Consider the following 134,784-nt stretch of genomic DNA (forward strand, 5'->3'; position numbering starts at 1 on the left):
ATGTGTCTGCATGTCTAGAAAAATAAATAAGTCTATCGAGGAAGTGTCTGTCACGAGTAAGTCAGATGTGAATAAGTTTGTTACAAGTAAGTTCAAGCACGATGTATCTGTGTCTATCTTCGGAGGCATCTAAAGAGGTCATTCGAGACTACAAACATGAATATCTGAAAGTAAAAGTCCATGGCATCTCAGTGAAAGGACCATATCGTGTAAGACCATAGATGGGATATGGCATCATATGGAAGATTTAAAGGACAGTTGGGTGAGTACTAAACGATGAGGGGAAAACCTCATGTGATGTGAGCTCAGGCAAATCCCTATCACCAAAAACACCAATTTCCGTAAGAAAGCCTTTGTGGTGAACCTCTCAAGGGAATACCTTTGTAGAAAAACTCTAAAATGACACGCATTTATGGTGAACTTTGTAAAAGGAAAAGCCTTTGTAACTATCTCTGTTAAAGAATGCCTTTATGGTGAGTCTCTGACAGGAAAGCTTTTTTGACTATATTTATTAAAGGATGTCGTTTAAAGAGTTTCTGAAAGGAAAACCTTTGTGGCTATCTATGTTTAAGAATGCCTCTACGGTGAATCTTTGATAAGAAAGCCTTTGTGGCTATCTCTGATAGGAAACACCTTCGTGGCGGTCTATGTGTAAGGAAACGCCTTTGTGGTGGTCTTCATTAAAAGAAACACCTTCGTGGCGTAACCTAAAGAATGACATTTATGGCAGTTACTATGAAAGAAGCCTTCGTTGCTAATCTCTGTAAAGTGAGTCTTTGTGGCTAACTCAATGAAGACGCCTTTGCAGTGAATATGGTAAGAAATGCCCTTGTGGTGCAAACCAATAAATGGCCTTTGTGGCATTTAATTTAAAGGAACATTAGTGTAGTGAACCCTAAACAAAAGAAAAGAAAATTAATGGCGAACCCTGATGGAACGGTAGGTGTGAAACTAAGAAAAGAATAACGTATAAGATTTTCTAAAGGAAAGACTCTAAAATAACGGTAAGTGTAACCAACTCCAAAAGTACAACGCATAAGTATGCTCCCAAGGAATCATGAGGGAAGTTAAAAAGTAATGGACTCTAAAGTAATGAAAGAAATATGGCGAACTCAGTGTTGAAAAGGACGGACGTAATCTACCTCGCCCACAAGAGTAAAAGTAAGTTCAGTAGGTATGAAATGGAATCTAATAAGTGATAGCTTAAGGAAAGGTAAGACCTTAAAGGTTTTATAAAGAAGGTGATCCTAGGGAAGTACCCACTGACCACCTCTAGACGTACTAACGTCATATGAGGCTGTATCTACAAGTATACGAGTCTAGTTGTAATATAATTACAATGGAGTAGGTGAGTACTTCGAGGATCGTACCCAAGGGAGGCAAGTGCTAGACCAATTTTAACCTAAAAACTGAAAGATCTAATTAGTACTTCAATTTAGTTATAGTACAGAAGTAAAGTAAAAGAAGTTTTTGAGTTTTTTATAATAAAATAAAATAACATAAAGAAATAAAATTCAAGCGATCAAAGAATAAGCTAAATCAAATATGATTACGGGTGATTAGCTTGCTTTGGTAATTCCCATCAACTGTCACTTCGGGTTCCTCGTCAATCAACTAGTTGCCATCCCAGCAGGATCTTTCGATCTTCCACTCAAATAACAAGTCAGTAAGAACTACTTATCTGCCGACCTCACAGTCCAGACCGGCTTAAGGTGAAGGTGTTCACGGATAGGTCATACCAATTTTGGGTTAATTCTCACATTGATTACTTCTTAGGGTTGTCAAGCCTAGGGTTTTAAGTTCTTCCTTTCCCAAATGGTTGATCTGTTGAGTAACCCTACAAAACAGTTAATGAATCATAGCTCCACTCACTAATCCTTCAAAGAAGGACTAGTTCCTTATGGTTTTCATAAACAATATGCATGATAAATGAATTAGAGTGTATTGTTTAAGAAAACGGTAATTTGTATTAAGAATAAATTGAATCCATAGAGTTTGATTGTCTCCACAAATTAGATCTCTCAAGATAAATTAGAACAACTTGAATACAAATCTAAAACCTAAAAAAAAAAAGAATAAAGAAAAGCTAAACTAAATTTCAAAGTAGAAAACGAAGCTAAGCAATTGGTGTCTTTTACATGTTTCAAAGGAGCCTATTTATAGATTTCAGGTGGCCATCGTCCTTAACACTAGGTTAGCTAACGTTCTCGAGCTTTAAGTTTAATTGTACAGACTAAAATGCCCCATGGCTCGTGTCATTTTCTGTCCAGAGTCGATGTTGCAACACAAGTCCTGTATTGTGACATAAGAGTCAGTATACTCCTTTTTGGACTATCTTTAGGGGTATGCTGCGACACCCTCAGTCTGTGCGTGACATTAAAAGCAGTATCGTGATTTCCTCTATTTTGTTTCCTATTTGCGACATTGAGCATTCTATGTTGTAATAGAGTAACCCGTATCTATTTAATATGCCTTTTAATGGTCTGTTGCACACTGATAAAGTTCATTAGCTCACCCTTAGGCCTAATTTGGTCCCTAAGGTCAATAAATGACTCGATTTGAAAATTTTATTGAATTTAACAAAACTTGATAAAGCATAACGCTTAATGAAAATACCTACTTCCAAGATCTTAAAGTGCGGAATTTAGTTTAATATGCTACATCGTATTATGATAGATCACCCGTTAAGGTTGAAAGAGTGATCAAAGTCACAAGCATGATTTGCTGTAAGGAGCGAGTATTTAGAGTTGTTGCACTAGGTTCTCATGAACTTACTAAGACTATTTATGTTTTAGGTTTATAAAGAATATGCGATGAGAGATGATGCTAGGGCTACACCAAGGGAGTGGCATGTAGGGCTGTTATGCATACAGATGAAGCTAAGTGGCTTGTCAAAGTCTGCGCATAAGCTCATTAAGTAACATATCAATTTGTACATAGTAGGACGAGGGATTGAATAGAGACAATTGAAATTTTATTACCATGAATTGTATATGTAACCATACATTCTATTTTTACAAGAAACTCTGTAATAGCCGTAGTTAGAACTGTTACATAATCGAAATGTAAAGAAAAAGTTTAAGTTACATCTGTATAAGGCATAACACCCGAGTTTCGAATTCGGTAGATCAAGTCGGGTCTAGGGCATTACAAGAAATGGATGGAATTTTTAACAAAATGACCAATTTTCTCTTTAATCTAAAGTATATGGACTATTTTGCCCATTTTTAAGTAAAGTGGGCAATATGCAATTTGACACCTAGGACATGGGCCTTAATGGTACTTTTATCTAATCCTTCTCATCTTTTAATTCCACATAACTTACATAAAAAACTTTAAAAAATTCAAATCATCATTTAACAACATATATGGGTGGAATTTTTAATGGAAGGGCCAATTTGCACTTTTTTCTAACGTACAGAGGCTAATTTGCATATTTTTTTGAGTAAAGGGGCAAAATGCATTATGTAGATCAAAGCCAGTGATAAATGCACACAGAGCATCCCATGGAGCTCAAATGATTAAATGGGGCTCAATTGACTCACTTGAACTGACCCAATTCGTGAAACACATGGAGAAACTCATCTACTTGAAGCCTTGGTGGCTAGTGAAACATTCCAGTAAAATTAGAGTTACCATGGTTAATGTAAATCCTAAGGGATAAGATTGTACAGAGTTTAAATCCCTTAAGAGTCTCATCTCATAGATAGGCACTACTCTCTGTCGCTGATGTAATTCAATCCGTACTGTTGGATTTTGGGGAGTTCAACTATAAATAGAGGCACGCCTTTGTAATCACTTCATTCCTTTGTATTCCATTCTTGAGTTAAAAAATACTTTTGAGAGCATTAATTCAAACACATGGCGCGATGTTGTTTTCTTGAAGCTTTTTTGTCCGATTCAAGTCTCTTTGTCTTTTCGAGTTGCTTCTGCTTTATTTTGGTGCCTTAGAGAAATTCCATGTGAGTTCTAACTTTTCAAGTGTTAAGCTAACTTAGGCGAATTTGAAGCAAAGAAATCACCTAAAGCTATGAGGTTTCCCAAACTAAAGTTCTAGCCCTGTGACACTAGGAGGTAGATTGCATTTTGCTTCCTATATAAAAAATTTTGGCAAATTAGCCCTTGTACGTTAGAAAAAAAGTGAAATTGGCCCTTATGTTAAAAGTTTCATCTACGTGTGTTGTTAAGCGAAGATTTGAATTTTTTTCAATTTTTTATGACATTAAATTAAAGGATGAGTAGGATCAGTTAAAAGTATCATAGAGGCCCTTGTACTAGGGGTTAGATTGCATTTTGCCCTCAAAAAATGGGTAAATTAATCAATATACGTTAGATAAAAGATCAAACCAATTCTTCTATTAAAAATTCCATCAATTTCTTCTATTAAGTGCTGACGTGGATGACTGAGAAATCAAAAGTAGCACGTGGTATGCCACGTGTATCTGATGTTGATGTGGCATTTTGACATGTCAGCAAATATTTATAAAATAAAAAATCTCAAAAAAATTAATAATTATTTTAAAAACATTATTAAAAATTATTAACCATTTTTCTAGGTTCATTCCAGCTTGGACAACCATTTATCCAAGCCCATTCTGTACATTGTTTTTAATAATTTGAAATAATTTTAATTTTTTATAATTTTTAAATAATTTTCTATATTTTATAATTATTTGAAAATATATTTGTTTAGGCTTATCTTAGATGTGTTTTTAATAGTTATAGAAAGCTTATTTAATTTTTAGGATTTTTATTTTTTTAAATATTGCCACTTCAGCATAAGGTATACATGGCATGGCACGTATCAGTGTCTAGTTGCTCTGTTAGCCACATCAGCCTTAACAGTAGAAATTGTTGTAACATTTAACAGAAAGATTAGTTTGTTCTTTGAAATAATGTACGGGCTCATATGAGTATTAGTAGCATAGAAAAAATGCGCTCCTCGTCATTAAATTAATGTGTTTGCTCGCGGTAATTGTGGCCTCTCGGGAGAATCGATGACTGCATCTTTGAGGCATTTGCTAGTACTAGTACATCTGAGAATTCTTAATTGGCTGGTTGTAAATAGCCCCAGGACTATGGAACAAAGGATTATCCCGGACACCTACACCGAGGTATTGACGATGATTCTCAAATATCGCAGAACAGAATGTGATACGATGAGATAGAATGCAATAGAAACAAAGACACAGGGAACGGGTTACCTGCTCTTAACGGTCAAAGCGAACCCTTTCATTCTGACATTCTGAATTCTTTAATTCGGAATGAATCAAATATCCTCAAGTAGGATTCGAACCTACAACCAGTCAGTTAACAGCCGACCGCTCTACCGCTGAGCTACTGAGGAACAACGGGAGATTAGATCTCATAGAGTTCAATTCCCGTTCTCAACCCATGACCAACATGAACTCGAAGTTTCCTTCGTAACCCCCGGAACTTCTTCGTAGTGGCTCCGTTCCATGCCTCATTTCATAGGGAACCTCAAAGTGGCTCTATTTCATTATATTCCATCCAGATCCCAATTCCATTTTATATTGTCATTGACATGACATAAGAGATGTCAGTTCTAGTCTATCTTTTCTATTTCTATATATGTATATGGAAAGTTCAAAATCATCATATAATAATCCAGAAATAGAAAAGAAAAAAGGGAGGTTAATGATGATTTAAAATCTTTTATACCAGGGAATCTAATATCCTTATACATGACGATAATCAATTCGGTCGTTATGGTCGGACAAAATATTTTTATTGGTATAATAATAAATTTAGTCTTCTAATGTTTACATATTCTATCAATTTGATCCAAAATATAAAAAATTCAAAAAATTTGGCCTTCAGTGTTTACAAAATTTATCATTTTGGTTTAAATTCTTAAAATTAATAAATTTAGCCATCAACATTTACAAAATGACGATTTTTTTATTTTTAAAAATTTTGTAAATTTAAAAAAAAAACTCAACACCAAACCTCTATTTCTCCGACCTTTATCTGTAATAATATATCAATTCTCCTAAAACTCAATATCCAGTCCTCTTATCCTCGATCTATCCTCCACTTCTTCTTCACACGCTTCTCTATTGTCATATCCCATTCGACCTAATGAGCCCACATCTGTAGACTACAATAGACAGGTTCACAAAGTCGGCCGAAACAGATATATGGCAATGGTAGGCTACCTCCTCAATAAGCGCATGAAAGACAGGTGCTTCAACACCATCAAACCCTTCAGCTTCATCACAAATATGGAATCCTCTTTCTCGATCCTTGACCTTTTGGTCTAAACCTTATCTTGTTTAGACAAAGGCATCCTGTGCAATCATGCGTTCTATTTGCTCATCGCACATCTCTGCAAGATTGAAAGGATCAAAGAGTCGCTGTGCATGATTCAAACTATGATGGGAAACAGTGGGTTGAGTGTCACCACCTTTCATCCAACTTTCAATGTGTAGACGAAGAAGAAGATGGAGGAGGTGTGGCTAGTGGTTGATCGATGAGAGTCATCAGTTTCGTTGGATGTTACAGCTATAATTTTTTACTAACGGCATAATTTTAAGAGTATAAATTCATTTGCTAAGTGGCTTTTCATATGTATCTCAAAGAATGACATACAAACTAGAAAGAAAACTAACTACACTAACTTTTGTGAACAATCTTGTGAATTAATGCTTGATCTCATAGAGTACATAATAGGTGAATATATACAGAAGAAGCTGCTACTAACAATTAACAAATTTAGTTGAACAAACTAATTGTCTAACATTCACCCAACTACTACAAGATCAAGACCCAAAGTTGTTTTAAAAAATGACCAAAATGAGAAAAATACAACGGTTTGGTGAGGATATCTGCAACCTGATCACATGTTGGTACCTCACCAACAACAAGAGAACCATCGGCAACCTTTTCTTGAACAAAAAATAGATTAAGCTCGACATGCTTGAACTTTGAATGAAGGACAAGATTGGCCGCAATATCTATGACACTAGAATTATCACACCAAATGGTCGATAGATCAACGAAAGGTAGCTGAGGTTCCCGTAATAAGGACTCTAACCACATGATGTCAGCAGCTGCAACAGTTAAACCACGATATTCTGCCTCAGCCGTCGAGTGAGAAACAACCTGTTGTTTCTTGGAACACCACAATACATTATTCCCACCAAAATACACTCAATACCCTGTGGTAGATCGACGGCCATCAAAATCTAAACCCTAATTTGCATTCGCATATCCGACTAGAGACAACCTCTCGGAAGGTTGAATATGCAATCCGTACTCAATAGTGGCACAGAGGTTGAATAAAATCCGCTTGATGGCTACAAAATGGATATTGGTTGGAGCATATATAAACTGATAGATGAGGTTAACAACATAGGAGATGTCGAGTCGACTAAGCACCACATACTATAAGGTTCCGGCAATACTTTGATAACATCCAATAAAAAAAAATCAGACCCATTCAAAACAGCCTTTCTATTTTGATATATATTTTTAAAGTAATCATAATTGCACTTTGGCATCGGAAAGTAGAAAAGAAATTTCGTATTCCATTAATAAAAAAGGTTTCAACTTTATCTTTTTTTTCCTTTCGTAATTGTACAAGGATGAGATTTTTACTTTACTATTTTCATAAAGTAATAAATAACATTAATTATACTTCACATCTTCACCGCCAGTTGGAATTTGAGAAAAGCTAATAATTTACATTGATATATTTTGAACAAATTGATGTAGATTTTTAATGGTTAAATATTAAAAATTGTTACTGAGAAATTTATTTATATTAGTGTAAAATTAATATGGTTTTACATCTTTGTATAACTTTTTTTACTATAGATATTTCATAATTTAACTGTCATAATTCATGTTTCATTTATGTCAAGTTTGGAGTAAAGATTTTTTTTATTTATTTGTTTTATGTCAAAAAAGAATTTCAACTATTCAATATATATTAGTATAGACTAATGTTTAGACCAATATGATACAGATATTGAATTTATTCAAAATTTTATGTGTATGACAAGCACAATTATATTAATAAATATAATGGTTGGATTATAAAAATATCAATTATAGAAAAAAATTATACAAACGTGAAAAATCATGCTAGTTTTACATAGTTATAAATTAGCCCTCCCAAGATATATATCTCTATATATTATACATAAAAGAATCAAGACAAGATTGAAATCAAATTTTCCATGCAATTCCTCAAATAGAAGATCTGATCCTTAAAGGAATTTATTACTAAAATTCTCTGCCAGTATGTTGATTACTTGGAGATGTTTTTAAGTGGTTATTTTAGAGGAATTAAGTGATTGTAATTGTTGAGTATAACTCCTATTTCAGTCAAATTTGAGAAATAATCTTTCAGCTAAACTCTGTTTATTTGTTTCAATCAAACCCTGATTAGTCTAGATTATTTTATTATTATTTGACCTATGAATTTAACCTATAAATAGGCTCTTTTACAACCTTAGAAAATACACCCATTAGAGATTAGAACTCATAACACATTTAGAGAATTTTGTATTTACGTTTTAAGGGTTCTTTGTTTTCGGGTTTTCGGGGTTTAGTTTTTATCTCCATCTTTTGTACTCTTCGTTCTTTTGCCATTATAGTAAAATTATCTTTGCCCATTGTTTTTTATCCTCTTTGGAGGTGTTTTTCCACATTAAATTTGTGTATTCAATTTCTTAATTTATTCCACTATTTTTTACTTATTGCTTAATCGGGTCGATCCTAACAAGTGGTATCAGAGCTAGTTCAATTTTCATAGACCAGCCCTTTCAGAGATGATAGCAACAAGGTTTGAAATTGAGAAGTTCGATGGTGAGACAAATTTCAATCTGTGGCAAGTTTAGATGATGACAATTTTAGTTCGAACCGGCTTGAAAAAGGTTGTTACCAGGAAAAAAGTTGAGAATTTAAATCAAACAGAATAGGAAGGGCTTGATGAAAAGGCCTTATCTGCAATCTAGTTGTGCCTTGCAAATACGGTATTGTAGGAGGTATTGATGGAGAAGACCTCATCCGCCTTGTGGAAAAGGTTAGAAACTCTTTATGCGACTAAGTCTCTGGCTAACCGTTTAGTGTTGAAACAACATTTATTTACATTTTGCATGAACGAATGTGAGCTTCTTAGAGATTCATCAGTCAATTCATTACTCTTTTAAATGATTTAAAGAACGTTGAGGTTCATACTGACAATGAAGATCAGGCTATGCTATTTTTATGCTTTTTACCCCATTCATACAAGTCTTTTAGGGATTCCCTGATTTATGGTAGAGACAAACTCTCGTTCGAAGATGTGAAGGGTCCTTTGTTGAGTAGAGACAAACTCGACAATGAGTTTGGTTTGGATATCAAGGCAGATAGGCAAGCTTCCGTTTTGGTAGCATCAAAGAAATGAGACAAAAGGTGTCGCTATTGTAAAAAGTTAGGTCACGTCAAAGCAAATTGTTATAAACTGCGAAATAAAAGAGCTGCTGAGAGTAACGAGGAAGATGTAGCTGGTGCTAATTTGGTCGATGAAAGCGGTGATGATTTCTTTTTAGTGTCAACGAGCGATAACTCTAAGCTTACATCCGAGTGGATCCTAGATTTGAGATGTTCTTTCCACATGTGTCCCAATAGAGAATGGTTCTCCACATACAGTTCGGTTGAAGGTGGAGTTGTGTACATGAGAAACGATTCATCTAGTAAGGTAATTGGTATTGGTACTATTAAAATTAGGTTACACGATAGGATGATTAGGACACTATCAGATGTCAGGTATGTACCTGATTTACGAAACAATCTCATCTCCTTGAGTATTTTAGACTTGAAAAGATGAAGAATCAACATCGAGTCAAGTGGCATTAAAATATCTCGTGGAGTTCTTATTTTGTTAAAAGGTAAAAGAACCGGCAGTATTTATATTCTGGAAGGTTCTACAGTGACTGGTGAAATTGGACGTCTCTCGTCCGTTACGAAGTCGAAGTCAACTCATTTGGAGCAGAGGCAACTTGGTCATAAGAGGGAAAAAGGTATGACCGTTTTTTTGAAGAGAGGTTCTCGTTTGGATGCAGGTTTTGAAAAGTTAGGGCACTGTGTTCGTGAAAATCAGACTCGGGTTAGTTTTAATTTGGCAGTGTACAAGTCGAAAGCTAGAAGTCTTCCAGTTTCTAAGCACAGATTCAACTTAGTTAATTCCTTGCATAGTTCAAGATAGGCTCGTGGCGGGCTTTGGCAAAGATGGCATTGTGGAAATATGAGTCAAGGTGGAGATTTGTTGAATATGACTCCTATTTTAGTCAATGAGAAATAATCTTTCAGTTAAACTTTGTTTATTTGTTTCCATCAAACTTTTATTAGTCCAAATTATTTTATTATTATTTGACCTATGAATTTATCCTATAAATAGGCTCTTTTACAATCTTAGAAAATACACTCATTAGAGATTAGAACTCATAGCACATTTAGAGAATTTTGTGTTTACGTGTTGAGGGTTCTTTGTTTTTGGGTTTTTGGGGTTTAGTTTTTATCTCTATCTTTTGTACTCTTCGTTCTTTTGCCATTATAGTAAAATTATCTTTGCCATTGGTTTTTTTATCCTCTTTGGAGGGGTTTTTTCACGTTAAATTTATGTGTTCAATTTCTCAATTTATTCCACTATTTTTTACTTGTTGCTTAATCGAGTCGATCCTAACAGTAATATATTGTATTTCAACAAAACCTTTGACTCTTATGGAAGGCTTGTTTAGATTAGATGTATAGGTTAAAGAGCACATTACTTGTTCAATTAATAATTGTTTTTAAGTGCAAATTTTGTAAGAAAATTGGATTAAGTCAATCAATTTATATATAAATTTTTAGGGAAAATTTTTAAAGAGAGTGATAGAGATCAAGTTGTACTTGTTGTTGATAGTAGATTACGGCCTCGCATAGGTAAGAAATTTCTGAATCGCATTATTTATTTTTATGTTTATCTCTAATTTTCTTCTAATAGTTACTTTGTTTAGTAATTGCAACTAAACGAATAGCCGACGAGTAAAAACTGGACCCTGAAAAGATAAATATACATTATAATTCTTTATGTTTAATATTAATAAAAATTATTTTGTTAATTATAAAAATTTAAAATATAAACAATATCTATTTGCTCGATGCCTCATCTATTCAGATATTTATTTGACAACAGAAAAAAAATGATTTTGTATTGGTTGTTAATTTAATTTCATATTATTCTTTTCTTAAGTCCAAAATTTCAAAAAGAAAACATCTACACGAAAATTTAATTTTATATGATTTTGTATTTATTTGGCAATTTGGTGATAGGGGGAGTGCCCACTCCCCTGCCCATAAAATCTGTATGGAGACAATTTTCATATTTAAGATGTTAGCAAATTATTGAATTGATTATTTGGGATATCCTGATTATATGGACATTATTTAGCTCATTAAGGAAGATTATACCACTTGGGAAATTATATATTGGTTACTGGATTGAATAAGATTACCCCAATCTAATATCTTGAATCAAGCTAGGAAGTTAAATTGGTTGAATCACTAAGACTTAGGTGCCTAAAATCTTTTTTTTTTATCTTGTTCATAATTATTATATTATATTATATTAAGCTTATATAGTTGTTGTTTTATAGGGATTTTGATAGATCTTATGTAAGCAAATCTCGATAAACTCTATATAATTCAGAGGCTTGTATAAGTTTATGTATACAGAGAATTGAGCACTTAACCTGTTCGAAAAGTGAGAAACCTTTTTCTATGAATGTATATTGATAGTAAAACATTTGTGTTGTGGTTTTACTTGTTGAATTCACAAGCCTTCAAAGTATAAGGGTGAGGGAAATTATCGCAAGGTGTGATTGAGTAGGTTTACTTTGTGTAATTGTTGAAGAAAGTGAACATTTCTCACTAAACTAAACTCTACGTACGTAAGGAAACCGAACTAGATAAACAACCTTCTTGTGTTATATTTATTTACTATTTGTAGTTTAGTGCTCGAAGAAGTGCCCACTATCTCAGGCCTGAATTTAGTCGTGCAGTTTTTTTTTCTTTACAATGCCCTTTTTGCTAACATTTATATTAAATAAATATAATTATTTGTGTATACAATAATATTTAAACATAAAATGATGTTATATTAATAATTGTGTTGATAATTTATAAAAATTGAATTAAATCAAAATTCACGTATAATTTTAACATTTACCCCATAATTTATAAACATCATCCTACAACATTAAATAATAAAAAATCCAAATCACGAATGTGCAATCACATGGAGTGCATGTGCAATCACATCTTTTTCGTCTATATATTTTCCATAATTTTTCCCTACTTCTTTTGCATACAGCCTTAAAGCTGCTATGAATTCAACTCAACTGAACTCACGTTTTAAGACGTTTACTATAATTATTCGTGCAGTCTCACTAAAATTGTATTTTTGAATAATCGTGTTCGAAGATTTTAGCTGCATCACACTACTTTTTTTCCTACAGGAACTTTTATGGTCCTGTCCAAAACTTGAAGTTACGTTTGTAGCTTAATTTTCTTGTGTCCTTTTCTTTACCTTTTTTCTCTTCTGACTAATTTTATTTTGTAATATTTATGGACTTTATTATCTTTTTCTTAAATTAAAAGAGATTAAAGCCAAGCATAAATAAAAAGCACAAATGGACCCGAACGAAAAAACTCATAAACACCAATATTGCATTAGATTAAAGAGCTCAAACACTTCACAAAAATCAAGCAATGATAAGGCCATAGAAAATCATCACTTCCTCAAATTTTGAAGAAGATCAAAAGCCAAATTCATGCCTTCCAAACACCATAACCATTCCACAAGACCCTCGCTAGCTCAACCTCAAAAATCTTCACAGCTTTTCAAGAGAGAAGGCTTGTGATAAAAGGTGTGTGCTTTTCAAAACACCTTTCAAACACCATAAACAAAAGAACACTTGAAAAATGTGCCTCACAAAAGCACGGGGCCTCAATCAATCCAATGCTTTTCAATTTCATCAAGACCCATTTTGAATAAAAACTCAACCTTTAAAATCATAAGCTCCCTGATCTCCATTGGTGAACCACAGAAGTGAACTCCACTTTGCCCCTCAATCATCATACATACAGGCCCTTCCAATTTAATAAGTTTGATTCTCAAAGAAATTCGAAACCATTAAAACTCAAATCACCAATCACCCTATCCAAAACCAATCAAAACTTTATTGTCAAAAAATTATGTTCCAAGAAAAACACCAAACAATGCAACCCCTCAAAAAAAAAAAACAAAATAGTAATCAGAACAGTCAATTGAGTCTTAGCTTGATTGGGTTCAAGTGCGCTGAAACGCATTATCCTCCAATTTATGGGTTGGGGAGGAGCTATAGATAATTTTAGGTATCAATTTATACCATCACCTTCGAGTACCAAAAATGTTAATCAATTCCATAAATCTTCTTTGAAACTAAAGTTATGCAATCATCTCCAAAACTAACAATTACTTTTGAGTCTAAGTTTTTAAAATTACAAAATCAGCCTTACTCAATCGCATATCCTACCTCTTTCAAGCCAACCTATATAAATTGTTAGTGTTTGTTGCATGTTATAAATGCAACGTCGGTTGCAATTCACTTTACAACTGATTAACTGAGCAATTTGTCATATTTATTGGCATTAGTTTGATTGAAAAATATTAGATTTGTTCTTACATCTCTTCGAGGTTTCCAAGTAGCAATTGAGTGGATTGACTAATATATGTTCAAAATCAGTCAACCATGAACTCTTTTGAAGATTTTAAGTGTGATTACATTTCCTTGATTAAAGAGATTCAATTTCCTTAGAAGTTTAATCTTTGAAGATCTTCTCATATTTGTTTTCTTAATTAAAGAATGTTAGCTTATTTGATTATGTATGACTCAGAAGATGATATTTGTTCATGTTTAATTTGTAACTAAGTTTTTAAGGGGAAAGTTTTAGTGGGAACAATGATCGTAGATTGATGTATAAGAGTAAGGTTTCAACTTGACGAAGTTAAAATTAAGTCACATCTTCTACTACAAACTAATAGTAGATAATTCTCTGGGCAAAACCTTGTAAATGTAGGAAAGTCTTTTTAACCGTGTAACCAATTTGTGTTCTCATCTCTATTTTTACTCTTTTAGTTGTTCATCCAATTGCAATTGTACGTACAATTGAAAAGTAATTTCAACAAATTCCTAATTGGTATTAGAGAAAAACACTTGGTGCAATCCTACAATTAAATTGCTTAAGAAATAGAAGGAACTTCAGTTTCAAAGCAACCTGTGGACCCTTTGAAAGGATCCTCGAGTAATCCTCCGTAAATTGAAACTTCACCATGAAATAATTATTTTCCAAATTCATAAGTTAGGTTGGCATTGAATGTTTCCATAAAATGTAAATCTTATTATGTAAAGTGATAAAACATATCCTCCTTCCTAAAAATTGGGTGATAACCGTTTCCGTCATACGTTGTTCCATCAATGAGTGCACTCTTTTAGATAATTTATTTAAGGAATTCCATCTACTACATCTGTGATAACATCGCCCTCCAATAGTTTAAAACCCTCTTCTTAAAAAGGCTCAGCCATCTCGTCAAAACCCTTATTTGATCGTAACAAGGTTTCTTTGAAAGAGCTTTTCTCATTTGATGGTGGATCTAAGACCATGCTCCCATCATCAAGAAATAATCTTCCTTTAAGTGAACCTTTTTCTTCGGCTTCCAACCATGGACAATTGCCGTTTTCCTGAACCATTGTCACAGAAACACAACGAAAGCATGGTGAGGGAATTTTGCCTAATTTTGGAGTAAATTAAAATTATTTTTTTCTATAGTTAACTAGATTTGACACAACCCATTATAAGTGGTTAACAAAGACTAGTTCTTTTGTAATTTAAATATTATTTTGTTTAAAATAGTTAGAAATAAATGTCATTATAATTAAGTACATTTTAGTTTACATTGACTAAATTCATGTTTAAGAAAATAGAGGGATTTGATTCTTATTGAGAGTTAAAATTATAACCTGCCTAAACAAGTTACCGAGCCAAATTATGAATAATAAAAATTGATTTGCTAAAGTACACAAACCAAATTAAAATGATGTAGTAAAATAGAGTAAACTACACTGCAGGTCAGCTAACTATGTATAAGTTTTTTTTTTTGGTCATTCAACTAATCGGGTTTGTCTTTTTTGGTCACTAGCTGTTAACTGAGTAACGGAAAGAAGAGTGGTAGTTATAAAAATTGATATAATAACAAATTTAACCTTCAACATTCACACATTTGTGCTAATATAGTCTTGAATTATTTTAAAAAAGTTCATCTTTAATGTATACACTTTTCATAAATTAGTCTAATTCTAAAAAAGTTACAAAATTTTTAAGAAACAAATTTAAATTTTATAATTTCAAAACTTGAATTTACTAATTTATTCATGAATTATTAAAAATGTAAAAAATAATTAATGACTTAATGACTTATAAAAATATAAAAATATTAAATTTATTAAATATCCTTGTTCATCATTTTCATTGTTAATCATCGCCATCCCCAATCCACCAACAACTTGTTTATATTTTAGCTGCTATTTCCCGATTTCTTTTTCTGCAAATTCAGTACCATTCACTACACCAAAAATGGACATACAATGGCGTTTTTCTTTTCAATCTTTAGTGGTGTTTTAAATGTCGCAAAAACACTTAGTGGCAATAAGAGAAATGCCGCAAAAAGAGCCGCCAATAACAACGTTGATAAAGTTCACCTTTTGAAACCACTGCCAATTTAGCAACGTTTTATATACCTTTCACGAGGTTTCCAAAGCGGTACCAAATAATACTTTTGGAGGCATTTATAAAGAAAACGCCGCTAAAGTTGGGAATAATATGTGATAAATATTTTGTACATTTAGCGGTATTCCATGCATAAACGCCACTACATCTACATCTTTTGTGGTGTTTTATGTAGAACCACCACAGATGGTCACACTTTCAAAGGCGATTCTTGAGTAAAACATTGCTAAATGTGAACCGTTAAGTGGCACTTCTTTACAAAACGCCGTGGAAGATGCAAAATTAGTGGCATTTACACACGAAACACCACTATATGTCTCAAAAGTTAATTTTAGTCTAAATTTGCACTATATTTTTTCAATTCTTGAAAATTTTATAATACACATTTACAACTATATAAAGCTCAATAAGATAATGATTTTTTTTTTCAAATATAAAATAAATATATTAAAATAACAAATATGAAGGACTAATTTGTTTTTAGAACAAAGATCAAATTGACACAAATGTGTGAATGTTGTGGACTAAATTTGTTATTATACCAAATCTTATAACTGTCATGACATCTTTGGCTGACCAATGTATTGTCAAAAAATTTAGTAAAACTATAATTATTTCATATAAGCAATCACATTAATTATATTTTATTAAATAAAAACTATCTTAATTAAAATATTATTTCAATAAATTTTTTAAATTTTACATGAAAAATCTATTAAATCATATTTTATTAAAAGAAAATAATGTTCAATGAGTGGGATTAAAAATATCATTTCAATAAACTATTAAGTTCTCTAATTAAATATTCCACTATGAATTTGGAACATCATAAACTTATAAATTGATTACTTAAATTTAATAACTAATGATAAATTAATTGATTTAATTTGATAACTTGTACCGATTAATTGAACTTGTTAGAATTATGGACTTCATAAATAATCATGTAAAAAAATGTGAAATAAAAGATACATAAAAGCAATAATGCATACTCCATACTTTTTTTAATTTTATTGATTTGATTCTCACTTTTTTTAACATAATTTCTATTTTTTTATTAGATGAAAATTCACAATAGAATTTCTATTATAAATTTATAACAATTACCTGCAAATCTTGACGGATAAATGAACCCATTGTATATTATCTTAGATTAATTGGCAAACTTGTCACAAAACCATGTGCGCAAATATTGAAGTTTTCTACTTTGTGATCATCATTGTGCTTTTAAATTATAGGCAATTACCACTTTACTTTTATGTAATAAATTTTGCATTTGTTTTCTTTAACTATATTTGGATTTATTAATAACATTATAAAATTATAGGACCAAATTATATTAAAAATTAAATATCAAATTTAGGCATATCAAAAGACAAAAATTGAAATATAGTCACTTTTGTAAAATGAAAAAAGAAAAAGAAAAAAAGAAGCATGATAGGTGTGCCACTTTCTAAATGTCCTTTGAAGCTTCTTTCTATATGTAGTTATAAAAATTATTATCTTAATTATTAAAATAAAACTTTGGAAAAATAATATGATTTCTTATTAAATTTTGTTTCAAATTATTCAAAGTTGAAGTTTTTTATAGGTCCACCCAAAATGTGGGAGGGTTTGAGCAAAAATATAAGCCCGAAAAATAAACTTGGACAAAAAAATAATGCCCGTTTAAAAAATGAGCCAGGCCTCGAGTAAGGCATTTTTGGCCCGAGCCCGGCTCAAATCCATTAAAGGGCAAAAAAAATCTACTTTTTTTTAATATTATTTTCTTGTTTTTTTTTTCCTATTTTGCTACCATTTTACTATTATGTTGCTACTATTTTGTTGTTATTGTTTGGATATTGTATAAAACTTATTCTATTGTTAATTTTGTTATTATTTTAAAGACATTTGTTAATTTTGTTATTATTTTAGAGACATTTGCTTGTTAAGTTGTATCCATCTTAGTGTTATTTAAGTATACATATTTTCTAAAATTTATTTTCAATTTGTTGGGAAATATTTATTTTGATGTTTTTAGTATTTTTGATGTATTATATATTGTTTAAAATTATATAAAAAATAATATAAAAATTAATATGGGCGGGCCGAGTCGGGCCCAGGTTTTGGCATTTTTATCCGGGTTGGATTTGGGTAAAATTTTAGACCCATTTTTTGGGCTCGGGCCTAGTAAACGGGCCTAAATTTTTAGTTGAGTCCGGCCCATGCTCACCTCTAAGTTTATATGGAAAAATTCAATTAAAAATTAAAATTTAGTGGAAAAATCTAAAAAAAAATAAGTGGGAAAATTCAATTATAAATTCATATTTAATCTAAAAATACAAAGACAAATATCAATAATTTTAATTTCCTAACACTTTTCTCTTAAAACACTATAACAAAAAATATTGCATGGAAGACATTTACCAATTTCACAAGAAACAAATTAAGAATCTCCTCCAGTAATTCAGGTTTCTTTTTAAAACTAAAATATGGAATTTTACAGTTTATAAGAATTAATTTTTTTTAAGTTTATAATTATTACGTTCTCAAAAAAACCTAAAGAGAGATTTTTTTATTGAATTCAAATTGACCATGAAATAAAAATAATGTAAAAACAAATTGCGACTGGATCCTTTGGTTCCTTTTCTCAAGCGCACACATATATGCGTGACATAGAAATGGAATAACAAAACTACTATTTAGTGCTAAGTTGGTAAAGAGGGTTCTCTTTCATCTCCATCAAAACAGCCCCCCCCCCCCCCAAATAAAAAAAAAGTTGCAGAAAGAAATGTCATCAAGACAAAGTCCAGAAAGGGTTGCACTATTGTCAAAGTGCGACCATGGAAATGAAGAAAGAAAAGGAAGAGGGTGGAGAATTTTGGATTTGGAAGAGGTCAACCATCAAGTTTTGCTGTCATTACCAATGATCCTTTCCAACGTTTCCTATTACTCCATTACTTTGGTGTCTGACATGGTTTCTGGTCACCTTGGTGAGCTTGAACTTGCCGGTGCCACTCTTGCAAATTCTTGGGCTAGTGTCACCGGTTTCGCCATCATGGTAAGTTTATATATATATATGTATGTATATATATAATGGGTTTTGGAGTAGGGAGAAGAGACCAGAGTGAGGATGACAAAATTCGAGCTCCTTAATGAATTTTGCATTGATATGCTCCGGAGTCTTTTTAGAAAAAAAAGAAAAGAAAAGAAAAAAGGTGTGTATGTACGGTGGAGCGAGTTAGTTGCGGTAAATGCTTGCTTTGCTCCGTCCACCTAACTTACAAAATTATTATTTTACTTCTTATAGTATTAATTTTTTTTGTATTTTTTTATATTTATATTGAAAGAGATAATATTTGATAGATGGTAACTCTCCGCATCACAATTTACCATATCATTAAGGAGTTAAATATTAAAAAATTGAAGGATTTTTTAATAAATATTTAAAAGTTTATTTAAACTTAATTATAATTTTCTCACTTTCCTTTTTAAATGATTAGAGTTTAGGTTTGGAGTTAAAATTGAATTCAAGCTAATGATTAAATAAAATAATAGAAATTTTATTGAAATTTCATATATTCAGTGGAGGGGAGGTCATTAGCTTAAACATTCCTTTTCAAAGTCGATTGCCATTTTTATTTTCACAGAAACTCTTCAATAATGGGAATATATTTGAAGGTTTCCTCTAAAAAAAAAAAGTTAATATCCAATCAAATTTAACACTTTTAAAGAATACTAGTTAGCCCCATCACATGTATATATTTTAGAATATTATTTGTTCAGTTAACCGGTTAAAATAATTTACAAATTTTTCAAAATTTATAATCATATAAAATGAGTTTAAAACAGTGTAATAAAACCATATCTTAAAATTTATTCTTCCAATAAAATTGAATTGCACCAATTCGTTTGATATAGGTTATTTTTTTCTAGATTTTTAGAGCCTTAAATTAAAAGTTTAGTATTATTATTATTAAAAGATAAAAATGGGAAATTATAATTAATTTTTAATTATATTTAAATAAATTTTAAGTATTTACTAAAAATTCCTTTTATTTTTTAATATAATACTTAGTAATGCTGTGGCGAATTTTGATGCATTGACTGTGTACATAATGTATGCATCGAGAGTCCTTCAATTTTATTTTATTTTATTTTATTGTTATTTACATTCGATTTATTTTCTTTTCATTTTCTGATAAAAGATTTAAAATAAAAGCATTTGTATACTAAATAAAATCCCAACCCCCATAATAATTATAAACTAAAACTGCTAATCATGTTTAAGATAATATTTATACAAAAAGTTATAATTAATACATTACTTTATATAAGTTTAGTAGGTTTCATGTATTAAATATGATTTCTTAATTAATAAATATTTCCTTTTTTAAATCCAAATAAATATCATATTAATCAAATTCAATAAATAATTATATAATTCTTAGCGTAAAGTTTATACGTACCCTTAATCTCTAAATTCTTAAATTAAAATATAATTCGTGTCTAAATACATTTGAATTTATTTCATCTTGCATAAGCAACTATACCGATGGAACTAAGTGGAGCTAACGATTTTCGCTCTTGCGTTACTGATTTCTTTTCCTCTACTTGTTTTAGATAGGATTAAGTGAAGCACTTGAAACACTTTGTGGTCAAGGATTTGGTGCAAAATTATACAGAAAATTGGGACTTATCTGCAAGCCTCATGCATCATTTCTCGCTTTTTCTCTATCGTTATATCCATCTTATGGATCAACACTGAGCCAATTTTAATATGGCTTCACCAAGACCCTCAAATCTCAAAAATAGCCGCAGTCTACCTCAAGCATTTGATTCCAGGTTTATTTGCCTATGCTTTTTTGCAAAACATTTTGAGGGTCGTTCAAGCTCAAAGCATTGTCATGCCCCTTGTCTGGTTTTCGATTCTTCCTATTGCAACCCATTTCGGCATTGTTTACAGTTTGGTTAATTGGACAAGTTTTGGTTTAAAAGGAGCTCCAGTGGCTGCTTCAATTTCGTTATGGATATTACTCATTTCGTTGGCAATCTATGTTGTTTGTACCAAGGAATTGAAGCAAACATGGGGTGGATTATCGTCTGAATCATTTCGTTACGTTCTTGCGTTCCTCAAAGCTGCTCTCCCTTCTGCAGCAATGCATTGGTGAGATTTTTAAAATATCCGATTACATTTAAGTACGTGTTACAGGCCAATTTTGGGCCCTTTACAAAAACCCAAATCCCATTTTACAAAACTCAATTACTTAAATACTAACCCAAACCCGGTTGACCCATTAAACCCATTAACCCCCCTAAAACCCACTAACCCATACCCACTAACCTAAACCAACCTAGCCCACCTAAACTAACCCAATAGAGGCCCAAACCCATTACAAATCTACTGACCCAACAAATCAGAAAACAGAAAAATTAAAAAAACCCTAATCCCACTGCCTCAGCGCCGACAACGGCCACTTGCCCCTGACACCCCTGTGCACCGGCCACCAACTCGGTCAAATCCACCGTCCATGCCCATTCCCTGCACACAGTAGAGAGATAAGACAGAAGCAATAAGAAAATAAACGTAAAGGGGTTATAAAAACCCGAATGAAAGATTGTAATCGTTTCGGGATTTTTCAAAATCAGAAAATAAAAAACATTCAACAATCAAAAAAATAAGAAACAACAACCACCAATATTCACAAGCAGCATAGTTTGAAACTTAAACAATCTCAGAAAAATAGAAGCAATATTCGAAGGAAAACAAAAGCAAACGAAAAAGGTTATCTTTTTATTTTTCTTCTTTTTTTTTTCGATTTTCATATATATATATTTACATTTTTATTTCTTTATTATTAGTATAAACATAAAACATATATATTTTAAATATACTATATATAAGTAGTATATATATTTTGACTATTTCATGTAAAAATTTCAAATATTATGTATAGTATATTTCTGACACTACTACTATTCACATATATATATATATTGGCGTACATATTCTTAATACCATTATATATATTCATTGTTTCCATTTCGTGTTTGATTCTAATATTACATCTAATGTCGCATATATCTTTATGGTTTTAATATATTTGTCACATTTATATTTGCTTCAATATATTTCTAGCTTTGTCATTTATTTTCATCAATTTGCTTTGCATTATTTTGAAAATCTTATTCTTGTTTTTTAATAAGTAAGGCAACGCATCGGTTTAATACTAAGTCGCCGATTTCATCGCTATGTTGGGTGAACATCAATCGACTCGTGTTAAAACGGTATGCCCTTCTAAAAAATCGAAAAAAGCTAAAATTTCTCACGTTCCAATCGGATTACGACTAAATGTTACATTGAACTCGTATTTTTGAAAATCAAGACAACACGTATTTTATAAGATACCAATTTTGGGCGTCGCGAGGGTGCTAATACCTTCCTCGCTCGTAACAGACTCTCGAACCCTAATTTTTTTCTCTAGATTTTGACGTAGACTTAAACTCAACCTTCTTTTTGTTTTAAAAATAAATTCATTAGGTGTCCGATCACACCTATAAAAGTATCGGTGGCGACTCCTTTTTTTATTTATTTCAAATCAAACTTCAGTTTTCAAGTTTTCACTAAATCGCCACAATTAGGGACCAAGTTAAAAATTTTCACGTCGCTACAGCTGGCGATTCCACTAGGGATGCCTTTTTGAGAGTCGTGTCTGGAATTAAACTCGCGTTGTCGAAATTTTCAAAGTTTCTTGTTCAAATTAATATTTAGTCGTGATCCTAAAATTGTGTTTTTGAAAAATCATGCATTTGCATCGTGTTGTATATATTCTTCTAACTTGTTTTGTCTGGTTGTTGTAAAGTTTTAAATTTTTATGGTTTTAGTTTTGGTTTAGTATTTAAATAAAACGTAAAGGTTTATGAGTTTCTCCCCATACACCGCGCACGTGCATTCTTGCATAACATGAGCTCTATACCCGGGCTCCGTCCGTTTAAGTGAAAGTAAACGCTATGCCTTCGTGAGTTAACTCGTCCCTCCGCACAGGCTAGTGAATACTTTCGGGTTACATATGACTTATGCTTTCATGAGTTAACTTGTCCCTCCTCATAGGCATAAGTAAATGTAATCCCTCGAATTGAACTCGTAAGCCTATGATGGGCTATGACCGAGGCTTCGTACTAATCTTAGTAGATAACAGTACGGACAATTCGAGTACCTATCTAGAACCGAAACCGCATATAGTGAATCGTACAAGCCACCTAACTAGAGCCATGCCGAACCTCCGTCCGTTAATGGTCACCAAAATAAGTACACGGGAGAAACGCCTCTTGTCTTTCATTTTCTTTACATTTACACTGTTTATGCAAAAGAACTGAATCGGGTAGCTTAATTTGTTTCTCAATTTATAATTGTTGTGGTTTCTAACCAAGTTTGTTTATTTTTATTCTTATTTTACATCATGCATTATAGGCATCATATTAGGAAGGTGTTGACTAGAGATTTGGTTGCCAAAAAACGGGTTTCTAATGGAAGAGTTAATTATACAAACAACCGAGAAGAATGCTGTGGTTTGGGACTGGTCTCTAAAAACTCAAAAAGGAAAAAGGGATAGTCTAGTGGAGTGATGTATTGCCAATCTACCCGAGCACATAACTGTGAATGTTCGCTAGAATAACCTTGAAGATTTGGTTCGGGTTTGGAATCAGTGGGACTCAGACACTAGGGGTATCTTCACCGAGAGATATGGAGACATAGCCAATTTGATTGCTGTCAACATAGACGAACGATTGATCCAAGCCATGGTCAGATTTTGGGATCCGGCTTACCAATGTTTTACCTTCAATCAAAAAGATATGACTCCGATTATAGAGGAGTACGTTGCTTTGATTCGTGTTGAAAATGCGCAATTCTATAAAGTATATGTGAAGGAGCCTAAGCCGATGACCTTCAAGAAGAAGTTAGTGAGATTGACAGACATGACTAATGCGTGGACCGAAAAATAGATAAAGAAGAAGAATGAAACCATTTGCATTCGATGGTCTTCCCTACGAGATTTGGTTCTGAACCATCCCGACATGTTGAAAAGGGTAAATCTATTTGCTTTGGCCATTACGGTTTGATCATCTTCCCGAAAGTCCTTAGACACATAGAAGTTACGGTGGTAGATTTCTTCGAAAGATTAAAACAAGGAATCAACCCTGTCCCGACTATCTTGGCCGAGACCTTCAGATCCTTAAACAGTTGTAGGAAAAATTGGGGAAAAGACGCTTTATCGGATGCACGCAGTTACTAAATGCCTGGATTTTGAGCCATTTCTGGAAAGTAGAGCACACATCATACCACATGTTTTCAAAAACTTTCGCCCCGTTGGAAGCCTATCTTGAGAGAGAATGGCCAAAGGATGTCACCGAAGAACATTGGGTTTCAGTTTTTTAGAACCTTCGAGCTGAAGATGTAACCTGAAGAGCACCATGGATCCGCCTTTCGGTTCTGTTATACAAGGTCGGAGATCAAGACTGGGTGCCACTACTCGGATTATGGGGAAGAGTCGGATATGCCCCGCTATTAGTCTAAAGGCAATTTTCTTTGTGACAATTCATACCCGCCACTGGAGGATTAGCACAGTCCGAGTTCGCTTTTGCGGGTGAAGGGTATATGAAAAGGGTCCAAGACACCGCAAAGTCTTGGAAAAAAATTCATCTGATGGAATTAGCTCTATATGCTGATACCCTCACCCAAGATTACGACATCTGGAGGAAGCAATGGGTGTATAGTCAGCAAATCTCATCAACGAACTACACCGTCCAAAATCCTTTCTCGGAGGAAATACCGTCTGAGCTAGAAATGGCAAGACAAGAATTTGAACGAGAAAATGCCAAGATGTCTCGGGACCTTAGTGCTCTTCGAGAGGAAAACTACCAATTGAAGATCGACGTTCAGATTGAAAGATCCAGAACCGAGAAAATACAAAAAGAGGCTGAAGTCGTAAGAAATGACTTAAGAGATCTTCATCTGGAAAATAAGAAGTTAAGAAGCACAATAAAGAATAGTGGGCTGGGCAAGTCATCGTCAGAATGGAAGGAAGAAATAAGCAACATTAAAGGCAGGATGGAATTTTGAAAAGGAAAAGCGAAGAAAGAAGAGGAAAAGGCTGCACGGACTATGATGAAGCGAAGGAAAAAGAACACCAAATATGAAGCTATGTCTGCCGAGGTAATGACTAGTCGATCTAAATGTCAAGAACTAAAAGAGAGGATACGGGATTTAGAAGATATGCTGCAAGATCGTCAACAACAGCTAGATACTCTCTTGAAGGCTTTGGAAGAAAAATATAGTCAGTATGATAGAGACGTTTGTGCTTACGAAGAGGGCCTCCAAGAAAAAGAAATGAAACTTAGCTACTTGATTAACGAAGTTCGTGGGGTAGCCATGCACGTGGTACAATTATCAGAAAAAGCTGAAATTCTCATTTGCCAATTCCCTCCAAGTCGAAGATCAAACATATCAGAGTTCTTAGCACGAGTAAAGAAATATGGCGATATAGCTAGGAAGTTTGTGTAATGGATGAATCGAAAATGGCAAAATATTTTGTAATGAACTCTTTTGATGAATGAAATACCTAAATAGGGCTATCTTGAAATCAACACCAATTTCTTGCATTTCTTTCATGACTAACATCCATTTGACATTTATGCATTCATTCATTCATTCATTGTATATCCCATAATCGTTCGCTGAGGTTAAAACATACAATTCGCAGTTGTAATACCACAAGACTGGAACCACGTCATTCGTATAGAACGCGTCAACAAGCTAGGGCAATGGAGGCTGAATTCAATGAAAGAATTGAAAGGATGGAAAGAGTTCAGAGGGAATTACAAGAGCAGTTGGCCAAGTCGCAGCAAGAGACAAGAGACTTAATGGTGAGATCTCGTGAAAAATCGCTTGAACAAAGGGACCAAATGGCCAAGATGATGGAAATGATGTTAGCTCTAGTAAAAGGAAAAGGACCTATGAACCCTGACATTGTGGAACCATAGTCAAGGGTTAACCTCGATCAAGATCCGCTCTATCCCCCAGGATTCACTCCACCTTACGCACATGTAATGCAAAGAGAATGCCCTCAAGGATTCACTCCACCTGGGGCACGGGATTGGAGCAGTCTTAGTATCACCAGAAGGGAACCATTATCCGTTCACTGCCAGGCTGAATTTCTTCTGTACCAATAACATAGCGGAATATAAGGCCTGTATCATGGGACTTCGTGCAGCAATTGAACGAAACATACAAACTTTAGAGGTATATGGAGACTCAGCATTGGTGATATACCAAATCCATGGAGATTGGGAAGTGAGAGATTTGAAATTAGTTAAACACAACGATCTAGTGGCAGGACTGATCAAAGAATTCAAAGAAATAACTTTTAATTACTTCCCACGAGAAGAAAACCAATTGGCTGATGCCCTAGCCACTTTGGCTTCAATGTTCAAAGCAAACAAAGAAACAGAAATAATGCCTCTTCAAATAAGCATATATGAAGTCCCTGCACATTGTTTCAGCATTGAGAAAGAGCCAGATGGGCAGCCATGGTTCCATGATATCTTAGAATACATCAAGAATCAAAGGTATCCCGAGCAAGCAAATGAGAACGACAAAAGAACAATCAGAAGAATGGCAACGGGATTTGTTCTTGACGGGGACATCCTGTATAAAAGAGGAAAAGATCAAGTGCTCTTGAGATGCGTGGATGCTGTTGAAGCTAGGAAAATACTTGAAGATGTTCATGAAGGAATTTGTGGGACACATGCCAATGGTTTCACTATGGCCAGGAAGATTATGAGACTCGGTTATTACTGGTTGACGATGGAAAGTGACTGCATTAGTTTTGCAAGAAAATGCCACAAATGTCTAATTTATGGCGATAAGATTCATGTAGCCCCTTCGCCTCTTCATGTCATGACCTCTCCGTGGCCTTTTTCTATGTGGGGCATGGATGTTGTAACGGCCTAATTTTTAGTGGTGTTGGAAATGGTGATTTGAGATCACTAAATTCGACAAATAAGATTGAACAAGATAGTAATTAAATATTTATGAGTCAAGTAAGAATTTAGAAGAATTTGTGAAATGGTGAAATTAGTGAATTAAAAGAATTTATTAGGTTAAACAGGTCAAAAATGAGGTATCGAGACCTCAAAATTGAAAATCGAGCTATAAATATTTTTATAAATATTTATGGAGTGTCATTGAGTTAGTATTAAAGTTTTGTTAGAAAATTTTAACGTTTGGATGGCTAATTAATTAAAAAGGACTAAATTGAAAATAGCGCAAAATTTGTTAAATTGTGAGTAAATAGCTTAGTATTTAAAAAGATGGATTTAAAGAGCAATTAGACCCAAGGTTAATGGCTGGAAGGTTTGGGTATGAAATAAGCAAGAAAACAATGTGAACAAGGGGCAAAATTGGAAATAGCATAAAAGTTAATAGTTAAATAATGATGTAATTGAAAAATCTAGACATTTCTTCATATTTTCTCAGCCAAAACGCCATAGAAGGTCTGGAGAAATCTGGTTTTTCATATTTTTACATCATCTGAGTTTAATTCTTGCTTTTTCTTGATAATTTTTATGTTTTTATGACTTTTACAATTAGGTCCACTTATAGAATTCATTAGTTTTTGATTTTATGGGTGAAATTGGAAGTTAACCTGGATGGATAAGGGAAGTTTATGATGAATTATTATGAAATTTAAGTTCTAATTTTCATATTAAGGTGGTTTTATTAAGTGATTTTGATAGAAAATGATATTTAGGACCTAATTGTGAAAAAGTTGTGAATTGAAGGTTTCTGTTGAAATTCAGAATAGAAAAGATTTTGAAATAGTTTATAATGATAAAATAAAGTGTTAATTGAGAAAATTAGTTCAATTGATGGGTGAATTGAGCAGGGACTAAATTGTGAAAACTATAAATTTTGGGGTAAAAGTGAAATTTTGAAATTTGAACAGCATAAATTGTGAAGTGAAATAGAAATCAAATAAATGCTAATGAGTAGAAATATTTTATATTATAGATCAAGAATCCAAAGAAGAACGAGGAAAAGGAAAAGTTGCGGAATAGTCCCTAAATTTCAATATCTTCTACAAATTAGCCGGGTAAGTTCATATGGTTGAATTTAGATGTTTATTTGTGAATGATTGAAGTAATGTGTTATTATATATGAATTTGTTTTGGGATTGTGTAAATTTTGTTAATGAAAGAATAAATGTGGAAATGCAAATTAGGAAAAACGCAGGATTGGGTACGTTCGTATCGTGACATGTGATGAATTGAAAGAGATCGCTCTATTATAGAGACCAGATCGAATTAGTCTTTTTACTATTAAATGCATCAGTTTAGTCCTGTACTGTTAAAAAGAATCAAATAATGTTAAATTGAAATTGAGTTAACATTTACAGTATAAAAATGTTATTTACTATATATTTAATCTAGTTAATATTTTTTAAAGTTTTTATGGTTGTGTAAATAAAAATTTTTCTTTTGAATTTAACTACAACTAAAAAAATAAGTTTCAAGATATTTTTTTATATAGTAAATGTTAAGTCTATTACAATTTGAACTTATTTTATTCTTTTTAATAGTATAGATAGGAACAAAGTTAATCCGGTTTTTTATAATACCGGGACCTCTCAAATACTTTAACTGACTAAAATACTATTACTTTATAAAATAAATTATATTAATTTGTGAATTTTTTTCTGTCTTTTTATAACTTTAATATAAAAAATGAAAAATCCAAACTTAATAAAAATTGAACATGAGACTATGATTTTCACCAACTTTGCTTTACCATTTCAACAAAATAACATTTGTTTCTTATGTAAATTTTATAAAAATATATTTGTTACCTCATTCATGTTGTACGTAAAAATTGAAGCCGTGAAAAGTCCTATAAATATGCAAACCTATCTTTTAAAGTATGTCATCTAAATATATTCAAACAAATTAACTTGTTCTTACATTCTCCCAAATATATTTGTTGTTTTCTCGCTTTTGTTATAGCTGGGGAGATAGAAATAAAGGAAATATACGAAAATGGCATGAAGATATTGGAAGATTTAACCAACAATGCTCATGAACTACAAGAACAGATGTTGGAGGAGATACTAAGGAGAAATGCAGGAACAGAATATCTAAGCAGATTCTTCCCCAGTGGCCAAGCAGACAAGCTAAACTTCAAAACAAATGTTCCTATTGTTACTTATGAAGATACCAAGCCTTACATAGATCGGATTGCCAATGGAGAGACCTCGTCGATCCTTTTTGCTGATCCCATCATCCAATTCATCCGAAGGTATATATAATCAAATTCTGGAAATTTAAAATAGAGGAACTGGTTTTTTTGTTAAGTAGAGGGATGAAATTCAAAATTAAACCTTTTTCCCTCTAAAAGGAAACCATTAATTTTGGATACAGCTCTGGTACTTCTGGGGGGCAGCAGAAGCTAATACCTATCACAGCTGAAAGTTTTGAGAAAGGGAAGTATCATCTTTTTCTGGTTGACATTGTGACGAAAAAGTAAGTTTTCATTAGCTGTAATTACAGTGAAGTATTAATAGCAGTCGTAATTCGATGCTAAGATCTTTACTTCATGTGTTTTTTCCTCTTTAATATTCGCAGCAATAACTATTATATCCGCAATCACGATACACAGAATCAAACAAGCAACTAATTAATTTTTTTCCTTTCTCTTGGCAGATGTTTTAGTGGCCCAGATGAAGGCAAATCATTGTCCCTATATTTTAGCAAACCAGAAATAGAAACTCCATCTGGAATAGTGGCATCACCCTACTTAACATTCTATTCCAAGACCGACATCTTCCAAAGTAACCTGGCTAAGTTTTGCACAAGTCCTATTGAGACCATCTTATGCTTGGACAACAAGCAAAGTATGTTCTGCCAATTGCTTACCGGTTTACTACAGCGCGACGAGGTCGTACAGCTCAGTTCGATCTTTGCATCGGTTTTGGCAAGGGCCACCAAGTTCTTAGAAGATTATTGGAGAGAATTATGTTGTAACATTAGAACAGGTTACCTCAGTGACTGGATTATTGACCCTGGTTGCAAAAATGCCATGTCATTGATCCTTACTGGGCCAAATCCTGAATTGGCTGATTTGATTCAACAAATATGTGAAGATAAATCTTGGGAAGGGGTCTTTAAGAAACTTTGGCCTAAAATCAAGTATATTAGTTCCATCTGTACAGGTAGCATGAGCCAATATATTTCATTACTTGAATTTTATGGAGGTGGGATCCCTTTAGTTTCACCAAGTTATGTTTCTTCGGAAGCTTGTTTTGGGATCAATTTACAACCCCTAAGCAAGCCCTTTGACGTTTCTTACACCTTTCTCCCAAATACGGCCTACTTTGAATTTCTCCCTGTGAACAAAGATGGTGGTGGAAAGGCTCAAGAAACTAGGACTATGGACAAACCAGTCGATCTTGCGAATGTGAAGCTTGGTCAATTTTACGAAGTTGTTGTAACAACTTTGGCAGGTAGGTTTCTTTAACGCGGCATCAAAGCTATACGTGGGTTCCATCAAGAAACAGTTAAAAGTCTCACATTGACTACCTCTTCTGCGCACCTAAATGTGTTGTAATCATCTTTTTCAGGTCTATATCGGTACAGAGTCGGGGATGTTCTGAAGGTGACCGGATTCTATAATAAATCTCCACAGTTTCAATTTGTAGAACGACAGAATGTGGTTTTGAGTATAGATACAGAAAAAACAACTGAAGAAGACCTTTCGAAAGCAATCACGAATGCAAAACTCATCCTCGAACCATTTGGCATCATGTTGACTGCATACAGTAGCTATTCCGACACCTCGTCGATACCGGGTCGATATGTATTATTTTGGGAGCTGAAGATGAAAGGCAGCAATGATTTACCAAAACTTGATGCCAAGATAATGGAAGAATGCTGCTGTATAGTGGAAGAATCCTTTGGTTTTACATATAAAGCACTTAGGAAAGGTGGTGCAATTTCAGCTTTAGAGCTAAGGGTGGTTAAACATGGAAGCTTTGATGAACTCATGGATTTCTATATATCAAAGGGAGCTTCCATTACCCAATACAAGCCTCCTTGTTGCCTTAAATCTGAGGATGCCATAAAGATATTGAATTCAGCGATGGTGGGGAAGCTTTTCAGCCCCAAAACTATGTTTCTATCTGCATTGTCTGAGGGTTAATCAAGCATTGTGGAGGCAATCCTGCAAGGTGGAATTGCAGGCATGGACTTGACAAAGGATCTTTTCATGAATAAACAATTCACCCAGCCTATAGTTTATGTATTATTTACTTTATTTTAGTATTAGTACATTTGACTCTTTCTTTTCCTATTATTATCTAAGACTTTGGTATTCGATTGGCTCATTAGACTCAAAACTTAATAACAGAATGTTGGAAGGAGGAGAAAGAGAAATAATTTCTAATTGAAACTCACTCCTACCACGATTTATACTTTTTATTTCCCCTTTTTTTTTCCTTTTTTGCTTTGCTTGGTGTTTTCATAAGGGAATATGAGATATAAAGCTGAAATTATTTATAGTATCCACTTCTTTTTAAAAAAAAATTTTTGTGACGTCTTTAGATTCGGTCATAATATTTAAACCGAATTCGAGGTGTTACACATATAACACAATTCTTATTCTAAAACATGTAAACACATGTAATATACAAAATTGCCATCCATATCTAAAATCAACAAATAATATACTCAAACATAATTAAAATTATTTAAAATTAGAAATCTCTTATTTTCTCCGTTGTACTTTAAATAACCAACATAATAAATATTAAAAAAAACTTTATATAATTAATATTAACAATATTTAATAATATAAAATAATTTTCTTGTAAAAGAATAACATAAAATAATTTATATAATTTATAAAAATTTGAATCACACCATATTAAAATAATTTTATCTTTGTTTTAAAAAATAAGTGCCATAATTAGAAATTTATCCCCTAATATTCTATTTAGTCAAATAATTTTTTTTGGACAACAAAATTAATTGAATGATTCAAATTTAAAGTAAAGCAATTTGATAGGTTGAGGAGACCTTAAAAAAATAAAAGCTACTTGAAAAAAATGAATTAATAAAACGAAACAAGTAGGATTATATCCACATAGATAACTCATAATTTTTTTTCTTAAGCAAAAATAAGAAAAGTAAATTGAGGGGTTTTTTTTATAAGATCGAAATCTAAATTAAATTTAAATTTAAATTTAAATTGAAAACTTTAAATGAAGAAAGCAAAAATTAGAAGTTCTGAAAAATCGATGAGAAAAACTCTAGTCAAAGATAAAATCTCCATTTGATTTATAGATTCAATTATTGGTGTAAGGATAACTTCAATGCCTTTATTAAATTAGCTCTAGTTATTGATTCAATGTTAGGCAACCAATCTCTTATTAGCTTTTCGAAAACTAAGACACAACTCATTTGAAATTATTTTTCTTACAATAAATTTATTAATTAGTGACAATTTTTCTACAATAAATTTATCAATTAGTGACAATGCTTCTATCTGACACTTAACCCCTTCAATGCCGACGCTCCTTAATGCCATCAAACTGGTATTCATCGTCTTTGGCTTGTTCAAGTTACGTGGGTGAAAATTTTCAATTTAGTCATTCAATTATTAGTATATTTTTGTTTTAATCCTTTTTATTTTAGTTACTCTCTATTAAATAATTAATCGTAGTAAATGTGACTTTTTTTAATTGGTCTAATAATATATTTAGTTCATAATATTTACAAAATTTATCAATTTGATCTTAATTCTAAATAATTTAATAAATTTAACAATCCACATTTATAAATTTTATCAATTTGATCCTTAAGCACATATAATTAAATATAAATATAATTATATTAAACACATAATTAAATCTTGATAAACTTTTATGTAAATTTTTTATTTTGATAAACCCAAAAACTCAAAATCGCAAAATTCATTAAATTTGTGATTTTTATAAACTTTATTCATGATCATAGTAATGGCATTCTAATTTTTCTTATGAAACCTAACAAATAATTAACAAATAAAAAGAAAATATAAAAATGAAAAAGTATCCTATTAACTTTTTCAAATCATCATCTCTTGTATTCTTGTCAACTTGAAGAATCGTATAATAATCTAAACCCATCTCTAAGCATAAATTTTTTTGTAAAATTTATCTTCATCTAATTTCTTTACAATTTATTAAGAAAAATATGTAAATTTCCTAGGTTTTCGATTTTTCTAACTTGAATTTTTGATTTTTTTTGTTGTAATATTTTTTTTATTTTTTAGATATATATATTTTTTATACTTTATAATTTCTTTTATATTTTAAGACATTTATATATTTTTTATATATTTTCTTTTAAATTTAAAAAAATTATGAACAAAATAGATTATGACATATCAATGTCACGTGTCACAACCTAAGAGTATCATATGTCCTATATTTAATACTGTTACAAAAAAAAACCAAAACCCTTAACGTATTGAAAATTTGGGTACTAACCTGAAACAAAAAAAAATTCTAAGTACCAACTTGGGAGGTGTCAAGTTCGAGAGGGGCGATAAATGTATATTTAAGCCTTATAATTATAATTAAATATAAACGCATATAATATTATTTATATAAATATATAAAATAATTTTATATTTTATATTTTTTCATAATATATAATTATATTTAATTATATGTATTTGATGATCAAATTGATAGAATGTGTAAGTATTGAGGACTAAATATGTTATTATACTAATTAGAAAAAGGCCACATTAATACTTCTATTAATCATTTGATGGAGGGTGATTAAAATAGAAATGATCTAAAATGTTAGTGACTAAATTAAAAATTTTCATAATTAAATGATCATAATAGAAATATACTAGTAGTTGGATGACTAATTTTATAATTTATCCGATAAATTATTTTAAAAAAAATAGAATTATATTCACATAAAGTAGAAATAGAATGACCACCCACCAACTAACATAATTAAAGAGACATTAATAATTTGAACATGTCCGTGGAGAGGACAAAGTAACAAATTAGGGTTCAAAATCATATTATTTGATAATTTTTTAAAAAGTAATATATAAACTTTTACACGGGGACACGACCAAATAACATAATTAAAGACAGGATGTAGGGTTCAAAATCATATTATTTAATAATTTATTAAAAAGTGATATATTATCTTTTAAAATACTAATAATTTGAGAGTTGAATTAGTTTTGTAACTTTATTTTTGTATTACTGAAAAATATCAATTTTAAAAGCAATTTGTAAGTTTCATTTTAAAAGCCATATGTAATTCTTTTAAGAATATTTAAATATTTTATATTTTTAAATAATTATATTTTAATTTTCTGAACTCTTATAATTAATTTTAATTTAAAAATTAACTATTTTTATAATATAATTTAATATTTTAAATTAAAAAATTATTTTTAATATAATTTTAAAATGGACAGAACATATTGATACTCTAATAAAGTTAAAAATAAAAAAGCAATTGTGATATTATTTAGGTAAAAAAAATTGTTATTATTAATGTTGGTGTCACAATCAATCAGATATTACTTTAGTTATTAATGACTAAATTTGGTAAATGTATTTGGATCTCATTATAGAGACCTAATCAAATTAATCCCTCTAATATTAAATGTATCACTTTAGATCATGTATTGTTGAAAAGAATCAAGTAATATCAAATTGAAACTAAGTTAATATTCACTGTGTAAAAAATATCATTTACTATTTAATCGACTTAATATTTTTGAAGTTTTTATAGTTCTTAAAATGAAAAATAAAATCTTTTATTTTAAATTGAACTACAATTAAAATAAATAAGATTCAATATATTTTTTATATAATAAATGATAAATCTATTACAATTTGGATTTATTTGATTCATTTTAATAATATAGAGATTAAACTAATCTATTTAATAATAGAAAAATAAATTTAATCCGATCCGACCTCCCAAGTTCTTAAACCCACTAAAATACCATTATTATAAAATAAATTATATTAATTTGATTTTTTTATGATTTTAATATAAAAAATGAAAAATACAAACATAATAAAATTCTAACATGGGACTTTGTTTTACCACTTTAACAACTATCTTTAGTTACTTCTTTCAACTATCAAACAAAAGCTAATTAATTTGTTCTTACATCCTCTCACCCCCCCCCCACAAAACACCACCACCAAAAAAAAATTGTTCTTACATTTTTTCTCCCTTATCTTCAAGTTTTCCTTTCCGATTTGTTCTTTGCTCTTTTTACTCTCCCAACGACTGTGATGGATGGTGATATAGAAATAAAGGAAATATATGAAAATGGCATGAAAATATTGGAACATTTAACCAACAATGCTCATGAACTACAAGAACAAATGTTGGAGGAGATACTAAAGAGAAATGCAGGAACAGAATATCTATCCAGATTCTTCTCCAGTGACCAAGCAGACAAGCAAAGCTTCAAAACAAATGTTCCCATCGTTACTTATGAAGATATCAAGCCTTACATAGATCGGATTGCCAATGGAGAGACCTCGTCGATCCTTTTTGCTGATCCCATCACCCAGTTCATCCGAAGGTATATATAATCAAATTCTCCAAAATTAAAATAGAGTACCTGATTTTTGTGAAGTAGAGGGATGAAATTCAAAATTAAACCTTTTTCCCTTTCAAAGTAATTCATTAATTTTGGATACAGCGCTGGTACTTCTGGGGGGCAGCAGAAGTTAATACCTATCACAACTGAAAGTTTTGAGAAAGGGAAGTATGTCGTCTTCTGGCTGACATTGTGGTGAAAAGTAAGTACATTTCATTATCCGTAATTACAGTGAAGTATCAATAGCAGTCGTAATTCGATGCTAAGATCTAAGTACATTTCATTATCCGTAATTACAGTGAAGTATCAATAGCAGTCGTAATTCGATGCTAAGATCTTTACTTCATGTGTTTTTGTCCCCTTCAATATTCGCAGCAATTACTACCATATCCGCAATCACGATACACATAATCAAACAAACTAATTACTGTTTTTTTCCTTTCTCTTGGCAGGTGTTTTAGTGACTTACATGAAGGCAAATCATTCTACCTATATTTTAGCAAACCAGATATGAAAACTCCATCTGGATTAGTGGCATCACCCTACTCAACATTCTATTCCAAGACCAATACCTTCAAAAATAGCCTGGCTGAGTTCTGCATAAGTCCTATTGAGACCATCTTATGTTTGGACCACAAGAAAAGTATGTTCTGCCAATTGCTTACCGGTTTACTACAGCGCGATGAGGTCGTACGGCTCGGTACGATCTTTGCATCGGTTTTGGAAAGGACCATCAAGTTCTTAGAAGATTATTGGAGAGAATTATGTTGTAACATTAGAACAGGTTACCTCAGTGATTGGATTATTGACCCTGGTTGCAAAAATGCCATGTCATTTATCCTTACTGGGCCAAACCCTGAATTGGCTGATTTGATTCAACAAATATGTGAAGATAAATCTTGGGAAGGGGTCTTTAAGAAACTTTGGCCTAAAATCAAGTATATTAGTTCAATCTGTACAGGTAGCATGAGCCAATATATTCCATTACTTGAACTTTATGGAGGAGGGATCCCTTTAGTTTCACCAAGTTATGTTTCTTCGGAAGCTTGTTTCGGGATCAATTTGAAACCCCTAAGCAATCCCTTTGACGTCTCTTACACCTTTCTCCCAAATACGGCCTACTTTGAATTTCTCCCTGTGAACAAAGATGGTGGAGGAAAGGCTCAAGAAACTAGGACTATAGACAAACCGGTCGATCTTGAGAATGTGAAGCTTGGTCAATACTACGAAGTTGTTGTCACAACTTTGGCAGGTAGGTTTCTTTTACTCGGCATCAAAGCTATACGTTGGTTACATCAAGAGACACGGTTAAAAGTCTCACATTGACTACCTCTTCTGTGCACCTAAATGTGTTGTAATCATCTTTTTCAGGTCTATATCGGTACAGAGTTGGAGATGTTCTGAAGGCGACCGGGTTCTATAATAAATCTCCACAGTTTCAATTTGTAGAACGAAAGAATGTGGTTTTGAGTATAGGTGCAGACAAAACAACTGAAGAAGACCTTTCGAAAGCAATCACGAATGCAAAACTCATCCTCGAACCATTTGGCATCATGTCGACTGCATACAGTAGCTATTCCGACACCTCGTCGACACCGGGTCGATATGTATTATTTTGGGAGCTGAAGATGAAAGGCAGCAATGATTTACCAAAACTTGATGCCAGGGTAATGGAACAATGCTGCTGTATAGTGGAAGAATCCTTTGATTTTACGTATAAATCATTTAGGAAAGATGGTGCAATTTCAGCTTTAGAGCTAAGGGTGGTTAAACATGGAAGCTTTGATGAACTCATGGATTTCTATACATCAAAGGGAGCTTCCATTTCTCAATACAAGCCACCTTGTTTCCTTAAATCTGAGGAAGCCATAAAGATATTGAATTCAGGGACGGTGGGGAAGTTTTTCAGCCCCAAAACAATGTCTTAAGCTGCATTGTTTGAGGATTAATCAAACATTGTGGAGGTAATCCTAAAAGCCGAAATTGCAGGCATGGACTTGACAAAGGATCTTTTCATGAAAAGATAATTCACCGAACCTACAGTTTCTAAATTTATGCCATTATATATTATTTTCTCTCTCTTAATATTAGTACGTTTGAGTTTTTCTTTTTATCTGATGGCTACATTAGACTCAAACTATTTCGACACTGAGCTGGATCAAAACTTAAAGGAATAAAAGGCTCTTTTAGTGCCTATTTAATATGGCAAGTAGTTTATGTACTGATTCCCAATATTATTTAATAATAAATAATTAAATATTTTATGAAATAATAAAAGAGAAGATAAATATCAATACAAATTTAAAAAAAAAATGTTTAGAACTATCAACAGTCCATTCCAAACACATTATAGGTTTGGATGGCTCTTTTAAAGATAATACTTAAAACTACCAATAGCCTCTTTTCAACCCATAAATAAAAGAATAATACACTTTAACACACTTGAACCCACGTGCTCTCTCTTATATTAACAATAATACTCATGCACTAAATAGGGTACAATCTCTTAAGTTAAAAAGAATAAATAAAGACTTAATTACAATATAAAAACCTTATAATTCTATTGAAGGTTACTATATTGAAGATTACAACTTTGCCTAGATATCCACAATAAAATATTAACAAAATCAATATTATTTAAAAAATCGAGCCAATCTAATTAATTAAATGAAGACGCCTATGAGTTAAAATGTATCAGCTAGTTTCTAATGTCACGTATATTGTACATGAATTTTATATAGTTTTTAATTCATTAAATAATATATTTTTATAATTTCAAAATATATATTTCTACTAATTAAATGAGGATTAGTCAATTAGTTTTGAAAAAATTAATTGTGAGGATAAAATAAAGTTTGAAAAATAAGAGTGAAGTAAAAGAATACTCACAAACTATTTAGTTTGTTTTATTTTGGTTACTCAGCTATTAATTTTTTTCGTTTTAATCACTCAACTTATTTGAAATTAAATATTTTAATTACTCTTTCATTAGTTGTTTAATAGAAGTCTAATGTGGGCCTTATTTTATTGGCCTAATAAAAAATTTAACCCTCCAATGTTTATGTTTTCTATAAATTTGATCTTAAATCTAAAAATTTCAACAAATTTATTCCTCAATCTTTACAAGATTTGTCATTTTAGTCCTAATTATAAAAATATCTTAAAATTATTAAAATTTAAAATAAAAGTAAATATAAAAATATTTTTAGGATTTGTGTACCCTAAATGACTTTCAATAGTATCTTCCACTTTGGTCTTTCTTCCGTTCAATTGACAAAGTTGAAAATATCAAATGCTACGACATTGACTTGCAATCTCTCTCCAATGCTTGAGCTAGAAATGATAAAGTTACTAGAACACTAGAGTATGAAACTGGTATTATCTTTATAGTAAAAAGTAAGGTTGTTAAAGTTGGTATCCTCAACCCAACTATTTTTCTGGGTTTATAAATTTGTTAATTTGGAGTTTCTTTCTAGGTTTTAAAAAGACATTTGACACAAACAATGTAGAAAAAGGGACTAAATAAAAAAAGATTGAAGCAAGAAAATAACATTAATTTCTAGGTTTTTTTGCACATGTTAGGTGATAAGAAAAAAAAGAATGGTTGATGAGAAAAAATAAATATAAATTTTAAAAATTATAAAAAGTAAATATAATATTATTTTAAATATTTTTAAATATATTTTATAATTTTTAGGATTAGAACTAAAATAAAAATAAATTGTAAACAATGGGGGAAATTTTGTTAAATTTTTTAGATTTAAGATCAAATTGATGAAATGTGTAAATATTGGAAGGCTAAATTTGTCATTAGGCCAATAAAACAAAGTCCACACTCTCATTACTAAATTAAAGGCAATAGTTACTAAAATATTTAATTTCAGTGACTAAATAAAAAAATAATTGAGTGGTCAAAAAGAACAAACTAAGTAGTTGGGTGACTATTATTGTACATTACCTTAAAAATAATAAAAATAAAAAAATAAATTAATACATAAAACTACTAAAATAATATACAAATTAAGAACTGTAAAAGAAAATAAATATAAAAGATATTTGCATTAAATTAATGATTATATTTAATAATAATTATTCAAATTTAATTTTTTTTTCAAAATAAATCCATAAAATACTTTTCTTCCTACACAAAACAAATAATGGATAAAAAAGGAACAAGTTTAAGATTACTAGTCTTGCATAATATAAACAACTTATAAAAAATAAAAAATTAATATCATAATATTATATTCTCTCATCATTAATTAAATTAATATTTTCTCTTTTTGAGTATAACTGTTGTTCGAATATGATTTGATATTATCTTTCCAAAAAATCATGATTTTAATATTCTATTTTTTTATATAATTTTAATTTATTATTACTAATAATTGAATATACCTAATTACAAATAATGATTCGTTAGCTGTTGACTTTGTTTATTATTTTAATTTTAGGAAGTTTATATTCTTTTAATTTAATCTTTTATACAAATTAATAATTTGGGAATGGTTGGGTTCTCTTGCTCTTTTTTTACTAATATTTTTGAGTAACCTTACTTGATTGCCATTAGCCAAGTGATGGAGGGAAGGCCACGTAAGAAGCAATCATTGAAAGAATGTAATATACATTTGTTCAGAATAAGTACAAAATACAATGATTAATTTGCACCATAGTTTATTTCAACTTGGATTAAGATTGAAAGGTAATAACCCATAAGTATTCTTTTAATATTTCTCCCATGCCAATGGGACATATATTATGCATTCTCGGACTCAAATTTGGATAAAGACTTTTAGATTTTAAATTTAAGTTTGATATAAATTTAAATTAAATGTTTTAAAATTTTTATTTAAATTTAAATATATAAGTATTAATATAAAATTATATATATTATTAATAAATATTGTGTATAATGGTAATACATATTATATTTTTAAAAGTATAGTCACGAACTTTGAATATGAAATATAAAATAGACATGAAGAATATTAAAAAAATATTTTTATTATTTTATTATTTTTATAATTTATATTTAAAAATAGTTTATTGTTTTTAAATAAAAAATATAAAAAACAGATTATTAAAATATTAAATTTCATTATTTTATTTTTCTTAAAAATTCTAAATGAAATTATTCAATTCTTTGTAAATATTTTATATATGAATAATACGACTCAATTAAATGTGCATTAATGGTCTTATAATTATAATCAGTCTATATTATATATTATAAACTTTTGAGTAAGTTGATTTCACATTTTAATAGGCACAACTCAATAATGATTAAAATATTTTTATTTTATAAAGTATATTATATACAATTTTTTTAAAAAAATGCTTATAGAAAACAGTGGAAAGGCACCTTACTTTTGATGGATGCAATCTAGATATATTCCAAGTACGAAACAAATTAATTTGTTCTTAAATTTTCTTTTTTCAAGTCCTTTAAGCTTTTCTCTCCGGTTTCTTCTTTATTCTTCTCACTCTCCCCATAACTGTGATGGATGGTGAGACAGACATAAAGGAAATATATGAAAATGTCATGAACATTTTGGAAGATTTAACCAGCAATGCTCATAAACTACAAGAACAAGTGTTGGAGGAGATACTGAAGAGCAATGCAGGAACAGAATATCTAAGCAGATTCTTCCCCAATGGCCAAGCGGACAAGCAAAGCTTCAAAACAAATGTCCCCATTATTACTTACGAAGATATCAAGCCTTACATCGGTCGGATTGCTAATGGAGAGACCCCATCGATCCTTTTGGCTTATCGCATCACCCAGTTCATCCAAAGCACTGGTACTTCTGGGGGGCAGCCGAAATTGATACCTATGACAGCTGAAAGTTTTGAGAAAAGGATATATGAACCTCTTCTGGCTGACCTTGTGATAAAAAGGTAACCACATTTAAATAGATGTCATTACAGTGAAGTTCCGATAGCCGTCGTAATTTGATATTCGATGTAATAACTATTAGATCCACAATCACAATACACGTAATCAAACGAACAACTAATTAATGTTTCCCTTCCTTTTTCTTGGCAGATGTTTTAATGGCTCGGACGAAGGCAAATCATTGTACCTATATATATTTTATCAAACCAGAGATGGAAACTCCATCTGCATTAGTGGCATCACTATACACAACATTCTATTTCAAGACCAAAAGCTTTAAAACGGGCCTGGCGAAGTTTTGCAGAAGTCCTATTGATAAACACATTAATTTACATAAGTTTTGTGTTTAATTTGGTTTATTTCTGAATTAATCCCTGCTTAATTGGTATTTTTATGATTTAATCTTGTCAGGGATGTAATTGGTCAAAAACGAGCAAAAAGGGGCCAAATTGGAAGACAAATCGTTGAGTTGGGGTCAAATCATAAAGATGGGAAGGCCAAGGATTTAACATCAATTTTGACTCTGTAGAAATCTAAAAATAGAAGATATTTTTTTATTTAGTTTTATTATTTATTTATTTTTATTTTTATTTTATTAATTTAGAATAGGCTATTTTTAGTAACCCTATGTATATAAATAGGGGCTTTTAGTTTCCTAAAAAAATCATCTCTTAATTTTGTATTCCTTCTTCTACTTGGAATAGAATTACTCTCTCTCTTGTAGTTCCTTTTTCAATTTGGAGTTGGAATAATATTTCTTTTCTCTTCAATTTGACGTTGCATTTTGTAGCTTTGTCTCCAATTTTTGTTTCTTTTCCAAAATTGGTTCAATTGCTATCCAAGTCCCCTTTCCTTTCCAAAATTCCATCATCCTTCACACCAAGCCAAAACACAATCCACAACCTTCAAGCATGATTAAATTCATGCCACACTAAACCCCTTTCAACTTTAAGCCGGTGTTAACCCCGTCAAAAACCCGTGAGTTACGAACCCGAGCTGTTTAACTCCCAATTTTTGATATTTATTATTTCTCCGGATTAAGAGTATGACTTCGACAATGCACAAAGTCAAGTCAATACTAAGTCAAAAAGGACGTCGTTTGAGTTAGTGTGGCTAGACGTACAGTTGGAATTCCGAAAGGATCGATTGTCTAATTGGTTTTCCGTGAACACATTGGCGTGCCAAGTGGGGATTGTTGTTTGGTTCCGTCAAGGGAAGTAGTAACCGGATTTAAATGTCCCAAAAGTTTGAGGGCATTGGTTCGAGCTAGGCTCTTCTAGAACACAAAGCTACCGGAGTTCTAAATCACGAACGTTTCATAGGTTGTTCGATTGGTAAGGGTTAGTTATAGGACGTTCCATAACTAATTTACACAAGGAAGAGTTGGTGTCCGAGGCGTCCTTGGTAGCTATAACTAGCTTATCGGAAAAGAGGAGTTCACCTAATTTCGAGGATTGGGTCAAAGACGGAAAAACCCGTGCTTAAGGCTGAGCTAAGTTTAATTGATTTTTCTTCAGATTACTTCATTGTTTTTTTATTTCATCTTTTACTTTTTACGTTTTTTTGTGTTTATTTCAGGTCTCATATTTTATCCCCCAAAACATCGAGGGCACGACAACCGCTCAGACATAAATCTGGTCGAGAGATAAATAATTTTCAGTAAACCAGTCTCTGTGGGATCGACTCTACTCCCTATACTGCTTTAATTTGCAAATTAGGTGTAGGTTTATATTGGTAGAGTCGACAGCCATCAGTTTTGGCGCCGTTTCTTTTCCAAAATTGGTTCAATTGCTATCCAACTCCCCTTCCATTCCAATTTCCATCACCTTTCACATATGTTACAAGCCCAATTTGCCTGGCCCGTTTTATAACCCCAACCCAATACAACTCCATTACACCCAAAACTAAACTAAAACAAGCCTACTACCCAGTTACAAGCCCAAAACAAATAAACCCTAGCCCATTCCTAACATTTTCAGAAAACAAAAAAAAACCCTAGCCCCTATTTCCCTTCGGCGCCGAACCTAGCCCCGAGACCTCTATCACCGCCACTGGTAGCCACCTGCTCCATCGCCAACTGCTTCTGCAAAGAAAAGACAGGATTAAATGCGAAAATAGTGAAGAAAACAGGGAATGTTGTAAATTTGGATATATATAGCCAAAGAGAAAATGTAACTTTTTTTTTCACGGAGACAAACAAATAAAAGCAGGAATCAAAATATTTCAAAAAAAAAGGGTTATTTCTTCATTCTGTTGACAGATTTTCCTTATCTTGCAAGTCGATCCAACGCACGCACACACAATACATATACATATTCAAAAAGAAAAGGGGTACCTTTACCTTCTCGAAGATCGGAGAAGTCAGAACCGAACGGTTCCCATGGTTCGATCTGGTCTCCTAGGTCTCCTTTTGCTTACTTGGAACTCAAATATGGAGTGAGGGGGACGAGAAGAATCGATTCAGGGTTTCTTTGCACCTCCAGCCGCCGTGCACGGCAAACGCTGGCAACGGACGGGCACCAATCCAGCGACCAAAAATCGCCCAGGCCGGAGAGACTCACCTCTCACTTTCTTTTTTTTTTTCCTCTGCACTGACAAAATGATAATTTCACAAAAAAAATTTTGCTTTTATAGCCCCTTGGTACGGCGTCGTTTTGGGGCAAACATTCAATACCCAAAACGGCATCGTTTAATCACCTGACCCGGACTTCGACCCGAAAACCGCCTAGGATCCACGTGTTTTTGGACTGAGGGTCTATTTGCGCCCTCAGTCCCTCCGCTTTTGAGGCCGTTTTCGATGTAGTCCCATTTTTTTTATTTTTTAATTTTGCCCCTGGAATTTCATTATTGTTTCATCTGGGTCCCTGATCGAACGGTGCGTTTTGGATGGACGGGTTTATTTCCCATTTGGTCCTCCTTACTTATTCGCGCACTTGCCTGGGTCCCTATTTTAACCCCAGCAGTTTATTTTATTTGTAAATTATCCTCCTTATTTTAATTTGATTTCAATTAGGTTTTGTTTAGATTCATTTTTGTAGTTTTCTCTATTATTCGTGTTTATTGATATTGATTGTATCATTTGCATCACTTTGTTTATTTATTCGTTGTAGTCTGATTAATTGTAATTTCACCTTTTATATATTGTTCTTTGTTTTATGCATTATTATATATATGTATATATATATACCTTAAAAATGAAATTAACTTTATTCTATATATTATTAGTATTATATTATTCATACATATAACCCTTTTTATATTTTAAATACCTATACTTGTTGATTAAAAAGAAATCACATGTTTTGTACATTATTTAAATTATTATTATACGTATACGTAAACATTGGTGTATACATCACTAAGCTCATGTATATTATACCTATATTTTTTTATATATAAATATGTTTCTAAGTCCATTGTATAACTTATAATAAAACTAATTAAATTTTGTATGCGTATTCCTTTCATTCTAAATTTATTTACATATATATACATCTATAATTTGTAAATCTAATATGTTCTTAAAATTATTATATATACTTTTATTATCTTTGCATATTTTTTAATTTTCCTTTATTACATATAAGTTGTCAATTTTAAATCAATATTCTTTAACACTTCGTATATCATTCGATTTAAATATGCATTCTATAACATCTATTTTAATGGTCACATGTATACCTTTATTTTATTTCTGTAAAAAGTTTTCAGTTTAACAATTCATATAATATATATTATGTGTTCATCCTTTTAAATTTGTCTTATATATATATATATATATTTCTTTAACTTTCATTTTGTTTTGCATTTTTGCATTTGAATGTGTAGTATTAGGGTATATATATTATTGTGGTATATTATTTTCGTTTTGTATTGCCATCATATTGATTATTCTTCATCCATGATTAGGAAATTGATAATATTTTTAGGTTGGTGGAATTTGATTGTTATCTTGTTAGTTAATTAAACGAATTATATTATCTCCATTCATCCATCGTAGTATCTCCTACATGTATATTATCTCGTGTTTTTATTTCCTTTTCGGTTAACAAATATCACTTTATAATTTCTAACTCTTTAAAATTAATTATTCCATTTTATTTTAAGTCAAATTAGTGCATTTTAAGCCGGTTTTATTTGTTTAAAAATTCCTTAAAATGAAGGCAATATTCGATGTTTGGCAATTCAGAGAATCGTGCCCTACCGTGCTGGGTTGCAATTTCCTGTTTGTTCGAAACGATTGAATATCCCTTCAGTATTTCACTCATGTCTTTAAAAATTTTCTTTAGAACAAAGGAAATGTTCGATGCTTGGCAATTCGAAGAATTGTGCCCTATCGTGCTGAGTTACAATTTTCTGTTTGTTCAAAATAATCGGACGTCCCTTTTGAATTTCACTCATATTTTTTAAATCCTAAAACAAAGCAATGTTCAATGTTTAGAAGTTTGAAGAATCGTGCCCTACCGTGCTGGGTTTCATTTTTTCGTTGGACTAAATAATTGGACAACCTTTTGTCATTTTTGGGGTACAAATTTTGGAAGCCAAGATTTATCGTGTTCTCAAGGGAATAAAGTATCGTGTCCTATCGTGTTGGATATGATGCTACATTCCTTCGAGACAAGAGAATTTTGACGACCAACTTGAGCTATTCAAATTTTTTAAAAGAATCATATTTCAAAATAGTTTCCAACCTCAGACATAAGGACAGTACTTAATCAATTTGGTACCAATTCTGGGCATAGTGAGGGTGCTAATCCTTCCTCATACGTAATCGGATCCCGAACCCGTTTTCTCAAAGTTATGTAGGCCAAAATTGACTTAAATGGAATAAAATGTTTTATCAGGTGAGCCAATCACAGCTAAACAAAAGATTGGTGGCGACTCCATGTTTTGTTTTCAAAAAGTCGATCCCCGTTTTCAAAAATGGTTTCGACAACATAAATTTATCATCTTCCACTTTCAAGAATGAATAAATCCATGCTCCACTAAATTCCATCTTAGCTTTAGGCCTGTGTTCTTTTCGATCGAGAATTGTGAGATTTGTACTCGCGCCTAAAATTCTTCCAATCGGTATTCACCTTTTTCCTAAGTATCGGGATAGACCAATCATCTTTTAAAGTTGAATTCGATTTCAAGTCAAAGTGCACGTTGGGTTGGAGTCGTGTTGGCTTACAGTTGGAAATTCGATTCGGCCGTGCTATATTCGGATTTTCGAGAACAAATCGAGGAAGAAGTGATCGGGTTTAAACGACCCACGTGGTTGAGGCCGTTGCTTCGAGTTGGGTTCTTCAGAATGCAAGGCTGTCGGAATCTTGAATCGGGAACACGTGTATCTCGGTTAGATAATCGGTAAGGGTTAGTTTGCAGGTCGTACCAAAACCAGCTACTAGAGGAAGAATTGGTGGTTAGGACGTTCTTAACTGCTATAACTAGCTTATCGATCGGAGGAGAAAATTAATTTTTGAGGATCGATTCTCAACACAAAATTGACCGAGTCTAAGGCTAAGGCTCATTACATTTGACTGCAAATTCCAATTTTATTTCTGATTTATTTAATTATTTATCTTAGCAGTTTTAATTATTTAATTTCTAATCAATTTCAAAATCTCCCACTTTACTTATTTATTTGCTTCTTTTTCAGCTGGTACGTTTTGAGTTATGGGCACGACTCTAGCCACGACCCTTGATACGACATCCTATTCATAAGCCAGATTCGAAAGTTGATTATCGCATCCAGTCCCTGTAGACTCGACCCCACTACCACTCTACTACTAATTAGAGCTATTTTGTAGGAATTATTTTTGGTGGATTCGACGCCCATCAAATTTTGAATCCTTGGCCTTCCCATCTTTATGATTTGGCCCCAACTAAACGATTTGTCTTCCAATTTGGCCTCTTTTTGCTCATTTTTGACCAATTACATCCCTGACAAGATTAAATCATAAAAATACCAATTAAGCAGGGATTAATTCAGAAATAAACCAAATTAAACACAAGAATTATGTAAATTAATGTGTTTATCACCTATTGAGACCATATTATGTTCAGACAACAAGCAAAGTATTTTCTGCCAATTGCTTACTGGTTTACTGCAACGCGATGAGGTCTACGGATGGGTTCAAGCTTTGCATCAGTTTTGCCAAGGAACATCAAATTCTTAGATGATTATTGGAAAGAATTATGTTCCAACATTAGAACAGGTTATCTCAGTGATTGGATTACCAATGCTGGTTGCAAAAATGCTATGTCATTGATCTTTACTAGGCCAAACCCTATAATGGCTGATTTGATTCAAAAAATATGTGAAGATAAATCATGGCAAGGGATCATTAAGAAACTTTGGCCTAAAATCAAATATATTAGTTTTATCTGTACAAGTAGCATGCGCCAATATATTCCATTACTTGAATTTTTTGGATGAGGGATCCCTTTAATTTCACCAAATTATAGTTCTTCGGAAGCTTGTTTCGGGATCAATTTAAAACCCCTAAGCAAGCCCTTTGATGTCTCTTACACCTTTCTCCCAAATATGGCCTAATTTGAATTTCTCTCTATGAATAAAGATGGTGGAGGAAAGGCTCAAGAAACTAGGACAATTGACAAACTGTTGGTGTTATGAACAAGGAACTGCCTTAGAACACAGGGGCTTGCATAGCAAGGCTCGTGACTTACTGAAAAAACAAACAGAATTTGAAGTAGAATTGAAAATAGAAGCAAAGAAAAATGGAGAGTATATTGAATAAAAATGATGATAATTTCATTACGATTGAATAATGGCATAATGCCAATACAAATATCAAACATTTTTCTGATCAAAGTAAGGCTAACATCACCTAAACATTACCTAACTCTACTAATTACATTGAAAATTGAAAGACTAAACTTGTACACTTGGTAAAGCTATTTTATCAGCTCAAATGTCAACAAAATACAATCAAGTACATAAGCAACTTGGTTTTAACTCAACTAAGTTACAAAACATCATCTGAAGTAACAAAACAAACTAAAATGGACAGCAGCATTGAGCTTCAGCTGCTGCACGCATGGCTGAAGTGCATGTGCTGCTCATTGGCTGCATGTATTGCATGGAGACTAACTTCAACACTCCTCCTGGTTTCCATGCTGTAAACTCCCATTTGCTCTCTCAGTTTAATAAACCTTGACACACTAAGGGGCTTTGTCAAGATGTCAGCAACTTGATCCTCAGAATTGCAATAAATCAACTCCATTTCCTTTGCTTTCTCCATTTCTCTAACAACATGAAGTTTAATGCTGAAGTGTTTTGTCCTTCCATGGAAACCGAATTCTTTGCAATTGCAACAGCAGATTGATTATCACATTTTATCTCTGTTGCTCCCTCTTAGTGTATGTTCAGATTAGCTAAAATTTTCCTTAACCATACAACTTGATTCATAGCTCCAGCAGCTGCTACATATTCAGCTCCAGTAGTTGCTACATATTCAGCTTCATTGGCAACTACATTTTGCTTCTTCGAACTCCAACAAAAAATAGTTGAGCCAAGGGTGAAGACATACCTTGAGGTGTTCTTCATATCATCCATCGAGCCAGCCCAGTCACTATCAGTATAACCAACCAATCTTAGGCTTCCAGCCTTCCTATATAACATTCCATAACTCAGAGTACCTTTGATGTACCTAAGAACTCTCTTGGTAGCTTTGAAATGACTCGTATTGCAACAATGCATGAATCTTGAGAGTAAACTCACAACAAACACTATGTTTGGCCTAGTGGGAGTCAAATATAACAAGCAATCAACTAGGCTTCTATAGGTTGATTCACATACCTCTCACTAGCATCTTGCTTGTTAAAGGACCCAAGATCCTATAACCCTTCTTGACTGTGCTATAGCCTACCAGAATACCAGGTTAAGCCTTTTTGGCCAACTTGTCTCTCTTCACTGCTGGGACATGTGCATAGCAAATGCAACCAAAGACCCTCAAGTGAGCCAATGATGGTTTGAACCCGAACCAGGTCTTAAATTGTGCTTTGTGAGCCAAAAATTTGGTTGGGAGTCTGTTTTGAAGATACACAACAATGTTTACTGCTTCAGCCCATAAAGTTTTGGGTAAATTCTTCTCGAACAGTAGACATCTGGCTACATCCATTAAGCTTCTATTCTTCTTTTCACTAGCACCATTCTGTTGAGGTGTATAGGTGTTAGTAAGCTGATGTTTAATGCCTTGTTCATCACAAAAGACTTGAAACTGAGCTAAGGTGTGCTCAGTTCCATTATCAGACCTTAAGGTCTTGAGCTTCCAACCTGCTTCAGTCTCAGCAGCTACCTTGAACTTCCAAAACACTAGGGTCACTTCTGATTTGTACTTCAAGAAATAAATCCAGTAAAATCTTGAGTAATCATCAATAAATAGAATGAAATACCTACTTCCATTCAGTGACTGAGTTTTCATAGGGCCACACACATCAGTGTGCACAAGCTGCAGCCTTTCTAAAGCTCTCCAGGCTTGTTTGAAGGAAATGGCAATCTAGCCTGTTTTCTTGTAACCTCTTCTTTCTCAACCAAGTTAGTGAAACTTTTAGCCAAATCCTCTTTAACCATCTGAGCCATCGATCTGTAGTTGGCATGAAAAAGTCTTTGATGCCAAAGCTTGGATTCATCTGAAGAAACAATGTAGGCACTATCTAGGCCTTTGTTCCAGTCCACAACAAAACTCTTGTATGTCATGGCTACTGTCATGAGCTTAAATCGTGTTGGATCACTAATGTGGCACTCATTGCCTTTGAACACCATAGTATAACCCTTCTCAAGAAACTGAGCTATGCTGAGCAGATTTCTATCAATGTCAGGCACTAGCAACACATTTTAAATAAGCTTGTTACCTGTAGGATGTATATTAGCACATCTCATTTTCCTTCTGCCTTGATGAAGTGGCCATTACCAACTTTTACTTTGGTTTTGTAGCTTCTATCTAATGACTTAAAGATCGCAACATCTGGTGTCATATGATTGGTGCAACCACTGTCTAAGAGCCATCCATTTGTGACCTTCTCTTGAGCAGCTGAGCATGAAAAAGCAAAAACTTGCTCCTCATGGTCACTGTCTTCCTTTGTTACTCGGGCTTCAGCCTTTGGCTGTTGTGGCTGACCCTACCTAGTTTTGCCCTTGTTTTTGCAAACCTTTTCAACATGGCCCATCTTTTTGCAATATTGGCACTGCACATCTGGCCTAAACCAGCAGTTGGCCTCTGGATGACCAGGCCTTTTGCAATGTTTGCAGGGTTGGTCCCTTCTTATTAGAGTATCTGGCTTAGACTTGTCCCTTCAAGTCTTTTTGCCTTTGTAGGCAGTGCTACTTGAGACAAGTTTAGTTTTGGTTTGGAAGGCACCTTCTTGGTGCTCCTCCAGTCTGCTGGCTATTCTTTGCTTTTGTGCATAAAGAGCATTGATCAACTCTATCAATGAGATGCTGATCAGGTCCCTTGAGTCTTCAAGGGAAGATATTTTTACCTCATACCTCTCAGGTAAGGTTGAGATCTTCTACACTATCCTGGCTTCATCGAACTGCTCTCTAAGGAGCCTTATGCTATTTACCACAGCCATAATTCTGTCTGAATACTGCTTGACAGTTTCTTCTTCTTTCATTTCAAATTCTCGAAGCCCATTTTCAAGTTCAATAGCTGTTGCTGCTTTGTCCTCTCTGTCCCTTGAAACTCCTTCTTCAATCTATCCCAGGCCTGCTTTAGTGTCTCACAGGCCATGATCCTTGTGAAGATCACATCTGACACACAATTATGGATGCAAGACATGGCTTTATGCCTCTTAGTCCTTTCATCAGCATGTTGCCTGATTTGAGCCACTGTTGGGTTGGCTCTGGGTGTGCTGGTTCAACATCTGAGTTGACCATCTCCAATAGGTCGAATGCCTACAGGTAGGTCTTCATTTTGACTACCCATATGTGATAGCCCTCTCCATTGAAGACTAGTGGTGCAACTGGTGAGAAGCCTGATGAAGCCATTTGATTTTGTAGCTCAACTAGAACAGGTCCACTGAGATTACAGCTCTAGATACCAATTGTTGGTGTTATGAACAAGGAACTGCCTTAGAACACAGAGGCTTGCACAGCAAGGCTTGTGACTTGCTGAAGAAACAAACAGAATTCGAAGCAAAATTGTAAATAAGAGCAAAGAAAAATGGAGAGTATATTGAAAGAAAATGATGATAATTTCATTAAGATTGAATAATGGCATAATGCCAATATAAGTATCAAACATTTTTCTGATCAAAGTAAGGCTAACATCACCTAAACATTACCTAACTCCACTAATTACATTAAAAATTGAAAGACTAAACTTGTACACTTGGTAAAGTTGATTTATCAGCTCAAATGTCAACAAAATACAATCAAGTACATCAGCAACTTGGTTCTAACTCAACTAAGTTACAAAACATCATTTAAAGTAACAAAACAAACTGAAATGGATAGTAGCATTGAGCTTCAGCTGCTGCACGCATGGCTCGAGTGCATATGTTGCTCCTTGGCTACATGTATTGCATGGAGACCAACTTCAACACAAAGCGGTCGATCTTGTGAATGTGAAGCTTGATCAATATTACGAAGTTGTCGTCACAACTTTGACAGGTAAGGTTTCTTCAACTCGGCATCAAAGCTACAAGTTGTATACACCTAAATGTGTTGTAATCATCTTTTTCAGGTCTATATCGGTACAGAATCGGATATGTTCTCAAGGTGACTGGATTCTATAATAAATCTCCACAGTTTCAATTTGTTGAACGACAAAATGTGGTTTTGAGTATTGATTTGGACAAAACAACTGAAGAAGACCTTTCGAAAGTAATCATGAAAGCAAAACTTGTCCTTGAACCACTCGGCATCGTGTTAACCATACTATTATAAAATTACACCTGAAAACACACCTTAGGATAGCAACCTAAAATATTAATAAAATAAAAAACCTTCAAGACCACAGAGGCAGGAGCGAAGCCAGAAAAATTTTTTTGGGGGGCCGAATGAAATTTTAATTTTTATAGTCTATATATTTATAATTTTTAAAGGATTAAATTAATTTTTTATAATTTTAGGGGGGCCAAAGTACAATTTTACCTTTACTAATTTAAAATTTTAAAAAAATCTAAAGGGCCTAAATGAAAATTTCCCATTTTAGGGGGGGCCGGGGCCATGCTTGCCCCCCTGGTTTCGCCCTTGCACAGAGGATTAAGTAAGCATCACGTGCACCTCCCATAGAAACAAATCTAGCTTCTCATCCATCAAAAAAAAAGTATAGTTCCCATAAAACTAAGAGACAATACATAATAAAACAAGGAGCTCACTTTTCTTGTTTTGGATTTGGGAATTAAATCTGATAATGAACCTTCATTAAGTTTTATTAATACAAAAGAGACAACACATAATACACAATTAAACAAGAGCTAATTGAATTTAAAGCAACATGACCATCACTAAAAGACAACGACAATGGACGCATACACAAACACAATCCCAGTGACACTAGACAACTCTAAAACTCCAGCACATGCCAAGAGATTGAAGAGCAGCATAAAACAACACACTGACAAGTAATTATTTATTTTGCAAATGAGCTGACAACTTGAGGATAAGAGAATAATCTTCTGAATGTCACTTTTCAAAAGTGAGTTCATGTTCATTTGAACCTTAAATTCTTGATCAAATTGGGATTGAATCTATCAGCAAAGCAGTGATGCTAGTTTTTGCTGACTCCCCAACTTGCGTATAAGCATCTTCGCCCGTGTAAAGGAGATCAATGACCCTTGCAAGGTTTAGAATTCGATTAAGAGCCGATGTTGGTGCTGCTGTTGGTTTCAAAAATTCTTCATTTATATCCTTCCAAGCATTGTTTATTTGCTTGTATAACTCATCGTATGCCTCTTGCATTGACACCCCATATTGTTCCATGTAACACTCCGCTGCTGAGGAAACATGTCCTCTCTCTCGCTCAACCTACAATAAACATAAATTAATTTGAGCTAATGTAGAGCTGTGTCAGATAATAAAAATAAACAAATAATTTATTATACCTTGTGGTCAACAATATCACTCATCAGCCTACAGATAGTGCTTGAAGCTCTGACAATCTTAGGGTCATTAAATGCCCAATTGAATGTCTCTTTTGTTATGCTATCTTCCATGCCAACAAAAGATGACATCGTAAGATTCCAATAACCACAAGAGAGTAATGCAATCGGCATATACTCCTCCATTGTTGGTATGTAATTTTCATGCAACCATTTGGCCTCAACATAGTAAACTTGAGATTGTCGTTTCATCTATTAACAAACAAAGTAACAAAAAGTTAGCAAAAACCAACCAATGTAGCTGATTAACATTCCAAAATAAGAATTTTTTTCAAGAAAAAAAAGAGTAAAAATCAGATATACTGCTTCTATTGCGACTTGGACGCGATATGATTTTCCTTCTTTGGACATCAAATCTTCCATATCTTTATAAACCTTTAAGGTTTCACTATACCACAATTTCATGTAGTCTGGAAGTTGATCAATGCAGTTGGTATCCCACCTACAATATATCAATATATCATCCATTCAAATGGTCAATTCTCTCTATTATTCAATTCAATAAAAAGCATTTACTTCTAATGATTTGAAGTAAAAGTGGATATATGTTTTATACGACCTTTGGATTGCTTTTGTAAAGATTTCAAGTTCTTCATATGTGCCATATGCATCATAAATATCATCCAAAATTGATATGAGGCATATCACTTTGGTCACAAAAGTTCTAGCAATCGCGTAGTGGGGTTCAAAGTATACACCCAACATCCAAAAATAACATTCCACAAATCTATCCCTTATAAAAGGAAAATTGGTCGCAACATCTAAATCTTTCCACCACCTAAAACAAGAAGAAGAAATTATGATATATATATATATATTAGTAGATATGTGTATTGGCTAGGCTATGAATAAGAGTTTTATTCATAGCTCGGCAAGCTCTTGCGAAGGGGTCGCTTTAGAACATTAGCAATTTGTGTGGAGAGAGGATAGTCTACTGTAGTTTCTGCCAACTTCAGATGAAATGTAGTGAAGGAAAGGGCTTCTTCTAATATATTTTCTCCATGTAGTTGAAAGTGTGCAGCTTCATACAATTCTAGCATGCCTTTCACATCACCAATTAAAGATTCTTTGAAATTTCCATTCTCATCTTTGAATTTGTTAAATGTCGCTGCTTAATCATCAAACAATTTTGAGACGTTATTTTCTAAGTTCCACTTTGTAAATTTAAAATATATTTATGGAAGGATTCGGATTTCAAAATGTAATCACCTTTTAATTCAATTATAATTTTATTAAAAGGATTTTACAAATTTGTATTCAATAATAAAATTGGTTTGTTCAAGATTACAGTAACTTAAAATCTAATGTTTAGTTTGCTTAGTTCACTTAGTTCATACAATTTAATATTTAAAATATCAAGTTCAGTTAAAATGGTGAGTACTCTAATTTTGGACTGAAATAGTTCAATCCATCGTACTGGTTAAATCAATTGATTATATTAAAAAATTTAATATAAAATAAGTATTAAATATAATAAATATTAAATAAAATATATATTTGATTAAGGACAATTGACCCGTCTGTCCGCTATGGGTAAATTAAAAAACTCCACAGTGTGGTCAGACAGCTGCCATGTCTTTATACTATATTCAAAACTAAAAATTAATTAAAGGTTGAAAGTTAAAATCTAATCACATATATTAATTTTTTGGTTAAAATATGTCATAAGTTCTTATACTTTTCATGAATCTCTAATTTAGTCTCTATCCTTTTATTTTTAAGAATTTAATTTCTCTACTTTTTATATTTTAATATTTTAGGTCCAATTGTTGATACTATTAAAATTCTTTTTGTTAAATTTAAGTTTATTACTATGTCATTTTTTTACTTAACTACCAAGTGAGAAATTTTTATTATTTTATTAAAATTTTACTACGTCAGGTTTTTTTTTGTTAAATTGAAGTTTATTATTTTGTTAAATGTCACACTTAAAAATTTAACCACAAAAAGTTAACAATGTTAACAATTGGACTTAAATTTTGAAATTTAAAAAGTACAAGAACTAAATTCATAGAAAATAAAAGTACAGAGACTAAATTCTAAATTTATAAAGAGTATAGAGACTTATGGAAAGTTTTAACCTCTTTTTTATTGAAATTTTAAAGATTTTAAGAATTTTCTTGTTGATTTTTTATGATTAGAAAATCATGATAATTCTGGATTGAACCAACTACATATTCTTAGACCAATAGGTCCCACAGACTAGTGTGGTTCGGTTTTTCAACGGTCCTTAAATTGTGGTATCTAGCGTGTCTAAAAATTTAAATGGTTTAAATATGCTAAAAGGTCTATGTATTTTTTTGAAATTTAAAATTTAGTCCATGCATTATAATTTTAAGAAATTGAATCCCTTAATTTTTTTATTTAAAAATCTTGGTGCTTCTATCTAATTTTTTCATTAAAGTATCAAAGGTAAAATAATATTTTTAGCCCTCAATATTTATAGTATTTTTAGGATTAAAAAATGGTTATTTCACTTTTGACGCTGTTAACTTTCACAACAAAAATAGATGGATTTAAAAAAACAAGGATTTAAGGTCTCAAAATTAAAATATAGAGACTAAAATTTAGGTTTTAAAAGAATACAATAACCTTTAACATATTTAAACCAATTTAAATTCCATAACCTTTTTTGTTACCAGATTTGCTTTTAAAAAACTAAGACATACCACAATCAACATCGAAACCATGCTCTCTTAGCAGGCGAAACCGAACAGCAGTAGTGTAAAGATCATCACCATCTATCTCAATATGATTGCAATGATGATGGTATATAATTTCCAAGGCCTCTTCTATCTCTTTCTCGAAATGGTAAGGCACACCTAAGCGTTGGACTGCATCAATTATATGCAACTTTTGGGACGATTTATCCATATTTGCCACTAACATTCTCCTCACTTCTTGCTTCAATTCTTCGTACTCTTGTTGAGTTCCAGCATCCATTTGCTATTCAAATGTAAAGCTTTATATTAATTTTAAATTATTCACATGCATGTATCCGACACATTGAAATGAGAACAGATGTATGTCTCTTCAATTACGAAAAAAGTTTTGAAAATTAGAATACATTTGTATGAAATACATATTAGCACTTACATCAAATCTAAATAATAATGTCACACAAACACAAATTAAAAGTGATTATCATACGCCCGAATATACCATTTGAGAAGGAGAAGAGAGGAAAATGTCCCCCCAAAAGCTAGGTTTAAATTTGGACAAATGACGATTTTCCTTGGAGGTGTTACTATGCTGAGATGGAACAAGATTTGTAGAAATTGGAGAAGACATTTTGTTTAGTATGGTAAAAGCTGTTTTTTGTTTTGTGTGATCCAAATGCTTTTATGAGTAGCTTGTATTTATAGGCACCATCCTTTGAGTTTTCTCACCTTACTGCATACTGATTTTAGATTTATTTCTCAGCATGTGCAGATGACTTGTTGATTTTATTTTCCAAGTTAGATAACTTGTTTGTTTTGGTTCTACGTAATAGTCTTTTACATTATTTATTACGAAGTCGGACTTACTAAGTACAATGAAAAAGTTGTCAAATCTACCAATATTAATAAATTTATATAAGTTTAATTTAATATTTATTTAAAAGTTTTTGAATTTTCTTCATCTGCTTTTATTCAACATTATGATGTAATTTGTTTATTGTATGTAAAACTTATGCACCATCACTTTATTTAAATATAATATCTTTTAAGGGAAATAAAAGACTATGTTTTACTAACTTTGAAAACTAATATCACATACGATATCATCTCTAATTTAAATGAACTTTAATTAAAATAATTAAAAAATTGGGGGAAATGTTGAAACTATATGCTAGAAAAAACATAAAAAAAATAAATAATATTTGAAAATACTTAAATCATTAATTAAAAATAAAAATAAAAACTGATAAACATCGTAAGTACAAATTCAAAAAAAAACCTAAAATCAACAATTAAAAATCTAGAAAAAAATATACTAGTAAAAAATCAAATTTTGAAAAATTATATCCACCATTAGTGGTTTTATCAAATTCTGAAATTTGATTAAAAATTTAAAAATAGAATTAGAAAAAGAATAAAAAAATTCACTACATAAAAATAAAACGTGATTTGAAAGCAAAAAAATAGAAGACGACTAAATTTAAAAAAAAAAACTAAAATGATTTAATGTTATAAAAGAAGAAAACATGTTTCTTTATTTATTAATTCTTTAATTTGTTAAGTGATTAAGTTAAAGTTAAATTAAGTTAAAGAAGATATTTAATATGGATGTATGTATAATAACTTTTACACTTTTAAATGTTGATGACGTGACATTTTATTATTGGTGTCTAAAAACTATATATTTTAGGATCATCCTAATATAATTTATTCTTATTTTCTTTTATTTAAACTAGGTTAAAGTATCTAGAGGTTCTTGTATTATAGGAATTAGGTCAAATTAGTTCTTTTATTATTAAATAGATCAATTTAATCCTATACTATTAAAAAGAACCAATTTAATCTCTATATTAAGTTTTTGAATTGTCCTGCTAAGTGCCAATCAAAGTGGCCACTTCTATCATCCCTGTGACAGTTCATTAACTTGTCATATTTTGAGTTGGAAATTTATTGAAACAAAATCTTTGAACTTTGAATTGTGCTGATATTTTGAATGTACGAAAGCTCAACTTTGAAGACTAATCCATTTCAAGCAATTAGTTTTGGAGATTGGATTTGTTCAGATCAAACAATTAAACCCCTCGGATTGTGGATAATTGATCGAGATTGATTTGACTACTTCTTTTAAGAATGAAGCTCCAACTGTCATTTTACATTGGTCTTTATTAGCATATTGCTTCTACTATTTTATAGTTGCTATTACTGAAGGGTTGAATTGTAATAGATTGCTAGTATCTTACTGTAGCGACCTAATTTTAAGTGTTGTCGAAAAATGCAGTTTTGAAACCGTATTTGCATAAACCGAGTCTATGAGGATGACATATAAAGTTTAAAGAAGTTATTGTGAAAATATATTGAAGATCGGTTAAGAAATTTAACCGAAAAATAATTAATTACTGCTCATGGACTAAATTATAAATGTCCAATGTTGTTGAGTTTTAATTTAGAAAGTACTTAAGGACCTAGTTAGCAATAATCTAAAAGTCCTAAATGCTTATCTAACCATTAAATTGAATTGAAATAGTAAAAATTCACGAAAATCCACTTGCTTTTAGTTAATGAAATTAATTAACTAGTAAACTAGATTAATGATTAATAAAGTTGGGCAAGTGAGATTTTTTATTAGAGTGAAGGAGATGGGATTGTCAGAATCGCTTGATGATACCGAAGGGAGAAGTAGAGAGAGGGAAAGGGTGAGGATGGAATCAAAATAAGAAAATGAGGATGAGACTGTAGTTAAGTCGGGATCGGTGCTAAGAACGAGGCTAAAAAAATCATCAGAGGGGAGAATAAATAGGGTTGACGAAGTAATTAATGTAATATTCCTCGAGAAAGAAAATGATGATGATGGACGTCAGAGAACGTGGGAAAATGAAGCAAATGGGGAAGAGGAACAATTGTATGGGTTTGGGGCTAGCAACAATGTGGGGGAAGAGGAAGATAATAGATGTTGTTATTAGGTTAGAGAAGATGTTATTAATATGGGCCTAGTGTCATGGGCTGTAATTCAAAGCCCGTGACCATCACACCAAATGTATCCGATGGAGGTCTATTGCGTAAATGGGGATCATTTGGCCTACAAGAACTGGCCCGATTCGGTAAATTGTTGGAGAGGCCTGTCAGATTGAAGCCTAGTTGGCTCGATAATGAAGATATGACAACTTAGGCTATTTTGGTAACTAATCTTAGAAGATATATGGAATCCTATCTTGTAAAAATTAGATTAGATTTGATATGGCATATCTTGTAAATCCCATGATTTAAAGGATAAGATGAATCTCGTCTGTCTATGTATTGTAATCTTAACCGTTGATTTTTAGGGAGCTCAACTATAAATAGAGAGACTCCCCTCATTTGTACTCATTCTATCCAATGTAACTTGAATTCTTAAGAGTAATAGAATTCTGAGAGCATTTACTCAAACACCTTGTGTCCGTTCTTTTCTGTGGCTTTCGGTTGTTCTTTGTGGCTTCTTTTGGCATAGTTTGCTTTTGTTATATAAATTGGTGCCTTGGAGGAGTTCTAAAAGAATCATTACTTGAGTAAAGGTTGACTTAGGCGAGTTTGGACGAACGGATCGCTTAAGGCCTCACGAATCACGAGACGAAAGATCTAGCCCCGTGACACAAGTAGCTATCAATTTAAACATGCAGGATAAGGCTGGGGGCAGGAAATCCGAAGCGTAAATGGAGCGAACACAGGTCTAGACTTTCAGAGACCCACACATTGAAAGCGAAAGGGAGCCCAAGATTAAATCTTTCAATTGATCAATTCGAGAAAATGGATTTGGGAGAAGAGAATAGAGAAGATAGGGTAAAATTAGGCGAGGATTTACCAAATCAAATAAAGAAGAAGAAAAAAACACGGAATAGAAAAAATTGTTCCATGTGTAAAATTCAGGATTGTATCCTCATAGTAACGGAGAAAAAGAAAAGAGATTGGGCATTAAGGAGAGAAAAAGGGAAAGGAACATCAGAGAGAGAGGAGGCGGTTGTAAATGCTTCTCTTTCCAATTCAGACATCAACAATAGAAGAAAATTGATCCTCGGGGAAGCGAAGAAAGCTTGGGATGTTGGAAAAAAAAGTTGGGATTTAGCATAAGAGGGGACGAACGTGAAATTGAAGATGAAATATTAAGGTTGGAAGGGCTGTAGCATAAGGGAACGAAGGAATTCAAAGGCTGTACAGAATCTAAACAGGTGCGGTTTTTGTATGGGTCATCTTGGTCATTTTAGTAGCTTTGTAGTGGGACGAGTAGGTATGAGAATCGTATCTTGGAACATTAGAGGTATGGGCTCGGAAGCTAAGATATCATATGTTAGAAGAGTTTTATGCAAGGCTAAGGCGAATATGTGCTTTATTTAGGAAATGAAAGTAAAAAACAATTACTATTGACATAATAAGGAAAATACGGATTAACAATAACTTTAATTATAGATTTTCGGTAGCTAACAGGCGTTCGGAGGTATGGTTACGATTTGGGATAGAGGTAATTTTCAAGTGGATAAAGATCTCTGTGAAGAAAGGTTTATAGTAGTAGTAGGGAAATGGTTGGCTAAAGGAATAGAAGTAGTGCTGATTAACGTTTATGCACCTAATACAATTTCGGAGCAAAATATATTATGGGCGAATCTCTTAGCCTTAAAGAATTCGTTTACTTGTTCATGGATCATTGGTGGCGATTTCAATGTAGTGAGGAATAGAAGCGAAAGAAGCAATTGTGTAGGGTTGATGAATGGGTCAAAGGAATTCAACAGCTTCATTGATAACTTGAAGAAAATATAAAAATGAAAAAGTATCCTATTAGCTTTTTCAAATTATCATCTTTTGCATTCTTGTCAACTTGAAGAACCGTATAATAATCTAAACCCATCTCTAAGCATAAAATTTATTGTAAAATTTATCTTCATCTAATTTCTTTGCAATTTATTAAGAAAAAATATGTAAATTTTCTAAGTTTTCGATTTTTCTAACTTGAATTTTAGATTTTTTTTTGTTGTAATATTTTTTATTTTTTAGATACATATATTTTTTATAATTTATAATTTCTTTTATATTTTAAGACATTCATATATATTTTATATATTTTCTTTTAAATTTAAAAAAATTATAAACAAAATAGATTATGACATATCAATGCCACGTGTCACGACCTAAGAGTATCATATGTCCTATATTTAACATTGTTACAAAAAAAAAACAAAAACCTTAACGTATTGAAAATTTGGGTACTAACTTGAAACAAAAAAAAAATTATAAATACCAACTTGTGAGATGTCAAGTTTGGAAGAGGCGATAAATGCATATTTGAGCCTTATAATTATAATTAAATATAAACACATATAATATTATATAAATAAATATATAAAAATAATTTTAGATTTTATATTTTTCATAATATATAATTTATATTTAATTATATGTATTTGATGATCAAATTGATAGAATGTGTAAGTATTGAGGACTAAATACCCTTCCCAAAAAAAAAATTGTTATAGAAATAAAGGAAATATATGAAAATGGCATGAAAATATTGGAACATTTAACCAACAATGCTCATGAACTACAAGAACAAATGTTGGAGGAGATACTAATTAAAGAGAAATGCAGGAACAGAATATCTATCCAGATTCTTCTCCAGTGACCAAGCAGACAAGCAAAGCTTCAAAACAAATGTTCCCATCGTTACTTATGAAGATATCAAGCCTTACATAGATCGGATTGCCAATGGAGAGACCTCGTCGATCCTTTTTGCTGATCTCATCACCCAGTTCATCCGAAGGTATATATAATCAAATTCTGGAAAATTAAAATAGAGTACCTGATTTTTGTGAAGTAGAGGGAGGAAATTCAAAATTAAACCTTTTTCCCTTTCAAAATAATCCATTAATTTTGGATACAGCGCTGGTACTTCTGGGGGGCAGCAGAAGTTAATACCTATCACAATTGAGAGTTTTGAGGAAGGGAAGTATCATCGTCTTCTGGCTGACATTGTGGTGAAAAAGTAAGTACATTTCATTATCCGTAATTACAGTGAAGTATCAATAGCAATCGTAATTCGATGCTAAGATCTTTACTTCATGTGTTTTTGTCCCTTCAATATTCGTAGCAATTACTACCATATCCGCAATCACGATACACATAATCAAACAAACTAATTACTGTTTTTTTCCTTTCTCTTGGTAGATGTTTTAGTGACTTAGATGAAGGCAAATCATTCTACCTATATTTTAGCAAACCAGATATGAAAACTCCATCTGGATTAGTGGCATCAACCTACTCAACATTCTATTCCAAGACCAATACCTTCAAAAATAGCCTGGCTAAGTTTTGCATAAGTCCTATTGAGACCATCTTATGTTTGGACAACAAGCAAATTATGTTCTTCCAACTGCTTACCGGTTTACTACAGCGATATGAGGTCGTACGGCTCGGTTCGATCTTTGCATCGGTTTTGGCAAGGACCATCAAGTTCTTAGAAGATTATTGGAGAGAATTATGTTGTAACATTAGAACAGGTTACCTCAGGGATTGGATTATTGACCCTGGTTGCAAAAATGCCATGTCATTGATCCTTACTGGGCCAAACCCTGAATTGGCTGATTTGATTCAACAAATATGTGAAGATAAATCTTGGGAAGGGGTCTTTAAGAAACTTTGGCCTAAAATCAAGTATATTAGTTCAATCTGTACAGGTAGCATGAGCCAATATATTCCATTACTTGAACTTTATGGAGGAGGGATCCCTTTAGTTTCACCAAGTTATGTTTCTTCGGAAGCTTGTTTCGGGATCAATATGAAACCCCTAAGCAATCCCTTTGACGTTTCTTACACCTTTCTCCCAAATACGGCCTACTTCGAATTTCTCCCTGTGAACAAATATGGTGGAGGAAAGGCTCAAGAAACTAGGACTATAGACAAACCGGTCGATCTTGAGAATGTGAAGCTTGGTCAATACTCCGAAGTTGTTGTCACAACTTTGGCAGGTAGGTTTCTTTTACTCGGCATCAAAGCTATACGTCGGTTACATCAAGAGACACAGTTAAAAGTCTCACATTGACTACCTCTTCTGCGCACCTAAATGTGTTGTAATCATCTTTTTCAGGTCTATATCGGTACAGGGTCGGAGATGTTCTGAAGGTGACCGGATTCTATAGTAAATCTCCACAGTTTTAATTTGTAGAACGACAGAATGTGGTTTTGAGTATAGATGGAGACAAAACAACTGAAGAAGACCTTTCGAAAGCAATCACGAATGCAAAACTCATCCTCGAACCATTTGGCATCATGTTGACTGCATACAGTAGCTATTCCGACACCTCGTCGACACCGGGTCGATATGTATTATTTTGGGAGCTGAAGATGAAAGGCAGCAATGATTTACCAAAACTTGATGCCAGGGTAATGGATCAATGCTGCTGTATAGTGGAAGAATCCGTTGATTTTACGTATAAATTATTTAGGAAAGATGGTGCAATTTCAGCTTTAGAGCTAAGGGTGGTTAAACATGGAAGCTTTGATGAACTCATGGATTTCTATACATCAAAGGGAGCTTCCATTTCCCAATACAAGCCACCTTGTTGGCTTAAATCTGAGGAAGCCATAAAGATATTGAATCCAGGGATGGTGGGGAAGTTTTTCAGCCCCAAAACAATGTCTTAAGCTGCATTGTTTGAGGATTAATCAAACATTGTGGAGGTAATCTTACAAGCTGAAATTGCAGGCATGGACTTGACAAAGGATCTTTTCATGAAAAGATAATTCACCGAATCTACTGTTTCTGAATTTATGCCATTATATATTATTTTTTCTCTCTTAATATTAGTACGTTTGAGTTTTTCTTTTTTATCCGATGGCTACATTAGACTCAAACTATTTCGACACTGAGCTGGATCAAAACTTAAAAGGAATAAAAGGGTCTTTTAGTGCCTATTTAATATGGCAAGTAGTTTATGTACTGATTCCCAATATTATTTAATAATAAATAATTAAATATTTTATGAAATAATGAAAGAAAGATAAATATCAATACAAACTAAAAAATAATAATAATATTTAAACCTACTAACAGTACCTTCCAAATCCATTACAGGTTAGGATGGCTCTTTTTAAGATAACACTTAGAACTACCAATAATGTCTTTTGAACCCATAAATAAGAAGATAATGCATTTTAATGCACTTAAACCCACATGCTCTTACATTAACAATAATACTCATGCACTCAATAGGATACAATCCCTTAAGTTAAAAAGAATAAATAAATACTTAATTACAATATAAAAACCTTACAATTTCATTGAAGGTTACCATATTGAAGATTACAACTTTGCCAGGATATCCGAAATAAAATATTAACAAAATCAATATTATTAGAAAAAATCAAGCCAATCTAATTAATTTAATGAAGAAGCGTATGAGTTGAAATGTACTAGCTAGTTCTAATGTCACATATATTGCACATGAGTTTTATATAGTTTTTAATTTATTAAATAATATATTTTTATAATTTCAAAAATATATATTTATGCTAATTAAATGAGGATTAGTCATTTAGTTTTGAAAAAAATTAATTGTAAGGATAAAATAAAGTTTAGTTTGTTTTATTTTAGTTATTCAACTATTAATTTTTTTCGTTTTAATCACTCAACTTTTCGAAATTAAATATTTTAGTTACTCTTTCATTAGTTACTTAATAGAAGTCTAATGTGGGCCTTATTTTATTGGCCTAATAAAAAATTTAACCCTCCAATATTTATGTTTTCTATAAATTTGATCTTAAATCTAAAAATTTCAACAAATTTATTCTTCAATGTTTACAAGATTTATCATTTTAGTCCTAATTATAAAAATATCTTAAAATTATTAAATTTTAAAATAAAAGTAAATATAAAAATATTTTTAGGATTTGTGTACCTTAAATGACTTTCAATAATATCTTCCACTTTGGTCTTTCTTCCGTTCAATTGACAAAGTTGGAAATATCAAATGCTACGATATTGACTTGCAATCTCTTCAATGCTTGAGCTAGAAATGATAAAGACATGGGAAGACTAGAGTCTAAAACTGGTATTATCTTTATAGTAAAAAGTAAAGCTGTCAAAGTTAGTATCTTCAACCCAACCATTTTTTTTGGGTTTATAAATTTGTTTTTTTCTGGGTTTATAAATTTGTTAATCTGGAGTTTCTTTCTAGGTTTTAAAAAGACATTTGGGACAAACAATATAGAAAAAGGGGACAAAATAAAAAAAAGATTTAAGCAAGAAAATAACATTAATTTCTAGGTTTTTTTTGCACATGTTAGGTGATAAGAAAGAAAGAATGGTTGATGAGAAAAAATAAATACCTAATTACAGATAATGATTGGTTAGCTGTGGACTTTGTTTATTATTTTAATTTAAGGAAGTTTATATTCTTTTAATTAAATCTTTTATACAAATTAATAATTTGGGGATGGCTGGGTTCTCTGGCTCTTTTTACTAATATTTTTGAGTAACCTTACTTGATTGCCATTAACCAAGTGATGGAGGGAAGGCCACGTAAGAAGCAATCATTGAAAGAATATAATATAAGTTTGTTCAGAACAAGTACAAAATACAATGATTAATTTGCATCATAGTTTATTTCAACTTTGTTAAATATGACTCCTATTTTCAGTCAAATTTAAAAAATAATCTTTCAGTTAAACTCTGTTTACTTGTTTTAATCAAACACTGATTAGTTTAGATTATTTTATTATTATTTGATCTATGAATTTAGCCTATAAATAGGCTCTTTTATAACATTAGAATATACACCCATTAGAGATTAGAACTCATAACACATTTAGAGAATTTTGTGTTTACGTTTTGTGAGTTCTTTGTTTTCGGGTTTTCGGGGTTTAATTTTTATCTCTATCTTTTTGTGCTCTACGTTCTTTTGCCATTATAGTAAAATTATCTTTGCCCATGGTTTTTTATCCTCTTTGGAGGGGTTTTTCCACGTTAAATTTGTGTGTTCAATTTTTCAATTTATTCTGCTATTTTCTTGTTCGTTGCTCAATCAGGTCGAAATCCTAAGAAGTGGTATCAGAGCTAGTTCAATTTTCATAGATCAGCCCCTTCAGAGATGGCAACAACATGGTTTGAAATTGAGAAGTTCGATGGTGAGACAATTTTCAATCTGTGGCAAGTTCAGATGATGGCAATTTTAGTTCAATCAAGCTTGAAAAAGGTTGTTACCGGGAAAAAACCTAAGAATCTAAATAAAACAGAATGGGAAGAGCTTGATGAAAAGGCTTTGTCTGCAATCCAGCTGTGCCTCGCGAATATGGTATTGTAGGAGGTATTGATGAAGAAACCTCATCCGCCTTGTGGAAAAGGTTAGAAACTCTTTATGCGACTAAGTCTCTGGCTAACCGTTTAGTGTTGAAACAACGTCTATTTACGTTTTGCATGAACGAATGTGAGCTTCTTAGAGATCACAGCAGTCAATTCATTGCTCTTTTAAATAACTTAAAGAACGTTGAGGTTCATATTGATGATGAAGATCAAGCTATGCTATTATTGTGCTCTTTACCCCCTTCATACAAGTCTTTCAGGAAGACCCTGATTTATGGCAGAGACAAACTGTCGTTTGAAGATGTGAAGGGTCATTTGTTGAGTAGAGACAAACTCGAAAATGACCTTCATTTGGATAGCAAAGCAGATAGGCAAGCTTCCGTTTTGGTAGCATCAAAGAAACGAGACAAAAGGTGTCGCTATTGTAAAAAGTTAGGTCACATCAAAGCAGATTGTTATAAACTGCGAAATAAAAGAGCTGCTGAGAGTAACGAGGAAGATGTAGCTGGTTCTAATTTGGCCGATGAAAATGGTGATGATTTCTTATTAGTTTCAATGAGCGATAACTCCAAGCTCATGTCCGAGTGGATCCTAGATTCAAGATGTTCTTTCCATATGTGTCCCAATAGAGAATGGTTCTCCACATACAGTTCAGTTGAAGGTGGAGTTGTACGCATGGGAAACGATTCATCTAGTAAGGTAATTGGTATTGGTACTATTAAAATTAAGATGCACGATGGGACAATTAGGACACTCTCAGATGTCAGGTATGTACCTGATTTACGAAAGAATCTCATCTCTTTGAGTATTTTAGACTTGAAAGGATGCAGAATCAACATCAAGTCGAGCGGCATTAAAGTATCTCGTAGAGCTCTTGTTTTGTTAAAAAGTAAAAGAACCGGCAGTCTTTATATTCTGGAAGGTTTTACAGTGACCGATGAAATCGGAAGTCCCTTGTCTGTTACAGAGTCGAAGTCAACTCGTTTGGAGCGGAGGCAACTTGGTCATAGAAGGGAAAAAGGTATGACCGTTTCGTTGAAGAGAGATTCTCTTTTGGATGCAGGTTTTGAAAAGTTAGGGCACTGTGTTCGTGAAAATCAAACCCGGGTTAGTTTTGATTTGGCAGTGTACAAGTCGAAGGCTAGAAGTCTTCCAGTTTCTAAGCACAAATTCGACTCAGTTAATTCCCTGCATAGTTCAAGATAGGCTCGTGGCGGGCTTTGGCAAAGATGGCGTTGTGAAAATATGAGTCAAGGTGGAGATTTGTTAAATATGACTCCTATTTTCAATCAAATTTGAAAAATAATCTTTCAGTTAAACTCTGTTTACTTGTTTCAATCAAACACTGATTAGTTTAGATTATTTTTATTATTATTTGATCTATGAATTTAGCCTATAAATAGGCTCTTTTATAACCTTAGAATATACACCCATTAGAGATTAGAACTCATAACACATTTAGAGAATTTTGTGTTTACGTTTTGTGGGTTCTTTGTTTTCGGGTTTTCGGGGTTTAGTTTTTATCACCATCTTTTTGTACTCTTCGTTCTTTTTTCATTATAGTAAAATTATCTTTGCCCGTGGTTTTTTATCCTCTTTGGAGGGGTTTTTCCACGTTAAATTTGTGTGTTCAATTTCTCAATTTATTTCGCTATTTTCTTGTTCGTTGCTCAATCGAGTCGAAATCCTAACAAACTTGGATTAAGATTGAGAGGTAATAACCCATAAATAATTCTTTTAATACTTCTCCCATGCCAATGGGACATATATTATGCATTCTCGGACTCAAATTTGAATAAAGATTTTTAGATTTTAAATTTAAATTTGATATAAATTTAAATTAAATATTTTAAAATTTTATTTAAATTTAAATATATAAGTATTAATATAAAATTATATATTATTAATAAGTTTTAGTGTACAATAGTAAGACATATTATATTTTTAAAAGAATAGTCACGAACTTTGAATACAAAACATAAAATAGACATGAAGAATATTAAAGAAATATTTTTATTATATTTAAAAATAGTATATTGTTTTTAAATAAAAAGGTTAAAAAAAGATTATTAAAATATTAAATTTCATTATTTTATTTTTCTTAAAAATTCAAAATGAAATTATTCAATTCTTTGTAAATATTTTATATATAAATAATATGAATCAATTAAATGTGCATTAATGGTCTTATAATTATAATCAGTCTATATTATATATTATAAACTTTTAAGTAAGTTGATTTCACATTTTAATAGGCACAACTCAATAATGATTAAAATATTTTTATTTTATAAAGTATATTACATTATTTTAAGAGTATTGTTTTTATATGTATATGTTATATACAATTTTTTTTTTTAAAAATGCTTATAGAAAACAGTGGAAAGGCAGCTTACTTTTGATGGACGCAATCTAGATCTATTACAAGTACGAAACAAATTAATTTGTTCTTAAATTTTCTTTTTTCAATTCCTTCAAGCTTTCCTCTCCCGTTTCTTCTTTGTTCTTCTCACTCTCCCCATAACTGTGATGGATGGTGAGACAGACATAAAGGAAATATATGAAAATGTCATGAACATTTTGGAAGATTTAACCAGCAATACTCATAAACTACAAGAACAAGTGATGGAGGAGATACTGAAGAGCAATGCAGGAACAGAATATCTAAGCAGATTCTTCCCCAATGGCCAAGCGGACAAGCAAAGCTTCAAAACAAATGTCCCCATTATTACTTACGAAGATATCAAGCCTTACATCGATCGGATTGCTAACGGAGAGACCCCATCGATCCTTTTGGCTTATCGCATCACCCAGTTCATCCAAAGCACTGGTACTTCTGAGGGGCAGCCGAAATTGATACCTATGACAGCTGAAAGTTTTGAGAAAAGGATGAATGAACCTCTTCTGGCTGACCTCGTGATAAAAAGATAAGTACATTTAAATAGCTGTCATTACAGTGAAGTTCCGATAGCGGTCGTAATTTGCTATTCGATGCAATAACTATTAGATCCACAATCATAATACACGTAATCAAACAAACAACTAATTAATGTTTCTTTTCCTTTTTCTAGGCAGATGTTTTAATGGCTCGGACGAAGGAAAATCATTGTACCTATATTTTATCAAACCAGAGATGGAAACTCCATCTGGATTAGTGGCATCACTATACACAACATTCTATTTCAAGACCAAAAGCTTCAAAACGGGCCTGGCGAAGTTTTGCGCAAGTTCTATTGAGACCATCTTATGTTTGGACAACGAGCAAAGTATGTTCTGCCAATTGCTTACTGGTTTACTACAGCGCGATGAGGTCGTACGTATGGGTTCAAGCTTTGCATCAGTTTTGCCAATGAGCATCAAATTCTTAGATGATTATTGGAAAGAATTATGTTCCAACATTAGAACAGGTTATCTCAGTGATTAGATTACTGATGCTGGTTGCAGAAATGCTATGTCATTGATCCTTACTAGGCCAAACCCTGAAATGACTGATTTGATTCAACAAATATGTGAAGATAAATCATGGGAAGGGATCATTAAGAAACTTTGGCCTAAAATCAAATATATTAGTTCTATCTGTACAGGTAGCATGAGGCAATATATTCCTTGAATTTTATGGAGGAGGGATCTCTTTAGTTTCACCAAATTATAGTTCTTCGGAAGCTTGCTTCGGGATCAATTTAAAACCCCTAAGTGTTGAGCATGGACTGCAATGCAACAGAAGGCCATGATGCAGACCAGCATTCAAGCAGGACGAGAAGTAGCTTAATTATTTTGTTTACTTTTTGTTCATTTTGTAATGCCATCCAAGCTAAATGTAACTAGACTTTTAGAGTTGTTAAGATTTGAATTGATGGATGTAATGGCTAAAAATTGTTCAGCTTTCTTTTGTATTACTTTAGTTGGCAACTTGCCAAAATAGGTGGGAGCAGTTACAAGTTTAGGTAACTGACATTCTAATTTTGTAACTCTTATATTTTCAAATGAAATGAAAAGTAAAAGCATTCCATTCAGTTACATTTTTGCTTTTGAGTTTTCTATTCTGTTTTCTTTTCTGCTTGCTGTTCGAGAGCTTATGCTCTTAGTGTTTCATTGTTTGGTTGCTGCTGTCTTTGTTTCAACAAATGGTAATCAGAGCCTCCTATCTTTGAGGACCTCTGTTGTTTATGTTTTAGTTTTTTCAAAGCAAAGTCAGTTTTTTTGTGTTTTCAAAGTCAGTCTTAGCAGCATGAGTTTTGCTCCTCCTCCATCACCAGTTTTTGCTGGAGACAACTACCACATTTGGGTTGTCAAAATGAAGACATATCTTCAAGCACTTGACCTCTGGAGTGCAGTTGAGAGTGATGCCGAGCCAGCACCATTAAGAGCAAATCCTACCATTGCTCAGATCAGGCAACATGGTGAGGAACGAGCCAAGAAAGACAAAGCTATGGCCTGTTTGCAGAATGGAATATCAGATGTTATTTTCACTCGTATCATGGCCTGTGACTCTCCCAAGCAGGCATGGGACAGGCTGAAAGAGGAATTTATGGGATCAGACAAGACTAGGCAGCAACAAGTCATCAACCTTAGAAGGGAGTTTGAAAATTTGAAGATGAAGGAGTCAGAAACTATCAAGCAATATTCTGATAGGATTATGGCTACTGTCAATAATATTAGACTCCTTGGAGAAGATTTCAGTGATAGCAGGGTTGTTGAGAAGGTTATTACCACCTTACCTGAAAGGTTTGAGTCAAAAATCTCCTCATTAGAGGACTCGAGAGATCTCACAACCATTTCTTTGTCTGAGTTGGTTAACTCACTCTATGCACTTGAGCAGAGAAGAGCAAGTAGGCAGGAGGAGAGTCTTGAAGGTGCTTTTCAAGCAAAGGTCAGAGAAGGCTCCAGCTCAAGCCAGAAAGCTAAGAAGCCTTGGTTTGAAAAGAGGGAAAGATCAAAGAAAGATGCCGGTAGAAGGAGGTTTCCACCATGCATTCACTGCAAGAAGACCAATCACCTGGAAAAATTTTGCTGGACCAGACCAGATATACAGTGCAAAAGCTGTAAGAAGTATGGTCATCATGAGAAAATCTGTAGAAGTCATGAGAAGGCACAAGCACAACCAGTACATGCCAAGTCTGTCGAGGATGTCCAAGCTCAGGAGGAGCATGTATTTACAGCTTCATGTTTTGCAGCTAACAGCAAGAGCAGTTGGCTTGTGGATAGTGACTGCTCACACCACATGGCTGCAGATGAGAGCCTTTTCAAGAACCTTGACAGGAGCTATGTCTCGAAGGTCAGGATAGGCAATGGCAACTTGATTGAAGCAAAAGGTAGAGGTGATGTGGTGATTCACACTGGTTAAAGTAACAAAATCATTTCTGATGTGCTCTATGTGCCAGAAATAGACCAAAATTTACTCAGTGTAGGCCAGCTAGTCAAGAAAGGCTTTTCACTAGTTTTCAAGAATGATTCTTGTGTTATAAGTGATGCTCATGGTAGGGAGATTGTCTCAGCACCTATGGGAGACAAATGTTTTATGCTGGATGTGAGTCAGCTTGAGAAAAGTGCATATACAAGCTCAGTTGACAATACTGATCTTTGGCACAAGAGGTTTGGCCATGTTAACCTCAAATCACTTGATTTGCTGCACAAAATGAACATGACAGAGGACATGGTGAAGGTTAGTGCAAGTGAAGGTGTTTGTGAGGTGTGTTAGCTTGGCAAACAAGCCAGGTTGCCCTTTTCAGCTAACCAAGCATGGAGGGCTCGAGAAAGACTTGAGTTGGTACACTCAGATGTCTGTGGACCAATGAAGACCCCTTCACTGAATGGCAGTAAGTATTTTATACTGTTTATTGATGATCTGACCAGATTTTGCTGGGTTTATTTCATGAAACAGAAATCAAAAGTGTTTGAAGTTTTTGGAAAGTTCAAGGCATTGGCAGAAAATCAAACAGGCTGCAGGATTAAGGCCTTGAGGATAGATAATGGTTCTGAATACTTGTCTGAAAGATTTCAGAAGCTATGTGAGCAGGCTGGGATTCATCATCAGTTAACCACAGTGTACACTCCTCAGCAAAATGGAGTGTGTGAGAGGAAGAACAGAACAGTGATGAACATGACCAGGTGTATGTTGTTTCAAAGCAAGCTTCCAAGCATTTTTTGGGCTGAAGGTGTCAACACCTCAGTGTACCTGCTCAATAGGCTGCCAACACATGCTGTGGATGATAAAACTCCTTTTGAAGCATGGTATGATCTTAAACCAACTATTTCCCATTTAAAAGTGTTTGGTTGCAAGTGTTTTGTACTTGTCCCTGCAGAAAGAAGAACCAAGCTCGAGAAGAGGTCAGTTCCTGGTATATTTGTTGGCTACAGTAGCTGCAAGAAGGGCTACAGAGTATTTGATCCTTCAACCAAGAAGATTTTGGTAAGCAGGGATGTCAAATTCGATGAAGGAAGGTTTTGGAGTCTAGATGGCTCTAACACAAGTCAGTTTGAAGAAGAGCAGATTGACAGCAATCTGGAATTAGCAGAAAATGAAGTCAGTAATGCCAATGTAGATGATGCTCCTGTGAGAGGGACCAGGTCTATTGCTGATATCTACCAAAGATGCAATGTGGCCATTGTTGAGCCTTCAAGCTATGAAGAAGCTGCAAGTAGCAAGAGCTGGAAGAAGGCTATGGAGGCTAAAATCGACATGATCCATAAGAATGACACTTGGGATCTGGTAGACAGACCTGATCAGAAGAAGGTCATAGGTGTCAAGTGGGTTTTCAGGACCAAATTCAATACAGATGGCTCTCTGAACAAGCACAAGGCAAGGCTTGTGGTGAAAGGGTACAATCAACAGTTTGGCATTGATTTTGAGGAGACATTTGCTCCAGTGGCAAGGCTGGATACCATAAAGCTTCTATTTGCTTTCGCTGCACAGAAACAATGGAAGGTCCATCAGCTTGATGTCAAGTCAGCTTTCCTGAATGGCTTCCTTAAAGAGGAAATTTATGTTGAACAGCCTGATGGATTTAAAGTCCAAGGAAATGAGGACAAGGTTTACAAGCTGAAGAAGGCACTCTATGGACTAAAACAGGCTCCTCGAGCCTGGTATAACAGGATAGATGCTTATCTGACTAGGCTCAATTTCGAGAAAAGTTTGAGTGAGCCAACTTTGTTTATAAAGAAGTCTAAATATGAGACTTTGCTGATTGTCTCAATATATGTGGATGATCTATTAGTGACTGGAAGCAGGGTCGATTTGATTCAGGAGTTCAAGAAGAATATGCAAGACATGTTTGACATGATAGACTTGGGAATCATGACTTACTTCCTTGGTATGGAAGTAGACCAGTCTGATCAAGGCATTTTTATCGACCAGCATGCATTTTCCTTGAAAATTCTCACTAAGTTTCGTATGGAAAATTGCAAGCCAGTGAGTACACCTCTAGTCATGGGACAGAAGTTGAGCAGCTATGGAGATGAAGAAAAGGTGGATAAAAGAGAGTATAGAAGTCTAATTGGATGTTTGCTATACTTGACAGCAACTAGACCTGACCTTATGCATTCGGTCAGTTTGCTATCTCGTTTTATGCATAGCTGCAACACATCATATTTAAAGGCTGCAAAGAGAATCCTCAGGTATGTGAAAGGATCCTTGAAGTTTGGAGTAATGTTCAAGACAGGAGGTCAGCTGAAGTTATCTGGCTACTCAGACAGTGACTGGGGAGGTTCGATTGATGATATGAGGAGTACCTCAGGCTACCTCTTTTCTCTTGGTTCAGGAGCTTTCTGTTGGAGCTCTAAAAAGCAACAAACAGTTCCTCAATCAACTGCTGAGGCAGAGTACATAGCAGCAGCTGGAGCAGTAAGCCAAGCTATTTGGCTTAGAAAATTGTTGTGTGATTTGAATGAGGAACAATTTGAGCCTACTGAGATTATGGTTGATAATCAATCAGCAATAGCTATCTCTAAGAATGCTGTTTTTCATGGCAAAACGAAGCACTTTAAGCTCAAATTTTATTTTGTTCGAGAGGCAGTACAATCAAAGGATGTGAATCTTGCATATTGTAGTTCACAAGATCAATTGGCTGACATTTTGACAAAGCCTCTTGGCACAATCAGGTTTGAATTCTTACGAGATTCGATTGGTGTTTGTTGCCTACAGTCCAAGGAGGAGTGTTGAGCATGGACTGCAATGCAACAGAAGGCCATGATGCAGACCAGCATTCAAGCAGGACCAGAAGTAGATTAATTATTTTGTTTACTTTTTATTCATTTTGTAATGCCATCCAAGCTAAATGTAACTAGACTTTTAGAGTTGTTAAGATTTGAATTGATGGATGTAATGGCTAAAAATTGTTCAGTTTTCTTTTGTATTACTTTAGTTGGCAACTTGCCAAAATAGGTGGGAGCAGTTACAAGTTTAGGTAACTGACATTCTAATTTTGTAACTCTTATATTTTCAAATGAATGAAAAGTAAAAGCATTCCATTCAGTTACATTTTTGCTTTTGAGTTTTCTGTTCTGTTTTCTTTTCTGCTTGCTGTTCGAGAGCTTATGCTCTTAGTGTTTCATTGTTTGGTTGCTGCTGTCTTTGTTTCAACACTAAGCAAGCCCTTTGATGTCTCTTACACCTTTCTCCCAAATACGGCCTACTTTGAATTTCTCCCTGTGAATAAAGATGGTGGAGGAAAGGCTCAAGAAACTAGGACAATTGACAAACCGATCGATCTTGTGAATGTGAAGCTTGATCAATATTACGAAGTTGTTTTCACAACTTTGACAGGTAAGGTTTCTTCAACTCGGCATCAAAGCTACAAGTTGTATGCACCTAAATGTGTTGTAATCCTCCTTTTCAGGTCTATACCGGTACAGAATCGGAGATGTTCTCAAGGTGACCGGATTCTATAATAAATCTCCACAGTTTCAATTTGTTGAACGATAAAATGTGGTGTTGAGTATTGATTTGGACAAAACAACTGAAGAAGACCTTTCGAAAGCAATCATGAAAGCAAAACTTGTCCTTGAACCACTCGGCATCATGTTAACCACATATAGTAGCTATGCTGACACTTCGTTGATGCCAGTCGATATGTATTATTTTGGGAGCTGAAGATGAAAGGCAGGAATGATTTACCAAAACTTGATGCCGAGTTAATGGAACAATGCTGCTGTATAGTGGAAGAATCCTTTGATTTTACATATAAATCACTTAGGAAAGGTGATTTCAGGTTTAGAACTAAGGGTGGTTAAACACGGAACCTTTGATCAACTCATGGATTTCTATGTATCAAAGGGAGCTTCCATTACCCAATACAAGCCACCTAGTTGCCTTAAATCTAAAGAAGCTGCAAAGATGTTAAATTCAGGGATGGTGGGGAAGTTTTTCAGCTCCAAAACTATGTTTTAAGCTGCACTGTTTTAGGATTAATCAAGCATTGTGGAGGTAATCCTACAAGGTGAAAATATTGCAGATATTGACTTTGCTACTGAATTGGTTGTTTTTGTTTCATTGACAGCAACTTGTGGATTAAATATTATTCTTATTTGAATTAACTAATGGAATGCAATTTAAATTATATTAATTAATAGATGCATATATTTCAGTTACAACATCCACTTCAAATGCATCACTTAAGCAATTATTAAACACAATTATATAGTGAAGACATACCACAATAATATAATCCTACAAAAACGAAAACATTTCTTTGATAGTAGTTCAGCTGAAATTCTTTTATTCTATAGTAGCATTACAGTCCCAGGTTCTTTTGGATGGACACTGAAATTGTCTCTTGGGAGATTAAAAATAATAATGGATATAAGATTAGTTATTGTGACGTTGAGATTGAATGTTATAAGGTTGAGATTAAAATCAATGTTCAGATATATGTTTGAAATCAAATAACTTTAACGGTGATGTGAGAATAAACAATGATCATTAAGGACATTAAATTATATATGCTACATAAATACTTAAAAATATATTTCATATTAAATAATAAATATGTATTCAATTTTATTTATGTTAAATAATAATTTTATTAATAATAATTAAATTTTCATTAATTAAATTTGAATTTATTTTTTATTAATGTTTATATTTATAATTAATTCATATAAATTTTGTAATAATAAAAAAATAAATTTATTAAATTGTCTTAAACTTAGGGTTATAATTTATATACTAACAATAAAAAAACTGTTGCTCAATTATAGATTTAACCTTCAATACACATATTGTTAAATTGGTGTTTTTTTTTCAATATATTAGCACACGTAAGCTGAATGTGACCATATACCTATCATTCATATCATTGAATATCTTTATTAATTTATTTCCTTGGGCCTTCTAGTTCGGGTAGTTTGACTTACCAAGCATGGGTAGCCTAAAGATCCAATTGTCTTCCTTGGCTTAGCAGTTCAATAATAAAATCTTTACCCAATTCGTCTGTTGTCTCGCTTTGATGCCCATTGAAAGCGTTGAATTGCTATGTAAGATGTTAAGGTGAGTTGCAACTTAGTGTAACCTTGTTCACGCTATTTGGATCCAAATCCTGGACTTTGCTTGGAAAATAATTCATTATAATTTCATAGTACAAGAGTTGATTTAAGCTCAACCTCATTCACTAATTACAATCTCAGTCCCAAACAATTATAATCATTAAACTTTCTCTACTAAAACTTTCCCTAATGAAAGCTTTGTACAAACTACTAAGACAATTTGATTACACTCAAATTGCACCCACTAATGTTCCTTACAACAAACAAATTCAAAATGGTAAAATGTGTCTTCAATGTATAGGCACCATAATATTTGTGAATAGAACTAGTGTGATTAAAAAATGTCTCTAAAATTTTACTTTAACCAAACCACATATTATATATGGATTATGATTGTTAATACAAGGAGAAAGTTAAGGAGGAGAAGGTGATAGAGAGGAGTTCAGTTTACCTGTGACAGGCGAAGAATGTTGGAAAAAATCGATTTAGAAAACAATGTTTTTAGGCACAACAGAAGTTTTTTAAATCAAGTCATTGCAATATTTATAGCAATAAATAATAATTGAAATTATACTTGAGCTTTGTACAAGGCGGATAAGTCGATCCTGACTTTCGACCAAATGACCTTTCTCACAATTCATGAACCACGAACTACTTTGAATGTGGGCTAAATTAATTGTATAGAATGAAAACTTTATTAACTTCAGTAGAAAAGTTAATTCGCTCTATAACTAGAATTATGTGTTTTTTTCTAGAAAATAGAATTAGGGCTTAAATAATTTGTACTTAAGTTTTAGCTTTTCGTCTATTAATTATAATATTATTTAGTCATGAAGTCATTCTATTATATATCATTATGAAAGCTACTCATTAAATGCTCGTCCAATGACCTTGTCATAAGTGTTGCTATAACATCCCAAAAATCGACCTAGAAGAAATTCCATTTTGAAACCAAAAGAGGTCATCCCTCGATTTGAGTTTAGACTTTGGAAATTCTTGACAAGTAAATTGGTTTGGTTCAGTGGTCAAGTGTTCTAGGTATGTGTGTGAGGTTTCAGGTTCAAATCTCGTTTTTGGAAATTTTTTCATTTTGCTTAAATCCTTACCCTTGAACATTTGGCTTATAAGTTAAATTCAGTCAGTTGATGTCAACAATGAGCCCAGTGGTTCAATGGTTAAGCTTTTGTATAATCCTTGGTCTTGTATTCAAATCTTGATGGAAACAATACAGAATGTTTTATTTTTGAATTTCATTAAAAGGTAGTTAGTTTTGGTTGGTTATCTAAAACCTTGCAGAAACTTCCGGCACTATTATTTTCTTTTTTGTTCTTTTCTCTTCTGCGAGAATTTCTACCATTTAGTTTGCATTCTTTAGTTTCTGCATTTTGGTTCCTTATTTTCAAGTGATCGTTCTTTTTGTTATGTTACGTTACACCGATTCTGTACGGAGTCTGACTTCTCATTCTAGTTAATTTGTTGGCTGAGACAAGAATTCATCCTTGTTGGTCCTACATCGATTTCGAATTAGATGGGTGCCGAAACCCCTCTTTTTTTATGTTTTCAGTCATCAGAAAATGGGATTGTCGACGCCACACAGGTAAGGACATGGGCATATGCCTAGACCGTGTAAGCCACACGAGCAAGGACATGGGCTTGTGTCCAGCCCGTATAACTCATTGTTTACGCTTTAGAACCACACGGCCAGGGACATGGGCGTGTGCCCAGGCCATGTGAGTCACACGGGCAAGGACATAGGCATGTGTCTAGGCCGTGTAACTCAATGTTTACGTTTTAGAACCACACAGCCAGGGATATGGGTGTGTGCCCAGGCAGTGCGAGCTTCACGGGGAAGGACATGGGCGTGTGCCAAGGCAGTGTGAGCCAGACGAGCAAGGACATGGGCATGTGTCCAGGCTGTATGGCATATGAATAGGACCTGAATCTTATTTTTTGAGGCCATGAGTGTTACCCAACACGAGCATTAACCTCCAAAATGTATTTATGATCTGAATTTGATCGTAAGATAACTATCTAATGCTTTAAGACTGATATATGGATGATATATGCAATATTTGAACCTGTCAGACTGATGATGAACAACTTGTGATGTAACGCCCTGACTTTCTTATTTCTATTTTTGTAAGTACTTAATACATATGTGTATTTGCTTCAGTAGTTAAGTATTTTAGGTGTGTGTGGGAGGTCCCAAGTTCAAGCCCCACCTTTATCAAATTGTGGTTATTTTTGGATCTAAGCCTTATCTTTGTTCAGAGGGCTTATATTAAATTGTCTATAATTTTATATTAGAATGAGCTTGCTGGTTCAAGTGGTAAGGGTGTTAGTGTGTTTGAGGTCTTGTGTTTGAATCCCTACATTAGCGTGGGTATTTATTTTTGCTTGGTTACCAGACAGAGTTTTGGTAAAATTGAAATGCTGAAGTGGTTGACATTTAGGTGTTAGTGGGAAGTTAGGGGATATCAAAATTGAATTTTATTTTTGTTATTTTTTCTCCCAAATTCCTTCTGCCTTTGACGTTATTCATTTTCCAAAAAACCAAAATCCCTATTTTTGTTCTTATCATTTTCTTTTCTCGCTGTCGAATTAAACTTTTCCTTCGTTCTTCCTTCTATTGTTAATCCTGGCTTTTGGGGTGTTTCGAATCCTTGCTTTTTCTTTGTGTAATCGGTAAGTGGGCTTCCGTTTGTATTTTTCTTATCGTTATTTTCTGAAGGTTGAAACGTTGCTATATTTTTTTTAGTGTAGGAAAAGTCGAAAAACTGTGATTTTCGTTTCATTTGTTGATCGGGGTTAACGATGTTTTTCATAGTCGGTAAGTCGAATTTTTTGTTAGATTGTTGTTGACAATTTAGCAAATGGGTTTGGTATGCTGTTTTTAGGTTTTGGAAGGCTCGAGAGTGTTTTTTCATCAAATTGATACCAGGTGTGTACCTAAAATGCAGAAATTGAGGTTTTTACAAAAGCCAAAAACGGCCACTATCGACTCCACACGGGCGTATGGCCGGTCTTGTGGATGGCCGTATGCGAGACACGGCTGTAACGCCTCAAATAATTTAATTATGCTTGTGTGAATATCTGACACAAGTGTGTATCTACTTCAGTGGTTAAGTGTTCTGGGTGTGTGTGAGAGGTCCCAAGTTCAAGCCCTATCTTTAGCAAATTTTGGTTATTTTTGGAATTAAACCTTATCCTTGTTAAATGGGCTTATATTTAATTACTTTTAATTTCATATCAGAATGAGGCTGCTGGCTCGAATAGTAAGGGTGTTGGTGTTGGAGGTCCTGTGTTCGAATTCCTGCGTTAGCGAGAGTCTTATATTTTTGCTCTGTTATCTGATAGAGTTCTGGTTGAGCTAAAATTCTGAGGGAGTTATCAGTAGTGGGGTAGTGGAGAGAATTAAGGGATTTTAGAATATTTGTTAGTTTTTGTTTTTCTCTCCCTTTTAAAAAAATTAACGCTGTTTTCTTTATGCCTCTTCTTCTTCTCTTTTCTTTTTCCCTTCCAACATTGTGATTCTTTCTTTCTGCTGTGGTAACTTTGTGGTTTGATATTTTGTTATTATCGTGCGTTTTGGTAAGTGAGGTTTCGTTAACTGTAAGTTTTGGTTTTGTTAAAGTTTGTTCGAATAGTGGAATTTCTTCTTAAGAGGGGTTCGAAAGAATAGTATTTTGATAAGAACGTTTTGTGCAGGAATTGATGGGGAACCTTTTGTTAGTGCTTTGACGGTTTAGAACATGTTAGCGGTGGTTATCGTTGGCGGTAAGTTAGTTTCGTGTCGATTTCTGGTTATCAAATTTGTTAGTAAATCTGCTAAATCTTTGTTGGGTACTTTGTTTTTAGGCTTTTGAAAGCTCGAGATTATTTTTTCATTGAAACGATACCAGGTGTGTACCCAAAACGTAAAAAATGAAGCTTCAGCAAAAGCCAAAAAACAAAACTATCAACGCCACACGGGCGTGTGGTCACCCGTGTGGTAGGCCATGTGCAAGAACATGGCCGTATGCGAGAACATGGCCGTGTGGTCGACGACAGCATGGCCGTGCGTAGCACACAGCCGTGTGGTGGCTTGGGTGTGGCCGTGTGTGTAACACCCCTCACCCGTATCCGACACCGGGATAGGGTTCGAGGCGTTACCGGGACTTTATATTTGTATCACACCATTTGAGATCACAAATATTTTTTTGCTCAAATTTAAAACCTTTCAACCATGAATATCTCGTCCCTTACATAGGCCTTCGATGCCTATAACATACTTAGAGGTAGTGCGGGACTAATTCATGCACATCCGATAAACCTTGGGCTCCTTAGAAAATTTTTCTTATCTTAAAGTGTCACATGCCCGTGTGACTTGGGACACGCCCATGCCCTTCGGTCGTGGGCAACACTAACTTATCAACACTGCCATAACACTCGCCCGTGCTGCCTGCCCGTGGACAACATTGTCTTTTAGACACGGCAAGTACACACGCCCGTGCGGCCTACCCTGTGCACTATTGATTTAGAATTTTAAGTGCAAGGGACACACGGCCATAGCCCACACCCATAGGAAGGAATCGTGTGTCACACACACCCTAGACACACGCCCGTGTGTCTAACCATGTGGACCCTAATAGGCTATTTTCCAAGCCTTTGGTCACCCTTTCAACCATCTATACTTAATGGTTATCAATTTTTAAAATAAAACATGACTACGCATTTGTAAATCTTTGATAAATCTTATTGCATGGAAACCTCATATCATTGGTTTCATACATGAAAGGTTATTTCCCATTTAGTGTTTATGGGTTTCCATGTCACTTTAATTTGTCCGAAATTGGCTCGTTCATGCGACTCATTGCCAATTGGTAACAACCCATCACGTGTAAATAAAATCATGCCTAGATTCATAGGTCATAGCCTACTTCAATTAAGCCAATTTCTATGGCCATATACAAAGAAATAAACATATTTTTACATTCCTTTATTTGGCAAAGCAAATGACACATATAACAAAATACTCAAAACCCTATACATGCCATTGAACAAAATAGAAATGTCTATATACCAAAGCTAGGCTTGTTGATAGTGTGCCGACTTTCTTATCGTCTTCCAATCTTTACGAGTCCTTGAGCTCTGAAAAATAGGGAAAAGTAAGGGGGTAAGCATTTACATGCTTAGTAAGCTCGAATAATAGGAAAGTAGACTTACCAAATATTTAACATGCATCCATAATAGATAAGGAAACCAACAATTATGAAATGGTTCCCATTACATGCACTCAATCAATAAGTTAGTAACATAATCAAGCATCATATAATTTAACTAGATGAGCTCATCATTCAACATCTCATTTACACAAACATCTCATGCTAATTTTGTTGAGTTTCTAGGAAATCTCGATGGAATATCCATTAACCTTCAATTCATACGAATGATCATTCCATATATGTACTCCCGTGAACCTCACATCTTATGGCGAGATTACCAGTCCAGGCTAAATCCCCCATTTTATGAACTCATAAGGTGATGTTGGGATTACCAGTCCAAGCTAAATCTCTTATTACGACAAACACTCTTAATGATCTCGGATCTGAATTACCAGTCCAGACTAAATTTAGACCCTAATCGGATTACCCGTCTGGGCTAAATCCATAATGCGCACATATTCTTCGGGAGGCTTGATCATTCAAAGGAACACCCGTCTAGGCTAGATCCTTATTGTAATTGAGATCAACGGATTACTCGTTCGGGCTAAATCCTTACTGCAACATATGTAGGATCTCAAATCACCTGTAATTTCGGGTTACCCATCTAATTCCCTTTTTCAACCTCAAATGAGACTTTTAACCACAATTCTTTATTAAGAATGTATTTCATGAATATTCATACTATTAAGATGTGCAGTTATCATACATTCATAAATCATACAATTATGCATACTACAAGTTTACTTGTGTTATCTGAACTTACCTGGTATTTGTTTCGGAGCTGTGTTTCAGTTATTCCGAAACCTTGCGTTTACCTCGATTGACCTCTGAAATTTGTTCCTCGGGGTCTATAACAACAAAATTATATCACTAATACCCCACATTATACATTAAAATTCTAATTCTCACCCCTGGTCTAAATGACCATTTTGCCCCTAACCTTTGATATTTTTACGATTTAGTCCCTAGGCTCGTATAATGAAACACATGCACTTTTTATCTTAACCAAGCCTAGCCAAACACTTTTCTCTATTATGGAAACCCACATTTCCCATTATTTTCTCATTTCTACTACACAATTTATAACTTTTGCAAAATGGTCCCTACAAGGGGTTTTCATGAAAATCACCTAGGAAAAGATGTTTAACACATATTCATCTTTCATATTCCTCCATAATCCATCAAAATACAAATATCTTATGCATGGGTAAATTTTTAAAACCCTAGCATGAAATATGGGTAGAAATAAAGAGAACAAGCTACCGGGATTCCAAAAATACAAACATTAAAAACGGGGCTTGAGAGCACTTACTATTGAGCTAGAAATGTTTGCAAACCCTAGCTATGGTGACAAGAGAATTTTCGCAGCTATGGGGAAGAAGATGGCTAATTTTGGCTTGATTTTTCCCATTTTATTTCATTAAAAAGCCAAATGACCAAAATGCCCTCATGCCCTTTCTTTAAAATTTCATCCATGCAAGCTCATTTTTGTCCAAAAATTTAAAAATTGGGAAAATTACTCTCCAAGACCTTCTAATTCATAACTCAAAGCAATTTCATACAAATTGCTTCTAGAATTCAAGTTTTCTAATTTATTCAATTTAGTCTCTAATTTCCAATTGAACACCTTACTCAAAGAATTTCTTCATGAAACTTTAACACATGCATATACTCATATTCTAGGCCTCATAATAATCATAAAATAAATATTTTGATGTCAAATTTGTGGTACCGAAACCACTATTCCGACTAGGCCCTATTTCAGGATGTTACAGTGTGGGCCATACAGGCTAGGCTAAGTTGGGCGTGTGGCCCATACAGGCATGTCACAAGGGCATGTGGATTGTTGGGCCAGGCTGTGTGGGCCACATAGGCAAGGCCAATATTGGCATGTGGGCTACACAGGCAATCCACACGGGCATGTGGGCCCAAAATTTTGAAATCTCTTTTAGGGTCACACGGGTCGTGCCAATCGACTGTGAGTCTATTGTAGGGTCGGTAAAGGCTAACAAAATCCTAAAACTATGTGACTTGTTAGTCTGAAACACTGTTCTGAATATGATTATGCATGTCTGATTACCATGTTTATTGCATATTTGATATATGTATATATAAAAGCATATAGACCATGTTTAATCTGGTATTTTTGTATGTGTTCTGTATCTGTTTGGGGTGGGTTTTGTATTTGAGGAGGAAGTATTCTATCCAGCGTTAATCGCCTATATTTTGGCAGCATGGCTACATATTATCTGATATGTGTCTTAGTGGCACGACGTGGTGTATAGGGATGGGTGGGTGTTTTTAACCCCACATGGTGTGATGGGGTGGTCGGAGATGGTGTGTAGAGGATAGGGGTAGGACTTTTGCATGTCTGCTTCTGAATCCGATATCTAAATCTATATCTGTTCTGACTGTGTATGTGATTCTGATGATTGTATGCTTAATTCTGCTGGGTTACACACTGAGTTTACGTAAACTCACATTTTTTTGTCTGTTTTTGTTCATGTAATCCACAGCCTTAGGCGGATCGGTGCAGCAAAGACTCAGCAGTGACCATTCTTCCACAAACTATCTTAAGTTGTTAGTTTGTGGTTTTTATTTATGATTTTAGTTTTATTCTGAGAGTTTGTAATTTTTGGAACTCTCTAGACTATAATTTTAACTGGTCGTTTGGTTTTATTTGATAATTTACATGCTTCCGAAAATGTTTTTCTTTAAAAAAAACGGTTTTGACTCTTTTGAAGGTTCTTTAAAAGAATATGACAACATATTTAATACTTAACAATTTGGTTAAGCTTCCGCTATAAATAAGTTTTAGCATGTAAAACAATTAAGTAACATTTTTCGATTATGGTTATAAAAGAATTTGAAATAAAAGACAGAGGTGATTTAATGTTTCAACTTCGTTTTTCAAACCCATTTCTTGTGACATCTCCAGATTCGGGCATAACGTCTAGGCCAAGTTTAGGGTGTTACATTTAGTGGTATTAGAGCCAGGTTACAAAATTTGGCTATAAATTTTGGGTTCCAAAATTTTGTTTTAAAAAGTATTAAATTCAAAATGATTTGAATGATTAAGAAAGTATGTGGTACACTGAGTCTTCGGTGTCGATCCTATAAGTACTTCTTAAACTGAATTAGAACTATTCTAAAATACTGTAGATAGTACTTTTTGAAACTGTACTAGTTAGAGACTGAAACTTCTGAAAACACTTCTAAACTTCTAATAATTTATGCATAAAATATCTGTTAATAAACACTGAAACTGATGCATAAAGCTTGTAATGTAGATAAACTCGAATTAGACAATGAGCACTCGTGAACTTGCGGACGTGATACTCCTAGCCGTAGAAAGGTCGAAAGGGGGCTCGAGCCGAGTCTTCTTCTATGGGCGATGTGCCTAACTTGGATATGAGTGAGACGCCGGTTTCACCTGCTACTGAGATTGGGTCTCAAAGCCATTCGACTAGGGATGACGCACTGTCTCAGGCCATGCTGAGGATTTTGGAGAGGGTCACTATACCCCATTCTACTTCTGGGGGCTGTGGGTTGGTAACTGAACGACTCCGATCTAATGGTGCTGAGCTGTTTAGGGGTGTCAGTAAAGTCGCCCTTAATGTGGCCGAGTATTGATTAGAGCCTATGGAGAGGACTATGAATGATTTGGACTGCACTCCTGAGCAGAAACTGAAGGGTGCAATCTCTCTTCTTCGCGATGAGGCTTATCAGTGGTGGATGACGGTTGAGGAGGGTACTCAGCCTAATCGATTGAGTTATGATTTCTTCAAGACTACTTTTCTGAGTAAATATGTAGGCGAGAGCTATATTGATGCTCGTAGACATGAGTTCATGAATCTTACACAAAGGGATAGATCTGGGGCCGAGTATAAGGCTAAATTTATGAGATTGAGCCGCTACACTCAAGGCATGGTAGTGTCCGAGTACGAGAGATGCATTCGGTTTGAGGATGGGTTAAGAGATAATCTAAGGGTACTGATTGCTCCACAAAAGAAGCGAGAGTTTACTGTTCTGGTAGAGAAGGCGAAGATCGCCGATAATGTTAAGTGCTCTCAGTACCAGAATAGGGACAGAGAGAGGCAAGAGCAAGAGGGATTCGAAGGAGCCTTCTAGTTCGATTTCGGAGCCTTAGAAAAAGGCTCGATCTGATGGGCTAGTTAGAATAGGGGTGCCTGTTTCTCCTACTGGGATACAGCCATGCAGTGACTATGGTAGGCACCATCCGGACGAGTGTTGGAAAATGATTGGGGCATGTTTGAATCGTGGATCTTTAGAGCACCGTATTCGATAGTGTCTACAGAGAGCTGATCAGATGCAAGCTTTGGGATTGGGTTCTGTGCGGTCTCAGAGGGCAGTTTAGCAGCCACCTAGAGGCCGTGGAGCGGCTAGGGGTGGTAATGATTTGGGTCGTAGTTAGAGAGCACCGGGCAGATGTGCTAATCAGACAAAGGCAAGGCAGCCTACACTTGTTTATGCTACTCAGGCCTGAGAGGACAGAGATGCTCCAAATGTTATCCTAGTACGTTTTTAATTTTTGAGGTGCCTTATACTGCTCTGATAGACATATGTTCTACACACTCCTATGTAGCTAACACTATATCTGAAAACTTGAGGGTTTCTGTCGAGAGCACTTCTAGTGAGGTTACCATACTGAGTCTGTTGGGACAGTCTGTTCGGGTTAGTAAACTCTATAGGGATGTTTTGTTAGAGGTACAAGGGACTTTTTTTTGGCAAGTTTGACGGACCTTTCGTTTCGGGAATTCGACTTGATTCTGGGTATGGACTGGTTGGTTAAGCACTGAGTCAATTTGGACTGCGCGACTAAGAGGGTCATACTGAGGACTGAAGATGATAAGGAAATAGTTGTGATCAGCGAGCGTGGAGACTATTTGTCTACTCTTGTGGCTGAAAAATTAGTTTGGAAAGAGTGTAAGGTGTACTTGGCCTACGTTAATGTTTCTGTTTCTGGGGACTCTTCTATCAAGGATATTAAAACCGTGAGAGATTTTTTAGATGTCTTTCCTGAGGAGTTACCGGGTTTACCTCTGAATCAAGAGGTCCAGTTTGGAATTAAGCTTCTTCCAGGTACAGCTTCAATGTCCATCACTTTCTACCGTATGGCACCGAAAGAGCTTACAGAGCTTAATGCTCAACTTCAAGAACTTCTGGAGTGCGGTTTCATCTGTCCTAGTATGTCTCTGTGGGGAGCACTGGTTTTATTTGTTAAGAAGAAGGATGGGACCATGAGAATGTTCATCGACTATCGACAGCTGAATAAGTTAATTGAGTAGAATAAGTATCCTCTTCCAAGGATTGACGACTTGTTTGATCAGTTTAGAGGGGCTTCGGTGTTCTTTAAGATTGATCTTCGATCTGGGTATCATCAGTTGAGGGTTAAGGAAGCTAATGTTCATAAGACTGCATTTAGGACTCTATGGGCATTAGAGTTCCTAGTAATGGCTTTTGGTCTGACGAATGCTCCAACTGCATTTATGGATCTGATGAACAGTGTATTTTAGCCTTATCTAGATCAATTCATTATGGTCTTCATCGACGATATTCTGGTATACTTTAAAACTGAGGATGAGTATTATCAGCATCTTAAAGTAGTGCTTTAGATACTTCGAGAAAAGCAGCTCTACGCTAAGTTGAGCAAATGTGAATTCTGGTTGCATGAGGTAACTTTTCTAGGGCATGTGGTTTCTGCAGAGGGGATTCGTGTTGATCCTCGAAAGATTGAGGTTGTGCTTGATTGAAAACAGCCTAAGGATGTGTCTGAGATTCGTAGTTTTCTGGGTCTAGTGGGATATTATCAACGGTTTATCGATGGGTTCTCTCTGATTGTAGCTCCATTGACTAATTTTCTGCATAAGGGTGTTCCATTTATCTGGATGCAGTAATCGAGCTTTGAGAAGTTTATGTCTGTTCTGACTCAGGCTCTTATTTTGATATAGCCTAAATCTGGTAAGGAATTTTTGGTTTACAGTAATGCTTTGCATGTTGGTTTGGGTTGTATTCTGATGCAGGGTAGTAAGGTTGTGACTTATGTGTCCCGTCAGCTTAAAACACACGAGGGGAACTACCCGACGCATGATCTTGAGTTGGCTGTAGTAGTCTTTGCGTTAAAAATTTGGAGGCACTATCTTTATGGTAAGAGGTGTATCATCTACACTGATCACAAGAGCCTCAAGTACCTCCTTACTCAGAAGGAGTTGAATCTTAGGCAGCACCGATGAATTGAGTTGCTCAAAGATTATGACTACACAATAGAGTATCATTCCGATAAGGTCAATGTGGTGGCTGATGCTCTAAGTCATAGAGTGATGACTGATCTGAGAGCGATATTTTCTCGTCTTAGTCTATTTGATGATGGGGGTTTGTTGACTGAGCTGCAAATTAAGCAGACTTGGATAGATCAGATTCAAGATAAGCAATTGGGGGATGAGTCTCTGAGTTTACGGTTCTGTCAAATTGAAGGTGGTAGTACTTCAGATTTTGGGCTGAATAAGGATGGGGTTCTGTGTTTTCGAGGTCAGATTTATTTGTTGAACGATTTTTGTTTGAGACAGTCGATTCTGAGAGAGGCACATAGTAGCCCTTATGCTATGCATCCCGGTGGTAATAAGATGTACCACGATCTATGTGAACTGTATTGGTGGCCGGGTTTAAAGTGTGAGGTTCCTGACTTTGTTGCTCGCTGTCTGACATGCCAACAAGTTAAGACTGAACACCAGTTGCCTTTGGGTTTTTTGCAGCCAGTTAAGATTCCCTTATGGAAATGGGAACAAGTAACGATGGACTTCGTTAGTGGGTTTCCCTTGACACCCACTAAGAAGGATTTTCTTTGGGTCATCATGGATTGATTGATCAAGTTCGCTCATTTCATTCCTGTTCGGACAGACTACTCTCTACAAAATTTGGCAAAGCTTTATATTTCTAAGATAGTAAGACTGCATAGGGTTCCTGTGTCGATTATTTTTTATAGGGATCCTCGTTTCACATCTCGGTTCTAGAAGAAATTACACGAGGCTCTGGGTTCAAGATTGGACTTCAGTACTGCGTTTTATCCTCAGACAGATGGTAAATTTGATAGTGTGATTCAGAGACTGGAGGATATGTTTTGGAGTTGTGTGATTGATTTTCGAGGTAGTTGGGAGGAGTATCTGCCGCTAGCTGAGTTCGCCTACAATAACAGCTTCCAGGTTAGCATTCATATGGCACCTTTCAAAAACATTTTGTAATATGGTATCTTTATATTTATAATTAATTCATATAAATTTTGTAATAATAAAATTTATATATTTATTAAATTATTTTAAACTTAGAGTTATATATTTATATAATAATGATAAAAAAATTGTTGCTCAACTATAGATTTAACCTTCAATACATATTTTGATAAATTGGTGTTTTTTTCAATATGTTGGAACATTTTCAAATATTTATAGTGTTCCAATAACTATAAATGAATGGGTGTAATTAATTGAAGGATAAATCTTTTGGTCATTTGTCAAAAGTTATATCTTTTGATTTTTGAAAAAGAATTATAACTATTCAAATAATATTATTTGAATAGTTATAATATTAAATAAATAATTATATGTTTTTTAAAGACATTATTATTCAAAAAGACACCAATTGAAAGATGTCTCTATGAAGAGATATGAAAATTCCTATAAGTAGGAATGAGAATTCATTTGGAAATCACACCATTAAGTTCTAAAAGTTCTTTCTATCATTCCTCATTTTCTAATATTATTAGATTGTTCTATAAAGAGTTACTGTAGAAATTCTTTGTAGAAATTGAGTTTCTTGTTATTCATTACTCAGTGCTTAGTGGACTATTCTTGTCAGTGCAAAACGTAAATAGTCATTGGCTTCATTGTATCCTTGATGTTAATTTTCTTGAAACTCTTTTGCACACCAATATAGGTGAGGGTTAATATAACCTTAAAGATAGTGACTTGATATACGCCTTAGAGCCTTGTCCAATTTCTTCATTTTCTATTCGAGTTTCGTTCATGTGTTTGAGATTTTCCTCAACAGAAATTTGTAATAACAATTTTAAGGTTATATAATTCATGATGACTACTACAAAACATGAAAGTGGAACACTAAGGGAGTTGGATTCCAACTTTATCAAACTTGATCATTTTGATGGTGGCAATTTCTGATGATAGCAGAAAAAGATGCACTTCTTATTAACAAAATTAAAGATTGCCTATGTTTTGGATACACCAAGACCAGAAGAGAATGAAAATGAATTTGTTGTTGTAACCCGAGAAAGGAAAAAATGGGACAATGCTAATTACATGTGCATAGAGCACATATTGAATGGTTTATCCGATGGTTTGTTCGACACCTTCCAAAACAAGGTCACCGTTAAAGAATTATGAGACAAATTAGAGACAAGATACAAGACCGAAGATGCTACAAGTAAGAAATTTCTTGTCAGTCGTTTCAATAGTTATCAAATGGTTGATGGTCATTCTGTTATGAAACAATTTCGTGATATTGACAAGTTGAATTAATTTAAGTAATATGATATGAAAATAGATGAAATGATTGTTGTATCCTCCATAATAGATAAACTTCCTTTATCTTGAAAAGACTTTAAAAAAAGTCTAAAACATAAAGAGGAAATATCTCTTGAGGCTTTGGCAAATATCTCTTAAGGCTTTGGCAAATCATCTTTGTATTAAAGAAGAATATTGAAAGCAAGATTAGAACCTAAATTCTAAAAATGCCAAAGTGCATGTTACGGAAGAAGTACAGACTACTAAACCATTCAAGAGAAAGTTCAAATAGACTGATAGAGCACCTAATTTCAAAAAGAAACAAAAGGGCTCATGCTATCATTGTGGTAAGTTGGGACATTTCGAGAATGAATGTCAATTTTTAAATAAGAAATCATCTTCTAAGGCTTATAATAACGAAAAATTCGTTGCAATGATATCTAAAATTAATATGGCACAAGATGATAATGCATGGTGGATTATATTAGAGCAACCAAACATGTGTGCAAAGACAAAATCATGTTCACAAAGTTTACACAATGTGAAAATGACAATGTCTTGTACATGGGAAATTCTTTCACAACAACAATCAAAGGCAAAGGGTCTGTTTAATTACAATTCACATCTGGAAAGGTTTAAACCTTGAATGATGTGCTTTATGTACCAGAAGTAAGAAGAATTTTGTGTTTGGAAGTCTGTTGAATGAGTTTTGTTTCAAACTTATTTTTGAGGCAGATAAGTTTATTTTGTCTAAAGGAGGAATTTTTGTAGGGAAAGGATATATGTATAAAGCATGTTCAAACTCAATATTATTAATAAGATTAAAAATACTATTTCTGCTGATATGGTTGAATCTTCTTGTTTATGGGTCATTTGAATTATAGAAAATTGAACATGTATAAGTTAGATTTAATTCCTATTTTTAATAATAATATTGAAAATGCAATACATGTATGTTGACTAAAATTATAAGAAACGATTTCCCTAAAGTTAAAAGAAATACAAAGTTGCTTGATTTGATACATGGTGATTTATGTGACATACATAATACTCCTACATTAGGTGGAAAGAAATATTTTGTTACTTTTATTGATGATTGTTCTAGTTATTGTTATGTTTATTTATTGCATTCAAAAGGTGAAGCGCTTGATAAATTTAAAGTTTGTAAATCTAAAGTTGAACTTCAGTGTGAATCATTTATCAAGTGCTTAAGAGCGGATAGAGGTGGAGAATACTATAATCCAAGTTATTTTGAATCCACTGGGATTATCCATAAAGTTTCAGCCCCTTACACACCACAACAAAATGGTGTAGCTGAAAGGAAAACTATAATCTTGATTGAATTGGTAAATTCAATGTTATCATATTCAGGGCTTGGACAAGGTTTTTGGGGAGAAGCTGTTCTAATAGCTTGTCATATATTGAATAGAGTTCCTAATGAAAAAAACTAAAATAACCTTTATGAACAATGGAAGAAAAGGAAACCAAACCTTAATTATTTGAAGGTTTGGGACTGTAAAGCTATTGTCAAAGTTCTAACACCTAAACGTAAAAATTTAGGTGAAAGAGGAATTGAATGCATATTTACAGGATATGCACATAATACCAAGGCATATAGGTTCATGGTAATTGAACCAAATGATTCAATTTCAATTAATACTGTTATTGAATCAAGAGACGTTATTTTTGATGAAAATAGATTTCATTCTATTTGAAGACAATTATAACCACAACAATTGATTCATTCGTCAAATGAGAATGAGATTCCATTGGAACAAATTGATAAAAATGATGAATCCTATCAAGAATTAAGAAGAAGTAAAAAGATTAAAAAAATTAAAGATTTTGGACCAAATTTCATTATGTTTCTTGCAGAAGGAAAATGTGAAAGTATATGCAATAAGATACCTTATTATTGTAATATAGAATCTAATCTTATTACATTTGAAGAGACAATGAAATCTTAAGGCTCTGCTTTTTGGAAAGAAGCAATAAATGATGAGATGGATACAATAATGAGAAATTAAACTTGGATCTTAGTTGATCTTCCACTGGGTTCCAAACCAATAGGCTGTAAATGGATTTTCAAAAGGAAAATGAAGGTCGATGGAATCATTGATAAATTTAAAGCAAGGTTAGTAGCCAAAGGCTTTACACAGAAATAAGGTATTGATTACTTTGATACCTATGCTCCAGTAGCAAGAATTGCCACAATTAGACTATGAATATTACTTATTTGGTTTTTCATCAAATTGGTGTTAAAATTGCATTTTTAAATGGTGAATTAGAAGAGGAAGTGTACATGGAACAACCAGAAGGATTTGTTGTTCCACGATAAAAGTATAAGGTATGTAAGTTTTTTAAATCTCTATATGGACTTAAACAAGCACCAAAGCAATGACATTGAAAGTTTGATAATGTTTTTTTAGCTAATGGCTATAAAATAAATGAATCCGATAGGTGCATATACAGAAAATTTGAAAATTGAAAAGGTGACATAATTTGCTTATATGTAGATGGCATGCTCATTTTTGGCACGAATTTGGAACAAATAGAAAACACAAAAAAATTCTTGTCAAACAATTTTGCTATGAAGGATATGAGTGTAATAGATGTTATTCTTTGGATTAAAATAACTCGAAAGCAAAGCACTATAGCTTTATCACAATCACATTACACTGAAAAATGCTTAAAAAGTTTGTTCTTTTCAATTGTATATCAGCATCTACACCTATGGATCCTCAAATAAAATTAGTATCTAATGTTGGTAGGAAAATTGATCAATTGAAATATACAAGTCTAATTGGTTGTCTTATGTACATAATGACTTGTACAAGACCAGATATTGCATATGCTATTGGAAAATTGAGTAGGTATACAAGTAATCCAAGTAGTTTGCATTGGCAAGCTTTGAATAGAGTACTTAGGTAGTTAAAGAAAATTGTTAACTATGGATTGTGTTATAATGGATATCCTTTAGTTTTAGAAAGTATTCGGATGCTAGTTGGGTTACAAGTTTGGAAGATCATGCATCTACTAGTGGACGGATCTTAATTCTTGGTGGATGAGCCATTTCTTAGGGTTCCTAGAAACAAACATGTATTATTGATTCCACCATGGCAACAGAATTTATTGCATTAATCGCTGCATCTAAAGAAGCAAAATGGTTAAGAAATTTGCTTAATGATGTACCTCTATTGCCTAAACCAATTTCACCTATTTCTATCCATTGTGATAGTGAGGCTACTCTAGCAAAGACACATAGCCAAATATATAATGGAAAGTCTAGACACATTGGATTAAGACATAGCTATGTCCGACGATTAATCTCTGATGGAGTGATCATTATTAATTATGTGAGGTCAAGTGAAAATTTGGCAGATCCTTTGACAAAAAGTCTTGATAAAGATACAGTTAAAAAAGACCTCAAAATGGATGGGACTCAAGCCCATTAATTAGAGTCACCCATGATGAAAACTCGACTCAACGTTTGGTATAATGTCAAGTCTTGACTTCAATGAGACAAAGTACATCATTAGTATGTGACTGTTAGCACTATAAATAAATCCATCCTAAGATTAAAGTGCTAGGTACCCGTAAAGATAAGGGAAGGATGAGTAATGTACTCTTAATAGACCTATAACATAAATATATTAGAGTGTTATAATTATGAGAACATTCTTGATGAGATCTACCTATGTGAGTGGAAGTGTAGTTGTTTCTAGGAGCTCAAGTGCTTGGCTTTGACAATACTCATTAAAAGAGGACACAAACACATGACCATAATAGTGTCCCTAAATACTATGCATTGACCGATGTTGAAATCATTGTGTGAGATGTGTTTAGTTAATCAAATTGAATAGTTGGTTCAAAGCTTAGTCTACCATCCAATTTCGATTAACTTTAACATATTTTCATTAAGTGAAGGTTCAATCGTAAGACACCTTCATTTATAGAAATTGATTTCCAAGAATATCAAAATCTAAAATATTTTGAAAATGGGAGGAGAGTGTTGGAACATTTTCAAATATTTATAGTGTTCTAATAACTATAAATGAATGGGTGTAATTAATCGAAGGATAAATCTTTTGGTCATTGGTCAAAAGTTATATCTTTTGATTTTTGAAAAAGAATTATAACTATTCAAATAATATTATTTGAATAGTTATAATATTAAATAAATAATTATATGTTTTTTAGAGACATTATTATTCAAAAAGACACCAATTGAAAGATGTTTCTATGAAGAGATATGAAAATTCCTATAAGTAGGAATGAGAATTCATTTGGAAATCACACCAATAAGTTCTAAAAGTTCTTTCTATCATTCCTAATATTCTAATATTATTAGATTGTTCTATAAAGAGTTACTGTAGAAATTCTTTGTAAAAATTGAGTTTCTTGTTATTCATTACTCAGTCCTTAGTGGACTATTCTTGTCAGTGCAAAATGCAAATAGCCATTGGATTGGCTTCATTGTATCATCGAGGTTAATTTGCTTGAAACTCTTTTGCACACCGAATATAGGTGGAGGCGAATATAACCTTAAAGATAGTGGCTTGATACACGCCTTAGAGCCTTGTCCTATTTTTTCATTTTCTATTCGAGTTCTATTTGTATGTTCAAGATTTTCCTCAATGGAGATTTGCGTTAACACAATATATTAGCACACTTAAGTTGGATGTGACCATATCCCTATCATTCATGTCATTGAATATCTTTATTAATTTATTTCCTTGGGCCTTTTAGTATTGTTGTTTGACTTACCAAGCATGGGTAGCCTAGAGATCCAATTGTCTTCCTTGGCTCAGCAGTTCAATAACAAAATCTTCACCAAATTCGTCTATTGTCTTGCTTTGATACCATTTAAAGCATTGAATTGCTATGTAAGATGTTAACGTGAGTTGCAACTTAGTGTAACTTTTTTCACACTATTTGTGTAATATTCCGAATTAAGGCCTAATCGGAATAGTATTTTAGGACCACAAATTCGAGATATAAGTAATTATTTTATTATCATTTTAAGGTCTATGGTATGATTTCATGATTGTGTGAAAATTTCGTTTAGAAATTTTATCGATAGAGGGTCCAATTTGATATTTAGGACTAAATTGCAAAATTTGTAAAATGTGTGTTCTAGTTCACAAAGGTACTAAGTACTTGTGAGTAATGGGTTTTTAAAGTGGAGGTCCTTGGATAGTAATTAAACCATTATACTAATTTGGACAAAAATACCTAAAGGAAGATAAAACACCATAGTTTTTAATTAAGGGCATTTTGGTCATTTAGTTATTAAAATGAATTAAAAACAAAATTAAAAGCCAATTTTTGTCCATCTTCAACTCCTTGGCCGAATTTCACATGAGGAAGACATATCTAGGATTTTTCAAGCTTCCAAGCTCGATTGTAAGTCCATTTTAGCCCCGTTTTTAATGTTCTTTACGTTTTTGGAGTCCTGATAACTTAATTAAGCTTATACTAGCAATAATTTAACCTAGGGTTTATATTTGGAAAAATATCCATAGGTGAAATTGTTTATTTTGATGTTTTATGATAGAATATGAAGCTTGAAATTGTGTTAAACAACTTTTGCTAAGCGATTTTACGTGAAAACGAGTAAAATGACAGAATCGGTAAAAATACCTAATGTTCATAAGTACACGTTAGAGTGAGAATTTGATGTTTCCATAGAAGGGAAAAATGATCAACATGTCGTAAAACATAAGAAAATAGGATGAAGTTTAATTTCTGAGCCTTGGGAAAAAAGTGTAAATAAGTAAAAGTTTAAGGGCAAAAATGCAATTTTTCCAAAGTTTGAATCAATGACTGTTTTAATAAATGTGAGTGTTAAATAAGCTAAATTTTTTATTTTAGATCAAGAGAAACAAGATTCAAGTCGTGATCGAGGGAAAAATAAAGTTTACAAGGAATAGGCTCGATTTCTAACATTTTGTACCGAGGTAAGTTCAGGTGTAAATGTAGTAACATAATTATCATTTTAAGTAATTTAATGTTATTTATATGATATGATGATTATTATCATGAAATATTATGCTTTGTGGATTATTATTTAGTAATATGCAAATTATATGAGCTACTTGATAAATATAAAATGCTACCAAGTATCGGTTCCGACATTCCGTGGAAAACAGCAAAGATGTGTGATTGAGGAAAATCCCGTTTGAACCTTGGGAATAGATTAGGATACAAGTGACATGTCACCGGGATATTTGAGTTCCGAGCTCGTTGAGTTGAGTCCGAGTTCGTAAGATGTAGCTAGGCATCCGAACTCATTGAGTTGAGTTTGAGTTCACTTATGGATGCGAACGCCCAAGCTCATTGAGTTGAGTCTGAGTTTGCTTATGGGCGGGTTACATGGTAGCTTGGCTACATAATTTCCGCAGCCTATTGAGTTTGTCTAGCTACAGGTATGGAATTTATGTGCATGCAATCCTCGTATCCAAATTATATTCCAATGTGTTCAACGGGTGAATCTTAAGTGAATAAGGAGAATACTTAAGACGAAGGTGACATGTTGGTAAGTGTGGTGAATGAGAAAATTTGGACAGGTATGCGCTTAAACCCTCGGGTTGAGAGCTTGGTATGATGAAATCGTGGTAAGATAGTAAATACAAATGTAACATGAATGTCTTGGTGTTATTTATACAAATGATGTTTTATATTGGATTGCATGATTATGTTACTTGCTATTTACATGTGAACTTACTAAGCATTTATGCTTACTCCCTCCTTTCCATTCTTTGTAGTTTTGATAAGCCAGCTCGGAAATTAAGAACGGTCAGAGGCTCGCTCACACTATCCATGGACCATTTTGGTATAGTGGCTTGTATATTTTGAGTATGGCATGTATAACATTATAATCATTTTGTGTATATGATATTATGATATGGCTATTGGGTGGTAAGGAAATGTTTGGTAATGATTAGCCATTGGAATGGCTAATCAAGACCATATTTGGTGTTATGTATACTTAATGTGCTATCTAATCCATGGAAATTCATAAAAAGGTGAAATTTGCTATAAAACAGTATTGAACAACAGCAATGACGTGAGTTTGAAAAATCACTAAAAATAATATAGACAGAATTAGATAATGAATAAATATGAAATTTAAGCTTATTGAGTATATTTTCATATGAAAGAAACAAAACAGGTAAATGAGTTGTATTTTATGAGAAATTTGAGTTTTTTTGGAATAGGGTTAGAGCAATTTCTGAATCATCTGTTCTGACTTTATAAATTCACTAAAAATTGTACAAAAATAATTAGGAGTCATAATTTATATGTATAGATTACTTATTGAGTATAATTTTAATAGAAACAAATGGTATAGTCATATGAATTCTTTAAAGAAAGAAAAGTGATTCGTAGTGAACATAGGTCAAAGCAGTCAAACACTGAAATAGGGGAAATTTTAACTAATAAACTGTACTAATTGGCCCTACCAAAAATTCTGAAAAAAAATTACTAAATAGATATATGAATCTATTTTTAGGGAAAATTTATGGATTTTAATTTTGAGTTTTGTAACTCGAGATGTGATTTTTTTAGCGATTGTGATGCAGGTGGGCAATTTATTACGAAAGGTGAAATAAATTGTTTGAAATTGTTTAAGTGATAATTTAAGTCTGTCAACGCCTCGTGCTCGACTCCGACGATGGTCTCGGGTAAGGGGGTGTTACAATTTGGATCCAAATCCTACATACATGGACTTTTCTCGGAGAATAACTGATTACAATTTCATAGTACAAGAGTTGATTTAAGTTCAACCTCACTCACACTAATTGCAATCACAGACCCAAACAATTATAATCATTAAACTTTCTCTACTAAAACTTTCCCTAATGAAAGCTTAGTACAACTTACTAAGCCAGTTTGATTACACTCAAATTGCACTCACTAATGTTCCTTACAACAAACAGATTCAAAATGGTAAAATGCGTTTTCAATGTATAGGCACATAATATTTGTGAATAGAACTAGTGTGATTAAAATATATCTTTAAAATTTCACTTTAACCAAAGTGCATATTATGGATTATGATTTTTGATACAAGTATTCAACAAGGAAAATAAGGAGGAAGACACGGAGGAGAAGGTGGTAGAGAGGAGTTTGGTTCACCTATTTTTGGGCAGAACATAAGTTTATTTTTTTTAATTGAGTCATTGCGATATTTATAACAGTAAATAAGAACTGAAATTATATTTGTGCTTTGTACGAGGCGGTTAAGTCGATCTTGACTTTCTATCAAATGACCTTCCTTGCTATTCTCGAACCACAAACTAGTTTGAGTGTAGGCTTAAAGTATCACAAACCAATTGCATAGAATGAAAACTTTATTAACTTCAATAGAAAAGTTATTTCTCTCTATAACTGGAATTATGTGTTTTTCCCAGAAAATAGAATTATGGCTCAAATAATTTGTAATTATTTCCTTACTTTTCGTCTATTAATTATAACATTATTTAGTCATGAAGTCATTCTACTAAAGTATCATGACTGAGCTCCCCCTTATTATATATCATTATGAAAGCTACTTCTTAAGTGTTCGTCCAATAACCTTGTCATAAGTGTCACCTTTATAGGATATCCTTGATCTCTTTGGAATAAATTCATTCTCCTAATATGATTCTATTTTGTCTCATGGTAACCATTACATCATGCAACATCACGCAAAAGTCATATACCCAACGCACTAACTTTCAATTTCTTATCTATTTGAACTTGGCCTTTCCTTTACGTCAAAGTATACGAGTCATGTATACATAGTCCATCATTTGTTTAGGATTAAGGTACGTCACACTGTGAATTCACAAGTGAATAAATTCATAAATGGCTTTAGGATCTATTCTATTTGAATCTTGTCCGATGTACTGTTAATCTAGTTAGTCACAGCTATACCTCTATCTTCTAGAGTCATTCGCTCTGATACCCAAGATAATGTATCTCTCCAAGTAGACTTGATAGACGACATATTAGTCTTTTAATCGATTTGCTCAATTCCAATTAGACTAAGGATGTGTTTAGATTATCTACTAATATAAGTTCTCTTTTTGTATTATGATCTAATCATGTAATACCGCTTAGTATTAGTTAAACATTAGATACTCAATGAGCCAATATTTTCTTTCATTTTGCTTCGCGTGAAATAATCGTTAAGAACAATATACAAAGATATTAATGATATTGATGGATATTTTATTAAACCGATTTGTTTTAAAAATTAAAAGTACATATAGAAAAAATGATTACATTAAGGGCACTAGATCCCAACAGAGAAACAACATTCAGGAGCTACGTAATGCCCTCAACTTGATCTGATTCGTCGGACTTGGATCTTAGGTGTTACATTTTTCATTACACTTTCACTGGCTATAAAAATTTTACAACTCAATTTGGATAATCTCCTAACTAAATTTACATCTAAAACACAATATATAATTACATTGACCATAACGGGTTTTACATGTTGATAGTATAACTTAATTACAAAATTCTAATCATTTACTTCTATGTGTTGTTGTTTTCTTAACCATAATATTAGCATGGTCTGTGTTCACCCCTGAGACTTATAATCAGATTCTCATCTTGTGTATTTTATCATCATCAATTCTCAAACACGCCATCCAATCTTGCTTTGTATGCATAACAGCTCATCTCACCTGTAACATCCCAAATTAGGGTCTAGTAAGAATAGTGGTTTTGAGACCTAAAATCCAAAATGAAAATAATTATTTTATGATTATTTTGAGGTTTATGATGTGTTTGCATGATTTTTTGAAACTTTCATGAAGAAATTTTATGAGTAAGGTGTCTAATTTGGATTTTAGGACTAAATTGAATAAAATGCAAAATAGGAGTTTTAGAAGCTTTAAGCATGAAATTGTCATGGATTGTTAATTAGAAGGTCTTAAAAAGTAATTTGACAAAATTTTATATTTTTGGACAAAAATGGGTATGAATAGGAAAAATTAGAAAGAAAGGCATTAAAGGCATTTTAGTCATTTTGTTAATAAATGAATTAAAAGGGAAAATCAAGCCAAAATATATTCATCTTCTCCATGCTTGTGTTGAATTTGAAGAGTCAGCATAGCTAGGGTTTCTTCAACTTTTCAAGCTTGAAAATAATTCAATCCTAGCCCCGTTTTTAATGTTCTTTGCATATTTGAAATCATTGAAACATGATTTAGCCATTTCTACCCTTTACTTGAACTAGGGTTTATGTTTAAAAATTGACCCGTGTGTGTCATGCATGTATTTTGATGATTAATGGAGGAATATGGAAGTTTGGTGTTAGATGAACATCTTTTTCTAAGTGATTTTTCATAAAAACACCTAAAAGGACTTGTTTGTAAAACATGTAAAAATAGGTATTAAAAATATGATTTGATGAAAAATGTAGGCTACTATAAGGGGAATATGAATCAGCTAGGCTTGGGTAACAAAGAAATTGGACACATTTCATTTTACGAGCTTAGGGATAAAAATGTAAATATGTAAAAGTTTAGGGGTAAACTTGTAATTTTGAAAAAGTATGATTTATGGAATGATCTTAATAATGTGATAATTAAATAAATGAAATTTGCTACTATAGATCAAGAAAAATGAAGTCCAGACCTAAACCGAGGAAAGAACAAGGTTGTGGACTAAATCGAATAGTTAGCTACATTTTTGTACCGAGGTAAGTTTGTGTGTAATTGATACAGCATTTTAGGGTTTTTTACCCCAATATTATAAAAAAAATTATACACGAAAATGGGTTGTCAGTCAGATTAATTATGAAAATGGTATTTTTTTAGGTCACGCCTACCTGACAGTCGTAACCTATTTTTTTAATATTATTTTTTTCGTTTAAAAAATTATTATTATATTATTTTTTTGGGTTATTTTAGAACCCGGATATATGTACGGGAACATACATACATGTTGCGCCTATCTGACAGGCTCAACTAGTTATTTTAATAATGCATACTTTATCCAGATGAAGTATGTATTAGCAGATTCACTAATATGATTATATATATAGATATTTACGCATGTATCACATTACAAAAACAAAAATTTAAATACTTATACCTAATAAAATATGTATCTCATTACAATAATAGTATTTTCCAAATAACATATTGTTTTATAATTTTATTTCTTATTTAATATTTTAATTTAATTTTATAATGCATACTTTATCTTGATGAAGTATGTATTAGTAGATTCACTAATATGATTATATATATATAGATTTAAGGTCCCCATAAAGTTTTTTTTTCCCATGAGTGATATGACTCATGCATAAAGAAAATATGGGCAACATGCAGGGGTAGCAAAAGCAACGGCAGCAGCAGTAGCAGCCAAAAGCACACTACAGGAAAATAGGGCTTTAGCAGCATTTTATCAAAAAATGCCGCAAAAATTGTAAAACACAGAGCAATAGCGGCATTTTTTGGTAAAACGCCGCTAAAAACTAGAGCATTAGCGGCGCTTTTGGTAAAACGTCGCTAAAAACCAGAGCATTAGCTGTGCTTTTGGTAAAACGCCGCTAAAAACCAGAGCATTAGCGGCGTTTTTTGTAAAACGCCGCTAAAAACTAGAGCATTAGCGGCGCTTTCGGTAAAACACTGCTAAAAGTCATATAACCCCTACAACCCTAAACCCCCAAAAAAATTATAAACACTAATCTATAACCCCTAAAACACTAAACCCCTAAACCTTAAAAAACCTTAAACACTAAACTATTACCCTTAAAACCCTAAACATCAAAAAACATCATATGGATGTTAATGTGTATATACATAGTTATTAATGTAAAAGTTTATGTTCATAATATATTATGGAAGCAATACTTAATATTGATTAAAATTTTTTTGGGTTTAGGGTTTAATATTTAAGGTTTAAGGTCTATAGTTTAGGGTTTTATGGTTTAACGTTTAATGACCATGGGTATATAGTATGTTAATCTCAAGTGAATCATATTCAATAATTAAATCCTAAACCCTATAATTAATTATTGTTATCGATAATAGATATCTTGATTTTGATAAAAAAATAGTTTTTATATATCATAAGGTGTTATATTGTTTAATGGATTGAAGGGATATTTTGTGGAATATGTTTTAAATGATAAGTTTACCTTTAAATTTTATTAATAGTTTTTTATTTATACTATTTTAATATTTATTTATACTGATTAATTAAAATATATATTTATTTATACGAACAAAAATCCTCTGCAGTCATTTGTGTCTCCACGTTTTTAATTGTAACTCATTTTCTTTTTATAAAATAGTGAATTTTCCTTTATTCGTAAATCAATCTTCTTATTAAAAAGTTGCAACTCTTTTTTTTTGTTTGTTTCTAAATAAGTGTTGTTTTTGTTCCAACTTGTTTTATAGAGTGTTTTTTTTATTCTTTTAAGGTTGATGGTTTATGTTTTATGATTTAGGGTTTGGAGACTATAATTAAGGGTTTAAGGTTTAAATTAATTAGTATTTTTTAATTTATATATTAAATAATCTCTTATATAATTATAAAAGAGATAATATTAATTTTAATATTTTAAAATTATAACAAATTATTTATTGAAAAAAAAGTAACAAGTGATATGAATAGGTAATTATCTATTTTAGATAGGACCAAATTATAACAAATTAAATAAGGTATTATTTTTATGCTTTAATGAGTTAGCGGTGCTAGCATATAAACGCCACAATAGACCACCTTTAGCGGCGTTTTAACGCCGTAAAAAAATTTAATTGAATTTAAACGTTCCCATTTCAAGGAGTGGAATTAGCGGCGTTTTGATATAAACGCCACAACTGTCATTTTTTTTTTACCAAAACTCCATCCTTTTAGGTTCATCCAATTTATTCCAAGTGCTCCCGATAGCTGTTCTTCTTCCCCTTAACAAAATTTCCCCAATTCCCTCTTTTCTCCTTTAATCTCTAAATTTTTATCCCCAAGTTCCCAACCCATTTGCCACCTAGTGCATCTCGCTCGACTAACCCCTCTGCTGCGTCGCCATCGCCCTCGGTCTCTACTGCCATAGCCAATCAGTAAAAGGGCTCGATAGTTTGGTTTCTATTGTTGCTTCTAGGTCTGGAAAAGGGCTCCCAATTATCGTTATTACACCCTAATTATTTTTGTTCATTTAGTTGAAGAGTCTTTTCTTGTTCGTCCATTATCATCTTCCTCCTACCATCATCCCCCTTCTCTCCCTCTCGCGTGTCTGCATATCAGTTTCTTTTTCTTCTCTTTTCATCTCAGTTCTCACCTGCCGCTGTGTCTGCTGGTTTTTTCCGAACCTGACGAGTCCGGGTAACGAAGATTGTGAATTAGAGTTAGTGCTCAAACAACTTTGCATTATTGTTAACGCACCAAATTATGTTCCATTGGATGCTTTAGTTGTTATTTAGTTTCTATTTGAATGTAGCTGTCTTAAATTTTGAACAATTATTGGAGCTAATGTTTGACCCTTAATTTCTTCATTGTCTTTGTTTTTTTTAACTTGATCAATGTTCTTGTTTCGTTTAAGATGCCCTTAAATCAATGGATCAGAAACGGGTTCATGATTTCCTTTTAGATATAAGGTAATGCAGGTTCGGATTTTTAATCCTTTTTCTCATTTATTTTTCTAAATTTGTATAATAATATTCTGATTTGAATATTATAGTTATTGTCTATTACAGATACAAATCTTTCTTTGAATTTGTTTACTTTTTATGCAAATAATCTATTAAAAATGTATGACTTATTAAATTCAAATATTTTATTATGCAAATTTTATTGTCGTTGCTTATGTCTGGGTACATTTTCATGTTGACTAAATATTTGAGATATGGCTTAACTCAAGACTGTTTTTTTGTATCCATTTAATCTGCAAGTTCACTTAGAGAAACATTAGCTTTAAATTTGCGTCGCAACGTTCATGTTTATGGTGTTGAAATAGACAATGTATAATAACTTATGGTCCCATTGCCTACTGACTTGTACAAGTATTTGGATGTTCTTAGGTTTTTTCTTGTTGCTATTACTTGCTATTGCTATGATCTTTTATTTTCGGGTCAGCCTCACATAGTTGTATCTGTGTCATGTTTAAGTTCACGTAAAAGACTAGAAGCCATTAGGCTGCAACTTAGTTAATGATACACTTGCAGTTGCATTGTTGTGTTGAGACTTTAAGTCGATGTGTTTTATCTATTTTAATCTGAAAATTTGTTGGGATAAACATTAGTTTTAAATATCCAGTTGCCTGCAGATTAGCGCAAGGTCCAGGTAGCTCCAGTGAGGAAGCTGTTTCATAGGGTTGCTTTAAGAATTTAAATTCTATGTTCATACCTTGTAGTTTGTTCTTTATAAAGACATCTAGTTTTATCTACTTTGTTTGGTTTTACAGGGTGATGCCGATAGCGCTCTTGACAGGCTTTGGCAGAAGAAGAAAGCCAAAGTCAAACAGTAGTAGTCGGGTACCTTTTTATTACCGGTCTCTGAACTCGAGAGGGAAAATTCTTGGCACTGACTATTAAATTCTAGTTTGTTTAGGTAGATAAAGTTGAAAGTTGTTTTTGTCCAATTGTTGATGTTTAGTCTCTTGCATTAGATATATACACACACACATACATACCAATGTCATGCTCATACTCAGTTTTTGATACTCACATCTAAATCTATGATAATATTCTTACACTCGTAGAACTACGGTCTTTATATGTGACATGAATATATTTTTTGGTTAAATCTTTTCAATTTCTAACTTGATATGATCTTCCAGTGATGTAAAGACTACTATGAATATATTTGTTGGCCATTTTTGCCTAAAACAATGTTGAGAAACTGTGTTAATCCATGAACAGTTTGATATCTGCTTAAAGCTGTTATAAAAAGTTTTGCTGCTGCTGTCATAAACAGTCTTATATAGTATTTACAATCGGACTTTCCAGTCTTCTTACAATTTCCTTAGGCTTAGCATTTTTCCTCGTGGATGCAGAATAATAGATACTAATCTTAGGCTAAGTTATATTAAATATTAAAATTCATTTCTTTTTAATTTGCGTAAAGTAAGTATACAGATCAAGTTTAATGATTACCTCAGTGCTTTAGAGAGGTTTTGTATATTTAATTTAACATTTAAAAACTCCTCCAGATTGGTCTTAATTTGCTCAGTATGCTGATGGATATGCAGTTTCTCTCCAGATTGGTCTTAACTTATACTTGATCGAACATCAAATTTTAAGCTCGAGACGTAATCAAACTACTTGAGTTCTAGCTTGATTATTAAGCTTGCTTATAAATTTTTGCACTTAAGCTCAATTAAGTTTGTTCATATTCAAGCTTGAGTTTGATTGAACAATTTTAAACTCGAGCTTTGGCTCGAGACATAATCGAGCTACTTGAGTTCAAGTTTGATTAAATTCATTCATATTCAAGCTTGAAGTTAGGTATATACTTGAAGCTAGAGAAAGAACAAGGGTGAAGCTAGATTTAACGTTTGGATTGAAGCTTGGTGTTGAACCTACAGTTTAGGGAAGCTTATTAAGGTTAGTGTTCTCTTGAATTTTAGCATTCTTGCTGTAGTCTTTTTTTTCTGCTGTTTTTTCTTGCTGTAGTATTGTTGAATTTTGACAGTTTTTTCTGGAACTTGAAAAATTAATGACCTTGCGCTCATGCATTGTTTAAGTGAAATAATATTTGAGCTTCTAGATTATCAAACCCTTCCACCAAATTTATTCTTCCATTCCATGCTTTTATTGTATTTTAAAAACTTATATTTTTATCACTCCATTATAACTATGATTTTTATATTTAAATCCTTTAAAAAAAGAGATTGAAAGAAGTGGGTAACAAAATGTGATTTGAATCAATGTCTTCAAATTTTGAAATAAATCGAATATAATACTATGTTATATAAAATATAAGTATAATTTTATTTTTTGTGTTTATCCTTTACCAGGAAAGGTAGTAGAAGATATGGTGTTATTGAATGTGATCCACTAGTTCGCAAAGGACTTGAGAAAACTGTAAGTAGTCTTTAATAGATGGCACTTTACAAGCATTTCATTCATAAACTGTAACCTCCTTGAATAAATTTCTCTACTTGAAAGCATATGGATAAACTAATATCGCTTGTGCAAGCAGGCTAAGCACATGGTCATTCCTTATATGCTGATATTAGCGCCTCCACAAAACTGGATAGGGTATGTACTCAAGGTCCTATCTTTGTACAGTTTATTCCCTCTACTCATTCTGATATACTGACAGCTTGGTACAAAATTTTCCTGCTTATGCAAATATCTTCATATGTCAACTTGAAAAAGCTATATATATGATTATATTCCTACTTATGCAAATATCTTCATATGTCATCTATTAATTACGGTTCTTATTCAGGTCTTTCAAGTTTTTGAGGTGGTTATAACTCCTACATGTTTGATGCTGGAATATTTCTATATCGTTTCCAGTATTTGTAGTTAGCTACGATAGTTTAGTTTGATTATAATTGCCTGAACTTTGATTCTAGAATCAATTAGCTTTTGGGGATTTTATTTATGTCTTTAGTTTAAAGGAAAAGTGGTGTGGAAATTTTATGGAATTAAAATGCTTTGATTTGATGAAAAAGATGATACATTCAATCCTAACTGTAAAGCAAAAACCAAGCCTCTTTCTTGATACCTCAAAACTCTGCCATTAAACTATTTATAACACCTATATTCATTACTAAACCTTTGATATGACTATTGACACTTTTTTTTTCTTATCAAGCCTCATAAGAAGCTTGTTTATGTCTTGCTTTAATCTAGCTTAAACCTATTAAATCTCTTTCTCCTGATTGTTGACAGTCATTTATTGGATGCATGTTTGAAAGCATCAATAATGATTACTTTCGATAAATTTTAATTTGAAGTTATTGAAATAATCTCTTTTTCTTAAAACGCGAAGCTGTCTGTTGTGCAAAAAGCATGCATCCCGCCATTTTTTTTTAATATATATACATGTAAGGAATGTCCAAGTTGTATGTTTGTTGAGCACAAGGAATTTTTGCGTTATGAGTCATTTCCCCCCTTAGAACATCAAATCATTTTTAGATTTATTTACTTCCTTCAGGTTTTTGGTCACCTTAGCTTTAGAGTCTATAGGCTTTAAGTCATTTTCCTTGCCTTGCTATTTTTAGATTGTTGTTTTTTCTTTCTTATTTCTAGACATCATGTTCTATCATGGTTTTGGTTATTTTCTTTCTTAGCTGCTTTTGAAATGGGGAATTGGTGGAAAGATCCAATAGCATCATCTTCATTATCTTGGGACTTGGTCATGCATAAAGGTTTTTCTTGTTTTTCATTAAAGGCCCCTGCATCTTAATAGGATAATGGTTGTTTATTGTTGTTCAAAGCATGATGAAATAAACATGTTAGGCGTGGTTTAATACATTCTTGCTGACCTGTAAGGTTGTCCAAAACAAGACAAAATTTAGTTGTCTTTAAGATGTTCGAATGTGGTTGTTCAAATGGTTCCTCAAATTTTCCAAATGTGTCTTTAAGGTGCTCGAAAATGTCATATTAATGTTGTCCATATATGATTTTGAATGCAGGAAATTTGCAGCATTTAATTTCCTGCTTGAAGTTGATTAAACCATGTTGTAAATGCAAAACATTTATATGCTGTTCTCATGCTAAATTAACCATTAGTGAGCTTACAATTGATCTATTCGAATGTGTTAAATTCATTGTTCAATGTGATGTTATTTATGCCAATGTATTGAGTATATTAAGTTGTGCAATTTGATGTTATATGTGGCGTTAATGTTGACTTGTTAATTGCATATTTTATTTTTAATCTGATTTAGGGTTTTGAATTTAAAAGAACCTTATCTTAAGATAAGTTATCTACTTTCATAATAACTGGAATCTGATTCTATTATTTTGGTTGGTTCTTGCCTTCATATGTCATTCATTAACTTTTGTTTCTTTTTTCTCAGGTTTGAGTTTTTATTGGATGCATGGTTCAGGATTTGCTGAATCATGCATAGTGACGACTTGTTTGAGCTAAATGCTGATCTTAAAGTGTGCATTCTATCATTATTTTGTTCTATTTGTATTTTGATGATTACTGGTGTAGTATGATAAGTGATGTATTTTGTTTGATTGTTATTTATAAACTTTCTGTTTGGTGGGATATATATTTATATCATAGATATTATTCTTCTTTTCAATATTTTGATAATGAATTTTAATTTTTTTATATTTTTCATAACTTTTATAATATTTTATAATATTTTATTTTTTAAAATTTTATGACCTTTAGCGGCGTTTGTGGGAAAAGTGCCGTTAAAGGTCATGACCTTAGCGGCATTTTTTTAGATAAACGCCGCAAACATTAGCGGCGTTTCCTATAGCAGCGTCTTTTGCGGCGCTTGCAAAAACGCAACAAATAGTTTTAGCGGTGCTTAAAAGCGCCGCTAAAGGCCTAAAAAAACGCCGCTAAAAGTCAATTTTGCTGTAGTGTCAGCAGCAGTAACAGGAGCAGGTGGGGGGTGTTGCGCCTACCTGACAGGCTCGACCTATTTCGGGTATTTTTTACCTGTATAAAACCTGTATAAAACCCATATTTTTACACATATATTAATATAAATATTAAAATAATAATAGTAATAATTTTTTAAACAAAAAAAATTAATATTAAAAAAATGAGTTGCGCCTGTCAGGTAGGTGCGACCTAAAAAAAAGATACCATTTTTGTAATTAATCTGTCTGACAACCCATTTTCGTGTATAATTTTTATAATATTGGGGTAAAAAACCTTTTACTATTATGTATTTAACACTTAATGTTGCATGAATTGTATATTTGTCTTTGTGAGTCTCATTGATGTTGTCCGATAAAGATTTGAGGTGATGAAAGTCGGTTGAACCTTAAAAAATACTTAGGGTACAAATATCATGACATTTGGGTTGAAGAGATCCAGTATAAAACCATATCTGGGATATGGCATCGGCATTGATAAGTGATCTCATATAAGACCATGTCTGGGACATGGCATTGGCATCGATATGATACATCGTGTAAGACTATAGTTGGGCTATTGGCTTCGATTTATGATCCTATGTAAGACCATATCTGGGATATGGCATTGGCATCGTACTATGTGTGTGATAATCTCGAGTATCCTTAGTATTCCAAGTGGTTCAACGGGTAGTCCAAGGACTTGTCAAAGAAATGACAAGGTATGATCATGTTGACAGGGTACAGGTATGTACATCAAGCTCGTAGTTATTTAGATTATGAAATGATAAGACGTCGGTAAGATGAGAACGAAGGAATTATGATCTTGAGTTCTATTGAGCATTATGTAAATCGAATGAGATAAGATATGACTACAATGATTATTGAGAATGAGATGAATTTAAATTATGTTATGTATGTGCATGAAAATGCATATTTTTATTGCTTATTATTTACGTGGAAGCTTACTAAGCTTTATGCTTACTCCCTCTCTTTTCCATTTTCTTATAGTATCGCCAAGCTAACTCGGGGATTAAAGAACGTCGGAAGCCCGATCACTCTATCAATTGGATCTTTTGGGTATAGTTAGTTTCAATATTTTGAGTATGGCATGTATAGGACTTGGTTATTTTGTTATATGTCATATTGGTTTAGTCAAATGTGTTGGCTTATGAGGGTATTATGATTCATTTTGTATAAGGCCATGAGATGTGGCTCATAATAATTATCGGGCTGAAAATCTATTCATCTATGCATTTATGTGCCAATTCCATTGTGATATGGCCTATGGCTATTGATGGTTGAGTGATGATGGTTACTATATGTGTATATAAGTTGTTATGAAAATGCATACATGCAAATCGAGGAAATATTGCTTATTTGTATATGTGTGTTGGTAAAATTGGATTTGTCTTTATGTGGAGCCTTAAACTAGTATAATGTGATGAGAAGTTGTCATGCATGAGCTAGGTTCATGAATGATTAAGTATCTTTGAAGCCATGAAAGTGTTGTACAAATAAGGGTGGCAATTGGCTTGGAAAATAGCCTTAAATTTGTCCATACGGGTAGACACACGGCTTTGCCCAAGGGTATGTGTTCTAGCCATGTGTCCCCTGCACCTTAATTAATACAAAATAGAATGCCCAGTAGTAAACACACGGGCAGAGACACGGCCGTATGTCTCAGCCGCGTGAAGGACATAGCCATAGGACATGGGCGTGTGCCTAGGCCGTGTGAAGTCTGCACTTATTTTATGGAAAATTATGAAATTTAATCGTCCACACGGCCTAAGCGCAAAGACGTGTGCCTTGATTGTGTGACCACATTTTGTGCATGACGTCATAAACAGTGAGCTCCATGGGCTAAGGACATGGGCATGTCCTAGAGCCACACGGACGTGTGTGACCACATGGCCTACCCACACTGGCGTGTGACACTCCATAACATGAAAGTTTTCTAAGTGTTGAAAAAGTTTCAAAAGTTCTCGATTTAGTCTCGAACCATCACCAATGTAAGTTTTGGGCCTCGTGGACCTATATACGGGATGATATGCTTATTAATGAATGGTTCTAAATTGGGTGAAATTTTATGGCCAGATTTTGTATGTTTGTTTATATTTAAGTCCGGTAACACCTTGTACCCTATTCTAGCGTTGAATACGAGTAACAGGTGTTACATCACCATTTCCTGGCATAGCCTTGGCATCATCCTTCCTGGCGTAATCTTTATCAACTTACCAGTGACATAAAAAACACAAAGGTAAGTTTGATAGAATTTAGTGAGTAAACCCTTTTTTAGCTGAGTCTTGTTCAGGAACTCTATTATCTATCTAATTGTTCCTATTCTTCAACTTGACTCCAGTGGATACATCTCTAAGATTCCATTCATTATGTTATAGGTGTCACACCTCACTATGAGATCATAACTTTCTATTCATATCATCGATACCTCATTCATGTTCTTTATTTTGTCCTTTCATGATTCCTTAACCATTCTTATTACAAAGGGCCTTATAGACAGAATACTCTTGGTTCACCACATACACTGATGCACTCTAACTTCTTTGTTCTTACCTTGTTACTATACGAGTTTAGCCATAATACTTCATATGGAGCTTTTCTTTCAGAGTTCGCCGTATATATTATTCCTTCAGAGTTTACCATATTTATCGTTCTTCCAAATAGCTATACGTTGTTCCATCAGAGTTCTCCATGGGTTCCTTTCTTTTCATTTAGGGATCGCCACAGAGGCATTCTCTTCAAATGGTTGTCACAAGGGCTATTTTGTAGACTGTGCCACGAAGGAATTCCTTTTCAAAGATAGCCACAATGGCTTCCATATCTAGAGATTTCCATAAAGGCGTCCTTTTCATTCAGTACTCACTACAAATACTTTCCTTTTAGAGATTGCCACAAGTGCGTCCTTTTCATTCAGTACTCACCACAAAGGCTTTTCTTTCAGAGATTGTGACAAAGACATCCTTTTCTGGTGTTTTAGGTAATAGTGATTTGCCTAGACTCACATTTCATGAGGTTTGCCCCTCATCATCTTGGGACACGCAGTGAACCACATTTGGTCATTTAATTTTCCCATATGATGTCATGGCCTAGCTATGATTTTACACGATATATTCATTTTCATTGTCTACCATGGTCATGGACTTTTCCTTTCAGAGATTCGTGTTTAAAGTCCCGAAAGACCCCTTTAGACGACTCTGGAAACAGACACGGACTCACCATACGTAGTCCTATCATATAATGACTTGCTCATTATAGAAATATTCATGCTTTTAGACTTATACACGCATATCATAATCATTTAGATTCATGTCCTATACCTAGTCAATGTATTGTAGGTTCAAAAATCATACAATTCTCATTAGAATCTTCACATCATACTTTTCTAGTTTAACTTTCACATTTTTATCACTTAGCATAGAAATTTCTAGAAGGTATATCATGCAAGCAAGAGTTATTTTAGGGACTCACCTGATACTAAAAAATAATAGCTTTATCTCTAGGTCCAAACATCCATCCCTGAACTCTTAGAAATCATTGCTTATAAGACATATGTATACCATCAAAACTCATTCACGTAACTTTTATTTTCTTCTGAAACCCAAATAACCACCATGCAAGGTCTTTCTTTTTCATATTTCTATTCATGACTACATAAACAGATGTACTCTTACAAAAAGGCTACATGTGAGTCTTGAATAATTACCTGGGATGAGACAACAACCTCTATGCAAAAACCCCAATCCTTCGTTTTAGTTTAGCAAGATAGATTCTTGTTTAGCTCTATAGCAGTTAAAAATGATGTCTTCAAACAAAAGAAAAAAGATAACTTTTTTTCTTCAGAAGCTTACTCCATATATATAAATCCTTTTTCTCATAGTGGAACTTGACACATGTCATTAACTTTCAAATCTGCCCTTATTAGTGATTTACACCTACAGTGAAATGTATACAAGAATTCAAAATCTTTTCATATCTTTGATTTGACACATCGTTCATTCCTCACTATCTCATTGGAGCATAACCTATACATTGACTAGATAAACTAGGTGTATCTTAACTTTAGTGTCATCCCTTATAACCCAAGAACCCTTAATATCTTTGCCAATCTCTTCTTCTACACATACACTATGACAACCCTAATTGGACCATAGTCGAGAAGTGGTCTCGGGACCACAAAACCGAGTCATAAAAATATTTAGCCATTATATTTTATGTTTATTATATGTGAATATGAATGTGTGAAAGTTTTAAGCTTCGATTTAGTAGATTGCATGTGAATTTAGTTAATAGGACTTATATGTGACACTTTTGAAATGTGATAGGTTAATCTATAAGGATCTATTAAAGCATGTACTGAAAACAATGGTTTTGCATGTCAAATACTCCTTTTTATAAATAGTGGCCGGCCATGATGATGACATATATTAAAATATGTATTAAATCTTAATTAAATGGTTATTATTTTATGTAAAAGAAAGGAAATAAATAAAAGAAAAAAAAGGGGGTGATGAAAACAAAGTTAGAATTTGGTTCTTCTTGGCCGAATGTAAAGAGGAAGAAGGGAGGAAAGCATTCGGTCATCTTAGGTTAATATTAAGGTAAGAAGTTTATATTAGTTCTTGAAATTTTGGTTAATATTGAGTGAGAAATTAAATTATTTTTGTAACCCATGTTGAAATTTTGATTTTTGGAATGAATAGGGCTTTCGGCTATGGTAGTTAGTAATGGTGAATTTTGTTGTTTCATGTTAAAGAAAGATGAGTGTTTGAACTATAAAAAAAATATCATAGGTGAGCATTAGATACTAAGGGAAAAGAATCGGCTATCTTGTTATGAACTAGGGCCGAATGTGAATTTGGTTGTGTTTGAATATTATATGCTTAGAATTGATGTAGTATAAGTTACCAATGTTCTTGCCGAATGTGTGTTTGATAATAGAGGAGTTTGTTATTGAATGTTTAAATAAATTTGATAATTAAAAATGGTAAGTCAATTGAAGAAGCCATACTTTGTGTGCTTAAATTGCTTAGTGAACATTCGGCTATGTCCCTAGTGAATGGATGAATTGATAAAATTGTTTATAGAGAATTGCTTTGCCATGTTTATGTTAATAATATGAGAAATGAATTAATATGGTCTTAGTGTACCGATTAGGAGCTAAGAAGTTGAACTAAAGAAAGAAGATTTGCAGTAAATGTTTCATAGACATTTTCTTTTGGCATTTAGTTCCTATGAATTCAAGCTTATTAAGTGGCCACCTATTCGGCTCTTAATGATTTTTATGTCATGAATAATGAGTTGATGAAAAGGTTTATGTAAACTTGATTTAATCAATAATTTAGTTGTGACTTGTATCATAGTTGTATTTGGCCGAATGTTTTGTAAAGAAAAAAAAATTGTGTGTACGTATGTGTCATATTAGAATGAAAGAGTAATTATTAAATGAGAGGTATGGATAAGGTTTAATATGACTAAACTTGTTTAACATAGCTCAAGAGCATAGAGGGGCAACATCGAATAGAGGAAAAGCTAAAGTCACGGAATAGCCAAACCGAGACTTGTTCAGAAGGATATAAGGTAAGTTTTGAGTAATCGCCTTTAGTATAAGATTTACGATGCCTTGATATGTATATGCTAGATGAACATTAACTTTTAATTCTATTTGATCTAAGATGTGTGGTAAATAATTTAATTATATGACATATAGTTGAATGGTTAATTCGGGTTAAGTTGGATTGATGAAAGGTAGATGTGATTTGTTTGTATGATCTTCAAAATGAAATGAAAATGATGGTGTATATTTTGCCCTTATATACGAATGGAGCAATTGAATTACCAATGTGATAGGCTATGTGAAATGTGTTACCATGTGAATATATATATGTGAGAATTATATCCAGACTTCAGGTCCGCAGGCTATAAGCGAGAATTATATCTGGACTTCAGGTCCGCAGGCTATAAGCTAGAATTATATCCGGACTTCATGTCCGCAGGCTATATGCGAGAATTATATCCAGACTTTAGGTCCGCAGGATACGTGTTGGACATATATCTAAATTTAAAGTCTTGAAGGCTTTATGCTAGTGACTGGATTCGGGTTCTAACCTAGCAGGATTAATGTCGATAATTCGAGTAAGGTTATGAATTGAATGTACTATACAGTATGAAAAGCAGGTACGCATTTCGTACACTTAAGCGAACCCACTTTTAGATTGAAGTTTCATATATAAGGAATGGAATGTGCATATGTATGTATAGATATACGTATGGATGAATATCGCATCTATGTGTATGAAAATAACTACTTCGGACGATGTCTTTATTTATATGAAGGTATACAATTAAATTATTTCTATAATTCATGTTTATGATCGAGGTTCAGGTTGTGATCTCTTTGTATGTTAGTGTATATATATATATACGTAATTTCGGGCAAAAAGGTATACTACTGATTTCGAGTTTAATATTTTGAAATGTTGAAATATATGTCAAATTTTACCTGTTTAAATTACTTAAGACTTACTAAGCATCATTTTGCTTACTCCGTTACCTTGTTTCCTTGTGTTATAGATTGATCGTTAGCTGTCGATCTCGGGAATTTCAAGTCGAAGTCATCCACACTACCCAAGCCTTTTTGGTACTTTTGCAGCTGAACTTTGTTAATGGCATGTGTAGGACTGACCTTTGTTGTTAACTAAGTATCTTTTGGTAATGTATATATTCGTATAGCCATGCGAAAATGGCTTATATATTTTGAGCATAGCATTATAATCATTTTGTATATATGGTCTTATGATATGGTTATTGAGTGGTGTGGAAATGCTTGGTGATGATTAGCCATTGGTGATGATTAGCCATTGGAATGGCTAATCATGATCATATTTGGTGCTATGTATGTCAAATTGCTAGCTAATCCATGGAAACCATGAAATAGGTAAAATTTATCACAAAATAGATTCAGACAGCAGTAGTGACATGAATTTGAAAAATCACTAAAAATAGTTGAAATGGGATTAAATAATGAATAAGTTATGGAATCGAAGCTTGATGAGTCTATTTTCATATGGAAGAAACAAAACAGGTATATGAGCTATATTTTATGATATGTTTAAATTTTTGTGAAATAGAGCCAGAGCAATTTCTGGATCCCTTGTTATGACTTTGGAAATTCACCATAAATTTTACAAAGATAATTAAAAGTCATGATTTATATGTACAGATTCATTATTGAGTCTAGTTTTATTATAGACAAACGACATAGTCATTGAAGCTCTATACAGGGAGATATCTGATTCATAATACACAGAGGTCAGAGTAGTCAAATCCTGAAATAGGGGAGACTTTAACTAATAAACTGTACTAATTGACTCGACCAAAAATTCTAGAAAAAATTTAGTAGATATATGTATGAGTCTAGTTTTAGTAAAAATTTACGGAATTGGATTTCGAGTTTTGGAACTCGAGATATGATTTTTAAAGCGACTATGATGCAATTAGCCAGCTTGTCTGGAAAAATTTTAAATGAATTGTATGAGCTGTTTAAGTAATGAATTAAGTCCGTTAACACCTGGTGTTCGATTCCGGCAATGGTCTCAGGTATGGGGTGTTACATTTTATTGGTATCAGAGCTACGGTTTAGTCGATTCTAGGACTACCGTAATACGGTTGGGTCTAGCTATACATGCCATTATGTGTTTATTTGGTAGTGTGGTGATTTCTGACAGTTAAAAGTGTGTTTATTTATAGTAATGGATCCCGATCCCAACCGAGCGGTAGCTGATTATGTTGAGAGTGTAGCGCCTGCTCTCGCACATGGGACAGCGCCGGTGGACTCTCGACCTATTGCTAGTAATCAAAATGATGAGGCTAGGCAAGCATTTTATAGCGTGATGAATGATTGGTTCAATCAGTACATTCGAACTAATACGGCTGTTCCACAACCCCCACTCACGACCAATACACCCCTTGCATCTGCAGTACCTCCGGTTACTGATCAGATGAGGTTAAATAAGCCCCCAGTTGACAGAATCCGAAAGCACGGGGCTACTGAATTTAAAGCTACAGACAGCGACGATGCCGAGCAAGCTGAATTTTGGTTGGATAACACTATCCGGGTACTTGATGAACTATCTTGCACAGCCGAAGAATGCCTGAAGTGTGCTATCTCTTTGCTACGTGATTCTTCCTACTATTGGTGGAATACGTTGATTTCTGTTGTACTCAGAGAGCGAGTAACTTGGGAGTTTTTCCAAATCGAGTTTCGAAAGAAGTATATCAGCCAGAGATTCATTGATCAAAAACGGAAAGAATTTCTTGAACTTAAACAAGGTTCCATGTCAGTTACTGATTATGAGCGGAAGTTTGCGAGGTTAGCTGGTACGCTAGATAATGCGTTTCTTCAGAAACTGTAATGTGTAAACGTTTTGAAGATGGACTGAACGAAAATATAAAACTGTATGTTGGAATTCTAGAAATCAGAGAATTTGTAGTACTTGTCGAGCAAGCTTGCAAAGCCGAAGAACTCAATAAGGAAAAAAGAAGAGCTGAAATGGGAGCAAGAGAGTTTCGTAAAAGATCCTCAGGAAAATCTTTTCATCGGTCATCGAAGAAATCTAGAGATGACTCGGGCCGATCTAAGAATACTTCAGGTTTTTCCGGACGGGATTGTGATCGACCCCTGTGAGTACACGAGCTACCTCTGTTGCCAGTGTTGGCAATGATTGTCAGGACAGATCTGAGTGCAAGCATTGTGGCAAATGGCATTCGAGGAGCTGTAGATTTCGTGACCGCTCCTGTTTCAAATGTGGATCGGTTGATCATTTTATCCGAGATTGTCCGAAATTAGCTGAACAGAATACTGATCCAAGTGGAAGACCTAGTAACACTGTAACGTGAGGCAGACCACCTAGACCTGCAGCTAATAATAGTGGAAATCAGAAAGGGACTAAAAATACTATTGTACGTTCTGAGGCTCGTGCTCCTGCCAGAGCCTATGCTATACGAGTGCGTGAGGATGCTTCTTCGCTAGATGTTATTACCGGTATTTTCACTCTTTTTGACTCTGATATTATTTCTTTAATTGACCCCGATTCTACTCATTCATATGTGTGTGAAACTTTAGCATCTAGTAAGACTTTACCTGTTGAGTCTACTGAGTTTGTAATTCGGGTGTCAAATCCCTTGGGTCGTTATGTACTTATTGACAAGGTGTGTAAGAAATGTCCCTTAGTAATCCGAGGTTCCTATTTTTCGGCTGACTTGATGCTTTTACTGTTTGATGAATTTGATGTTATTCTCGGTTTGGATTGGTTGACCATACATGATGCAGTTGTGAATTGCAAAAGTAAGACTATTGATTTGAAGTGTGCAAATAATGAGATAATCCGAGTTGAGTCTACTGTTTTGAATGGATTGCCAACAATAATATCCTCGATGTTAGCTCAAAAATATGTGAGAAAGGAGTGTGAAGCGTATCTTGCATACGTATTTGATAATAAAGAATCAGAAAAGAAACTTGAATCGGTACCAGTGGTTTGTGAATATCCGGATGTTTTTCCCGAAGAATTACCAGGGTTACCACCTGTTCGGGAGGTAGAGTTTGGCATCGAGCTTGTACCTGGGACTACACCGATTTTGATAGCTCCGTATCGCATGGCACCAACGGAATTAAAGGAATTGAAAGCTCAATTGCAAGAGTTGATGGATAGAGGTTTCGCTCGATCGAGTTTCTCACCTTAGGGTACACCAGTATTGTTTGTGAAAAAGAAGGACGGAACCATGAGGTTGTGCATCAACTATCGTCAGCTGAATAAAGTGACAATAAAGAATAAATATCCGATACCGCGTATTGATGATTTGTTTGATCAACTAAAGGGAGCCTCAGTGTTTTCAAAGATAGATTTGAGATCGGGTTATTATCAGTTGCGAGTTCGAAATTCAGATATACCCAAAACTGCTTTTAGAACGAGATACAGTCACTATGAGTTCTTAGTGATGCCGTTTGGACTCACTAATGCCCCTGCGGTATTTATGGATTTGATGAATCGGATCTTCAGACAGTATTTGGATCGGTTTGTAGTTGTGTTTATTGATGACATTTTGGTCTATTCGAGAGATGAAACCAAACATGCTGAGCACCTGAGATTAGTGTTGCAGATTTTACGGGATAAACAGTTATATGCTAAGTTCAGTAAATGTGAGTTCTGGTTGAGAGAAGTTAGCTTTTTGGGTCATGTGGTATCAGCATCAGGTATTCGAATTGATCCGAGTAAAATTACAGCCATACTTAACTGGAAGCCTCCGAGAAATATTACTAAAGTTCGGAGCTTTTTGGGACTTGCCGGTTATTACAGACGATTTGTAAAGGGTTTCTCGACGATAGCCACACCAATGACGAAACTACTTCAGAAGGATGTTAAGTTCGAATGGTCAAAAAAATGCCAGAAAAGTTTCGATCAATTAAAAACTTATTTGACTGAAGCTCTAGTGCTAGTGCAGCCCGAATCAGGTAAAGAGTTTTTTATTTACAGTGATGCATCTCTACTTGGGTTGGGTTGTGTATTGATGCAAGAAGGTCGAGTCGTAGCTTACGCGTCGAGGCAATTGAAGCCGCATGAAAAAAACTATCCGACCCATGATCTCGAATTAGCTGCCATCGTATTCGCTTTGAAAATATGGCGACATTACTTGTTTGGTGAGAGGTGCCATGTATTTTTGGATCACAAAAGTCTCAAATATTTGATGACTCAAAGAGATTTGAATCTGCGACAAAGACGTTGGCTTGAGTTGCTAAAAGATTATGAGCTTATCATTGACTATCACCCGGGAAAGGCTAATGTGGTTGCGGATGCTTTAAGTCATAAATCGCTGCTTTCCCTTCGAGTGATGAATGTACATCTGTCTATTGTATCTGATGATGTATTAGTAGCAGAATTGAAGGCTAAACCATTGTTGATTCATCAAATTCGAGAAGCTCAGAAAGTCGATGATGAATTGGTTGCAAAACGGGCTGAATGTGTTTCGAATATGGAATCAGAGTTTCAAATTGATGTTGACGATTGTTTGAGGTTCAGAAGTCATTTGTGTGTTCCAAGAAATTCAGAACTCATTTCGATGATTCTGAACGAAGCTCATTGTAGCCGAATGTCAGTTCACCCGGGGAGTACAAAAATGTATAACGACCTGAAACGTCAATTTTGGTGGCACGGTATGAAACGAGACATTTCTGATTTTTTTTCGAAGTGTTTAATATGTCAACAAGTGAAAGCAGAACACCAAGTGCCTCCGGGATTACTTCAGCCGATCATGATACCCGAATGGAAGTGGGATCGAGTCACAATGGACTTTGTATCTGGATTGCCATTGTCATCAAGTAAGAAGGATGCGATCTGGGTTGTTGTTGATAGACTGACAAAGTTGGCTCATTTTATTCCTGTACGTACGGATTATTCCCTTGACAGGCTAGCTGAAATGTATGTATCTCAGATTGTAAAGTTACATGGAGTACCCATTTCTATTGTGTCCAATAGAGATCCGAGGTTCACATCGCGATTTTGGAAGAAATTGCAAGAAGCTTTGGGTACCAAATTACATTTTAGCACTGCTTTTCATCCTCAGACTGATGGTCAATCTGAACGAATAATTCAGATACTCGAAGATATGTTGAGATGTTGCATCCTTGAGTTTGGTGGTTCGTGGGAACGGTATTTACCTTTAATTGAATTCGCTTACAACAATAGTTTTCAATCAAGCATTAAGATGGCACCTTACGAGGCTTTGTATGGTCGTAAATGCCGTACACCGTTGTTTTGGACCGAGCTTAGTGAAAGTAAAATTTTCGGAGTCGATTTGATTAAAAATGCTGAACAGAAAGTGAAAGTAATCAGTGAAAGTCTGAAAACAGCTGCAGATCGTCAGAAGTCGTACGCGGATTTGAAATGAAAGGACATTGAATATCAGGTCGGTGACAAAGTGTTTCTTAAGGTTTCACCTTGGAAAAAAGTGCTCAGATTTGGCCGTAAAGGAAAATTGAGTCCGAGGTTTATCGGGCCATATGAGATATCCGAACGAATTGGGCCAGTCGCTTACAAATTGATTTTTCCCCCTGAACTTGAAAAGATTCACAATGTTTTTCATGTCTCGATGCTTCGACGTTATAGATCTGACCCTTCGCACATAATTAGTCCATCAGAGGTTGAAATTCAATCTAATTTGAGTTACGAAGAAGAACCGATTCGTATCCTAACTCGTGAGGTGAAAGAGTTGCGAAACAAAAAGGTTCCTTTAGTTAAGGTGTTATGACTCAAACACGGGATCGAAGAAGCTACTTGGGAAACTGAAAACTCTATGAAAGAAAGATACCCAAATTTATTCACTGGTAAGATTTTCGGGGACGAAAATTCTCTATGAGGGGGAGAGTTGTGACAACCCTAATTGGACCATATTCGGGAAGTGGTCTCAGGACCACAAAACTGAGTCATAAAAATATTTAGCCATTATATTTTATGTTTATTATATGTGAATATGAATGTGTGAAAGTTTTAAGCTTCGATTTAGTCGATTGCATGTGAATTTAGTTAATAGAACTTATATGTGACACTTTTGAAATGTGATAGGTTAATCTATAAGGATCTATTAAGCATGTATTGAAAACAATGGTTTTGCATGTCAAATACTCCTTTTTATAAATAGTGGCCGGCCATGATGATGACATATATTAAAATATGTATTAAATCTTAATTAAATGGTTATTATTTTATGTAAAAGAAAGGAAATAAATAAAAGAAAAAAAAGGGGGTGATGAAAACAAAGTTAGAATTTGGTTCTTCTTGGCCGAATGTAAAGAGGAAGAAGGGAGGAAAGCATTCGGTCATCTTAGGTTAATATTAAGGTAAGAAGTTTATATTAGTTCTTGAAATTTTGGTTAATCTTGAGTGAGAAATCAAGTTATTTTTGTAACCCATGTTGAAATTTTGATTTTTGGAATGAATAGGGCTTTCGGCTATGGTAGTTAGTAATGGTGAATTTTGTTGTTTCATGTTAAAGAAAGATGAGTGTTTGAACTATAAAAAAAATATCATAGGTGAGCATTAGATACTAAGGGAAAAGAATCGGCTATCTTGTTATGAACTAGGGCCGAATGTGAATTTGGTTGTGTTTGAATATTATATGCTTAGAATTGATGTAGTATAAGTTACCAATGTTCTTGCCGAATGCGTGTTTGATAATAGAGGAGTTTGTTATTGAATGTTTAAATAAATTTGATAATTAAAAATGGTAGGTCAATTGAAGAAGCCGTACTTTGTGTGCTTAAATTGCTTAGTGAACATTCGGCTATGTCCCTAGTGAATGGATGAATTGATAAAATTGTTTATAGAGAATTGCTTTGCTATGTTTATGTTAATAATATGAGAAATGAATTAATATGGTCTTAGTGTACCGATTAGGAGCTAAGAAGTTGAACTAAAGATAGAAGATTTGGAGTAAAAGTTTCATAAACATTTTCTTTTTGCATTTAGTTCCTATGAATTCAAGCTTATTAAGTGGCCACCTATTCGGCTCTTAATGATTTTTATGTCATGAATAATGAGTTGATGAAAAGGTTTATGTAAACTTGATTTAATCAATAATTTAGTTGTGACTTGTATCATAGTTATATTTAGCCGAATGTTTTGTAAAGAAAAAAAAATTTGTGTGTACGTGTGTGTCATATTGGAATGAAAGAGTAATTATTAAATGAGAGGTATGGATAAGGTTTAATATGACTAAACTTGTTTAACATAGCTCAAGAGCATAGAGGGGCAACATCGATAGAGGAAAAGCTAAAGTCACGGAATAGCCAAACCGAGACTTGTTCAGAAGGATATAAGGTAAGTTTTGAGTAATCGCCTTTAGTATAAGATTTACGATGCCTTGATATGTATATGGTAGATGAACATTAACTTTTAATTCTATTTGATTTAAGATGTGTGGTAAATAATTTAATTATATGACATATAGTTGAATGGTTAATTCGGGTTAAGTTGGATTGATGAAAGGTAGATGTGATTTGTTTGTATGATCTTCAAAACGAAATGAAAATGATGGTGTATATTTTGCCCTTATATACGAATGGAGCAATTGAATTACCAATGTGATAGGCTATGTGAAATGTGTTACCATGTGAATATATATATGTGAGAATTATATCCAGACTTCAGGTCCGCAGGCTATAAGCGAGAATTATATCTGGACTTCAGGTCCGCAGGCTATAAGCTAGAATTATATCCGGACTTCATGTCCGCAGGCTATATGCGAGAATTATATCCGGACTTTAGGTCCGCAGGATACGTGCTGGACATATATATGAATTTAAAGTCTTGAAGGCTTTATCCTAGTGACTGGATTCGGGTTCTAACCTAGCAGGCTTAATGTCGATAATTCGAGTAAGGTTATGAATTGAATGTACTATACAGTATGAAAAGCAGGTACGCATTTCGTACACTTAAGCGAACCCACTTTTAGATTGAAGTTTCATATATAAGGAATGGAATGTGCATATGTATGTATAGATATTGGTATGGATGAATATCGCATCTATGTATATGAAAATAACTACTTCAGACGATGTATTTATTTATATGAAGGTATACGATTAAATTATTTCTATAATTCATGTTTATGATCGAGGTTTAGGTTGTGATCTCTTTGTATGTTAGTGTATATATATATACGTAATTTTGGGCAAAAAGGTATACTGCTGATTTCGAGTTTAATATTTTGAAATGTTGACTTATATGTCAAATTTTACCTGTTTAAATTACTTAAGACTTACTAAGCATCATTTTGCTTACTCCGTTACCTTGTTTCCTTGTGTTATAGATTGATGTTAGCTGTCGATCTTGGGAATTTCAAGTCGATGTCATCCACACTACCCAAGCCTTTTTGGTACTTTTGTAGCTGAACTTTGTTAATGGCATGTGTAGGACTGACCTTTGTTGTTAACTAAGTATCTTTTGGTAATGTATATATTCGTATAGCCATGCGAAAATGGCTTATATATTTTGAGCATAGCATTATAATCATTTTGTATATATGGTCTTATGATATGGTTATTGAGTGGTATGGAAATGCTTGGTGATGATTAGCCATTGGAATGGCTAATCATGATCATATTTGGTGCTATGTATGTCAAATTGCTAGCTAATCCATGGAAACCATGAAATAGGTAAAATTTATCACAAAATAGATTCAGACAGCAGTAGTGACATGAATTTGAAAAATCACTAAAAATATTAGAAATGGAATTAAATAATGAATAAGTTATGGAATCGAATCTTGATGAGTGTATTTTCATATGGAAGAAACAAAACAGGTATATGAGCTATATTTTATGAGATGTTTAATTTTTTGTGAAACAGGGCCTGTGCGATTTCTGGATCCCCTGTTATGACTTTGGAAATTCACCATAAATTTTACAAAGATAATTAAAAGTCATGATTTATATGTACAGATTTATTGTTGAGTCTAGTTTTATTAGAGATAAACACCATAGTCATTGAATCTCTATACAGGGAGATATCTGATTCGTGATACACAGAGGTCAGAGTAGTCGAACCCTGAAATAGGGGAGACTTTAACTAATAAACTGTACTAATTGGCCAGACTAAAAATTCTAGAAAAAATTAGTAGATAGATGTATGAGTGTAGTTTCAGGAAAAATTTATGGAATTGGATTTTGAGTTTTGGAACTCATGATATGATTTTTAAAGCGACTATGATGCAGTTAGCCAGCTTGTCTGGAAAATTTTTAAATGAATCGTATGAGCTGTTTAAGTAATGAATTAAGTCCGTTAACACCTCGTGTTCGATTCCGGCAACGGTCTCGGGTACGGGGTGTTACATACACATACTTCTAAGAGAACTTTCCTTACTTTACATCTTATTGTTGCCTATGCAGCAAATAGTGCACCAAAAATTTCAATTGGGTAAATAGAATTGCACTAATCAGATTCCATTTTTGGGCTACTTGCCTAGACTCAAGACCCATCAAGTCTGGTTGTTACAAGCTATGAAAAAAGCGAAGGAAAATGATAAGTAGAGAAGGCTTAGTTGGTACTTAGGGTCTTTCTTGGGGAAGTAGGAAAGATACTTAGTCCCTTGTGCTTAGGGCTTATATAGAGGGGTCACCTCTTGTCTTGGACTGCTACATAGTCGATAGTACTAGGGTCCGTGTGGTCGGCCAAATGGCAGGACCATTATAGGTTAATTGTCACCATAATGTACTATGTGGACCTGCTCTAACATTTTCATCCTTGAGGCTATAGTATTAGAAAAAAATACAGTTTGAAAATGGTTTTCTTACACAGCGGGAAATTAAAATTTTAAAATTTATAGCAAGAAACCTTAACCAAATATATACTTGTGTTTTCGAATTAACAGATCCTTGATATTTTCTGGCTTTCAACCAAATGATCTTCTATGCTATTCTCGTACCATGAACTACTTTGAGTGGGAGCTCGAACAATTAAAGAAAACACAAAACTAGAAAAAGTTTTCTTTTTAGGGTGAAAATGAAAATTCTCTCTTCTTTAATAGAAACCGATAAAATTGTTATTCTGGAAAATTGTATTTAAAAGTTGAGAATAAACTCTCTCTATTTTTCAGCAGAATAATAATCTCTTAAAATTTATGTCAATAGCTCTACCGGTGCCATCTATTTATAGGAGGAGAAGGTAAAACCCTTGTAGAGTTGTAGAGGTTTATTTTAAATAAAAAAGCAACATTCTATCTAGAGTAGGAGAGGGGTGAACGTCTCACCCTTGTATTTCTACTAGGGCTGCCGCCCCTTTCATGTTATATGAGAGGTTTTGGACCTCTCTTACATCAGGTCCTATTACAAGTACTTTCTAGGCCCTTTTTAACCTAGTACTCTGTAATTTGATCCAACCTGATCCAGTTTTTCTATTTCCAAAAATAAATGTTAATATTTACATATTAAATAATTTTTTTATCCCAATTTACTCTAGTAAAATTTTGACTATTTTACACCACGTAAAATTTTAACAATTTTACATCACGTAAAATTTTGATGATTTTACCCTTGAGAAATTTTTGAAAAAATTCGTTCAATATGTCACAACTTTATATGTTCATTATGACATGGTTTATTTTCATTTCTGGGCTTTAAAATAGTCCAAAAAATAAACTCATTCTTCCATCATTTTTTAAGTAATCCTATAAAAGATTGCAAATTTACATTTCCATTTGTGGAAACCTACATTCATTTCCAAAAAATTCCATTTCTCCATTTTGGAGAAAACCATAATCATTCCTAAATGTTTCACATTTCTCTTTTTCTATTCATTCTGTTTATTTCTATTCAAACATGCAATTCATTTATGGTTTTAGCGAGCTAGTGAAAGGACCGATTGGACATATGTAGTTGATGCTTAAATGATTTATAATTAAGTTTTGGATTTTTTCCTATTTATTATAAACTCATTTAGTCACAAATATATTCCACTATAGTATCATGGCTAAGCTCTCCCCAATGGCATACCATTACGAAAGCAACTACTTAGTATTCATCCAATGACCTTATCATAAGTGTTTTACCCTCATAAGATATCTTTGATCTCTTTGGGATAATATAAATTCTCTCAATATTATCCTATTTTATCTCACGGTAACCATTACATCTTCTTTCATGAAAAGTCAATCGTTATCAAATAGTGATAATGTCATTCATCACAAAGGCGGATGCCCTATGGCCATATTTACCTTTCACCAACCATGTAATGCCAATGAAAGGATATCATTACCCATGTTTTGGGCTATGAATTCCACTATTGTGAATGACGCTACATACTACAAAAGTTGCACACCCAACGCACCAACTTTCGGTTCCTTATCTATTTGAACACAAGCTTGTACTTACACCAAAGTGTACGAGTCATGTATACATAGTTCCCCATCCACTCAGGATTTAGGTATACCACACTATGAATGTCACAAGTGAAACCGATAGGTAATCTTGTTGTGCACCAATTCATTAGTCCTGGATTAACCAATGAGATCGAGAGATAAATCGAGTTAATTTGTCTACATTGGTAAAATTGAGATTGAGAGATAAAATAAAGCCACTTAGTAATTTAAGCGATTTAAGTCCCTTATTTAAGGATCAGCGAACCATATCGAAATCAACCAACCACTGTTAGTCATTTATTTGTTAATCTCTTAGTTTTGTACTCTTTACATTTTGGTCCCTAGATTAGCATAATTAATTTTCTTACAAATTTTTTTGTTATGGTTTTATGTAATATAAAATCATTTAAATAGCCACTTAAACTCTATAGTGTACACTATTTATCACTCGCCATATCTTTTAGGTTCAATCCTTGGAATACTTCAGTGTTCCATTGTAACACTACAAATATTACAACTAACCTGTACGCTTGCAGTAAAACCATGCTTTAAATTTGTTTTATAAAATCATTTGTTTTATGTGCACGTATGAATGCGGTTACCTATTTTACCGGTTCCACAAGTTTTATCTCCTTCACAATCTTAGCTTTCTCCACTAGGGTCTCAAACACTCGTTCTTGGTATAGAGTAACCTAAATCTTGAGGTGGAAATGCAGCCCATTTTTGAACCTTACACATTTGTCATGTTCTATGGAAACAATGCCTTGGGAATAACGGTTGAGCCTCAGGAATTCAGCCTCATATTTTATCACGAATTTGTCTCATTGTTCCAGCTCAATGAACCAAAGCCTGCGGGCTTCCACATACCTTGTGTCAACATATTTCTTTTGGAAGGCCTCTTGGAAATACTCCCAGGTTATGTGATAAGGTTGTGTAATCTTTACCACAGATTGTCACCAACGATAGGCCTCCTCTCTAAGTAAGGGCACATTGCCTTTCAATTTTTGCTCCGGATTACAATCTAAATCCTCTAGAATTCTTTTTGCCGACTCCATCCAATATTCTGCCATAGTAGGAGTCGTACTAGCAATGCTTTTAAAAGTGTCAACCCCATTTTATCAGAGTCTCTCCACAATAGATCCACGACTCTCTGATCCAGTTTGGGCTCCACAACCCTTTGCAACAGTCTCAGCATTGCATGAGTCACGGCATCATCATCGTTTTCGTAGCCTCTGTCGCCATTGGTGGTGGAGTTCTTAACGTACCCTTCCTCAAAAATTATGTTCTCACCTTAATCGCTTGGCGGTTCTACAGGTGCAGCCCTACGCGGCCTACCCTTACCACGTCTACCTTAGGTGTTCAATTTATTCGCTAAAGTTTAAGAAGCTAAAATATTTCTACAGTTTTGAAACAAAATTTCAAGCATTAGTTATCTTCCTAAATGTTCACAATCTAAAGTTTACAATTTATCTAAAGTTTTAACAATTACAATGACTAAATAAAATCGACACCGGAGTCTCAGATTTAATTTCTTGCAAAAAATCAATTTTTCAAAAACTTGTGGCATGGTTTTCCCAAAATACTCATTTTTTATGCATGCATGCACACTCAATCAAATTTCTATACTCTGAGTTTACAAAATCTAGGCTCTGATACCACCAAATGTAACCTCTTCAACCTGGCCTAGACGTTAAATGTAACGCCCCAAAAATTGGGCCTAGAAGAGTTGGGCTTTGAGTTTGGGATTCGGATAGAAGAAAACCTGAATAATTAAGAAGTTTTAATTATTATTGTTTAAGAAAGAATTTTTACTACTAGAAAATTTTTACTATATTTATTATTACGGATATTTTAAATTTTTATGAAATTTTAATTAGTATTATGAGATAAAATTATTATTATTAGAAAAATATTACTGTAAGTATGTTTGAAATTTTTTTATGAAAATTATTATTATTATTTACTGTATTATTGATATTTGAAATTTTTATAAAATTATTATAATTATTATTATTATATAGGAAAAAAATAATATTTATTAAAGTATTGTTGTTTTGGTGTTTAAACTCTAGGAAAAAAATTGTTTTAATTTGGCCTCTTAAGGGAATCTGGGCAGTAGGCTTCATTAATAAAGTAGGGCTGCATTTTAGTACAAGCAGGTATCTGGCCCAGTGGCTAAGAACGCTAGGAGGACGCTAGGGAGGAGCCTGGGTTCAAGGCGCGGCGTACGCAACTTGGGTTTTTTTTAAATATGCAGATCGTGGCTAGAATAAGGGTTAAGAGGAGTTGCGAGTATAATTTAACATAAAGAGCGCATGTGGTAGCAGCGTGCTGGACATATGGAGAGGGCGCAAGTTTGATTCCGTACGCAAGCGAATCCTGTTTTATTTTTAAAGTGGGCCAGAACTGAAGCAGGTAAGGTTTATAATTTATTGTGACCATATATTAGCAAGGAAGGAAGCCTGGTGCAGTGGCCAGCAGCATGGGCGTGGATGCGAGGCGGACTGAGGTCTGGGGTTCGAGTCCAGGCGAAGGTATGTTTTAATGTCATATTTTTCAAATGAACAGGACTTCAGTAGGTAACCTTTAAGATAAAATGTGACGGCATATTATTGAAAACAACTGCGTGTCCCAGTGGCCAGCAGCGTGCTGGGCAACCTGGAGATTCCAGGTTCAAATGGCGTTATACGCAAAAAGGTGCTTCTTTTTACTGAACGTGCGTGGGAAGGACCGTACGGGATTGAAATGCTACCAATTATAGGAGGAGTCGGCTGAGTGGTGGACTGCTGCCTGCTCGGTAGTGGAGAGTTTGAATTAAATTCAAACTTTGATTTTGGCCATGAATTAAGGAGATAAGGAAGGAATTAAAATTGGAAAAGGATTTTATTTTATTCTAATCTTATCTTATTTCTTTTTGCTCATATTCTTTTCTATTTTTCCCAAAAGCTGAACAATTCTCTCATTTTTTTATTATTTTCTTTCCTTCTCTCATCTCTTCCCCTCTTCTCTTTTCTTTCTCCTCTTGCTGATTGTTCTTTTCTCTTCCATTATTTCTTCCACAAACTCTCTACCTCTCATTCTTCCTCTCTTTCATTTATAGTAAAAGCCGAACCTATCATTCTTTTCATTGCTAACCGAATAGCAACAAGCCAAATCCCGAAGGAGTCAAAGGAAGTCGATTTCTTTATAAAGGTATACACTTGTTCTTTTTCTTTTTAGCCGATTCTTGTTATTTTAAAAAGCCTTTCAACTCTTTTGTCAACACCCTTTTTGGTCCATAACCACTTTTTCTTTAGTGACCCAAAAGCCGAAAGCACAGCACCCTTGGGTGACTTGGTGGCCGATTCGTAAGATCCTTGTGGTGCGGTTTCTGCTAGTGTTTTGGAGCTGGGACTGCGTTGAATCGGAGTTAACACGGGATTGGAACCGTTTGGGTAGGTTAACCTTAGTAAGTGCTAGTAGCTTTAATCAATTTGGTATTATGGAGGTTAAGAAAAGCCGAAACCCTTCTTGTTTAAGGAGGTGGCCGAATATGGGTATAGGCCTTATAGGGTTCTTCTTTTAATATTTTTATGGTTTCTATAGTGGAGGAGCAGCAAGGTGTAGTGTTGACTTGGATTAGCTTGGATCACCGGAGTGGCTAGATCTCGTCATAAATCTCGGCAAAGGTAAGGTTCCTAAGGCCATTATGGATGGTGGCCGAATGTGTAAGTATTAATATTAGAGGGTTCTTGATTTGGTTCAATTATTGTGAGCTGATCTATTAACGGTTGATTATAGGAGAAATCACATAGGAGATCTCGACGAGGAATATCGCAAAACAGGTGTGTAACGAACCCTTTTTCATAGCCTAAAGTGATAAATACCGAAAAACCGAAATGCCAAAATTCGGGCATTTCGAGGACTTGTGAGCAAGCGAATGCTCATTAGTTAGGTAGATTCGTTGAGATGATAATCAGAAACATTAGAAACAATAAGAGCATGATTTTTGGCGTTCACGGTAAGTTGGGCCTCGAGGGGCTGAAGTAGGGCCCAATGGGCTTTCTGGCCCATTTGGGTAAATTTGGTAGAAAATGGAAATCTGTTAAATTGCATGTTAAGACTGTTAAAACCGTTATAGAATATAGGCTAAATGGGCCTAGATGACAAAATCGGCTATGTAGGGCCCATTAAGGGTTTTAGGCCCAATAATTCAATTTCGTTAAAAATGGGCCAGAATCAATGTTTGCACACATGAATTGTTAGTAACCGTTAATGAACATGAAAAACTCTAATTTTTGGTAAAATTATAGGATTACCCTTATAACATGAAAATGACCATTTTGCCCCTAGGTAAAAATGACCATTATACCCCTAGGGTTTATATATGAATTTAATACATGGGATTTTGATAAACATGGTATGTATGATATGCACATGACATGTACGATATGCACATGATATGTATGATATGCACATGATGTATTCATAAATGCATTGGGTTGGGTTTTTATATGGATGGAGGAAGTGCAAAAGGGCTTATGCCCCAGTTATTAAAAGGGCTTATGCCCCAATTATCAAAAGGGCTTATGCCCCAGTTATTAAAAGAGCTTTTGCCCCAGTTATTAAAAGAGGCTAGGCCTCCAGTTATATGATAAAGCAGCTATGCTGCCAGTGGAGAGTTATGGTTGGGTGGGTTAAGTTATTCCCCACATGGTGTGTTGGTTGGTACGGGTGGAGAGTAGCGGATGGTGGGTCGAGTAGTCTCCCCAAATGGGCTTGCATTCATTTGTTTTTTCATTGACGATACATGTGATATTGAAATGGGCCTATGGGCCATACCGTTTACAGTAAAAGGCTTCGGCCCAGTGTTATGAAGTATAAAATATGAAAAGGCTACGGCCTAGTATATACATATTGAGATTGGACTTGGGCTAAGGCCCAGCAGGCTGATATTTTTTTGGGCTCTGAAAGGGGCTTGTTGCACACTGAGTTTCCAAACTCACCCCCTTTCCTTAACCTTGCAGGTGAGCCTTGATGTGGGGACTTGGAGCCAGAGGGGATTCAGAGTGGCCACGGTGATCGCCTTTGGGCTTTTAAATGAGCATTGGTTTTCTTTAAATTTCCTTTAATTATTATTTATTCTTGGGTTGTAATAAGGCCATTATAACTTTTCTTTTATCTCTTTTCGGGAGTATTTTATTTTTAATAACTTTAAAACTGGTTGATAATTATACAAGTGGGCTAGACTTAGGACGTGATTTCCAAACGATACTCGATTTCAAAATATCACAACACCACGATTATTCGATTTATCAAAGACGTCCACTTAAACAAATTTAAACTCGATATAACAAAGTGTGGCAATGGTCGTGGGCATGTCTATGATTGGATCCAATCAAAGAGCTTGGTACTTAAGCAGCCTTCATGGCTCACCTCCTCTATTTCGGATACCTACCTAGTGCCCAGCTTCCATTCACTTTGTTAACTCAACAAAATATATGGTTTTTAAAACTCTAAAACGGAACATGGGTTTTCAACTACAATGTGGCACGTCAGATTCGGCCATAACGTCTGGGCCGGGTTTGGGGTGTTACATTAAATCTGAATTCAAAAGATTACATTAGCCACCGAAGTGGCCCAGTAGGCTATCAGAGTTTTAAAAACAATCTTTTTAAAGCATTTGTTTATCTTTGAAAGAAAACTTAGTTAATTACCAATTTATTTATTACCCGAAATCTTAATTACGATTTAGCAGTGGAAAAATGATATCTACTTGTTTTTAATGAAAATTGGGGTCCATGCATACTAATTAATTATCATAACTCGATATCCTAAAACTTAAATTTTAATGTCATGCAGAAATAAAAATAATCCCAAATCCTAAGTTTCATGCCATATTTCAAAATAAAATAATACAGTTTTTAAATAATAATAAATCAAATAATGAGCCTAAAATAACTTTATAAAACAAAAAGAGAGACGAGACCCTCCGGATGCCATGCCTGTGTCCTAACCTGGTGGGTTATCTAAAAAAATGAGAAATAAAAGGGAGTGAGTTCAATGTGAGTTCCATCATAAGATAATCAGTGCAACCGATTAGCATATAAAATCTCATCACATATAAAAATTGTAATAGAAAATTCGGTATCCCGAATTAACAGATCAACATCATACATATATATTTATATACATATATACCATCTCAGAAATATCAGATTCATTTGCACATTCTTTATGAATGCAACATAGTTTCAGATTTTAACATAAAAGATCCTAACCTATTACTACACACCATAATAAGAGTTCCCTAAAACTCATCCACCCCTACACTCTAGGTTGTGGTTAAACCACAAAGTTACAGGTTAATACACCGCCAGATAGTTGTGAATACACAACATGTTTGCAGATAATAGCTACCAGTTAATGGGTGGGCGAACCACCAGTGTTGTAGGTTAATACGCTGCCAAATGGTTGTGAAAACAAAACATAAATGGAGATGAAAGCTAGCAGAAGTATGTGGATAAACCACCAAAGTTACAGATTAATAAATTTCCAGAACTTCGACCTTTTCAAAGTGTCCCACCCCGTGTAATGCAATATAACATAATTCATAATAAAACAAAATGAAAGTGAATAACATGCTTATAATAGACCAATATAGCAACAATATCATGCCCTTAACTAATCATTACAGTAATTTATGACATACTTATCATGGTTTTGATTTCATGGTTTCATAAGGCATGTTGTACATACATTCATAATTTCATATACAACATATCATGCATATATAATAATAGTGATCCAATCATTTAGACTGTGGATTCTAACATTTAATCATTGATAAACAGTAAATTATACATATTTTTACCCCATGTTTTAAGCATTTTATGGATGATTTCTCATTAGAATTGATGAATTCGATGCTCCTAATGCTTTAATTTCATGTTTTATTCTTAAGAGAGCATAGGAGAGCGAAAAGAACGAGAAACGGGCCAAAACAAAGAAAATCGGCCAAAGTACAAACTCAACATGGCCTGGACTTCCTCACACGGGCAGCCCACACGGCCATGTCAATTCGACAAAATTGAAGCACGATTCACACGGGTAGACCACACGGCTGTGTCAATTTGGCAAGCTCGAACACGGCCTGAAGTAAGCGCACACGGGTGTGTCACACGGGCATGTCCCTGCCGAGCCCAAGTTGAGTCGAATTTGGAAAAGGCCACTTTTGAGGGCTCATAGGCATTCCAAAGCCTATAAATACACCCTAGAGGAGGAAGAAAAAAGGAGACGAAGAAGGGGGAGTAAGGAATTACTCCAAGGAATCCGATTGATCCATCTTAGAAGCCAGATTCATCATTAATATTGAAGATCTCTCCTTAATTTCCCTTCAGGAGTTTTGGGTTTTCTTTATGTTTTGTATTCTTTATTCTTCTAAGATGTTTTCTTATTTAGTTATGAACTAAAACCCCTAAATACCTAAGGGGAATGAAACCTAAGACGAATCTTGTTATTATTTTCTGAATCATATGATAAATATTTAACTTGTTCTTAATTATGTGTTCTTAATTCTTGTTCTGAAATCCCAGGATACTGATTCAAGACAAGCTCTTATTCAGAGGAGGAATAGACCCTGTTTAAGAGTACTTTTGTCATAATTAAGCGGAGTTGATTACGCGCT

The 134,784-nt window shown here is 33.5% G+C and overlaps 5 protein-coding genes, 1 long non-coding RNA gene, 1 other non-coding gene and 3 pseudogenes across 12 annotated transcripts; 8 read left to right on the forward strand and 2 right to left on the reverse strand.

The window, feature by feature from the left end:
- Nucleotides 1-5,275: 5,275 nt before the first annotated feature.
- On the reverse strand, nucleotides 5,276-5,347 carry TRNAN-GUU (transfer RNA asparagine (anticodon GUU)). Its single transcript has one exon. It is a non-coding gene; the product is annotated as a tRNA-Asn (tRNA).
- A 12,869-nt stretch (nucleotides 5,348-18,216) lies between these two features.
- LOC107960441 (protein DETOXIFICATION 18-like) lies at nucleotides 18,217-21,556 on the forward strand (annotated as a pseudogene).
- A 7,251-nt stretch (nucleotides 21,557-28,807) lies between these two features.
- Nucleotides 28,808-31,394, forward strand: LOC107906072 (indole-3-acetic acid-amido synthetase GH3.17). Its single transcript, XM_016832936.2, has 4 exons — nucleotides 28,808-29,146; nucleotides 29,269-29,370; nucleotides 29,551-30,350; nucleotides 30,468-31,394. Exons 1-4 carry the CDS (start codon nucleotides 28,893-28,895, stop codon nucleotides 31,043-31,045), a joined length of 1,734 nt encoding a protein of 577 aa, XP_016688425.2. The 5' UTR covers nucleotides 28,808-28,892; the 3' UTR covers nucleotides 31,046-31,394.
- Nucleotides 31,395-35,088: 3,694 nt separating this feature from the next.
- On the forward strand, nucleotides 35,089-37,598 carry LOC121210093 (indole-3-acetic acid-amido synthetase GH3.17). The gene is made up of 4 exons (XM_041082192.1): nucleotides 35,089-35,467; nucleotides 35,588-35,681; nucleotides 35,909-36,737; nucleotides 36,857-37,598. Exons 1-4 carry the CDS (start codon nucleotides 35,172-35,174, stop codon nucleotides 37,411-37,413), a joined length of 1,776 nt encoding a protein of 591 aa, XP_040938126.1. The 5' UTR covers nucleotides 35,089-35,171; the 3' UTR covers nucleotides 37,414-37,598.
- A 3,335-nt stretch (nucleotides 37,599-40,933) lies between these two features.
- On the forward strand, nucleotides 40,934-41,910 carry LOC107902496 (indole-3-acetic acid-amido synthetase GH3.15). The gene is made up of 2 exons (XM_041082193.1): nucleotides 40,934-41,383; nucleotides 41,793-41,910. The coding sequence occupies exons 1-2, from the start codon at nucleotides 40,986-40,988 to the stop codon at nucleotides 41,908-41,910; spliced, it is 516 nt and encodes a 171-aa protein (XP_040938127.1). The 5' UTR covers nucleotides 40,934-40,985.
- Nucleotides 41,911-47,392: 5,482 nt separating this feature from the next.
- On the forward strand, nucleotides 47,393-52,275 carry LOC121210094 (4-substituted benzoates-glutamate ligase GH3.12-like; annotated as a pseudogene).
- A 637-nt stretch (nucleotides 52,276-52,912) lies between these two features.
- Nucleotides 52,913-56,783, reverse strand: LOC107902486 ((+)-delta-cadinene synthase isozyme XC14-like; annotated as a pseudogene).
- Nucleotides 56,784-60,037: 3,254 nt separating this feature from the next.
- Nucleotides 60,038-63,814, forward strand: LOC107960450 (indole-3-acetic acid-amido synthetase GH3.17-like). Its single transcript, XM_041082194.1, has 6 exons — nucleotides 60,038-60,236; nucleotides 61,763-61,934; nucleotides 62,055-62,156; nucleotides 62,339-63,138; nucleotides 63,258-63,308; nucleotides 63,363-63,814. Exons 1-6 carry the CDS (start codon nucleotides 60,038-60,040, stop codon nucleotides 63,812-63,814), a joined length of 1,776 nt encoding a protein of 591 aa, XP_040938128.1.
- Nucleotides 63,815-85,795: 21,981 nt separating this feature from the next.
- LOC107960468 (uncharacterized) lies at nucleotides 85,796-86,284 on the forward strand. The gene has a single exon (XM_016896814.1). It carries the CDS (start codon nucleotides 85,796-85,798, stop codon nucleotides 86,282-86,284), a length of 489 nt encoding a protein of 162 aa, XP_016752303.1.
- Nucleotides 86,285-103,559: 17,275 nt separating this feature from the next.
- Nucleotides 103,560-108,904, forward strand: LOC107902515 (uncharacterized). Of its 6 annotated transcripts, XR_001685612.2 has the most exons (7): nucleotides 103,561-104,041; nucleotides 104,237-104,291; nucleotides 105,098-105,167; nucleotides 106,033-106,238; nucleotides 106,652-106,718; nucleotides 106,837-106,895; nucleotides 108,671-108,904. It is a non-coding gene; the product is annotated as an uncharacterized lncRNA (long non-coding RNA). The 6 variants fall into 6 exon arrangements; XR_001685609.2 differs by having other exon boundaries at nucleotides 103,560-104,291; nucleotides 105,098-105,943; XR_001685608.2 differs by having other exon boundaries at nucleotides 103,560-104,041; nucleotides 105,098-106,238.
- The last annotated feature ends 25,880 nt before the right edge of the window (nucleotides 108,905-134,784 follow it).

Source organism: Gossypium hirsutum, chromosome A11 (assembly GCF_007990345.1).
Source record: "Gossypium hirsutum isolate 1008001.06 chromosome A11, Gossypium_hirsutum_v2.1, whole genome shotgun sequence".
In the NCBI taxonomy this organism is placed as follows: Eukaryota; Viridiplantae; Streptophyta; class Magnoliopsida; order Malvales; family Malvaceae; genus Gossypium; species Gossypium hirsutum.

What these genes read in the sequence shown, in the direction of transcription:
- LOC107906072 (XM_016832936.2), top strand. Translation starts at nt 28,893, where the DNA reads ATGAAGATATTGGAAGATTTAACCAACAATGCTCATGAACTACAAGAA. An exon ending in ATCATCCAATTCATCCGAAG is followed by an intron (nt 29,147 to 29,268) that starts GTATATATAATC and finishes TTTTGGATACAG; the next exon opens with CTCTGGTACTTCTGGGGGGC. An exon ending in GTTGACATTGTGACGAAAAA is followed by an intron (nt 29,371 to 29,550) that starts GTAAGTTTTCAT and finishes TTCTCTTGGCAG; the next exon opens with ATGTTTTAGTGGCCCAGATG.
- LOC107902496 (XM_041082193.1), top strand. Translation starts at nt 40,986, where the DNA reads ATGGATGGTGAGACAGACATAAAGGAAATATATGAAAATGTCATGAAC. An exon ending in GCTGACCTTGTGATAAAAAG is followed by an intron (nt 41,384 to 41,792) that starts GTAACCACATTT and finishes TAATCTTGTCAG; the next exon opens with GGATGTAATTGGTCAAAAAC.
- LOC107960468 (XM_016896814.1), top strand. Translation starts at nt 85,796, where the DNA reads ATGGAGAGGACTATGAATGATTTGGACTGCACTCCTGAGCAGAAACTG.
- LOC121210093 (XM_041082192.1), top strand. Translation starts at nt 35,172, where the DNA reads ATGGATGGTGATATAGAAATAAAGGAAATATATGAAAATGGCATGAAA. An exon ending in ATCACCCAGTTCATCCGAAG is followed by an intron (nt 35,468 to 35,587) that starts GTATATATAATC and finishes TTTTGGATACAG; the next exon opens with CGCTGGTACTTCTGGGGGGC. An exon ending in TCTTCTGGCTGACATTGTGG is followed by an intron (nt 35,682 to 35,908) that starts TGAAAAGTAAGT and finishes TCAAACAAACTA; the next exon opens with ATTACTGTTTTTTTCCTTTC.
- LOC107960450 (XM_041082194.1), top strand. Translation starts at nt 60,038, where the DNA reads ATGTGTAAAATTCAGGATTGTATCCTCATAGTAACGGAGAAAAAGAAA. An exon ending in TTGGGATGTTGGAAAAAAAA is followed by an intron (nt 60,237 to 61,762) that starts GTTGGGATTTAG and finishes AGAGAAATGCAG; the next exon opens with GAACAGAATATCTATCCAGA. An exon ending in GCTGACATTGTGGTGAAAAA is followed by an intron (nt 62,157 to 62,338) that starts GTAAGTACATTT and finishes TTCTCTTGGTAG; the next exon opens with ATGTTTTAGTGACTTAGATG.